General features: G+C 39.1%; 2 protein-coding genes, 1 long non-coding RNA gene and 1 pseudogene across 3 annotated transcripts; 2 read left to right on the forward strand and 2 right to left on the reverse strand.

Annotated features, from left to right (window-relative positions):
• Window positions 1-65,927: 65,927 nt before the first annotated feature.
• Window positions 65,928-67,064, reverse strand: LOC109080449. The gene is made up of 3 exons (XR_006153540.1): window positions 66,926-67,064; window positions 66,670-66,799; window positions 65,928-66,316 (listed from the first exon to the last, which is right to left on the reverse strand). It is a non-coding gene; the product is annotated as an uncharacterized LOC109080449 (long non-coding RNA).
• Window positions 67,065-69,622: 2,558 nt separating this feature from the next.
• LOC122135496 (histone H2B-like) lies at window positions 69,623-70,248 on the forward strand. Its single transcript, XM_042714941.1, has one exon. It carries the CDS (start codon window positions 69,844-69,846, stop codon window positions 70,231-70,233), a length of 390 nt encoding a protein of 129 aa, XP_042570875.1. The 5' UTR covers window positions 69,623-69,843; the 3' UTR covers window positions 70,234-70,248.
• A 2,330-nt stretch (window positions 70,249-72,578) lies between these two features.
• LOC122135449 lies at window positions 72,579-114,551 on the forward strand. Its single transcript, XM_042714891.1, has 8 exons — window positions 72,579-72,947; window positions 73,089-74,902; window positions 75,274-75,370; window positions 76,170-76,411; window positions 76,548-76,672; window positions 76,758-77,167; window positions 77,449-77,542; window positions 114,548-114,551. Exons 2-8 carry the CDS (start codon window positions 73,775-73,777, stop codon window positions 114,549-114,551), a joined length of 2,100 nt encoding a protein of 699 aa, XP_042570825.1. The 5' UTR covers window positions 72,579-72,947; window positions 73,089-73,774.
• A 412-nt stretch (window positions 114,552-114,963) lies between these two features.
• On the reverse strand, window positions 114,964-121,392 carry LOC122135450 (annotated as a pseudogene).
• Between the last annotated feature and the right edge of the window lie 504 nt (window positions 121,393-121,896).

The raw sequence follows: 121,896 nt of genomic DNA on the forward strand, positions 1-121,896 counted from the left end.
CTCCTACACACAGCACAACCATTCTATTATCTTCAGCTGAACACTGTATTAAAAACAGAAAAACTGAAGATAGAGTAGAATATAATGAAATACTCACAGAGCATGAGAGGCAGTGCACTGGACCCCATACTGACACATTAACAGACTGTTTTAACAGTGATGCGTCGCTAAATCAGACACTTCCTGCATTTCACAGCTCAAGAAGAGATGAGGGAGGAGACACAACTCTACACAAAATAGGAAGAAAAAGACATCCATTCTAAGATATTTATTCTTTTAGAGCACGCAAGATGTTAAAGTTGTTTTTTGTACTTGAAAAGACTGTTTCAAAGAAAATGTCTTCAGTAATTGTTCTCACACTGCATTGTTTTGTTTGTTCACTGCCAAAGCCTCACAGATTATGTGACCAGATCAGAGAATACCAAGTAAAATCATGAGCTGACTTCTAATGTAGGCCTGTTCATGTAAGGCCTGCTCTTATCTGAGTTATTCTCTCATCAACAATTACAACCAGCGGCGGACCTAATGATTTGGGGGCCCTAAGCAAGTTTCAGGTATGGGGCCCCACTATGTGCTCTTTTAAGTCTAACCCTTATTTTGCTTGCTCTCTCTCTCTCATAGTTTATAGTTTATTTAACCCTTCAAAACTTATGGAAATAATTAGTAAACCTGATGCTGTTCTAAAGCCATATTAAGCTACTTTTTTTTTTCTCTCCGGATCACAAAATAAGACATTATTATATAAAATTGCTTGCACTTGTCCATTTAATGAATTGCAACCTTCTTCAATCTTTTTACAAAAATAATTTAATTCTTATTAAATTATCCCATACAACTCATTCCATATTCCAAATGTTCTTAAGGCATATGGTAGGGTTTGCAGAAAAACAAAATGAAAATGTAATTTTTTTAATAAAGGGATAGTTCACTCCAAAAGCAAAAACTCCAGTCACCTCATTTGTATGAGAGTTTGTATGAGAGTGCAGCAGTTTGCGCCGGTGCGCACAGGAAAAGCACACAAAACACAATACTTTCTTCTCTGAGGTTAATATATCCGTTCTGAGACAGTCGGGATTATACAGCCTAGAAAATGTGCAAATAGTACTCCCTCTATAATTACTAAAAGCTGTCATTCACTTCAGTTAATCGTGATCTCAAGACGTCTTGCTAATCAATGAAGCTGTCTGCACTGCACAGTCAACTTCTTATTTACATCGTATCTGCACGTTGTTATAATGAGAGGATTCGTGAGCTGGTAGAACAAAACCTCTGTGTTTTGAGTGGTGACTGAACATTTGACACTCTCCAGAACACAAATACACAGTGTAGCATTTGCCAGATATGTTTCGCCAATATCAGATGGGGCCCCTGAGAAAACAGAGACTCTTAAATCTGATATTAGACAGGGTTTCTAAGAAGGGGAAGTAAATGAAAATGACATGCACATGTTGCTGGGCATCTTTTGTTCTTGTGGTAGTATTTTGAGGTTTATGAAACTAAAGATGCAGAATAAGAATAACTATCTCCCCACCCTGGTTAAAAATATAGACCACAAATAGAGCAAGCAACAAACCACATTCATCAGCTCAACCTTTATTAGGCCTCTTAACACTTCTGTCATTTTCTCCACACACGCAGCTTCTAAAGTTAGCAATGCACAAATAACAATGTGTCATCAGTGATGAGCTGAAAGAAGCCGGTGCAACACATGAAAATGTGAAGCATAGTGCCATAACTGAGAATTTTTCATTTTTTACTACATATGGCCTCAGAACAATGAGGCCCACGATAGACAAAACAACTAAATGCTGTGACTTCCACTACAAGGTACCTCAGCTACCAAACACAACACTGAGAGAAGCGTCTGCAGAACTCACTGAACATTGATGCTACGATTATGTTAGAGATGTTACCATTTTTATGGTTATCAAATCTCTGCAAACAAACTAATTATAATAATTGAGACACATAATGGATTGCATATTTATAAATATGCACTTAAACACTTCAAGCATGATTCTGTAGCCCAGGGGTCTCCAACCTTATTCCACTCGGGAGCTACTTTTTAAAAATGAAAGCGGCTGAGAGCTACCAATGTTATACAGTACTTAAATCTCTTAAATAATGTTTCAATCCAAGCTGTTATACACGGCGTTGTTCAAATATGCTGGAAATATATAAAAAAGTACTGATACACACACTGAAATAATTTTATGACAAAAACCAACAAATAAAATTAGCAGCACTTTTTATTTGCCTAAACAGTGAAATAAAACATAAAAAAATCATGGTCAGATTTTAAACTAACAAAAAATATTCATAACTATTCATAACCTATTCATAATATTCATAACATGTTATCTACTGACATGTACTAACGTTACATGTTCAAATAAAGTTTTGACCATTTAAAAAAATAAAGTATATATATATATATATATATATATATATATATATATATATATATATATATATATATACCAATTTTTTTTTTTTCATTAAATTTTATCTGCTCCATAAACAGTTCTACATGAGCTAATGTGCATTCTAAAAATCTCAACTCCTCTGATAACAAGGTAAAATTAATTTGTAAATCCACAGTCTGACAGCAGAGGGCGCTTATGAACTGCAGAACAGAGCTGTTTCCATGGTAACCTCTGTAAACAAAGCTGCTGAGGGAAGAAGGAAAGCAAATGCAATCGAAACTTTTCTGAAGACATTTGGTTTCCTATTATGCATTCATGCAAATAATGAAAGCATATATTCTTTAATATCATTTCCCTTTAGCAGTATTTCTTTTGTCATTTTTTCATTTGGTCGTTTTTTAATACTAATGTTGCTTCTGCATGAGACTCATAGGGTGCTTTCACACTTGGTTCACTTGCCTGGTCTGAACCCGAGTTCGATTGCTCCCCCTGCATGAGACTCATTGGACTGTGTTCATATTATAATATTTGAGTCCGAACCGCAGTTCGCTTGCGTCATCAAGCCAGCAGCTGTTTACCCCATTGCTTAGTAACGACGGCGCAGGAGAAGGCGGCAAATGCATAACATTACTCTCTGCATGTTTAAGTATTTACGTTTTTGAACCGTTCGTTTTTGTTTACAAAGCTTCGGTACATAACGGCACTTGCGTCTGTCTTACGAATGTACTGCAAATGCTCTAAAGAATGCTGAAGGCGAACAGAAATTAGATATACAGCTCTCTGTTTGTAGCGTGTCAGTCATGTTTGTCAGGAAAGTGAGTGAAACACACGCACAGACACACATTTTTATCAAATAATACGTCATTAATAGCGGTTCACTTCTGCGATTTGGTACGATTGCGTTCACATCAGCAGCGAACCGTACCAGAGTTCACATGAACCGTACCCCAGACCACCCTTTTTAAGCGGACTCAGGTACGGTTCGCGGGTGCGCACCCGAGTTCGGAAGACAGCGTTCACATCATCCAAACGAGCCGAACTCTGACGTCAATTGAACCCGGGTGCACACCAAAAGTGCTAGTGTGAAAGCACCCTGAATAACTTTGATTAAAGCTGAACTGTATTTACTGAGAGTTTTTCAAATCGTGATAATCAAATACAGCTTTAATGATAATTAAAATAAATAACGGGATCATTAAAATAACCTCAAGGCCTATATGTCAATATGTCTCAGCAGGGGCGATTCTAGGATTTTTCATTTTAGGGGGGCTCAGCCCCCAACGAGGGTATAAAATATATAGAGAGCTAAATTTACATACTAAAAAGATCAGTATTCCACTGTATTGCATAGATAGGTATAGCATATAACTGATTAAGCCACATACAAGTCTTCATGATCACACACACACACGTATACACCTGTTTACTGTACACACACAAAACTTTACTGTTTGCATTTCTTGTAGAAACCTCTTTCCTTCACTCAAGAATGCAAACCTCTGTGCCACATGCACTACAGCTACACTACTACAGTTTGACACGTGCTGGAGGAAGGGGGTTGGGTTTGACGTTTGGAGGGAAGTTCACTGATTGGCTTGGAACATATTCAGACTCCAGCCAATAGGAGACTAGCACGGTTTCTTTTAAAAGTAACGTCGCAGCTTTCTGAATTATTGTTCATTCTTTGAACTGTGTTGTAACAATTGTTATTATATATTATAATGAGTGGAAGAGGTAAGACCGGTGGAAAGGCCCGAGCCAAGACCAAGACTCGCTCCTCCAGAGCTGGACTGCAGTTCCCCGTCGGTCGTGTTCACAGGCTTCCCCGCAAAGGTAACTTTGCCGAGCACGTTGGTGCTCCGGTTTATCTGGCCGCTGTGCTCGAGTATCTCACCGCTGAGATCCTTGGAGTTGGCTGGAAACACCGCTCGGGACAACAAGAAGACCCCTATCATCCCCCGTCACCTGCAGCTTAGTGATGGGAAGTTCGGTTCTTTTCCGCGAACCGGTTCTTTTAGACGGTTCGATTCAATAAACTGGTTGAAAAAACCGGTTCACCGGTTCTTTTACGCTCGACGTAATGATGTCATTGGCGATGACGTAATGGCGTCAAGTCTATCAAACATTTAAATATATAAAGTCAGTAATCATAACTTTAGTCAGTTAAAAACCTCATAATCATGAAATGTTTACAATTAAGTTTTGCAATAACACACCCAAATACGGTAACAGCAATAATGTGCACACGAGGATTTAAGTCTTGAAGATATAAAGTAGGTGTCATCAGCGCAGAAACCATGATCCACTTACTATACATAATCCATTGCGACGTCACTTACTGTTTGTTGCTGTCGTATGCCTCTAGTTTGAGCTCCGTCACGTTATTTCTCTATCGTCTATTTTTTATTGTTGAAATCTATTTTATACACCATCATTTTGGTTTCGTTTATATGTGATTTTATCATATATCGTATTCTACAACAAAAACAAACAGAGTGCCTTGTTATCAATAGTTTTATTTTGATTTCCCGAGTCCGCTAGTAGCTTATAGCCCATTAGCATCACCAGCGTGGTTGTCGCTAAACCCGCGTGCATCGCTAATACTCTATTCACACAGATTACAATTGCTTTACTTACTGTTACCTGCTTTAATGGCGGATGTTTTGTCTACCTTTGAGTGCAGGTGACGACACGTTTTCGAGCTGCATTCGGTGCAGCTCGAGCTGGAGGCCGTGTAGAAGCAGATTCGGGTCCTGGAGCAGAGGCAGGCCCAGCTGAGAGAGCGGAGAGCCGCACTGGAAACCTCCCGGGCTGACGCTCACAAGTCCAGGGCATGTATGCAGTGTGCTACTAACAGTCCCACCACCTCCACCCCGTGTGTTTCTCTGCACAGGCCCGGTGCACCCTGGCCGCGATCTGCCCAGATGTCCTTCACTCCGGTGCTAGGAGACCACGGACCCTGGTGCATTGTGTTTGTATGACGCGAGCCAGGCCCTGGGCGATGACTTCTCCCCCTCCGGTCTTCGAGATCTCCACACGGAACCGCTGCTCTCCCCTCTGCGAGACGGAAAGCGACGCTGTGATCGTCGGAGACATCTGTGCTACGTTAGCCGAAGGTAAAGTGCACGCTCACTGTTTCCCTGGTGCTCGTGTTCTCAATGTTTCTGCGCAGATACCCGCGATCCTGAAGGCCGACGAGAGCCCGAGAGCGGTCGTGCTTCACGCCGGGGTTAACGACACCAAGCAGCGGCAGACGGAGACACTGAAGAGGGACTTCAGGAGCCTGATCGAGATGGTTCGCAGCACGATGCCCGCGGTGACGATCATCGTGTCAGGACCACTGCCCACGTATCGACGAGGACACGAAAGGTTCAGTAGACTTTTTGCTCTAAATGAATGGTTATTGTCATGGTGTAAAGAACAGAAGCTGCTCTTTGTTAATAATTGGAATCTTTTCTGGGAGCGTCCTAGGCTTTTTCACGCATGCACCCCAGCAGAGTCAGAGCAGAACTCCTGTCGGACAACATCTTCAGGACGCTGTGCTCCATATGACTAGTAAGCCAATTCTCAAATAACTGCTATGATGGCTTTTGTTCTACCCGCTTAAATGTTAGAAGTACTTGCGCTGTCCAATCTATTAAGACTGTGTCTGTCCCCCGAATAATGAGGTCAAAATACAAATTTCATGTAGAATCTAGAAAAAATCTTATCGTGATTAAACCAGAAAAACGTAAAATAAATGAACAAAAACAATTTTTAAAGTTTGGGCTCATAAACATTAGATCACTCACACCCCAAAGCAGTTATTGTAAATGAAATGATCACAGATAATAGTTTTGATGTACTCTGCTTGACTGAAACCTGGCTAAAACCAAATGATTATACTGGTCTAAATGAGTCTACTCCACCAAACTACTGTTATAAACATGAGCCCCGTCAGACTGGTCGTGGGGGAGGTGTTGCAACAATATATAGTGATATTCTCAATGTTACCCAGAAAACAGGATACAGGTTTAAATCATTTGAAATACTTATGCTTAATGTTACACTGTCAGATATGCAAAAGAAATTTATTGTATCTCTTTCTCTGGCTTCTGTGTATAGACCACCAGGGCCGTATACAGAATTCCTAAAAAGAATTTGGAGATTTCCTCTCAGACCTCTTGGTTACCGCTGATAAAGCGCTAATTTTCGGAGATTGTAACATTCATGTTGATAATACAAATTATGGATTAGGACTTGCGTTTACTAACTTATTAAACTGTTTAGGAGTAAAGCAAAATGTCACCGGGCCCACTCATCGTTTTAATCATACGCTAGATTGAATTATTTCTCATGGAATCGATCTTACTGACATACAGTAGATATCGTACCTCAAAGTGATGATGTTACTGACCATTTCCTTGTATCGTGCATTTTGCGTATTGAGGATAATAACTATATAGCTTCGAGTTATCATCCGGGCAGAAGTATTGTTCCAGCCACCAAAAGACAGATTCACAAATAACCTGCCTGATTTATCTCAACTGCTCTGTGTACCCCATAAATACACATGAACTAGACAAAATGACTGGCAACATGGGCACTATCTTCTCTAATACATTAGAAGCTGTTGCCCCCATCAAATTGAAAAAGGTTAGAGAAAAAGTACTGTGCCATGGTACAACAATAATACCCACTCTCTCAAGAAAGAAACTCATAGTCTTGAGCGCAAATGGAGAAAAACTAACTTGGAAGTGTTTATAATTGCGTGGAAAAAACAGTATGTCCAGCTATAGACAGGCTCTAAAAACTGCCAGGGCCGAGCATATCCACAAACTCATAGAAAACAACCAAAACAATCCAAGGTTTTTATTTAGCACAAATAACCAGACGCCACCCGATCTAAATATTCCCTCACAGTTAAATAGTAATGACTTTATGAATTTCTTCACTGATAAAATAGATAACATCAGAAATACAATAACAAATGTAGATTCTACAGCGTCTAATACTTTAGTTTTATCCATCGCACCCAAAGATAAACTGCAGTGCTTTACAACTATAGGACAGGAAGAGCTAAATAAACTAAATAAACCAACAACATGTTTATTAGATCCTGTACCCACTAAATTACTGAAAGAGTTGTTACCTGTATCAGAAGAACCGCTTTTCAATATTATTAACTCGTCGTTATCTTTAGGTCACGTCCCAAAACCATTCAAGCTGGCAGTTATTAAGCCTCTTATTAATAAACCACAACTAGATCCTTGTGAACTGGCAAATTACAGACCCATTTCAAATCTTCCATTTATGTCTAAAATTTTAGAAAAATTTGTGTCTGCTCAATTGTGCTCCTTCCTGCAAAAAAATGATCTCTATGAAGAATTTTAGTGGGGTTTCAGGCCCCATCATAGCACAGAAGCTGCACTTGTTAAAATTACAAATGACTTGCTTCTTGCATCAGACCAAAGCTGCATCTCATTGCTAGTTTTACTTGATCTTAGTGCTGCGTTCGACACCATAGATCACGACATACTCATAGATAGATTACAAAACTATACAGCTGTATACAGCTATATACCTGTTCCTGATGCAGAAAAGCTAGTTCATGCATTCATGACCTCTAGACTGGACTATTGTAATGCACTTGTCACGGCGTGACTTTGTAAGGGCGGAACTAAAAAATGACGGAGATTGGTTCCGCCCGGCCCGTAATTTTCAAACACCGGGAACTCCGGGAAGGGAAATCAGGGTTTTATTGATCGCAGGTGGATAGATGAACGGGGCGATCGTGGATTGGGCAGTATGAAGAGAGGGAGGAGTATAAAGAGGGCCTCAGAAACTGCAGAGGAGGAGGAGGGGAGTTCTTTGTTTTATGTGAGCCGATACGGCGAACCCGGACCCTGCGTGAGTTGGAGGGTTCGGGGGAGTACAGTGGAAAGAAGGCAGAGGATATGGTTGGCTGGGCAAAGACGGAGACAAGGGTTTGGCAGAAACAGAAACCGGGCTGAGTATATTGGGATGTCTACTTAACTGTGAAATGCTCCATGGATATGTGTAACAAATTCGGAGTGGTTGAAAACAGGAAGACTGGAAGTATCTGGAAGTATCGCCGAAGGAGGCCTTTTCGACAGGGCACGTGGCAGCAGGAGAAGTATCCAGGAGCTGGAAAGAAGAGGGAAAAGAGACCTCGTGTTAGTAACGGTGTGAGTACCCTAAACCATCGTACAGCAGTATAAATCATCTAGAGTGAACCATCTGTGAGCGTTTTGTGAGTTGTGGCATAGTATGTGAGCGGCCCCACTGGGGAGGAGGATTGTGGGTGAGCCGGACCAGTGAGCGAGAGAGGATGTTGGGTTGTTGTGGCGGCAACGTTTAAATCTGAATATTCGTGGCATCAGTGTCTTCACGACTTCCAGGACGAGTCTTTGGTCAGACGGGGTTTTGACCCTAAATTCACCAAGAGTGTGTGGAGTGCAGTGGGTGAGTCTTTGTCCTTTGCTGTGAGTGTATACACTTGGAAATTGCAGTGGTGTGCTGTGTTGTGTCGTCAACAACCACCTTTCAGGCCCGACGAAATCCTGTGAAGGAAGCGAGTACCGAGGCGGGCGAAGAAAACATCTCCAATTATATGCCGTCAAATGACATCCTGACCCTTCTTCCCCACGTGACGGTGGTGGGAAACCATTTCAAGTAAGAACAGTGTGGATCTATTGGGAAGTATAAATGGTGAGGAGTTGGCTGCTGTAGGAGGAAATCAGCTGTGCGTGTATTACCTGTCTGCCCATGGTGAGGTCCCAGTTATATTGGATGTACTTACCTTATGCCCAAAGCTAAAGCCAGCATATTGTGTTGTACACTCGCCTGTCTGCCCAGAGTGAAGTCCCAGTTGTATTGGATGTACTTACCTTATGCCCAAAGCTAAAGCCAGCATATTGTGTTGTACACTCACCTGTCTGCCCAGAGTGAAGTCCCAGTTGTATTGGATGTACTTACCTTATGCCCAAAGCTAAGGCCAACATATTGTGTTGTACACTCGCCTGTATGCTCAAGTGAAACCCCCAGTTGTCTTTCCTACGGACTTACTTGTGCCCCCGAGTGAAGAGCCAGAGCGGGCCCCTCTGTCCACTATCCGTGTCCAGTCCTGTTACACTTACCTTTATCCTCTTGTGCAGATCTAGCGGGTCCCTTTGAAGCGTCTACCTGCATGTCGACTCGTCACTCAGGATACAGAGACCGTGGAAACCCCCTCCCGTACACTTACTAGTACGGTTTTAGTTGGATCCCGGCAGCCCTTGGGCAGTTCCCCCAGCATCTGGACGACCGGGAGTATAATCCGCTGGGTCGCCTCGGAGTTTCGTCAAAAGTAGCAGCAGGTATCCATTGTGCATCCAAAACTCTCAATACTTACCACTTGTATCTGTTACGTCCAGGAAAAGAGAGGGCCCTGGACAGTCGTCCTGCAAGCCAGAACAAAGGGGCACTTGTGAATAAGCTGATTGTCGTCACATAGCCAGAAGGAAAGAGGAGTGAAGGACTCACCTGAGATCTCCCGTGACGGAGTCTAAGAGACTCGAGACTGTTACTCTCCAAAAGGAGGGTTGGATTTTAGCCTCCCTTCCCCATACCCTTTTTTTAGTAATTTAATAAAGTCTGTTTTAATATTTATTTACCGGCTCTCGTGTGTCTGGTCATTGGGGTGTTCTTGGGACCTCCTCGAGGTGGAAATTAGGAAGGGGCGTGACTCACAACATCGGTGGTCCGCTCCGACCTGTGACACACTGCTAGGTGGTTGTCCTGCATCATCAATAAACAAGCTACAGGTAGTCCAAAATGCAGCGGCTAGAGTCCTTACCAGGTTAAGAAAATATGATCGTATTACCCCAATTTTACAGTCTCTGCACTGGCTACCTATTAAGTTCCGTATCAGTTACAAAATATTATTACTTACTTATAAGGCCGTAAATAGCTTAGCTCCTGCGTACCTAACTAGTCTTCTACCACGCTACAACCCATCACGCTCCCTAAGGTCACAAAACGCTGGACTTTTGATAGTACCTAGGATAGCAAAGTCCACTAAAGGAGGTAGAGCTTTTTCGCATTTGGCTCCCAAACTCTGGAATAGCCCTTCCTGATAATGTTCGGGGTTCAAACACACTTCCTCTGTTTAAATCTTGATTAAAAACACACCTCTTTGTCCAAGCATTCAAATAATGCATCTCATAATTTTGGACTGCAGTTATATCTGATCAAATGCGCATTATTATTCTTTAGCTTGGGTTAAACTAATTAATTTTACTTGGCTGGAACAGCAGCTACGCTAATTATGTCTCTATTTGTTTCTCTGTTTTGCCCCGTGGTAACTAGGATTTACACAAACTCCAGTCTGGATCCAGAACACCTGAGAAGAGATGATGCCAACCCCTCAGAGGACCTCAGATGATGCTAACCCAGAGACAAACATACAGAACTACCATATTTTGATATAAGTTTGATTGCTTAATTGCTGTTAATAGTGTTAATCATCTGTTTGTTTACGTCTTTTATTGATTTTTCTGAACATTTCTGCCATATGCACATGAACTGACAGTCACCACTGATAAGCTACTACTAAATATTGTAGAAACTTAATTTTCTGTAAAGTTGCTTTGCAATGATTTGTATCGTAAAAAGCGCTATACAAATAAACTTGAATTGAATCGAATTGAATTGAATTGAATTTATTTGTTATTAAATAAACTTACGTTTCGCCAGATTGCCCTTCATTCAAGCCTTCGGTTTACCCGCGCTCATAACATTAGCACAGAATCAGTTCAGAGTCAATCACCAAAAGAACCAGTTCGGTTCTATGGAAGCAGATTAGTCTCAAATATAATTCACGCAAAAAAACACGATTCACACATGCGTAGACAATTTCACATGCATGAAACCTAATTCACGTACATACACACAAAAAAAATTCACGTGCGTGAAAAAAAATATATATTCACAAAAAGCAATTCACATGCGCAAAATAAAATTATATATTCATAAATACATTTCACAAATGCAAAACACAATTCGTAGATATACAACTGTGCACAAAAACCTTTGAATGTTTAAAATGTACGAGTGTCTGAATGTACAAATCGTCATTTTCTACGAATCCACTCGGATTTGTGTGTGTGTGTTTTTGAGACTTTCCTGGCAGAGCTCTCTTCCCACGTGGGTCTGTCGTACTCTTTAGCCAATCAGATGCGAGCTTACCATTCAACCAATCATATCATAAGCCACTGAGAGTGCATTCAGAAGCTCGCAGGCAATCGGGTAGACGTCAAGAGAGATGCCCTTAGAAGCCCTGGCGTTACATTTTAAAATACTATACAAAATAATTAATCAGAATACTTACTCCTGCTCACTCATGCCAAAGAACTCCCCGCTCAAGGTCGCCGTCTCTGCAAAATTAACGATGGCAGTTTGCACGCACAGCTACTAGAAGATTTACATCTGTCAGACAGGTTGCTGACGTCATCAAGCTTAGTTTGGGTCTGCGCGTCAGAAACGGAAGTGCTAAAAATCGCTAAAAATGGGCTTCACTTGTCTCAATTGAGTTCCAATTGGGTCGCTGTGTCCATTTCTTTTACTGTCTATGGCATTACTGATGTAAAGGCTTAATTTCCGTTCTAATTAATCCATATTGCGCAAAAGGTGCGCAGAATCGTGCTCTTTGAATGCACTCTCAGTGGCTTATGATATGATTGGTTGAATGGTAAGCTCGCATCTGATTGGCTAAAGAGTACGACAGACCCACGTGGGAAGAGAGCTCTGCCAGGAAAGTCTCAAAAAACACACACACAAATCCGAGTGGATTTCGTAGTAAATGACGATTTGTACATTCAGACACTCGTACATTGTAAACATTCAAAGGTTTTTGTGCACAGTTGTATATCTACGAATTGTGTTTTGCATTTGTGAAATGTATTTTTATGAATATATAATTTTATTTTGCGCATGTGAATTGCTTTTTGTGAATATATATTTTTTTTTCACGCACGTGAATTTTTTTTGTGTGTACGTGAATTAGGTTTCATGCCTGTGAAATTGTCTACGCATGTGTGAATCGTGTTTTTTGTTTGAATTATATTTGAGACTAATCTGCTTCCATACGGTTCAGACGCGCTGTGTGTCAGTCTGCTTCACGCTGAATCACGCATGCGCAGTATCATCAGCTCCTCGGTTCTCAAATCTGACACGTCCGACAGAAACGGTTCTCGGTTCAGTGTACTGCTGATCCGAAAACCGATGCAACCGGTTCTTGACTTGAGAACGAGAACCGCTCCAGCAGTGGGAGTGTACGTTCGTCATCTGGCTCTGCTCGGTGTTCATCTTCAGTTCTCTCTTCACAGCAGTTCAGTCAGTGTACTGTTTGAGTAAATGAATTACTCCGGGATATTGGTTTATTCTGACTCAGAGGGAGTGTCAGCCACGTTAAAAAAGTTAACAGTTTAAGTCATTTGTGGATTAATGCTTATAAGAGACGCGAACCGTTTCAAACGATTCAGTTCGTTTTGTTGAACTGGTTCAACCGGTTCACTGAGAAGAACCGGTTAAATCGAACGATTCGTTCGCGAATCGGACATCACTACTGCAGCTGGCGGTGCGCAACGAGAGGAGCTGAGCAAGCTTCTGGGCGGCGTGACCATCGCTCAGGGCGCGTGCTGCCCAAGAAGACCGAGAAACCCGCCAAGACCAAGTAAACAAGTGAAGTTTCTCTTCAAACCAAAGACTCTTTTAAAGCTCCAGTATGTGACTTTTGTAATTGACCACAAGAGGGCGCATTTCCAACAATAACAAAGGCGAAGCTTGATGACGCTATGAAGCAGGTGATGATGGGAGATGTCGTTTTTAATGGGTTTTCACCATAGCAATGTATCTAAATTGGATAAACGAATCATGATCACGGATGAGGTAATTTATTCGTTTTTGTATTACCTGTATATATGATTTGCCACGTTATGTTATTTTCTCACAGGTAACGTTATTGATAAAAAAATGCTAGTGACAGAATGTACAGGCATGTGGTGTAATTCATATCTATTAAAATAATCTTTACTGTAACTATTACGTTACTTGTACAATAACAAAATAAATAATTGATTTGCTTACCTGTCTATCAATACACTCGCGAGAGCAGAGTCTCTGTCAAGTCCAAGATTTTCGCGCAGCTCCCTCCATCTCGTAAACGCCTGGCCGATATTTATCCTGGTTTTATTCCTCCGTTTGTCACACAGTCTGCGTGTATCCGAATATGGACGCTTACGTTTTTACTGGCACTTCAATACTCGCCAAAGAGTTATCGTGATCCATAACAACGGCAACCAAACCATACGCGCGGCTATAACATAACCACCACTTCCGCATTTGACCATATGATATTCCGGTGTGGTGGAACATCACATGGGCTGCATCCGAAAACTTAGGCAGGTGACTTGCTGCCTCGCTGCCGTTTTAGGCAATGACTTTGCAGGCAGCGTTTTTGCACGAAGGCATCTCACGAAACTGATTTTGGACAGGCTTCTGAGGCAGTGTAACGGTTAAATGATCTACAGCTAAATAAAGAGAGCTTTGGTGATAACTAAGTGGATATTTCATTACTGCAATATCAGTTCCTCGCTAGAAATTACATCAAAAGTGGAAAACTTTGATCAAAAACAAACATTTACACACAAACTGACCACCGACCGAAAATTTAAGACAACTTTCAGTCTTTATTTTTTTTCTTAAATGTAAAGGTTTGGGACGCACAGGATTGTGGGATATCAAAGGCAGCGAAGGATACATCTATGCTGCCTTCAAAATATAGGCCCGATGAAGGCATCTCAGGAGACAGGAACTGAAGCTAACATTGAATTCGGACGTGCCTTGATGCCTTCCTACCTTGGAATGCATCCTCTGAAGGCAGCATTTTTCAGTTTTCGGATGCAGCCATGGTCTACACCGGAAAAAAAGTATAGATCGGACATTGCGTCACTGAGAGGCGACATATTTTTTCCGGGACGGCCAGTTATTTAAAATCGGAATTTCTCTGAAATAAAAAATCTTTGGAGACTTTTGAGATATTGTAAGTACACAACTGGAGGAAATATATCACACTGTGCAAGTTATTTTCGGAAATTTTATTACAAAATTCCTACATATTGGAGCTTTAAGAGCCACCTATTTTCTCTGTGAGAGAGCGATTTCCTTCATCTGATCACAAAATTGATATGAAAATCTGAATAATTATATATAGTAAATATAATAGCAAATAACAGTATAAATTAATGATAAATACATGTGGAGAGTGTTTTTTAGTCTTTATTAATCTTGAAATAATGTTAATTAAAATAAAAAATTAAAATAAAAAAGTGCAGTCCCAGCACACAAATATATTTTTTCCACTTTTGTATTTGCTTTATAGTGCTAAAACAATTTTGATGAAAATAACATGCTGTTATGTATTTGTCTAGTAGTGCACTTTTATTTAGGTTATAATTAATAACTTTGGTCACAATGTATTAAAAAGATACTCGGCTTCATTGTTAAAAAGATGGACAATTAAATAATGCATACAACATGTTTAACAAAATCTATATATATATATTTTTTTTTTTAGTTCCATACGTCCAACTCTTCTCATTCTGTAGGAATTACAGGAACACTTATGGGTTTTTGTGCATAAAATTTATGAATCTTAGGCCTGTTTTTTTGTCGTTACTTGTAACAAAGAGAAACAAAGGACATTTGTGCGGGAACCACAAACAGTCGCCACTTGATTGAAAACGAGACGCACAGGCATTGGCCAGTTGTCATTTTGAAACGCCAGACGATAACCAATCAAATTCCTTGAAGCTGTCCAATCAGCGTATGGCAGCCCCGCTCTTAAGACCCCGTTTACACTAGTGTGTTTTCATTTTAAAACGCACAACTATTGCTATGGTTACGCATATTGTTTACACTACTACAGCGTTTTCGTGAAGTGTAAACGTATAAGATTATGCTATGCTAGATTATATTACTTTATAAACGTGTTAACTTGTTATCTGCGTTCACTAGCTGGTATTTTATTTTATTATACAAGTATTTGAAATATTAACTTTATTCTGTAATAAAAATTCTGTATATAAATGTAATACTTTGTACCTTGATACTTGCGTTCACGCCAATTACTTAAAAAAAATATGAAATATAAACGGTATTTTTTTGCTTGCGAATATATTCACAAGCAGAATCTTATATGCATAATCTTATACGTTTACACTTCATTCAAATCAAGTCACGTTTCCAAAGTAATGCTACGAGAAAATAAAGGCAATGTGGAAACAATGTTAAGTTACATTCATGTAATGAGACATCAGCAGTCTCTAAAGAAAATGTACCGTGTTTTTACTATGGTAAATATAAGTTAACGGTAGCGTTTATAATTAAACCACAGTAGTCACAAATTTACAGTTGTCTGAGACGTCATGAAATGTTCTTTAACATCATAAACCATAAATTGTAGTCAGCATTCTACTATGGTTTATTTCATAATAGGTAAACACAGGTCACAAGTTAAGACGGTCACAATTCCTTGATTCAGCAGCTGCACAATGTGACGCAGAGAGTCCTGTGTTCAATCCAGAGATCTGTAGCTGAATCAGTGTAGATTGGTAGCTCCGTGGTGCATTAATTGGGTGAGTCTTGTCATTAACACCCACAAATGGGAATCATGAAAAATAAAGCCCCAAAACCGAGTCTCGGGGCCGGCAGGAATTGTGGGTGGGTGGAGTGCATGTACAGTTCTCTCTCCACCTTCAATACCATGACTTAGGTGCCCTTGAGCAAGGCATCGGACCCCCAACTGCTCCCCGGGCGCCGCAGCATAAAAAATGGCTGCCCACTGCTCCGGGTGTGTGTTCACAGTGTGTGTGTGTGTTCACTGCTCTGTGTGTGTGCACTTCGGATGGGTTAAATGCAGAGCACGAATTCTGAGTATGGGTCACCATACTTGGCTGAATGTCACGTCACTTATTACTGTCGTCTCGCGGTGCGCCGTCTTTTAGCGCGTATTCGAAACTTGAATATTGTTAATTGCCACCTGCGTACTGCTCAGAATTGCCAAAATGGCGCTACGCTGATGTGGAGAGACACAGAGGAGAGGAATTGTTGAATAAAGTTGTTATTTTTGTTTTCTTCGTATACAAAAAGTATTCTCATTGCTTCATAACGTTACGGTTGAACCACTGATGGCAGATGGACTATTCTGATGATGCTTTTCATACTTTTCTGGGCCTTGACACTGTTATTTATTTGGCAGTCTATGGGACAGTCTCAAGCCTCCCTGTTTTAATCCAAAATATCTTAAATTGTGTTCCGAAGATGAACGAAGCTTTTACGGGTTTGGAACGACATGAGGGTAAGTGATTACCCAGACAGCAAGCAGTTTCGGCCCAGATCCAGCCCACATCTGGGCCGAAACTGCTTGCTGTCTGGGTAATGACAACATTTTCATTTTGCGGTGGAGTAACCCTTTAAAGTTGTGCAGAATTGGAGGAAGAAACCTCAAAGACGCTACCAGACGGATGCTGGACAGGTGGTGTCATTACTCAATAAGTTACAACGCTAATCAGAAATTTTAAAAATAATTCCTTCACTGTGCGTTTTGAAATGTCAAACATTTTCCGCAATTGTTAATCACCTCAATCTGTATTATATTTTAGGGTTTAAAAATATCCCTCATGTCCAGATTCAACATGAAGAAAGAGGCATTTGAAAAGACTGCACTGTTCTCGGTCATTAGAGGTGTGTGTATAAAACACATTTACCAGAGAGCTTCTCTCTTTTTTAACACACTGAATGGTGATACACTATATATATATATATATATATATATATATCATTCTTGTTCTTAGTAGTCATCCAAGCAAAACAGAATGACTCCCTGTCACAGTTAGTTTAAGTAATGTAATGTATATATGTACAGGTCCTTCTCAAAAAATTAGCATATTGTGATAAAAGTTCATTATTTTCCATAATGTAATGATAAAAATTAAACTTTCATATATTTTAGATTCATTGCACACCAACTGAAATATTTCAGGTTTTTTATGGTTTTAATACTGATGATTTTGGCATACAGCTCATGAAAACCCAAAATTCCTATCTCAAAAAATTAGCATATCATGAAAAGGTTCTCAAAACGAGCTATTAACCTAATCATCTGAATCAACTAATTAACTCTTAACACCTGCAAAAGATTCCTGACGCTTTTAAAAACTCCCAGCCTGGTTTATTACTCAAAACCGCAATCATGGGTAAGACTGCCGACCTGACTGCTGTCCAGAAGGCCATCATTGACACCCTCAAGCGAGAGGGTAAGACACAGAAAGAAATTTCTGAACGAATAGGCCGTTCCCAGAGTGCTGTATCAGGCACCTCAGTGGGAAGTCTGTGGGAAGGAAAAAGTGTGGCAAAAAAACGCTGCACAACGAGAAGAGGTGACCGGACCCTGAGGAAGATTGTGGAGAAGGACCGATTCCAGACCTTTGGGGACCTGCGGAAGCAGTGGACTGAGTCTGGAGTATAAACATCCAGAGCCACCGTGCACAGGCGTGTGCTTTTGAACCAGAAATAGCGCCAGAAGCGCCTGACCTGGGGCTACAGAGAAGCAGCACTGGACTGTCGCTCAGTGGTCCGAAAGTACTTTTTTTCGGATGAAAGCAAATTTTGCATGTCATTCGGAAATCAAGGTGGCAGAGTCTGTAGGAAGACTGGGGAGAAGGAAATGCCAAAATGCCTGAAGTCCAGTGTCAAGTACCCACAGTCAGTGATGGTCTGGGGGTGCCATGTCAGCTGCTGGTGTTGGTCCACTGTGTTTTATCAAGGGCAGGGTCAATGCAGCTAGCTATCAGGAGATTTTGGAGCACTTCATGCTTCCATCTGCTGAAAAGCTTTATGGAGATGAAGATTTCGTTTTTCAGCACGACCTGGCACCTGCTCACAGTGCCAAAACCACTGGTAAATGGTTTACTGACCATGGTATTTACTGTGCTCAATTGGGCCTGCCAACTCTCCTGACCTGAACCCCATAGAGAATCTGTGGGATATTGTGAAGAGAAAGTTGAGAGACGCAAGACCCAACACTCTGGATGAGCTTAAGGCCGCTATCGAAGCATCCTGGGCCTCCATAACACCTCAGCAGTGCAACAGGCTGACTGCCTCCATGCCACGCTGCACTGAAGCAGTCATTTCTGCAAAAGGATTCCCGACCAAGTATTGAGTGCATAACTGAACATAATTATTTGAAGGTTGACTTTTTTTGTATTAAAAACACTTTTCTTTTATTGGTCGGAGCATGAAATATGCTAATTTTTTGAGATAGGAATTTTGGGTTTTCATGAGCAGTATGCCAAAATCATCAGTATTAAAACAATAAAAGACCTGAAATATTTCAGTTGGTGTGCAATGAATCTAAAATATATGAAAGTTTAATTTTTATCATTACATTATGGAAAATAATGAACTTTTATCACAATATGCTAATTTTTTGAGAAGGACCTGTATGTTCAAAAGCTTTTTTTGTTTTTTCTCTTATTTGGCAGATGCTGTGATGACCAGCTTCCTTGGACTTGATTGAGGAATGCAATTGGGAAGCAGTTTTATTTGCTAAAATAAGTAAACCAACAAAAGGACCATTAGCGTATACATGTAGTTTATTATTTAAAATTAACTTAAGTGTCTTAAAATAATAAAATTTAATTTAAATGTATTTTCAAAGCATGCTAAGTTAAAGTATAAGAAATAAAAGCTTTAAAGTTCTTTCAAATGTTTAAAGTAATTTTGAAAAGTAAGATACACAAGATTTGCTTTACAAAGTAAATATTGCTTATAAATATGAGTAACGGTTCTTTTAGCAATATATATTATAACTTGTGTGTTATTGTAAAACTTGTATGTTTTTAAATATTTCATAAAATATTAAGCAACGTTTAAACCCCTTTTATTTCCTCAATCGAGCATTGGCTGACAAACTTGATGTAAGAGGTGATGTAGTAGAACCGCAAATGATCGTGGTTTCACACAGTATGGCAAGCCGTTTTAGCATTTAAAACTAGGTTTTGACTATCCATAAATATAATTTCGGATAGTCACAGTTGTAAGTCCAGATATCTATATTGCAGTTATGACTCGTCGTAATTGGAACTAAGATATCTACAATGTGATTATGACTAGTCATAATATGCATTGAAGATATCTACAATTTAGTTTTGACTAGTCATAATACACATTCCAGATATCTACAATGCTATTACGACTAGACATAATCTTCCATTGACTTCCATTGAAAAATATTTTCGGATATCTTCAATTGAGTTTTGACTAGTCGTAATCCCAATTCAAGATATCTTTAAATATGATTTGACTAGTCAAAATACAATTTAAGATATTTTTATTTCAAATTTTTTAAAGATATCCTAAATAACATTTGTAGATATCTGCAATTCATTTATGACTAGTCAAATTACAGTTGTAGATATCTTGAATTGGAATTTTGACCTGGCAAATCATATTTAAGGATATCTTGAATTGGAATTATGACTATTCAAAACCCATTTAAAGATATCTGCAATTTAATTATGGATATCCCAATCAGATTTTTGACTAGGAAGAACTATATTTAGAGATATCTGCATTTAGCCTTGTGACTAGGCGTAATTGCAATGCAGATATCTGGAATTAACAATTTGACTAGTCAAAATATGTTCATAGATATCTACAATGTGCATGCAAATACACCTTTGTTGAGCCCCACCTTAAACATTTTATTTAACCAATCCTAGCTTGGAAACTGTTGGTCCTGTGTCTTTGGGTGATTTTAAACTGTTTTATACAAAAGTAATTCAAAAGTTTGGAAATAAAAAATGTAGCTGGAGCATGCGTAAAAGTGGTAGGCTATACAGAGAGGACTTAAATAGGCTTTTGAACCTGTTTTATATCGTAATGTTGAGACGTGTGTGCTGTGGATTAAATTTTGTTAGCCTTTATTTACAAACGAACACATGCATAAGCCTCATGTCAGCAGTTGCAACATTTGATATAATGTTAAAAGTATCAGTGTCTATTTACACTAAGTGCAAGCCTGCCTTGTTGTCAGAGACTATCGCCACCAACATGTGATTGCGATAGTTAACAGTGATAAACGACACTAAACTAGCACCAGTTGTACTGGATTAGTGGTTAAAGTGTGTGCTTTTTGATGCAATCGACCCGAGTTCGCGTCCGCCTTTTGCCAAACATTTTTTCTCCTTTTTCAAATCTCATATCGTATCGGAAAGGCATTTATTTTCAATAAAAATTAAGGAAAGAATTAAAAAGTTGAAAATAAACATTGGGTAGGGTTAGGGTAGGTGCAGGGAGGGCTTTATTGTCCCAGTAAGGTGGCATCCATTTAAAAATTTGATTAAAATGATAATTTACACTCACTACGTTATTATTGTGTACTGTTTTGTAATGTACTACAATACAGAGGTGCAGATAATTGCCGCTATTTGAAATAAGTAGTATAAATAGCAGAAAATCTTGCTATTTTATCATAGTGTAAATATAATCTATAGCTATTTGCACTTAGTGTAAATGGCACATCATTAAAAAAATACTGCTATTTTCACTTAGTGTAAAGAGAATCCATTGCTTTTTGCACTTAGTGTAAAAAGCATCTATCGCTAAGAAAATATGCTATTTACACCTAGTGCAAATATCTGCTGCCTAAAAGAACACATTGGCGTTCATCACTGAACACAGCAGAATATCATCATCATGGATCTCTTGCTATAATACAATACAATACTCCCACCTCGTGGGCTATTTATGGAAGCTCGTTTCCGCCACTAAATAAAGAAAGAAATTAATTAATAAAGAAATTAATAAAGAAATAGCAACTTTTTAACTCACAGTTATAAAATTTATATCTCGCATTGTCTATATATCGGAATTCTGAGAAAAAAAGTCAGAATAACTGGTAAGATAAAAGCTGCAAATTACACTACCTTTCTTTAATAAATAAATAAACATTGTTTTTCATTGTCTAAATATATAATAAATAAATTCAGATGAGCAGTTTGTGATTTTCTGCCTTTATTGAACATTACGCTGCATTTGGTCCAGTTTGCAACATGATTCAGTTAAAACACAGCACTATACACACATGCATGCTGGAGAACTTTTACCACACAAGGCTGCATCCAGATTTATTTAATAATCCATGAAGCACTTCATCCGGTATCACTGTATTTCAGAAGGAAACCGACTGTATTTAGAAAATGTTCGATTTCATTTTCATTTCATTTTGCATGTAATCCTTGATAAGGCAGCGTTTGTGAGCTCAGCGCTGCTCTGCAGCCATCACCGGAGAATCCTGTAAGGCTGTGGGAAACACTGCAACCCGTCAAAATAAAAGTTCATTTTTACACAAAGGCATTGTGCTGGAAATATTATTATTATTTAGTAGAATGTATGTGATACTGCTACTACTGTTGAAAAAATAATATAAATTTATTTTTTAAAGAAATAAATCACACAATATTTCTTCCATGTTTTAATTTTAATAGCAAATCCCCTTTATTTAACAAAAAAAAAGTGTTTAAATTTCATTAATTAATTTTTTTTTTAATTTGGGTGAAACTTGTTTACTGTTTTTAATAATTATATTACTTGTAGAAAAACTTTAAACACAATTGTAAGTATAAAGAATGGCATTGGTTTTATTTTTAATGATATAAAGTGTTTTTTTTTTATTAGCATATTTTTGTGTTTTGCTTTGGTACCGAAATTGGTACAGAGAACCGTGGATTTTCACTGGTATCGGTACCGAATACTGAAATTTTGATACCGTGACAACACTACTAATTACATTTGTGAATGTATGATGCGATTATTGAAGATATCTATAAAGTAATTACAGATATCTTAAATGGAGTTTTGACTAGTCATAAAGGATTTAGAGATATCTCTAATCCGATTTCTTACTAGTGCAATTATTATTGCAGATATCTCTAACTGTCATTGTGACTAGTCAAATTATAATTATGACTAACCGATTTACAATTGTGACTATCCGAAATTATATTTATGCATAGTCAAACCAAAGTTTTAAATGCTAAAACGGCTTGCGATTATTTTTTACTGTTTTATATTTTTGTGAGACGTGTGTGCTGTGGATTAAATTTTGATAGCCTTTATTTACAAATGAACACATGTATAAGCCTCATGTCAGCGTTGCAACATTTTACAACAGTAGCCAGGTGGTGAAGACAAGAAAAAAGAAACTAAATTACAATGTCACTTGCAATCGCCACTTGCACTCTGCGCTACCTGTGACGTCACTTGCAATCAACACAAATAGTGGATGTTTCCAGTGGAGACAAAGACGCTGTGGTGGTGTGGATTAAAATGATTAAAACTAAATTAGTAGGGCTATTACTATAACGTACAGGGTCCTGCAAGAAAAAGACAAGACCGGCAAATCCCGTGGCCACAGAACAGCAGAATATGAAACGCAACGCAATGCACAAAACACTTAACATGGCTTAATGTATTAAGATACATTAAGTTCAATTAAAAGACCAAATTCGATATATAGTTATTATTAAATGTACTACAAGGCAAGCAGATGGCTATGAACACAATGCGCAAACTGTGTCCTCCCATTCAGCAAAACGCTTAATGTGGCCTAATAACAGACTAAGATGATAAAGACAATTCAGTAGGCCTAGCCTATATGTCTTGTTGTTGACTCAAAGTATATACAGACCAGCAAAATATGAACGTGGCATTATGAAATGCATTAAGTGATTTTTAAAAGGATCAACTCCGTACAGGCAAGCAGACGAGGGTAGTAAAGAACGCAGTGCGTTAAATTGTACATTAAACGTTTTCCTCCTATAGAAAATCATTATAAATAAAACACATAATGTAGCTTAATGGACAAAGACAATGATATAAACGACTTGTAGACAGTTTATTCTATATGGAAAAATGCTTAACGCGAAACTTTGCGTGTTGCGTTTATTCTGTGCTCACCTGCTTGCCTGTACATATTAGTTATGTAGAGAAGCATACTGAGTTTGGCCTTTATCATCTTAGTCCATTATGCCACATTTTGCGGTATGCGAGAAACATACTATATACATATTCATTATATTAATGAACTGTATATTTAATTTGATATTTTAATAGCATCTTAATACATTAAGCCATGTTAAGTGTTTATGTTTTTCTACCGGAGGAAAACGCTTAGCGAGAGACTTTGCGCAAACGTTCATATTCTGGTGTTCTGGCCACGTATTTGCCGGTCTTGTCTTTTCTTGCAGGCAGCCAGACCCTCTTGACAGACGCCTCAGATTACGGCCTTGGTGCTGTTCTGACACAGCTACATCCTGATGGTGTCGAACATGTGGTAACTTTTGCATCCAGGACGCTATCAACGTCTGAGAGGAAATATTCTACTGTGGAGAAGGAGGAACTTGTGTGTGTTTGAGCAGTAGAAAAGTGGAGACTATTTGTGTGGGGACATCGTTTCACTCTAAGAACTGATCATCAAGCCCTGACTGCTCTTCTCTCCTCGTCTCCACTTTTCTACTGCTCAAACACACACAAGTTCCTCCTTCTCCACAGTAGAATATTTCCTCTCAGACGTTGATAGCGTCCTGGATGCAAAAGTTACCACATGTTCGACACCATCAGGATGTAGCTGTGTCACCCTTAAGCACCCTGTTGAACTGTTCGATGGCCCCATTAGTCTGAGGGTGATAAACACTGGTCTTTATGTGCTTTATTCCCTGTGTTTTCACAAAATCAGCAAATTTAGACAAAATGAACTGCAGCCCATTGTCTGTCGTGATGGTGCAGGGGTTTCCTTCTCGAGCAAAGATAGTGGTCAGAAATTTCAGAACAGTCTCTGTTGTTACTGATGAAGCAAAACCAACTTCTGGCCATTTGCTGAAATAGTCAATCAGTGTTATTGAAAACTTACAATCAGTAGCTCCCTTTTCGAAAGGTCCTACTATATCAATAGCAACATGTTGAAATGGGCCTTTTGGGAACTCCACTGGAAATCTGATCAATTTGCTCAGGTTAGAGCTCGTGTGACACAAAGACAGAACAAAAGTAAACAATACACCGATCGTAAAAGAGGATCTAAAATTTCTTAATATTGTGGTTGGAGATATGGTGAGAGTGAGAAAGCCTTTTCATGTGAAAAAAGGAGAAGCCCAGTTTATTGATCCGTTGTCAATACAACAACAAACAGGTCCGAGTTTTTTCATCTTAAGTGATGGGAAAAGATGGAATTCAGCACGTCTTTCACTATGTCCAGAAGGAGAGGAAAACTCTGGCACAAGATGAAATACTTGAAAGAGGCTGTACAATGGAGAACACTCCTTTGAGTTCGGATAGGGGCTTGAGACAGAGACGCCCACCTTTGTGGACTCAAGACTATGTGTTGGAGTAATGTGTCTGAAGATAAAGAAATAAGTCAGACCAAGAAGATATGTAAAGGGTGTAGGCGGATCGCTGCCCTATTAAAAAAAAAAAAAGTGAATATACACTTAATCACGAAATGTTTGATGAACTTTATTCTTTGTTATGTTAAAAGGAAAAAGTGTGCTAGAATCTTTCATTATGCTCCATTAAAATGCCTATTTGAAATAGACTGTTGCTTGAATGCATAAGAGGTCATTTGAATATGCTTATTTGAGATAAGTTGTCGTTTGAGTAAAGACTTGAATAAGGTAACTATCTTAAAAGAGTAGTAATTCTTTTTGAGTAACGGTGGGTATGTTTTTTTGAGGAGTATTAATTATTTGATGTTCAATTCATATTAATTGCTAAGTATATGTCACGGTTGAGGAATTCATTGACGATCCCTTGCACTGTGTGTGTGTATTTTATGATGAATGTGTGTGTGGGTGTGTGTGTGTGGGCGTGGTCGCTGATGATCCTCCGGGAAATCAGCGACAGGTGTTGTGCATTACCACTGTCTATTTATACTCACCTCATGCGTCTTGTGTTTGTCAGATCGTTGTTTTATGGATGTAACCTGTTGTGTCTCTTCGGCTCCTCGTGTCTCCTGGTTTGTCTCTGGCTGGAAGTTCGCCGTTGCAGTGTATGTCTTCACTATTCACCAACACTGGATTCACCACTTTCACGTCTGACCATCGGATCGAGTTGTCCATGCAAGCCTGCGCTGCCTAGTCATCATCATCGGAGATACCATCACATTCAGAAGGACCTGTGTACTGCATTAGCATCTTCCAGCATTTCTGAGAACTGTGTCTGCTTCCCCATTTTTCACTCTGAGACTGGTGCTATTCATCCTAATAAAAGGATCTGTTTGACTTGCTATTGTCTCCTCTATCCTTACGTTACAGAATGATCTGACCCATGCTGGGGGCAGCACTGAATGATGTCACTGAATACTTCGCACACAACACAGCCCGTATGGAGCGGCAGGAGGAGAATCTCGCCGCAACTGGAAGAGCGGTGCAGGGATTGGTAGCGCAGGTGTCCGTGCTCACCCAGCAGGTCCAACAACTGACACAGCCCCTTGCGCCCAACCCATCGCCAATTTCCCCCGCATCCGTCTGTCAATATGAGCCGCGTCTGCCCACGCCGGAGAGTTATTCTGGTGAGCCAAGTTATTGTAGAGCTTTTTTGACCAAGTGCTCAATGTTTTTTTGCTCTCCAACCCCAGACATTTTGCACTGAAGATTCGAAGGTGGCCTTCGTGCTTACACTGCTGTCCGGACGGGTGGCGCTATGGGGGACGGTGGTGTGGGAAAACCATCGACCCTGTTGTGACTCGTTCGCGGCACTCTCGGAGGAGATGAGAAGGGTGTTTGACCGGGCAGTCGTAGGCAGAGAGGCGGCTCGCCAGCTCGCAGACATCCACCAGGGAGAAAGATCCGTCGCCGACTATTCCATCGAGTTTCGCAACCTCTCTGCAGAATGCCGCTGGAACGAGGCGGCGCAATGGGACATCTTCCTGCATGGGCTGGCTGACCGCATCCAACACGAGATTTATACCCTGGACCTGCCAGAGAAACTCGACGATCTGATCGAACTGGCCTTAAGAGTGGACGCGCACGCCTGCATCGGTTGGAACAACACACTCGTACGACACTTACACAGAGGAGCTTTGGGATCTCCCCACTCAACGCTTGTGATGCGGTCATCCCCGTCGACGATCACGAGTCCATGCAGGAGGGTCGAGCCCGGCTCTCCCGGGAGGAGAGAGAGAGAGAAGGAGATCCCGAGGATTGTGCCTCTACTGTGGCGGATCTGGACATTTTCTCAATAATTGTCCAGTAAAAGAGCGGGCCCGGCAGTGAAGAAGAGGATCCTGTCGGGCGGGGTCTCCATCCAGAAAACCTCTTCCACCCTCCTCCCGGTGAGATTGCAGTGGACAACTCGGTCACATCACGGTCAAGCTCTTCTCGATTCCAGGGCAGAAGGTAACTTTATGGACTGGTCATTTGCACAACAACTTCAGATAGCCACCATACCTCTTCACTAACAAGATCTCAGTCAACGCACTCAATGGTCAACAGTTACCCACAGTATCTCACACTACCAGTCAGATAACACTCATCACATCCGGCAATCATTCTGAAGAACTGTCATTTCTTCCTCATGGGACTCCCCTCAGGTTCCCATTGTCCTCGGCCACCCCTGGTTGGTGCTGCATAATCCCAGGGTGGACTGGGGACATAACTCTGTTTCTGCCTGGAGCACTGAGTGTTATGCGTCTTGTTTAGTGTCCTGCTGGTTCGTCTCTGTCTTGTTCTGTCTTGCAGGAAGAGCCGGTGAATTTGTCAAACGTGCCCGCCGAGTACCTCGACCTGAAGGAAGTGTTCAGTAAGTCCAGAGCTGCTTCTCTTCCTCCGCATCGTCCCTATGACTGTGCTATAGATCTACTGCCAGGTATGTCTCCGCGTAAGGGCAAGTTATACTCTCTGTCTGTTCCCGAGAGGGAGGCCATGGAGAAATATATTTCTGATTCTCTGGCATCCAGATTCATCCGACCTTCCTCTTCTCCAGCGGGGGCGGGGTTCTTTTTTGTGGGGAGAAAAAGGACGGTTCCCTCCGACCTTGCATTGATTACCGAGGGTTGAATAACATCACGGTAAAGAATACTTATCCTTTGCCGTTGATGTCTTTAGCCTTCGAGAGGTTGCAGGGAGCGTCGGTCTTCACAAAACTGGACTTACGTAATGCTTATCATTTGGTCCGCATCAGGAAGGGGGATGAATGGAAGACCGCGTTTAACACCCCTAGGGGGCACTTTGAATACTTTGTTATGCCTTTCGGGCTCTCCAATAGCCCAGCGGTCTCCCAGGCACTCGTCAATGATGTGCTGAGAGACATGGTCGATCAGTTCATTTATGTCTACCTGGATGACATATTGATTTTTTTTTCTTCGTCTCTGCAGGAACACGTTCAGCATGTCAGACGAGTGCTTCAGAGGTTGCTAGAGAATGGGCTTTTTGTCAAGGCGGAGAAATGCGCTTTTCATGCACAGTCTGTCCCTTTCCTAGGTGACGTCATTTCGTCTGAGGGAGTGCGTATGGATCCTGACAAAGTTAAGGCTGTGGTGGATTGGCCAAGTCCAGATTCCCGTAAGGCCCTACAGAGGTTTCTGGGGTTCGCCAATTTTTACCGATGTTTTATTCGTAATTACAGCCAACTAGCCGCGCCTCTGACTGCCTTGACCTCCCCCAGAACGACGTTCAGGTGGTCCGAAACAGCCGAAGCTGTATTCACCAACCTGAAGAGTCGCTTCGTTTCGGCTCCCATTCTTACGACCCCTGATCGGTCACGTCAGTTCGTGGTGGAGGTCGATGCGTCAGAGGTGGGGGTAGGGTGCAGTGCTTTCTCAACGCTCTTCTTCAGACGACAAGATGCATCCTTGCGCGGTTCTTTTCTCATCGTTTGTCGCCTACCGAACGTAACTATGACATTGGTAACAGGGAGTTGTTGGCAGTCAAGTTAGCATTGGAAGAATGGCGACATTGGTTAAAGGGGTCGGGGGTACCTTTTATCGTCTGGACTGATCACAAGAACTTAGAATACATTCAATCTGCCAAAAGACTAAACTCCAGGCAGGCTCGGTGGGCTCTTTTTTTCGGTCGTTTTGATTTTACTCTTTCGTACCGTCCGGGTTCTAAAAACATCAAACCCGATTCGCTATCTCGTATTTTTTGATCCATCCGAACGCCCGGCTACTCCCGAGTGCATTTTACCGGAGACTCTATTCATCTCCATACTCCGATGGGAGGTCGAATCGAAGGTCAAGACGGCCTTAGAAGGGGTAATGCCTCCATCCCGGTGCCCACCGAACCGATTGTTTGTGCCGGAGGAATTACGGTCTGACGTTATTCAGTGGGGTCATTGTTCCAATGTAGCCTGTCATCCAGGAGTAAATCGTACTAGATTTTTAGTTAAGCAACGATTCTGGTGGCCATCTATGGCTTGCGACATTTGAGATTTTGTTTTGGCCTGCTCGATCTGTGCGAAGGGTAAGACTTCCAATCGACCCCCAGATGGGCTTCTTCAACCGCTGTCTGTCCCTTCGAGACCCTGGTCCCACATAGCGCTAGATTTTTGTTACCGCCCTCTCTCGCCATCGCCAATCCCAATACGGTTGTTTTAACCATAGTGGACCGGTTCTCGAAGGCAACTCATTTTATTCCCTTGCCCAAATTGCCTTCAGCCAAGGAAACAGCGGTGACTGTCATCGATCATGTCTTTCGGTTACATGGCCTCCCGACGGACGTGGGTCTCTGACAGGGGATCCCAATTTTGTCTCCAAATTTTGGCAAGAATTTTGTAAATTACTGGGGGCCACTGTCAGTCTATCTTCGGGTTACCACCCCCAGAGCAACGGGCAGACCGAGAGAGCCAACCAAGATTTGGAGAGAATGTTGCGATGTATTGCCGCCAAGAATCCTTCCTCTTGGTGTCAACAACTCTCAATGGTGGAGTACGCCCACAACTCGCTACCTGTGTCATCCACGGGCCTATCTCCGTTTGACGGTAGCTTAGGGTACCAGCCACCTATTTTTCCTAGTCTGGAATCCGAAGTCGCGGTCCCCTCCGCTCCACGCTTTTTGTCCAGAGGTGTCACCGTACATGGACCAGAGCCCGTGAGACTCTGCTCCAAGTAAAGGGCGCGCACCAAGGTTAAGGCCGATCGCCAACCCGGTCAAGACCTCCCGTGTATGTCGTCGGTTCCAAAGTGTGGCTTTCTACTTAGAACATTCCACTCCGTTCTGTTTCTAATAAGCTAGCTCCCAAATTCATTGGCCCATTTCCTGTCACCAAAATCATTAGTCCGGTGACAGTTCGCCTTAAACTCCATCCTGCGTACAGAAGAATTCATCCCGTGTTCCATGTTTCCAAATTGGTGGACTGGGAGGGTTACGGTCCGGAGGAGAGAAGTTGGGTTCCTGTTAGGGACATTCTGGATCAGTCCCTTATTGATGATTACTATCAACAGGTAGGTTCCTCTGGGAGCTCCAGGAGGCACTCCTAGAGGGAGGGGTACTGTCACGGTTGAGGAATTCATTGACGATCCCTTGCACTGTGTGTATTTTATGATGAATGTGTGTGTGTGTGGGCGTGGTCGCTGATGATCCTCCGGGAAATCAGCGACAGGTGTTGTGCATTACCACTGTCTATTTATACTCACCTCATGCATCTTGTGTTTGTCAGATCGTTGTTTTATGGATGTAACCTGTTGTGTTCCTGTCTCTTCGGCTCCTCGTGTCTCCTGGTTTGTCTCCGGTTGGAAGTTCGCCGTTGCAGTGTATGTCTTCACTATTCACCAACACTGGATTCACCACTTCACGTCTGACCATCGGATCGAGTTGTCCATGCAAGCCTGCACTGCCTAGTCGTCATCATCATCGGAGATACCATCACATTCAGAAGGATCTGTGTACTGCATTAGCATCTTCCAGCATTTCTGAGAACTGTGTCTGCTTCCCCATTTTTCACTCTGAGACTGGTGCTATTCATCCTAATAAAAGGATCTGTTTGACTTGCTATTGTCTCCTCTATCCTTACGTTACAGTATAACACTAATGTGGAACTGCACCACTAGGGGCTCTAGTGAAGAATTGTGTTTAGTAATGTGATGAAGAAGAATAAAGTTGAGGATGTGAGTTGTACACCATGTGGAGTGTGTTCTGTTAAAGTGTAAAAACACCACAAATGTGTCTTAATTTTTTATTTTATTTTTTACTACCTATGGCCTCAGAAAAATGAGGCCCACTATATAGAAACAACCAACAAAATGCTGTGACTTCAATTACAAGGTACATCTACAAACCACACCACTGACAGAAACATCTGCAGAACTCACTTTGACTGAACATTCATATTTGTCCCTTCTCCCCCACAACTGTACTTAGACTGTACTTAGCTCTGTGTGTTTGACTCTGTCCATCATAATGTACTTCTAGAGAGACTGGGAAAGGGTTTCTGGGATGGTCCTCAAATGGTTCAAGTCAGAAGGGAGAGGTTATTATGTGACTATATGAGAGCATAAGTCTAAGCATCAATGCATTGATGAAATTAACAGTTAGATATGCCAGTTAGTGAAACCAAGAGAAACCTGAAGTCATTGCATTTGGAAACAAAGATGAAGTTCTCAAGGTGAATGCATATCTTAACTCAAGGAACCAAACAACAAGAAATCAATGAAGAATCTTGATGTGATTCTGGAGTCAGATCTTAGTTTCAGTCGTCATGTCAAAGAAACAAGTAAACCAGCATACTATCATCTCAAAAACATTGCGATAAATGTTTTGTTTCTAGTCAAGACTTAGAGAAACTCGTTCATGATTTATCAGCAGCAGGGTGGACTATTGTAATTAACTCCTTACCGGCCCTCCCAAGAAGACCATTAGACAGCTGCAGCTCATCCAGATTATGACTTGAACCAGAAAATCTGACACCAGTCCTCTGATCTTTATGCTTCCAGTGACATTTAAGATTGATTTTAAAGTATTATTACTCATTTATAAATCACTCCGATGACCTCAATACATTGCAGATATGCTCAATGAATATAAGCCTAACTGACCTCAGATCATCAGGATCAAGTCAATAGAAATAGCAAGGGTTCACTCCAAACAAGGGGCGTCTGCTTTTATGCTGCACGCAGCTGGAACAAGCTTCCAGAAGAGATCAGATGAGCTAAAACAGTAACCACATTTACATCCAGACTGAAAACACATCTGTCCAGCTGTTAATTTACTGAATGAGCTCTGTGCTGCATTCCAATGATTGCATTTTATTATATATGTATCCTCGTTTTTTTTTTTATTATTATTCTTAACTGTTTTAATTCATTTTAAAATGAATATTCTTTGCTTTTATTGTAGTGATTATTTTCAATGATCATTAAATTTTAATTATTATTTTATGTAAAGCACTTCTTTGTGTAGGCTACGAAATATACTATATAAATAAACTCACCTTGATCAAGGGCAGTTCAGCCATGGGTATTGAGGGTGGAAGAGAGCACTGTTCATTCACTCCCCCTCACCTACAACTCCTGCCAGCACCGAGACTCAAACCGGCGACCTTCGGGTAACTAGTCCAACTCCCTAACCATTAGGCCACAGCTGCCCCCCACAGCTGACATGTTTTTATATATATAAAAACATGTCAGTCTGTTCTTGTCTCAGTTGTGTTTTGCTTTCTTCCCTGTGACCTAGTTTGTGTCAGTGTTCTGATTAGTTCATTCATCCCTCCTGTTATTTTTCAATGAAATAATTTGTCTTTCAATTCAGATAAATAGTTTCAATTTACCATTGTTTGTATTATTTTTCAATGAATATTTTTTTTTCGTTCAAAACATTGATAAATATAAATATTTTTCATTAAGAGCTAAACTAAGACATATTTGTTTTGACGAATGTAAAATATCTAGGTTAAGTTAAATAAACTCATATTATTAAGTTTATCTCCTGAACACGCCCCCACACTGCTGCTGCGAGTCCGTTAACGTCACCGTGATTGTGTGTGAATTCAAGGAGCTGTGGATGAGAAGGTGGAAACTTTGTTTTAGATAAGTTAGTTCTATATGAGCGCTCTTTTCCGTTATTTACCTTTTGTCGCTCTTTCTTTTTGCTCGAGAGACTGTTTGTGATCTGCGGAAACTGTTGTTTGTCTAAACAATGGGACATTTCTCATGCATTAGCTAACTTAGCTAGTTTTCTCACGCGCCTGCAGAAGACAAACCTAGCTCGAACCCCAGGCCAGTGAGCTCTACTGACAATTTATTCACCTCTTCCTATTTCTTTTTCACTCTATGTTGTTTGTGAAGAGTGAAGTTAGTTTTACTCATACAGCAGCCGTGATTCCAGCAGAGGAGAGACGATGGTGGCGCTACTATGATGAGTGCAATAATTCAATGACCACGATTAATAGACATGGCTGTTGTTTGAAAGAGTAGGTTTAAATTAATTAAAGGGATAGTTTACCCAAAAATTTAAATTTGACGTTTATCTGCTTACCCCCAAGGCATCCAAGATGTAAGTGACTTTGTTTCTTCAGTAGAACACAAACAAAGATTTTTAACTCAAAGCGTTGCAGTCTGTCAGTCTTATAATGGAAGTAGATGGGAATCACGGCTTTGAGAGTCACAAAAAACATACACCAACAATCCATATTAAACGCTGCGGCTCGTGATGATACATTGATGTGTAAAGACATGAAACGATCGTTCTGTGCAAGAAACTGAACAGTATTAATATAGTTTTTTACCACAATGTCCGAACTGTCGAAGACTTATAAGTGCATTACCGCCACCTATCTCTCAAATGGACCATTGACACTCTATCTACAATCTCAATTAGGAGTGTCAATGGTCAACTTGAGAGATAGGTGGCAGGAATGCACTTATAAGTCTGCGATCTGCCATAAAGCAAGAAGAAGAAGAAGAAGACGCATCAGCGCCACCTGTTGAGAATGTGCTCAGGACAGTTCAAATACAAAAAACAGATGAATATACTTCTGTTCTATCTAGGTTCAGAGTCCTCTTAACGACTGTCTTGTTTAGGAAGTAAGAAGAAATGGAAGAGATGCTTTGTAAGTGTAAGTATGGCCCTCATAACTGTGAATAGAGAGCACAGCTATATAAACATTATCCCCCTGTTTCACAGACAAGGCTTAAGGCTAGTCCCAGACTAAAATTCATGTTCAAGCTGTCTTAGCTGAAAATATCTTGTACTGAAACATCTTAAAATATGTCAGTGCCATTGTCTTGTCTCAAGATGCACACCAGTAAAGTTCTTAAGGCATTTTTATAAAAGTTATTTAAGTATCCTGATTTAACTAAGGCATAGTCCTGGCTTAAGCTAAGCCCTGTCTGTGAAACCCTGTTTCTTTGTTCAAACATTGAAGTTATACAAGTACGGAACAATTTTATTGTTCACATCAGGCATGTACATACATTTAAATCACTTTATGCACTAAAAACATAAACTTATGCCACCTTCACTACAAAACTCCAGATCAGCTGTATGTCATGTGGGTTAACTGAGACCTGTTCTGAGGAGCATCACTTTATTGACTGGCACACTGCACAATTAAATATAAACCCTTAGTCAGATGCCCTTATGAAGACTTTAACTTTAATGTTTGCTCTTTACAGAAAAGTTGTCAATGACAAGCCTGATATCACCCAGATGGTATTTCAAAGATCAGCTCTTTTTACAGTAAACCAGGTTCGTATAAGTGCATTCATCCCATGTTGTAATTGCCATAATTACAATATTCCAACCTGGAAGAAGAATTCATGAATTTTTTTGCTGAGAATGTGAGAACTGACTTCACACATCTGCTAAAAATGACACCGAGACAAACTGGTTAAAGATAACTGAAAAAACAGAAGTTAAATCTTTTTCCCCCCTTCTTCTTCTTCTTCTTCTTCTTTTTTTTAAGTGTGATTTTTGGACTACTATATGGATAATTCATTTTCAATAAGAGTGGCAGAAAGAATGAAAAGTGATCGAGAAACTTGTGTGTTTCACCGCTCTTCTCAAACTCTCTGAATCTCTAACGGAGAAACTATTTAAAGATACAATACCATACAACACCAAACTCATATTAACACAAATACATCTGATTGAACTGAACTGCTGAAAATAAGAAGAAAGAGTATCACAATCATAACAGCAAAAGCACATGTCCACAGAGCCTCCATCTTTCACAAGCAGCACAGATAAATGCATGTTCTCTGAAACTCTTTATCTGATCCACACGTAACATATCATCACATTAATCTGAACAATAAAGAATACGATAAACAGCAAGATTCATAGAGAATCCTACACACAATCATTAATTTATCTTCAGCTGAATACTGTTAATAACAGAAAAACTGAAGATAGAGTAGAATATAATGAATAGTGTCACAGAGCATGAGAGGCAGTGCACTGGACCCCATACTGACACATTAACAGACTGTTTTAACATTGATGCGTCTCTAAATCAGACACTTCCTGCGTTTCACAGCTCAAGAAGAGAGATGAGGGAGGAGACACAACTCTACACAGAAATACAAAACAGGAAGAAAAAAGAGATCCATTCTAAGATATTTAGCTGCTGCTTTTCAGTGCATGCATGCAAGTTGTTAAAGCTGTTTTTCTACTTGAAAAGACTGTTTCACAGAGAATGTCTTCAGTAATTGTTCTCACACTGCATTATTTTGTTGTTCACAGCCAGAGCAGCAATAATGTACAGTATGTGAAAAATAATGTGTTTTAACCTTAAAGCACATAAACACATTTCATTAAACCAAATATACAAAATAATGTTCTTTCTTTGGCAACATCACATGACCCCTTTAACACATGTTAGACTGCACCCCATAAACACAATCACGACTAGAAAAAAAAAAAAAAAACACCCCTTAAAGATATTTCACTTCTCTTTTGGTATGGTCACACTATCAGAGACAAAATATGAACATCAACACATGTATAAATGACTTAAAGTGAATATACTGTCACACACAAGTGACAGATCAAGCCTATAACATGATATTGATTCAGACTAGATGGAGTGACGAGCCGCCACAACAATATTCAAAATGTTTATTTCTTCTCTAAAAGGTGTTACAAGAGAGCAGTTATTTAGTCCAGGAGACTCTTGTGTATCTTCAGCAGGATTCTTTATTGAGAACAAGCTGTTTGTCGCTGCAGTCATTCAGTCTAAAGCAGTGAAACACTGGAGTTTAATATACATTTTAGAGAGCAGTTGTTACAGGTCAAGACACAAGCTTTTTTAACTTTAAAGCATGCAAAGCAGCAATGGGACGCTTGCCACATCTTAACAGACTGGAGCAGGACCACCAAAAGTCATCACAGACAAAAGGTGATCGTCTCAGGTTTGACTATCGATATGCAGAACAAGAACTGACAGAAGCCTCTCACTAGAAATGTTGCTTCAGCAGCTGCTATTACTGCTGCTTTACTGTCAAAAAAAATATAAAGAAAACAGAGTCTCTTAAATCTGATATTAGACAGGGTTTCTAAGAAGGGGAAGTAAATAAAATTGACATGCACATGTTGCTGGGCATCTTTAGCTCTTGTGGTAGTATTTTGAGGTTTATGACACTAAAGATGCAGAATAAGAATAACTATCTTCCCCGCTCTGGTTAAAACTATAGAGCAGAAATAGAGCAGACGTCAAACTACAATCACCAGCTCAACCTTTATTAGGCCTCTTAACACTTCTGTCATTTTCTCACTACAAGCAGCTTCTAAAGTTAGCAATGCACAAATAACAATGTGTCTTTAATTTATTTTATTTTTTACTACCTACGTACTCAGAAAAATGAGGCCCACTATATATATAAACAAGCAACAGAATGCTGTGACTTCCATTATAAGGTACATCTACAAACCACACCACTGACAGAAACATCTGCAGAACTCACTTTGACTTAACATTCTTCCTTCATATTTGTCCCTTCTCCCCCACAACTGTACTTAGACTGTAAAGACCAAAATATATAATAACAAAAAATAATATAATAAATAAACATTATAATAGTGGTCATGACCTCTGACTACAGATAATGTTGCTTTATTTTGCTCCAAATATGAGAGGAGAAAACAAAAGCACAAGCTGCTCGTGCAGGAGCACAGACGTCATCGAGCTCATCGTCAAGGCTGTGTCCGCATCTAAGGAGAGGAGTATGGCAAGCCAAAAGGGTCAGAATTACGCCTAGATTAAACGCGTTTACATACAAAACGCCGTTTTTTACGGTGTTTAAAACTGTATTAGCGCCGTCAAATACGCCGTCCTGATAGCAGACGCCGTAAAAAACGTGCGTAAACCGTAAAAAACGCCGTAAAAAACGGCGTTTTAGTGTTTGCGAAAAGCGCCGCTTTTAACGCCGTCTGGCTTGCCACAGGACGCGGTAAAAAACGCCATTCTGAATGCACAAAAGCGCGCGTTATTTACGGCGTTTTCCTTGTAGTATAATGAGCCATGCCTGCTGATTTCCACAGCCAGTAATATTAAACTGTTCTCACCCAATCAATGACGAACAGAACCAGACCAGACTAATTTACCACAGATCGTTTAAGCGGAAGCAGTGCCTGTGAACTGATAGTGGAAATATTAAGTAACTTTTTGTATATTTTCATCTCTACAAACATTGAACATAGGCCGATTCCACATCTTTATCCTACTTGAATGTAATTTTTAATTATTTAACAATTATAAACCCTAGTTTATATATCATTTACTACCCAAATACCTTTTATGTATATAAATTAGCTTTGAGTAATTTAATTTCCAATACAAGAAATCATACATGATAACGGAAGTCAGAGAGTGTGTAAAGCTGTGCAGCTACAGAAGTTGGAGGCAATGGGCCTTAGTCTTTTTGAACCCTATACACCGCTACAACCGCTGGTTCGAGCCCCGCTCCAAACTGATTCTGGTATACAGGGAGTTTATTTGCTGTTTAACAAACAAATATACGGTGAGGCATTGCTTCCACACATATTATTTTTTTTCCGCTCACATGAAAATAATGAGTTGTGTACTTAAAACGACATATTTTCTCGTAATAATGAGATGTTACGTCCTTAAAACGACATATTTCTTTCTCAACAACATGTCATAAAAACCAATATGATTTTCCTGTTATAGATTACATAATGTGAGCAAGCTAAGCGAGCTTGTCCGAGCTGCTGTCGCCGCGGTCCTGACATAAAAGAGCATCTGCACGCTGCTGAAATTATAAGAATACTTCAGCTTTCTCAAACAAAACGAAATAACAATAACAACAACAATAATAATAGGCTAATAATTATAAAATCAAACCGTTTGTCACTAAAATAAATAAAATATAAAAAAACTAATTTTTTTTTAACAACAGAGAGAAGTGCTTGTGGGAGACGTAATACAATTGCACGTGCATGTCAGTGCTGCTATATTGTTAGCTAAAACTTTTTAAAGGCTCAAATGAAATAAAATAACATTTTAACCTCTTAAGCACAAGGCTATTTTGGGGATTTCTGCCTGACATTTTTCCTACCCAAATTCAAAAGCTTCCCATACCCACATGCAGAGGGGTACATACAAAAGTTTGGTATCATTTTACAGGAAATCCTTTGAAATTACATAAAACACTGTTGAAATTGATAAAAATGATTTTATATGTTGTCTGTGTTATAATAAATGTAAAAAAAGGCGCTTTGAAAGTTTGAAATTGTATAGCTCAGGTTCTGAGAGGTTCAGCCTCCTGCAAACAATTGTATTTGTTTCCAGCACATGTCAGCTAATAGAGGAAAAAGGAAATTTGTTTCTATCATAATCTATGCAAAAGTTATTCTATTCCATCTAAAGGGAGGAATAATGCCCTTTTTGTATACATTTTTCCGCCTACCCACATTTGAAGTCTCCCCATACCCACATACAGTGAAATAAATGCAATATCTTTATATCCTTTTACAGAAAATCCTTTGAAGTTACATAAAAAGCTCCTGTTTGTGACAAATATTATTATTTGTGTTGTTTTTCACATGATGAACCACCTCAATACAAGGCACTTTTTTGTGTGTTCTAAACACTGTCTTTGAAAGTAGATAACTCAGGCCCTATGTGCTCTAGCAAACTTCATTACTTTATAAAATATATCTGGTCCATCACAATCTAAAATAGAATCCACATTCTCCAGCTTTATATCATTTCATTCATGTGCATTCTGTAGTGGTATACTGATTCAGAGCATCTGACCTCAGCATCCCTGTATCACTTCTGCATCTGCAGCATCCTCTCTGTCTGTTTGGTCGCGAGCTGCGTGCTATCCGCTAACCGGAGCTGCTATATGGCCTTCAGAGTGTCAAAGAAACAAATATATGTTCATCCACACAGCACTGTAATAATCCATGTGTATTTACTGTATATTTACTGAAATGCATCATGTACTGTACTTTTCTGTCAGTAAACAGTTTATCAGATTGTCAGCTGTGCTTTCACGTTTCAAAATAAAGATTCAAAGATAAAAAAAGTACCTAACACGCTTATAGCCTCACCAGACGCGCGTCCATTCCTCTCCACGGCGCCGGTGATCATCCATAACTTGTAATATGATTATTATAAATTGGTATTCTCCGAGACGCATATGTGAAAGCTTTTCCGTGTGCAAGCTTCGTATACAATAAGCCGAAAACTACATATCCCAGGGTCCACCGCAGTCATCCCCGGCGGACATGGAAGGGGTCACTCACTGCCCCCACCCTTCCCCGCTGATGACGCAGAGGTGTCAAATTCCACAGTTCTCTTACTGGCCCACTGCTCTGACCAATAGCGCTTCACAACCGAGCTCAGATTTATAGAACATAATTCTCCTCAACCCGAGAGCGCATTTGATATAGAAAGCGCGTCTTTTGAAGAAGGTGCGCCTTTTTTTCCCTGGTGCGCGTCTGGACAAAACGCTTTATATCTCACCGATGGAAGCACGCAGAAACGTAAAAATGGTCTTGTTTGAAAGAAGAGATTCTAATCTAAATATAGAGTATAAAGATATTTGTGGCTGTTTGCGGCTGACTGAAGCGGTGCTACCTCTTTGCTCTGAGGTGAGAAATTTCACATCGCGATTTTATTGAAGATCATTCGATCTGTGATTGTCACACAATAAAATGATCTACATCGTCGAATTTCTGAGAATGAGAGCTTTCATGTGATATATGACTTGACTGATTTGTGAAAAATATATAAAATACACATTCTTCGCAAAAAATTATTCGCTATTGTTAGGCGGAAATTTGTGTGTGGGACAAATATATTTCTAAGCTTAATTTCACTACTTTATGAATCATAAAACCCAAATTAATGGTATTCTTTGTAAAGAAGACACTCTAAGCTTTCAAATGAACCCATATATGGGCTGATACCATATAAGGAAGGCTTTGCAAATGAAACACAAACATTTTGTACGTAGTTTTTGAACCCGGTACCAGGTCCGCATAAAAATAAAAAAATTTATTAGATGAAAAACTTAAACTGAAAATAAAGATGCTGCATCGACAACAAAGTAAGTTAAATTACTTAACTAAATTAAATTAAGGTTCTAAACAACAAAAAAAAGAAAGAAATATTCTGTCAAATACAGAGTTTTAAACAGTATTTGCGCCGCAAAATACGTACGTCGTTGTGATAACAAACGCCGTAAAAAACGTGCGAAAATACGTCAATGACGCCGTATTTGACGGCGTTTGTAGTGTCGTCTGCCTCAGCTCCGAAGAATCACACTCAGTCTGGGGTTTTGCTTTCAGAAGAAAAGACTTTATTTCAAGGAGAATAAAGCCGAGAGTTCCTTGCAAGGAGATCTCCCGAATGTTATGTGGTATCTCCTTATATACCATATACAGGGCGTTCCCAATATTCCATAATTTTCCTTAAGCTTACAATTCAATGCCCAGAGAGAAGGGGCCCCCTATTTTGTCTGGTAAGGAGAAAGACCCTTTTCCCAGATGTTTCTCATCTGGGTCTGGACATTCTAGTCACGTAGGCATCTTTCTTCCTATACTACAACCATAGGATTATAATGGAATAATAACTATAGACATATGTGGCTAAATTCACCTTGATTATACTTGATTAATAGAAAATCTTATTAATAAAAATCTTCGACATTTTCCCCCCTTTGAGACTTAGTAAGTCTCATATTTGATTATTTTTATTCAGTGTGCTACTCCATAATCCAGTCTTATTAGTTAACACTACCTAGTGACTAAATAAGTCACACTGTATTATTACCAATGACTAGATTTATGTAATTTCACTCTGGGGAGCAACAGGACCAAACATCTCCTTCCTCAGTTGACTAGGAGGGAGTAAAAGATCCAGCCTCCCTAAACCCTTTCTTTAATAGAAAACAATGTTATAAGCGTGAGCGTGTAATTGGTTCAGCACTTGCCTGTGGTTGTCACAGTTGTGTATAAAGGACATAAAAATGCATACAAAACATAACCCATTGAATATCACAAGATTATAATAATTGATCTTCAGCCCAGATACTCTATGTATCGTAGAGGGCCACCCTGGGCAGAAGTTAGGCTAACACTTACACCCAGGGTATGGTTCATCTTTAGACCTCTTCATCGTCCTCGTTAGAGTCACTTGAACTATCATCAAAAGTTTGTTCATTTAAGTTCAGTTTGTTTAGCCATCCTTCATAATATTCCTTTAGGCTCCTCTCGGTGATAATTTGTTGATTATTTGGGACTTTTATCACTTCCATTTGCTTAGCCGTAGCGTTGACGATTAATGTTCTCAATATAGGTAATACACAACAAAATAACAATCCTCCTACTAGTATAGCAACTCCCAAAAAACATTCCCAGTTTAGCAAACCATGCTCCCCATGCTCCAAATTTCAAATCAATCCAATCCCAAATTTGTTTGTCTCTTCCGGCATTTGCTGTAACTTAAGCTCTTATTTTTTTAATTTTAGTCATAACTTCACTAAAAGCTCCCCCAGGGGCAGTATTATTTGGTATAAAAGTACAACATTGATCTCCAAACATAACACAGACTCCTCCCTTGTCTGCCAAGAGCCAATTAAGAGCCTGTCTGTTTTGCCATGTCATTCTACTTGTTGCGTGTACTTGGTCTCCTAACAAGGTTAACGCATCATCAGTATAATTAAATGAATCTTTGTTGATTATAATAAATGTAATTAATCCACTCTGCATTTTTGTTTGGTGTGATCCAAACAAATATTGACTCAAAACCTGTTTTTATTTCATCTCTTGCCTTGAATTCATTAGGAATTCCTCTCGGTTGCCCAATTGAGTCTAAATATACATTGGGGTCTGGCTCGTAACCTCTTTTAATTCTGTTGTCTTCCCTACTTGTGCTCGATTCTGTTCCCCATTGTGCCATGTTAACTTCTTGAAGTAATCGTACTCTTACACATATACCTTTCCATCCTACTGGTAAAGAAGGCAGTAATATCTCACCTCCACTGATCCAAAAGAAATCTGCTATTATTAATGATTGGTCTTCATAAATTTCTATTGAAGGTAATGCAATAGTTTGATTTTCACATTTTTTAGACGTTATTTTACTTCCGTTAGTTGTTCCAAGTGCTAACAGTTCTGGAGCTCTAGAAGGAATTCCTGATTTCCAAGAATTTTTCTTATCTATGTACCAAATAATAGCACATTTTCCTTTAAATTTGCCCACATCTTGTGTTCCTTTTGGTTTATGGAAACATTCATATTCCTGTTTATAATCTATGCTATACCATTTTGGAATCTCTACTTTCCGTTTTTCAATTTTTATATTTTGGCTAACAACTGAGTACTGACACCAAGATCCCCAGAGTGGTCTAAAAAAATAATCTGTTAATTTAGGATTTCCCAAAAATTCTAGACATTCAGCAAAACAATATGGTCTGGTAAAATCTGTTAAATGACAAAAGTTTCTCCCAAATTTGGCACATTCTTGGTAGTCATATGGATTTGGTATGGCTGTTACTTTGTTTAACGGAGATTTGGAGCACAGCAAGCAATTTTCTTTTCCTGTTTCTCTAGCAGTAAAGGCTGCCTATTTATACCATTCATTATTTTGGGCTGTATCCCATAATGCATCAATATGATTAATGTCTTTATCACCTTGAACATCATAATCAGTGTTTCTATGATTTTTGATTATCATTGGTTCTGTTGTGTTGATATGATGTTCAGGTAACATGTTCAAAGGTTGAAAAGTCAATTGAAGGGAAGTCAGGTTGCTTTCCATTGGTTGAGTTTAGGTTTGCATTATTAAATGCATTAGGCATAGGATGGTCTTCAGACATGTTGTCAGACTCATTCTCTGTCTTCTCCATTTCGTCTGACTGGATGAAAGGAGCTCCTTGTGGATCTTTCTTTGTGCTCTCGTCAGTTTGCACTTCATCATGTGTCTCTGATCTTTCCTCGTTACTTTCTCCTGCATCGTCTGGTTGTCTGTTTTCTTTTCTTTCTGCCTTTCCCGTGGGAACTCTAGTACAGTGGTTTAGATGATACCAGGTCGTGCTTCCCTCCACTTGGACTGCTGTTGGAGTAGCTCTCACCACCTTGTACGTACCTTCTCTCCTGGGCTGATTCCACTTTCTCCGGAATACCCTCAGATATACTTGGTCACCTGGAACAACTGGACAGGCAGTCTCCAATTCCTCTCTGGGCTCTTTCCTTTTCTCCTGTAAATAGATAGCTTTATGTATGGCAGTTAATTTCTTCATATAAGAGCGAAGTTCCATTTGTAATTGCTCTAGAGGTGGTCCTTTATAGGGACCTCTACAATATGGCACATGCATGGGTCGACCCGTAAGCATTTCATGCGGTGTTAAGTGCGTGTTCCTGTTAGTTTGCATGCGATAGCTCATTAGTGCAAGAGGTAATGCATCAATCCAATTAAGTTTAGTACTCTCACACTATTTTGTTTATTTTGGCCTTGATAACTCCATTAACTCTTTCACACACACCCTTGTGATTGAGGTCTGTAAATGCAACCTAGTCTCTGTTTTATTCTTAATTGTTGCAATACTTGTTTCACAGTTTTTTGTATAAATGCCGACCCATTATCTGAACTTATTTCTGATGGTATTCCAAATCTAGGAATTACCTCTCTTGTCAGAAATTTAATTACCGTTCCTGCTCCTAGATCTGCTGATGGTACTGCCTCCACCCACCTGCTAAATCGGTCTATGATAACAAGCATGTATCTTTTGCCTTGTACTTGCTTTATCATATCCACATAGTCTAGTTGTAAATGTTTGAAGGGCCCTTCAGGTATCGGAATATGGCCTATTGGTGTCGCTATACCTTTCCTCACATTGTATTTGGCACAAACTTCACATGTGGACAAAAATTCATCCACCATTGCATATAAATAAGGAGACCAATATCCTTGCTGTTTATTTTTTCTTACCACTTCCCCCCTTGTGCAATGGTCAAAACCATGCGCATCTGTGATAAGAATATTCAACAGTGAAGTAGGTGCAACAATGTGTCCTTCATGTGTACGCCAGATCTCCTGTGTGTCTTTTTTAGCTCCTCTTTGGAGCCACATTGATTGTTCATAGGGGCCTGCTTGTTGTTGAATTCGAATAATATCATCCAATTGAGGCTGAGGTTCGATGAGTACTACAGGTGCTAATACTGCTACCTGACACCCTGAAGCTTTTTTAGCTTCTGAGTCCGCTGCATTGTTTCCCTGAATGACATAATAATTTCCTTTCTTGTGTGCCTGACATTTGATTATTGCTAGTCTTTTTGGTAGCATCATAGCAGAAATCAATTGCCCTATTTGTTCACTATGTTGGATGGGAGTCCCATCACTTTTTTTTGAAACCTCGTTGTTTCCACACTGCTCCGAATAGATGACATACACCATGAGCGTAAGCTGAATCTGTGAAAATGTTAGCAGTTTGTCCTTTCGCTAACTGACATGCTGTTGTAAGAGCTTTTAATTCTGCTAATTGAGCAGAGCAAGGCTGTACACAATGTTGTGATATCACAGATTAAAATTCTGTTTTTTTTGTTTTTCTTCACTACTGAATATCCTGTATGATTTCCTTCATGGTCTCTCTAAAGCTAGAACCATCTACGAAGTAAGTGACTTCTGCTTCAGGGATAGGTGTTGACTCAAGATCTGGTCGCAATCTAGTAAATGCCAATGACTCATTCACACAATCATGTGGTTTTCCTTCAAAAGCCAAAGGAATTAATTCAGCTGGATTAACTGTATGGCATCGTTTAATGGTAACATATGGTTATGTGAGTAATGAGGAATAGGCTAGAATTCGAGCTTGTGTCAAGACAAATTTCCCTTGTTCTATTAATTCCACAATTTTGTGATGTGTATATATTGTTAATGGGTACCGCATAGTTATTGTGGATGCTTTTTTATAAGCATAATATACTGCTGCTAAACCTTGTTGGTAGCATGGTGGGTATCCCTGGGCTACATTGTCTAGCTTTGTGCTGTAATAGGCTATAGGCTGTTTTTTCCTCCCACTACAAGTCTCTTGCATCAGTACAGCCGATGCATACCCATCAGCTCTATTTGCCACATATAGATGAAACATTTTGTCATATCCTGCCGTTCCCAGGGCAGGGGCCTGTTGTAATTTTTTTTTTTTATTGTTTCAAATGCTAGTAATGCATCTGTGTTCCATTTTATGTATTGCTTAAATGTTGTAATCCTGCTTGTTTCATGATCTCTCTCAATGGCCCTGTCTTTATAGCATAGTCTTCTATCCAGTCGGCACTGAAGCCTGTCATTCCTAAAAAAGTCATCATTTGTCCTACTGTCTGAGGCAATGGTGTTTTACTTATGCCTTCTAATTGGGCTGGAGCTATAGCTCGCGTGCCAAATGCAATCAATCTTCCCAAGTATTCAACTTGAGGCTGGCAATACTGCAATTTGTTTTTGGACACCTTGTGTCCTCCTTGTGCTAATTTTGTCAATACCTTAATTGAATCTTTGTGACATTGTTCTAATGAAGTAGAACAGATAATTAAATCATCCATATATTGTAATAGTGTACCGTCTATTACAAGATCTTCTAAATCAGCCTTAAGAATTTTATTGAATAAATGTGGTGAATGTTTATATCCCTGAGGAATTCTGGTGTATGTATACTGTTTACCTGCATATGTAAAGGCAAACAGATACCTACTCTCTTCTGCAAGCGGTACACTGAAGTAAGCAGAGCAAAGATCAATTACGGTAAAGTATTTGGCGTCAGGAGGGACATTTGTCAGTAACGTGTGCGGGTTTGGTACCTCAGCTGGCATATCTTCTGTTATTTCATTTATTGTTTGTAAATCATGAACAAGTCGCCATCTGTTTTTGTCTGATTTAATTACAGGCATAATTGGAGTGTTACAGTAACTAGTAGTTTCTATTAATACTCCCGCCTTCACTCAACCTTCAATAGTGTTCTTTATTCCTGCTTCAGCATCTGAACGTAATGGATATTGTGCTTTTCTAGGCAGACGTGCATCTGGCTTAAGTTGAACTCTTATTGGATTTGCTGATTTTATTAATCCAATATCTGTGTCATGTCGAGACCATAGTTCAGTTGGTACCTGACTCTCCATTTCCTTAAATATTTCAGTCTCAGTTGTTTTTATTACTTCAGATGTTGTAGTCATCTGTGTCACTTTCTTTTGACCGATAACTACTTTCTGAGGAATTCCCAGCAAACTGGTTGCACACAAAATTTTGATGTAATTTTTGTCAGCTGAATGAAAAATTAATGGGTGCTCTGTTGGTTCCCATTTACTTTGTTCTGCCTTTTTCATCATTGGTCCTAAGTCTTTTGCTTCCCAATTTTTTCCTACATATACTGCAATATGAGGGACAGAATTATTTACATTGAACAATTTTTTAACAAATTCATCATCTGGTATATTTAAAGCTGCTCCCTCTTTACCTATTACGATGTACTGGGATACTATTTCAATCTGCTGTCCTTTTGTTTCTTTCTGCCATTTTTGTTCTAGTTTTTCATCCCTATCCTGATCATATATCATTGTGCAATGAAATTCAGATTTGGATAGCTGTGCTTCAGGAATTTGTGCTTCAATAAACTTTCCCCATTTATTTACTGTCTGTCTCACATCTTGTTCTATCTGTCCTATCCAATAGACATTTGCTTTTGGCTCTGCAACTACCATTTGTGTTTCTGTTCCTTTTGCATCAATATATATTCCTTCTGGAGAACACCAAATTTGTAGCCCTAATTTACACAATGCATCTCTTCTTAACAAATTGATAGGAGTCTGATTTGATACCAGAATTGGCATTGTTATGCTTTGATCTTTGGTTTGTAGACACACTGGAGCTGTTATTGGAATTAATTGCATTTTTTCCCGAGAATCCTATTGTCTTTGCAAATTTTCCAGACAAGGGGAGATGTGAGGCATATTTCAAATTTAAACAAGTATAAACCGCACCCGTGTCCAGGAGCATGGGTGTGGGTTTTCCTTCTATTTTAATCTGCATAATAGGCTCTTGATCAGCTTTAGTTGTTAAAATTGGAAGCTGACTCTCTTTTTTAGGATTCTCTGGGCACCCCTAATAGCCTGGATTGGGACCTCCCCAAGGGTTTACTGGGCCCTGTACTGGACCTCGGTAGGCTGTTGCCAGCTCACCTCCTTTGAGGGTGCTGTGCCATGGATAATTTGGACAGCAGCCCGGGCTGTCCGCAGCCCCAGCACACGCCTGGAGGACCAGTATAAGGCTTCCCTCTTCCTCTCTGGCCTCGCTGTATGGGTGCTTCCCTCTCCATCCCATGGGTCCTGGCTGTTGAGGATAAACATTAATTATGGGCACAGGGGTCGGGTGTGTGTTTGGAGTGACAGCTGTAAGCGGGCTAGACTGAAGAGTGGGTTGTGGAGCGATTATTGGAGACATCATGGTCATTTGTTCTGCTTCTGCATTCGTTACTGAAGCTTGAATCTTTTTCTTATTTTTCTTTGTCAGTTCTTCAAGCTGTAATTGAGTTAGTTTACGCTGTAACTCTTTCTCTTGGCTTTTGAGCTTTTGCTCATTTTTTCTGTATTGCTCCACTGCATGAGACACATTGTCACAAAACTCTGTGTGTTTTAGAATTTAAACCGACCACATCCTCCAGCCTGCTCTTTACAGCTGGCGGCATAGCATCAATCACAGCTTGTTTAAACAATGTTGCCATTAATGGGTCTCTTTCTGGATCCCCCTCAGTTTCTTGCTTCCACCTTTTCAGCTGTTTCTGAACATATGTGGTTGGATTTTCTGTGTCTCCCACCTCTTCTCCCTTTAATGATTTAGGATTCAGTCTGATCGGATACTCCGCACGCAGTGCCTGCCACACTGCTGGTCGGAATGCATCAAAAACAATCCCATCCATATTGTGAGAGTTCACTGCTCTGTTTAGAGTAGTAGTTTGAAGAATTTCATCCATCTTTGTCCCTCCTATAATTTTAGCCAGCAACGCTTTAATGTCTCCCACAGCTAAAAGTCTGCCCATAGTTTCTTCCTCAAACACCCTGATCCACTTTCCAGCCCCCTCATGAATATCTGGGAGGCGAGTGACCAACCCCTCAAGGTCCTGTGAAGCCCAGGGGACATACTGTCCCTGCTCACCCTTGATTAAAATTGGGAGTTGTGCAGCCAGTGGTCTTAGTGTCCCCTTTTCTCTGCCCTGTTCCCATTTTCCGTTATCAAATAACTCCTCTGCTTGATTCTCATCCTCACTACTATAGAACAACTTACTTTTTCCTCTCTCTGACCTATTTACCTCCTGTATCTTTTTTCCTGATTCTTTGATTTTCTCTTCCATTTCTTCTTCCATAGCTTGTACTTGTGCTTCAATTTCTCTATCTTTTCTCCTATTTTTTTCTAATCCTTCCTCAAACCTGGTCTTACCTTCCTGGTTTGTTTTCATTTTTTCTAACGCTGTACGCGCCTGGCTGTAACAATCCATATGTAAATAATCTTCACTTTTCTTTCTGTGTTGCCTCTGTGTTTTCACAGCTGGTTCCTCTCTACCATCCATCTCTATCTGCCCTTCCATCTCCAGTTCTCCTGTTACTTCCACTGTTCCCTTGAGGATTGGGAACTCTCCCTCTAATTGTAAATAGGGGGGAGGCTCAGAAAATAACTTTTCTTTCTTCTTGTTGTCTTTATCCGCTCCCTTCAGAATTTTCCTAGCCTGTTTTTGAGACTTTTCAACATATCCTCACCCTCTTTTTTTAAACATGGCTATTATTTATTTCTCTCTTTCCCTCTTTGCTTCTCTTTTTTCTCTTTTCCTACTGATGCTTTTAGTTTTATAGTTTTTTATCAGTTTCCATTTCCTCACACAATGCTACATCAAATGTCCATTCCTTTGGCCATTTTGTCATCATGTTTTTTGTTCTCTTCTGCCATTTGTTTGAGATCTTATTTATTAGCTCTTTACACAGTGGATATTTTAATCCTATTATTTCCACTGGTGTGGCTGCCATCTTTTTACCTATAATATTACCATCAAAAATCAAATGTGTATATCTATATTTTTATAGTAAATTAATTACTATTTTTTTCCTTTCCTTCTATTTTAACCAATTTCTTTTGTATGATTTGACAGTCTCAACTCTATTTTACGATCACTCTTTATATAACAATTTCTAATAATATTTCTTTATTTACCTATTATCTCTCTTTTTTATTCTGTCTAAACAATTATTTTTAATATACAAACTTAATGCCTTGCTCTCACTCCCATTGTACTGGTCTCAGAGAATTTTCTCTTTCTCACAGACATCCAACATGCAAAAACCTATTAAAGATCTTGATTCAAACTTTATTGATACTGTTTTCCTAAACTCAGTCACACTTTCTACACTCTTTATTCAGCCAGAGTGTTTATTCTTGCATTCTGTTTCCCTTTATTTAAGGGATAATCATTCATCAATTGTCCTTTTATTTTTCCAAGGCTCATCACACATTCATTCCTCTCAAGTGAAGTACCAGCTGTGTCGAACCTCCAAGGCCACACTTAAGTGACGGTCCAGGAAAGGTGCACAGCTTTTACCCACTCAATACGGAATTTATTTGTTCAAATATTCTCATCACTCACACAGACATTCGTCCGGACACAGTTTCACACACACAACAACACATAACACTCTTCCCTAGAGTGACCTGTCAGTTCTACTCGGTCTTTCACTGATGCACTTCCTCCATACAGTAAAAAAGCAGTACCCTAAAGGAATTTATGCCTTTCCATGCTGCCCTCTGTATCTCCCTAACAACCTCTACAGAGCGGTATCCAAAGGACTTTAACGCGCGATTCTACATCTGTTTCCCGTTTATTGCTGTCCTTCTTTAGACCAATCTTCAATAAACACAGACCCTTACATGCAATGCATTTCTGCCTACACCATTTAGTCTTAATTTAGGTCACCTATCAAGGCCTTTCTAACATTATATTAAATATGTGCATGCAATTTTTCTTCTGGAAACAAAAACCCCTTGTTTAATTTATATATCTCATTATTAGTTTTTTAAATTTGGAAGAGCAGATTTTAAGTGTCCTTACCCACTTAGAACTGACCTTAACCAACACAATCGAATTTTATAAGCAAAAATGCTTACCTTGTTTTATGGTGGCCACCCGGTTGTGTTGATCATCGGTCAGCTCAAAAGTAGATTTTAAGTGTCCTTACCCTTTTCCAGTCCTATCTGGGGTGCCAAATCTGTAGTGTCGTCTGCCTCAGCTCCGAAGAATCACACTCAGTCTGGGGTTTTGCTTTCAGAAGAAAAGACTTTATTTCAAGGAGAATAAAGCCAAGAGTTCCTTGCAAGGAGATCTCCCGAATGTTATGTGGTATCACCTTATATACCATATACAGGGCGTTCCCAATATTCCATAATTTTCCTTATGCTTACAATTCAATCCCCAGAGAGAAGGGGCCCCCTATTTTGTCTGGTAAGGAGAAAGACCCTTTTCCCAGATGTTTCTCATCCGGGTCTGGACATTCTAGTCACGTAGGCATCTTTCTTCCTATACTACAACCATAGGATTATAATGGAATAATAACTATAGACATATGTGGCTAAATTCACCTTGATTATACTTGATTAATAGAAAATCTTATTAATAAAAATCTTCTACAGGTTTTAGTGTGCATGAAAACAAAGTTTTTTACGCCGTTCATGTTGCCATATAACGGCGTAAAAAATGCCGTTTTGGTTGCACAGAGCGCGCGTCATTTACGGCGTTTTGCTAATAGTATAATGAGCCACGCCCACTGATTCCTACAGCCAGTACGTTTGAACGGTTTTCACCCAATCGGCCAATTGTAATGCTGCTCATTAAAACTGCTCTGTCGGTGCCGAATTATTTTATATTTGCCTGTTAAATTTTTATTTTGAGCAAATCTGAGTCGTGACATGTCAACGGACAACAAAAACTGGAATGTGAACACAGGGTCAGATGTGATCTTCGAGGTCCTGCCAACAAATGGGCAAAATCAGTTAAGATCTTTATTACCTTTCAAAAATAGTAAAGTATAACATTACCAGAGTTTATAAATGGGTAAAGGACATGTAACCTGCAGAAGATAAATGTGTCTGTGTGTGTTTTTGAATATTATTATTTGCATACTTTAGCATTTTCACAGATACTAAAGTTAGATGCTCATCTGATGAGCATTTTCTGGTGTGAATGCCATGCATTAGGTATGTTGTATTTTTAATCGTACAACAGTCTCAAAGATACTCTGTTCGTGTTTTCTGGATAACCGCAAATGTCAGTACAATTAAAAATGAATTAAAGATTGTTTAAAGCATTGGTTCTCAAAGTGTGGTATGAGTTGCACTAGTGGTACTCAGGCTCCCTCTAGTGGTACAAAGAGGAATCACTAAATTAAACATTAATGAACGTTAATAAATTTTAATTTGATCTTTATTTGATTAAAGTTGTTTTTTGGTGTGTTGTTGTTGTTGTTGTTTTACATTTAAGTACAGTACAGTTTTTATTTCACTTTTGGTACAGTGTTAATGTTCAAACTGTGTATTTACAATGTTGAAGTGGCTGACAACAATAAATATTCTTATTAGGAATAAAACTGCCTCGTGTAAAACTGTGCAGAGCTATAGCTGAATAGTTAGGCCTACTACGCTGCTGAAATGTAATGTTGGTCATTATGGTGCTGCTTGGAGAGACAAATATTTTCTGAAGTGGTTGGTATAAAAACTTTGAGAACCACTGGTTTAAAGAAATGGTATAAAATGAAACCCTGCTTTTTAAGAACTTTTAAGTAAACCATTTCTTCTTTCCCCTTGTAGAGTCATCAAGGATACGGCTTATTATTGGCACATTGCTAAGGAATTGTTCATCTGCTACACTACACTGTCACTTCTGTTAGAGATTCATTGACCTTTTGTGATGGGTTGTGATTTTACTTGGTTTAATAAAAATGTACTTGTCGGAAAGCCACTGCCACCAGAGATCGGATGAGCTGGTTGGCCTACAGCTAACCTGAGTTGTAACGTATTTTTGCCGTAGGGCCAGGGAATAGATTGAATAAGTGGTGTACAACGTAGGCAATCTGTAAAGTCCAAGTGATTTATTTACTGACAGTCCCACCACACGTGCTCTCACCAAAGTTCAAAATAAACAAAAATAGTCCAACAAAATACTCAAATGAACTTCACATAACATAGAAATAAAACATGCTGAGAGCAGCAAAACAAGGCTTCAGACCTGGCCACGACAATTAAGACTCACTTGAGACATACACATTCCCTGCATTGGGCTTCACATGCTACAGCCCTTGGCCATCCAAGGCCTCACCTCCCCTCAGTAAACCCAAAGCGATCACTTGTATGCGATCTTCCCGCCAAACACTAGCGGATCAGACCAACTGTAGGGGTAAATTAACACTCATTACAAAGAATACACATTAAGTTCTGCATCAGTGCCAATCAGATACACATTTAACACACAATCATAATCATGAATATCACCATTGATCAAATGCAAACAATACACCTTCCAAATAATACAATTACAATTTCCAAGCATACATATTCATCTCTGTCCCAGTAAATGGACTAACCACTAATTAACCTAGCAGATCTGGGGGGTATTCCAGAAAGCAGGTTATGTGACATACCCGGGTATGTTTAAGAGTAAGTGGATAACCTCAACTTTCGGTTCCAAAAACGGAGGTAACTTTCAGGGTATGTTAGTAGTCATAGCAACTCACTCTCTGAACTTAACCTGCTCCGGAGCAGGTTATGTTCCAGGGTTAGTTCACTTCAGCGAGCCTTCAGTGGCCGTGACAGATAGCACACAGCATTATATAATATTACAATATGTAATATAGCTTATTTATATATATATATATATATATATATATATATATATATATATATATATATATATATATATATATATATATATATATTTATATATATATATATTATTGAGACTATATATATTTTTTTTTTTTTTTGTTTTGATATGTTAATGAGGAAGCACTAATATAAGTAATAAATAAGGTAACATTATTCTAATATGATTATTTCTTTTATTGCCATATATAAGAGTTATCTGTATAAATTATAAAAACACTATGACAAGGTAATGTTTAACTTATAAATATTTATTTATTTTATTTATTACATGTTATATTATCTCACACATGGATTTTCTATAATGTCTAAATTCTAAATCAAAATACATATCTGATATGACTTAATATATAATTAGCATAAAACAAAAAATATAATTCACATTCTCAAGGATTAAAGATTACATGGAAAAAAAAATCACGGTCATCAATTAGGTGGCGATATGCACTGAGCATGTAAACAACTAATGAACAAAAGAAGAAGAAAGAAACAGCTTGGCGCGCGTTTTTTCTGAGCGTCCGTTTCCATAGTGACTCGTCGATTCGTCGCTCTGTTGAGAATGTCTTGAGTCTTAACCAGAAACATACTCTGAGTTGAATGAACTTACTCCCGGACGCATTTTTGGAACCACATACCTCGAGTAAGCAAGGTTTGAGGTTAATCAACCGAGAGTTCAGGGTTTAGTTCACGGTAAGTTAACCCTGCTTTCTGGAATACACCCCAGGATGTTTACGTCATCAAAACACTCCCCTCCCAAGCAAAGGACCAGACAGGTAAGTTATACTATGAAATGTATTAAACAATAAATATATGCACCATAAAATAAATATGACCACTTCAAAGCCTCTGTTCAATTCTTGTACTTGCCTACAAAATACAATTTGAACTTTAGACATGACATTGTCTCTATACACATCAAATCATAACATACCGAAAATCAATATACACAATAACACTGTGAACTGATGTTCAAGTGATGATAACCAACGTGTTCATCATCACAGTACTTATTATGATTTGACTTGTTTTACCAAATACACTGTACAGTCGTGGCCAAAAGTTTTGAGAATTACATAAATATTAGTTTTCAAAAAGTTTGCTGCTAAAACTGCTTTTAGATCTTTGTTTCCAGTTGTTTCTGTGATGTACTGAAATATAATTACAAGCACTTCATAAGTTTCAAAGGCTTTTATCGACAATTACATGACATTTATGCAAAGAGTCAGTATTTGCAGTGTTGGCCCTTCTTTTTCAGGACCTCTGCAATTCGACTGGGCATGCTCTCAATCAACTTCTGGGCCAAATCCTGACTGATAGCAACCCATTCTTTCATAACTTCTTGGAGTTTGTCAGAATTAGTGGGTTTTTGTTTGTCCACCCGCCTCTTGAGGATTGACCACAAGTTCTCAATGGGATTAAGATCTGGGGAGTTTCCAGGCCATGGACCCAAAATTTCAACATTCTGGTCCCCGAGCCACTTAGTTATCACTTTTTGCCTTATGGCACGTTGCTCCATCGTGCTGGAAAATGCATTGTTCTTCACCAAACTGTTGTTGGGTTGTTGGAAGAAGTTGCTTTTGGAGGGTGTTTTGGTACCATTCTTTATTCATGGCTGTGTTTTTGGGCTGAATTGTGAGTGAGCCCACTCCCTTGGATGAGAAGCAACCTCACACATGAATGGTGTCAGGATGCTTTACTGTTGGCATGACACAGGACTGATGGTAGCGCTCACCTTTTCTTCTCCGGACAAGCCCTTTTTCCAGATGCCCCAAACAATCGGAAATGGGCTTCATCGGAGAATATGACTTTGCCCCAGTCCTCAGCAGTCCATTCACTATACTTTCTGCAGAAGATCAATCTGTCCCTGATGTTTTTTTTGGATAGAAATGGCTTCTTTGCTGCCCTTCTTGACACCAGGCCATCTTATATAGTGTGGTTGTGCTTCGGGTGATCCTTGAAAGTGTCCCAGCTCTAGGTCCTTTCTGATGTCGTCCCCTCCTCTCTCTCCCACTGCGCTTTCTGTATGGTCCTGTACTAAATACTCATAAAATATCAACTTTGATATTTTTAACTGAAAACTGAATGCAAAACAAATCACATACAAAATTTTCGCTTTACAGTTCAATAACAGTGGGGTTGGAAACAAAGTGCACAACATTATTCATTAAACACTTATTTAATGTTTTCAGATATAAGTTTACAATATTATCAAATTATTCACAAGCAGAGTTTTCAGAGCCCCAGTTACACTGTTTTAATCAGAATCCTAACTATACAGTGTATTTGGTAAAACAAGTCAAATCAAATTAAGTACATTTTTATTAAACCAAGTAAAATCACAACCTATCACAAAAGGTCAATGAATCTCTAACAGAAGTGACAGTGTGGTGTAGCAGATGAACAATTCCTTAGCAATGTGCCAATAATAAGCTGGATCCTTGATGACTCTACAAGGGGAAAGAAGAAATGGTTTACTTAAAAGTTCTTAAAAAGCAGGGTTTCATTTTATACCATTTCTTTAAACCAGTGGTTCTCAAAGTTTTTATACCAACCACTTCAGAAAATATTTGGCTCTCCAAGCAGCACCATAATGACCAACATTACATTTCAGCAGCGTAGTAGGCCTAACTATTCAGCTACAGCTCTGCACAGTTTTACACGAGGCAGTTTTATTCCTAATAAGAATATTTATTGTTGTCAGCCACTTCAACATTGTAAATACACAGTTTGAACATTAACACTGTACCAAAAGTGAAATAAAAACTGTACTGTACTTAAATGTAAAACAACAACAGCAACAACACCAAAAAACAACTTTAATCAAATAAAGATCAAATTAAAATTTATTAACGTTCATTAATGTTTAATTTAGTGATTCCTCTTCGTACCATTAGAGGGAGCCTGAGTACCACTAGTGCAACTCATACCACACTTTGAGAACCAATGCTTTAAACAATCTTTAATTCATTTAAATTGTACTGACATTTGCGATTATTCAGAAAACACGAACAGAGTATCTTCGAGACTGTTGTACGATTAAAAATATAACACACCTAATGCATGGCATTCACACCAGAAAAATGTGAAAAATCTCTAAAAGACAGACATTAACAAATTACCAGCATCACACACCATCAGATGAGCATCTAACTTTAGTATCTGTGAAAATGCTAAAGTATGCAAATAATAATATGCAAAAACACACACAGACACATTTATCTTCTGCAGTTTACATGTCCTTTACCCATTTACAAACTCTGGTAACGTTATACTTTACTATTTTTGAAAGGTAATAAAGATCTTACCTGATTTTGCCCATTTGTTGGCAGGACCTCGAAGATCACATCTGACCCTGTGTTCACATTCCAGTTTTTGTTCTCCGTTGACATGTCACGACTCAGATTTGCTCAAAAAAAAAAAAAAAAATGTAACAGGCAAATATAAAATAATTCGGCACCTACCGAGCAGTTTTAATGAGCAGCATTACAATTGGCCGATTGGGTGAAAACCGTTCAAACGTACTGGCTGTAGGAATCAGTGGGCCTGGCTCATTATACTATTAGCAAAACGCCGTAAATGACGCGCGCTCTGTGCAACCAAAACGGCGTTTTTTACGCCGTCATATGGCAACATGGACGGCGTAAAAAACTGCGTTTTCATTCACACGTAAAACACATTGACGTATTTTCGCACGTTTTTTACGGCTTTTGTTATCACAACGACGTACGTATTTTGCGGCGCAAATACTGTTTAAAACTCTGTATTTGACAGAATATTTATTTCTTTTTTGTTGTTGTTTAGAACTTACTTAATTGAAGTAATTTAACTTATTTTGTTGTCGAGGCAGCATCTTTATTTTCAGTTTAAGTTTTTCATGTAATAGATTTGTTTTATTTTTATTTTAAATTCTATTTCATTTGAGCCTTTAAAAAGTTTTAGCTAACAATATAGCAGCACTGACATGCACGTGCAATTGTATTACGTCTCCCACATGCACTTCTCTATGCTGTTAAATTTATATATATATATATATATATATATATATATATATATATATATATATATATATATATATATATATTTATAGCTGTTAAATTTTTTTTTATTTGAGTGACAAACGGTTTGATTTTATAATTATTAGACTATTATTATTATTGTTGTTATTTCGTTTTGTTTTGAGAAACAGAAAAATGAAAGTAAGCTAGATGTTCTTTTTTTTCGTGGGTAAAAACAAATAAGCTTAGACTATTCTTTAATATTTCTTTCACATGCGTGGGCGGCATTAGGCCCATTTTTAGTCCGATTATTATATATTATTGACTATACATTGCTATCTTTACCTGAATCGAATCTTTGGGCCTGGGGTATATTCCACGCTTTGTAAGGAATAGGCTGCGCTGAGCGTGGGTGTGCGGCGAGGACAATGCAGATAAGAAGCTCAGACGCCGGGGTCCCGAGAAGTGCAGTGTTGCTCTTTATATGAGATTTATATTTGCAAGAAATATAGTCGCAACAGCCAAACAATATGAAGAAACGATATGACTAATTTGCAGAGCTGTACATCAGATGAACTCTTATTCTGCTTTAATGGGACAGACAGTAAAGACAGGCTGAGTTGAAAAGTGGCGTTTCAGGGCCGCTCACGCACAAATGCATAAGCTCATTTTTTATCCACAAACAAAAAATACGAAAAATATAGCTTAATTTTCGTTTTTCCATTTTTCAGACAGAACGAAATATTAATAATAGTGATGTAATAATAATAAAATCAAACTGTCATTTCTCTTTATTTCTTTTTGTTCGTATTTAGATTTGTCGTTAAATCAAACCTGAGTCACTCAAATAAAGAAATATTCCTAGCCCAGAGTCGGTATTGTTAAAAAAAAAAACTTGTTTGATTTGATCATCTCATATCCTTTTGGTCTGAATGCAGTTATTGGATAGAATATTGTAGTAAGATTGGAGATTAATCCTAATAAACATGACGTTACAGTAAAAATATTACAATACATTTAAAACAGTGTATTCTTATAATTTCAGTAGCGTGCAGATGCTCTTTTATGTCAGGACCGCGGCGACAGCAGCTCGGACAATCGCTTAGCTTGCTAACATTATGTAATCTATAACGGGAAAATCATGTTGTTTTTATGACATGTTATTGAGAAAGAAATATGTCGTTTTAAGGACGTAACATCTCGTTATTACGAGAAAATATGTCGTTTTAACTACACAACTCATTATTTTCACGTGAGCGGAAAAAAAATTATATGTGTGGACAGGGGCGTAGCACCAAATTTTGGGCCCTGGGTACAAACCATCTTGCTGGGCCCCCGTACCAAATACCATAGTGATACCAATGGGTGGGGTATTGCATTTTTATCATAAAAACACTTAAAATGTAAACAAAATAAGCCACACTCTGATTAATATATTTTTGTTTTCTTGTCAAAAGTACTACTACTTACTGAGATGACAAAAGGTCTAGCAGGTCCAAACCTGGACTAAATCAAATATACTGTAAAGCAGTTCTGAACAATGACCATACCAAATGAGAAAAAACTTTGGTCTGAACATTAATAAACACAAACTAAATAATGTCAGTTTTTACTAAATGCCCATTGACGGGTCTTTGCATGCGCAAATTTGCTGATCAGGTCTTTAAAGTCCAGTTTTTTGGCCAACTGACTTTCTACAGAGAGTATGGCAAGGCTGTGGGTTAGTCAATGGGGACCAGCAAATGTTTAATTACCAACCTTCTTTAAGATATCTTCTTTTGTGTTTAGCAGAAGAAAGGAAATCATACAGGTTTGGAACAACTTGAGGGAGAGTAAATGATAACAGAATATTAATTTTTGGGTGAACGATCCCTTTAAAGTTTAAATGTGTACAATAACAGTGTACACATTTTGCTTATTTCCTCTTAACACTTAATTACTAATTACTAAGTGTTAAAACAGGCAATTCCACTAAAAGCTCACCTTGTCTCACTGTCACATCCACCTCACTGTCACTGCTTTCACCTGGCCATGATGAGGGGCCTGCTGCTGCAGGGTCTGAAACTGAAATATATGGCTTCAAATGGTTGCTAAAATATCCTTTATTGTCACAATACCTGTTTTAAAGTGTAGGCTAAGTACAAGATAATTGCTGATTATTTGTCTGTTTAAAATAAATGCAGACTATAGAATCACAGGGTACACTAACCGCCAAACTAGACATTCAGTCTTTGAATTACGTTTTAAAATAAGTCATTTTCAATCATTAAGATGTGCATTAAACTGAGAACAATCCTGTACTTAATGTAAGAGCGTGCGCGAGCTAATTTGCATAACAATGCGGTAAAATAGGCGCTAACGATCTGTGTTTTCGCGGGTGTTACATTTGGACAATGGAGGGAAATATACAGTGTTTTCATGTAAACTTCTGACTCTGGGGAGAACTGCAGCAGAAGAGGAGATGCTGCGCAGCTGCCTGGAGTGGCAGTGTGTTGAGCTCCCAGCTCCGCCTCCGTCTGCTTCTCACTACCTGTTATTTACCCAGAAATATTGTTTGCTCGCTATGTAGGGTGTGATACTATAAAGTATTGGTATATTATTCAAATAGAGTACGAACATAAATGTATGCTATTCTGCCTGGAGTAGATATTTATATTAAAACAATGTCAATGCTCGATGATGCATTTGGAGCTCACCTTTCTTTTCAAAAAACTGATTGAGCAACTGCTTGCCCTCAATTGCCTTTCTCTCTTTAATTTTCTTTTCTTTTCGTTTTTGAGCCCCTGATTTTCCTCTCTTCCCCTGTCTTCCTAGTTCACGGCTAACTCCAGGTCCTGTCTCATTAACTGATTCAGCGCAGGTCCGCAGCAGAAGAACCTGGCCTGCGGGTCGTACCATTTACATTGATTCGAGAGGGGTGGTGGGGCCCTGCACAGCATGAAAATGACTTTTTTTTATATACCAAACCAGTGCCTAACTACAAGTTTAGTTTTGCACAGGAACTTTTTTATTTGTATATAAACGCTATACAAATGTTAGTGCATGTATATGTATGTATAGAAAACTGACTTCTAAGGGCCCCCCCTGCCTCGGGCCGTTTGGTACTCGGTACCCTTTACCCCCCCAGTCCGACGCCCCTGTGTGTGGAAGCAATGCCTCACCGTATATTTGTTTGTTAAACAGCAAATAAACTCCCTGTATACCAGAATCAGTTTGGAGCGGGGCTCGAACCAGCGGTTGTAGCAGTGTATAGAGGTCAAAAAGACTAAGGACCATTGCCTCCAACTTCTGTAGCTGCCCAGCTTTTACACACTCTCTGACTTCCGTTATCATGTATGATTTCTTGTATTGGAAATTAAATTACTCAAAGCTAATTGAATATTTTGAACCAGCACTTATGTATATACATAAAAAGGTATTTGGGTAGTAAATGATATATAAACTAGGGTTTATAATTGTTAAATAATTAACAATTACATTAAAGTAGGATAAAGATGTGGAATCGGCCTATGTTCAATGGTTGTAGAGATGAAAATATACAAAAAGTTACTTAATATTTCCTATCAGTTCACAGGTACTTCATCCGCTTAAACGATCTGTGGTAAATTCCCAGCTAACAAAAGTACGTAACTGTTACGTAACTGCAACGTAATCTGGTGACCAAAGTTTCGTCGTGGCGACGTAACTAGTTACGTCGTGGCAACCGGAAAAGTGAAAGGTGCGTATACGTCGCCACAACGTAACTTTGTGACGTTGCCAGTAAGTAACTGCGACGTCGTGGTAACGTCGCGAATCGGTAGTTGTGTGCTGGTAATCAGTTGGTAATTTTTGATAATAATTTATTTTTTATGGGCGGACATGCAGTAGTTTAATCTAATTTATGTCCTCATATGCCCAAACTAATTTAAAGGCTGTTTCAGCAGCTGTGAATGATGAATACAGACGAAATGAATTCAGTTCATTTATTAACAAACAAATATGACCAGTAATACACCCAAATTATTAATAAAAACATAGGATATACAGCAAAATATGAATGAAAGCATTCAGCCCATACAGAAGCACATAGATTAAAATATATTAAAAATAAATAAATGTCCATATATTTAAATATCTTTATCCTTCTGTAAGCATCCAGGATCAAAACATTATGCACAAAAATTCAAGTCTTAGTAGGCACTCAGCCCATTGCATTTAAATATTTAAGAGCCATCATTAACCATGCACACATCAACTAATCACATGCTCCCACAATAATACATCAGCTAATCACACCCTTAACCAAACCACTACAAACAATTAACTGAAAATCATATGCAATATCTTATGAACAGATGTATTATAGCAAATCAGGTTTAATGAATCTCACACCTAACATACAGCATTATGGCCAGTTCACACTGCCAAAAAAACTATTTAAAAAACATGCTTATTTTGTTTGAACTGCTGGAGTATGGCGGTGTGAATTGGCTTTTAGGTGCTTTGGACACCAAAAAAAAACTATTAATGTTAATTGCTAAAACAGTATATATAATGTTTAAGCAATTAACATTAAATTCTTAAATCTTCAGTAATTCTTACTTTCTCTATGCTTGCAATATTCAAGTGTTCATGTCCCTGAGTAATATCTGCATCCACCGAAGTACAGGTCCTTCTCAAAAAATTAGCATATTGTGAAAAAGTTCATTATTTTCCATAATGTAATGATAAAAATTAAACTTTCATATATTTTTAGATTCATTGCAAACCAACTGAAATATTTCAGGTCTTTTATTGTTTTAATACTGATGATTTTGGCATACAGCTCATGAAAACCCAAAATTCCTATCTCAAAAATTAGCATATTTCATCCGACCAATAAAAGAAAAGTGTTTTTTAATACAAAAAAAGTCAACCTTCAAATAATTATGTTCAGTTTATGCACTAAAATCTTGGTCGGGAATCCTTTTGCAGAAATGACTGCTTCAATGCGGCGTGGCATGGAGGCAATCAGCCTGTGGCACTGCTGAGGTGTTATGGAGGCCCAGGATGCTTCGATAGCGGCTTTAAGCTCATCCAGAGTGTTGGGTCTTGCGTCTCTCAACTTTCTCTTCACAATATCCCACAGATTTTTCTATGGGGTTCAGGTCAGGAGAGTTGGCAGGCCAATTGAGCACAGTAATACCATGGTCAGTAAACCATTTACCAGTGGTTTTGGCACTGTGAGCAGGTGCCAGGTCGTGCTGAAAAACGAAATCTTCATCTCCATAAAGCTTTTCAGCAGATGGAAGCATGAAGTGCTCCAAAATCTCCTGATAGCTAGCTGCATTGACCCTGCCCTTGATAAAACACAGTGGACCAACACCAGCAGCTGACATGGCACCCCAGACCATCACTGACTGTGGGTACTTGACACTGGACTTCAGGCATTTTTGGCATTTCCTTCTCCCCAGTCTTCCTCCAGACTCTGGCACCTTGATTTCCGAATGACATGCAAAATTTGCTTTCATCCGAAAAAAGTACTTTGGACCACTGAGCAACAGTCCAGTGCTGCTTCTCTGTAGCCCAGGTCAGGCGCTTCTGCCGCTGTTTCTGGTTCAAAAGCACACGCCTGTGCACGGTGGCTCTGGATGTTTCTACTCCAGACTCAGTCCACTGCTTCCGCAGGTCCCCCAAGGTCTGGAATCGGTCCTTCTCCACAATCTTCCTCAGGGTCCGGTCACCTCTTCTCGTTGTGCAGCGTTTTTTGTCACACTTTTTTCTTCCCACAGACTTCCCACTGAGGTGCCTTGATACAGCACTCTGGGAATAGCCTATTCGTTCAGAAATTTCTTTCTGTGTCTTACCCTCTCACTTGAGGGTGTCAATGATGGCCTTCTGGACAGCAGTCAGGTCGGCAGTCTTACCCATGATTGCGGGGTTTTGAGTAATGAACCAGGCTGGGAGTTTTTAAAAGCCTCAGGAATCTTTTGCAGGTGTTTAGAGTTAATTAGTTGATTCAGATGATTAGGTTAATAGCTCGTTTAGAGAACCTTTTCATGATATGCTAATTTTTTGAGATAGGAATTTTGAGTTTTCATGAGCTGTATGCCAAAAATCATCAGTATTTAAAAAACAATAAAAGACCTGAAATAGTTCAGTTGGTGTGCAATGAATCTAAAATATATGAAAGTTTAATTTTTATCATTACATTATGGAAAATAATGAACTTTTTCACAATATGCTAATTTTTTGAGAAGGACCTGTAGACAGCAGTCCATATGAGAGAGAGGTCTGGTGTGGAGGGTGGATCTGGAACTGAGTTCTGTACAGTTTGTCACATCTCTTGATTATCTGTCTTCACAAACTGCCCTGAAATACAATTCAAACATTAACAATGATTGTTATAAATGTAACGTAAGGCTCTTAGAATCATAATGCTCATTTTGGCCTCTACAAGCTCATTTTGGAAATATAGTTAATATCAGTAATATGCAGCATGCTCAATACAAGGAAGTGGTCAGTACCATCGTCACTTTGAGGTATGATATCAGTGATATATGATATATATATATATATATATATATATATATATATATATATATATGTATGATATATCAGTAAGGCTACTTTAAGAAAAAATTAAATGAATGAAATTAAGTTGTGTTATGCATTCATGAAATAGTTAAACATGCTAAAACAGAATTTTGGTAACAATAATAATAATAAAAAAAAAAATGGTGAAAAAAATAAAAACATTTCATAGGGCCCTAAACATGTATTTTTTTTTTTTTTTTTTTTTTAACTTTTAATAAATTAATGTGAAAATGTATATACTATTAAAAAGGAGTTTAGAAAAATTAAATGGGAAAAAAAAACTTTTTTTTATTAAAGTGGAAATCAGTTTACTAAATAAAAAATTTGACTGACTGCTACTTTAAAGGGATATTATTTGTGTTGTTTATTATTTATTTTTATGTATACTATATATTTTTTTGCAATTACTTGCCTGTCAGTTGAGTTTGTGGCAAAACCTTTTGCAGTGTTTACATGTTGTTTATACCTGCATAAAATGTATTAAAATAGAGGTTTAATTACATAAAGTACAATTTGATTTCAAAATGCTCCTTCATTTTTTTGCATTTTGTGTTTTTCAGTTGAATAAAGACACAATTTTCCCTTTATATTTCATCATTGAGGATTTTCTTTAAAAAAAGTTTAAAAAATCTCGTCTCCTCTCGTTCTCATGAACCCAGTCTCACGTCTCGTCTCCTGGGATAAGGGTCTCGTCACACCCCTAGTAGCCAGACCAAGAGATACAATAGATTTCTTTTGCATATCTGACAGTGTAACTTTAAGCAGAAGTATTTCGAATGATTTAAACCTGTATCCTGTTTTCTGGGTAACATTTAGAATATCACTATATATTGTTGCAACACCTCCCCCACGACCAGTCTGACGGTGGCTCATGTTTATAACAGTAGTTTGGTGGAGTTGACTCATTTAGACCAATATAATCATTTGGTTTTAGCCAGTTTTCAGTCAAGCAGAGTACATCAAAACTATTATCTGTGATCATTTCATTTACAATAACTGCTTTGGGTGTGAGTGATCTAATGATTACGAGCCCAAACTTATTATTATTATTTTTTGTTTGTTTATTAATTTAGCATTTTTCTGGTTTAATCACAATTAGATTTTTTTCTAGAACATGCATTAAATTTATATTTTGACCTCACTATTTGGGGAACAGACCAGTGTGATTTAAAAAAAAAACTGAAAATATTCATTACTGAACATTTTTTCTGTAACTAAGATGAGACGTTGACGAGCTAAAACTAATATCTCATGATAAAAACTATGACAAAATTTACGCTGCGTCTTCGTTAATAAGACGAGATGGGACTATAATGTTATTTGAGGTCTACCGGATATTCAAAATACAGTCGGACTCGTAACACAAAAAGGTTGCGGGTTGGAGTCTCATACCGGCAGGGATTGTAGGTGGGGGGAGTGAATGTACAGCGCTTTCTCCAAACTTCAATACCACGACTGAGGTTCTCTTGAGCAAGGCACCGAACCCCCAACTGCAAAAAATGGCTGCTCACTCCGGGTGTGTGTTCACGGTGTGTGTGCACTTTGGATGGGTTAAATGCAGAGCACGAATTCTGAGTATGGGTCACCATACTTTTTATCACTTTCCTACTAAAGTACCCATCCGAGTCATTAATGTTAACCAACAAAAGATGTTAAATAAATATGTAAAGTGAACCTACTGTATCTGAAAAATGAGTTTAATTTGTATTAGAGTTTAATATCTCTTTCGTATTTGTCTTATTGTCTTATTCTGCATCTTTCAATGATAAATGATAAATTATATATATTATATATGAACAACTATAATTTTTATAAGTTGCTCCCTTTTCACTACTGTTAAAGGTATAGTTCACCCAAAAATGTGATGAAATGTAATTTTTATTAGTTTATTCATTTTTTTTACTGTTAAAGGGATAGTTCACCCAAAATTTAAATTGAATTGATTAGGTCTAAAGAGAGAAGAATTAATTACTATTTTGTTTGAAGACTACATATAATGACTAAAAGTTGAAAAAGTTGAAATGCAATGACTTTTCATAGACTAAAACTATGAAAGACTCAAAAGACTAAAATGTGACTAAGACTATTAATCATTTTCGTCTCAAGATAAAGACTAATGCTAAATCAAAAATGCCTGTCAATATTAACACTGGAACAGACACAGTCTTAATAGATTGGACAGCGCAAGTACTTCTATTTAAGCGGGTAGAACAAAAGCCATCATAGCAGTTATTTGAGAATTGGCTTACTAGTCATATGGAGTGTAGAGTCCTGGAGATGTTGACCGACAGGAGCTCTGCTCCGACTCTGCTGGGGTGCAGGCCATCAGCACTAAAAAGCCTAGGACGCTCCCAGAAAAGATTCCAATTATTAACAAAGAGCAGTTTCTGTTCTTTACACCATGACAATAACCATTCATTTAGAGCAAAAAGTCTACTGAACCTTTCGTGTCCTCATCTATACATGAGAGGTGCTGAGATGATGATCATCGATCAGGCTCCTGAAGTCCCTCTTTAGTGTCAGCGTCTGCCGCAGCTTGGTGTTGTTAACCCCGGCGTGAAGCACGACCACTCCGATGCTCTCTTCACCCTTCAGGATCACGGGTATCTGCGCAGAAATATCAAGAACACGAGCACCAGGGAAACAGTGAGTGTGCACATTACCTTCAGCTAACATAGCACGAACGTGCCGGATGATGGAGTCTCTGATGAACACAGAGTCGTGTTCTGTCTCGTGAAGTGGAGCAAATCGGTTTCCAGTGGAGTTCCCGAAGACCGGAGGCGGCGGGGGGAGAGAGGTTGTCGCCAAGGTTCTGGCTCATGTCTTACACTGTGGCACGGGGTGAAGGACATCTGGGAAGATCACGTCCTGGGTACACCGGGCCTGTGCATTTTAGACTGCGTGCAAGTGACGTCACTGACAGACTCTACAGTGCAGACTTTCAGGTTAAATTAATTAGCTTACTTCCATTTATCTATTGATAAATTATCAGCAAAAACATTTACAAAGCTATCAAAACCGCCCCTTTACACATAAGATGTGATTAAAAGCCCAAACTTTCATTAATAAGAGCTCAAATCTAGTACGTTATGCTATAATTATGTTTCTACGCTAGCGTAATATTTGCTAGCAGACATTTCAGATAATTAAGGAAATATACCATAATCACAGAGGTATAAATATTAACAAAAGTACTTAGAGTCGACTGTGGATGATATTAACATATGTTACTTAACCAATCTGTCGCAGTTGTTGAACTTTTCTTTGGTATAACTGACGAGAAACAGAGAAGTGTCAGACGCGTCCTCTCCTCTCCAGCAGCTGATGTGTCCGCGGTTGCCATGGTAACTCTCAACGGCTAATAGGCTAATAAAAACAATATTATTAAAAAAAAAGGGGTTTTAGCGTCTTTACAGAGTTCAAGACGTTTGTTTTTACTTTGTTTTATACATTTTATCAACCTATTTATTTATTATAAATTGTAAGACTCACCTCAGAAAAGCTAATTCTCCTGTCAGACACAGTTGAAGTGAACAGTGCCTCAAACAAACGCGCTGTCCTCCTGATACAGTATCTGCGGCAGATGAGATCGTGTAGCCAGTCTGTGTCATTATTTCATGTTCATAACTCCTTACGAAATAGAAAGTTTCAGAACTCAGAAAAAATGTATTTCCTTTCTTGTCAATACTGTGCGCGCGGTGTGTCAGCTGTGGAAGCGCGCGCGCTGTGTCACTATATATTAAAAACATGTCCATATTCTGACTTGGTGAAAAGAAACACATTTTATCTTTAAGGAACGTTTAATCTTGTGTCTGAAGTTTAATTACACTTTTTAAATATCACTATACTCAGAAAGCATATAAAGAACGTACAAAAGTTATGGTAATGAAATTACGTGCATACGACGTCGTAGTTACGTTGCCAGTAAGTCATGAAGTGACCAATATATTACGAATAGAGAACCTATCTGGGACGTTCTTGGTTATCTGGTCACGTTGGCAGGACGTACTGACGACGTTGCGAGTTGGTAATGTGATGGTAATGAAATTACGTGCATACGACGTCGTAGTTACGTTGCCAGTAAGTCATGAAGTGACCAATATATTACGAATAGAGAACCTATCTGGGACGTTCTTGGTTATCTGGTCACGTTGGCAGGACGTACTGACGACGTTGCGAGTTGGTAATGTGATGGTAATAAAATTACGGGCATGCGACGTCGTAGTTACGTTGTCAATTGGTAAGTCACGGAATTACCAAAAATTACCAAGACGTTACGTAACTGTTACGTCGTGTGTTAGCAGGGTTAGTCTGGTTTGGTTCTGTTCGTCATTGATTGCGTGAGAACAGTTCAATATTACTGGCTGTGGAAATCAGCAGGCGTGGCTCATTATACTACAAGGAAAACGCTGTAAATAACGCGTGCTTTTGTGCATTCAGAATGGCGTTTTTTACAGCGTCCTGTGGCAAGCCAGACAGCGTTAAAAGCGGCGCTTTTTACAAACACTAAAACGCCGTTTTTTACGTCGTTTTTTACGGTTAACGTGCATTTTTTACGGCGTCTGCTATCAGGACGGCATATTTGACGGTGCTAATACCGTTTTAAACGCCGTAAAAAATGGCGTTTTGTATGTAAACGCGTTTAAGCTAGGCGTAATTCTGACCCTTTTGGCTTGCCATACGTCACCGCCATGATGTTGTGTCTGCTCTGAAACGACAGGGACACACTCTGTACGGATTCGGAGGTTAAGAGACTCCTGAACAAAACCAAACCCCAACGACTCTTTTAAGAGCCACACGATTTCACACAAACAACAAGTTTACCAATAATAATGTTATTTAATATAACGTTACATATATATAAAACACCTTTAGTGAGTGAGTGATGTATGTCACGTCACTTTCACTTTTTAGAGAGACAGGAGAAGGACTGGATGCTGTCATGTCAGTGTGTGTGTGTTGTACAGTGTTTTCTTCCGGCTGTGACTTGTGCTTCTGTTCTGCTGCTTGTTCTTTTACCATGGCAGGACTTGACGTACCTTGCAGCAGGTTAGAGCTTGTTGAGATTTCTCCAGAATGTACCGCAGTTTGTCCTTTTGTTGTGTCTGCTTGAAGTCTTTGTGCTGGTTTGTGGATTGGGGGAAGAATGTTTCCCTAATCTGTGTAGAATTAGGGCATGTTGTTAAAAAGTGCAGTTGTGTTTCCACTTCATGTTGTGGTCAGTGTGGACACAATCTGTCTTCTTCTGGCAGCAGGTCTGTCTGTGTCTGTCTGTCTCTATAGTGAGGTTATGGTCACTGAGTCTGGACATGGTCAGGACTTTTCTTAGTTTAGGGTCTGCCAATTTATATTCTCTGTTTAGAGACAGATAGCATTCTAAGTTACTTTGCTGAACTGTTGCTTCTGTCCAGTGTTTCAGATATTTCTCTTTCTGTGTTTTAATGATTTGATTTAGTCAGGCTGTGGTTTTGGATTGTAAAGTCAGTTCTGAGAGGAGCTGCTGAGGGGCTTTTCTCTGGGTTCAGTTCTTGGTAGTTTAAGGCTTTATGGTGGAGGGTCTCAGTATGACTGCTTTTTAGGTGTGCATGGAATTTAAAGGCTTTTTTTTTATTTATTTTAATTATTAGTGGGCACAGCCCTAATTCTGCTCTGCTCTGTGTGGAGTTTTTCGTTGTACATGGAGAATATTTTCTGCAGAGTCTCTATTGTGTGTTTGTCCCATTTGGTGAAGTCTTGGTTTGTGAGTGGACCCCAGACCTCACATCCACAGAGTGCGATTGGTTCTATGACTAATTGGATTATTTTTAACCAGATTCCAATTGGGATGTCAAGTTTAATATTTTTCTTGATTGCGTAAAAAGCTCTTTGTGTCTTGTCTCTCAGGTCGTTCACAGCCTTGTTAAAGTTTCCTGTGTTACTGATGTTTATTCCGAGGTATGTGTAATTTGTAGTGTGTTCTAAGGGCATGTTGTTTAATTTGAAACTTTGATGCTGGTTTTCGTGACTTGCCCTATTTTGGAATATGATATTTTTAGTCTTTCTAAGGTTAACTGACGAGGCCCATGTCTGACAGAAGGTGTGCAGGAGGTCCAGGTGATGCTGTAGACCCTCTTTTGGGGGTGACAGCAGCACTAGATCATCTGCAAACAGAAGACATTTAACTTCAGTGTCTAGTAGTGTAAGACTGGGATTCTGGGGACTGTTCTAGGGCTCTTGCTAGTTCATTGATGCAGATATTGAATAGTGTAGGGCTTAAGCTACAGCCCTGTCTCACGCCACGACTCTGGGGGAGGAAATCTGTGTGTCTGTTGCCAATTTTAACTGCAAATTTGTTATTAGTGTACATGGATTTGATGATAAAATAGTAAGATAAAATTAATCTTACTTCAAATAATTTTGAAGAGAGTGTCATGCCTGAACCAGCGAAGTCCACGCCCAAGACGGGCTCAAAGAAGGCCGTCACCAAGACCACCGGCAAAGGAGGGAAGAAGCGCAGGAGATCCAGGAAGGAGAGCTACGCTATCTACGTGTACAAAGTGCTGAAGCAGGTTCATCCTGACACCGGGATCTCCTCAAAGGCGATGGGCATCATGAACTCTTTCGTCAACGACATCTTCGAGCGCATCGCCGGTGAGTCCTCTCGTCTCGATCACTACAACAAGTGCTCCACCATCACATCGAGAGAGATCCAGACTGCCGTGCGTCTGCTGCTGCCCGGGGAACTGTCCAAACATGCCGTGTCTGAGGGAACAAAGGCCGTGACCAAATACACAGCTCAAAGTAAACCTCGTCTGATCTGATCAGAGAACACAAAGGCTCTTTTAAAGTTCCCCTGAAATGTCTTGAAACATGTAGCGTTATTCTATGTGTTGATGTCATTTGAACTGAAACAGGAAGACAGGGCGGGACATATCAAGCAGCCCTGCCCCTTTTTTTAAATAGCCAATAGCGTTCGTTTATACCACAACTTGGCCCGACCGTTCAGAGCCGTTGAGCTCCGTGAAGCCACATTTGACAGGGTGTGACAGCCACAATGACATCCGTACTGCTATAAAAGGTCCGATACGTTTTGTGGTATGCGCCGACTCGCGCATGAGATCCTCTCCGTGCTCTCATGTCTCTGGACCGGAGCAGAGTGTGTGCGGTGCGGTGGTTAGTGTGACACAGTGCAAAACCAGACTTCTTTTTCCTCAATGGAAAGCATATTTACACTGTCTGAATCGTTTCCTGTCCCCCATACAGGTGCTGGTCATATAATTAGAATATCATCAAAAAGTTGATTTATTTCACTAATTCCATTCAAAAAGTGAAACTTGTATATTATATTCATTCATTACACACACACTGATATATTTCAAATGTTTATTTCTTTTAATTTTGTTGATTATAATTGACAACTAAGGAAAATCCCAAATTCAGTATCTCAGAAAATTAGAATATTACTTAAGACCAATACAAAGAAAGGATTTTTAGAAATCTTGGCCAACTGAAAAGTATGAACATGAAAAGTATGAGCATGTACAGCACTCAATACTTAGTTGGGGCTCGATCAGTCTGTGGCACTGCTCAGGTGTTATGAGAGCCCAGGTTGCTCTGATAGTGGCCTTCAGTTCTTCTGCATTCTTGGACCTCAGAAAACACAGTGGACCAACACCAGCAGATGACATGGCACCCCAAACCATCACTGACTGTGGAAACTTTACACTGGACCTCAAGCAACGTGGATTGTGTGCCTCTTCTCTCTTCCTCCAGGCTCTTGGATCCTGATTTCCTAAGGAAATACAAAATTTACTTTCATCAGAGAACATAGCTTTGGACCACTCAGCAGCAGTCCAGTCCTTTTTGAAGCGAGATGCTTCTGACGCTGTCTGTTGTTCAAGAGTGGCTTGACACAAGGAATGCGACAGCTGAAAGCCATGTCTTGCATACGTCTGTGCGTAGTGGTTCTTGAAGCACTGAATCCAGCTGCAGTCCACTCTTTGTGAATCTCCCCCACATTTTTGAATGGGATTTGTTTCACAATCCTCTCCAGGGTGCGGTTATCCCTATTGCTTGTACACTTTTTTTCTATCATATCTTTTCCTTCCCTTCGCCTCTCTATTAATGTGCTTGGACACAGAGCTCTGTGAACAGCCAGCCTCTTTTGCAATGACCTTTTGTGTCTTGCCCTCCTTGTGCAAGGTGTCAATGGTCGTCTTTTGGACAACTGTCAAGTCAGCAGTCTTCCCCATGATTGTGTAGCCTACAAAACTTTGCAGGTGTTTTGAGTTAATAAGCTGATTAGAGTGTGGCACCAGGTGTCTTCAATATTGAACCTTTTCAAAATATTCTAATTTTCTGAGATACTGAATTTGGGATTTTCCTTAGTTGTCAGTTATAATTATCAAAATTAAAAGAAATAAACATTTGAAATATATCAGTCTCTGTGTAATGAATGAATATTATATATAAGTTTCACTTTTTGAATGGAATTAGTGAAATAAATCAACTTTTTGATGATATTCTAATTATATGACCAGCACCTGTATCATGCACTACGTGCCATTCACCGTACAGAAAATACTAATTCTGTAAACAAGTGACCGATTACAGCCGCGGCTTCAGCATCTATTTATAGTGTAAATTCTAGACAGCATTTGATTAGACAGAAGATTTGATGAGAAGATGAAGTGCAATGTGATGTCATGAAAATCCGTGATCCATTTTAGCGGAAGTGAGAGACTGTAAGTTTTGAATGCTTATATCTCCTAAATGTGAATTTTGTCATTGTTTTGGAACACACATCTTCTGCACAATCCAGCTGTGGAGTGACTCTCTCTCTCTGTTTTACTGCAGTAGAAACCCTCATGTGACTTTGAGACAAACATAATGTCAAGATGTTGATGTTATTGTTTCATACTGACACATATCACATTTCTATAACTGTTGATTCATAATATATATGTTCAGAATGTAATGTTTTCTATATATTTTTTTCCAGATCATGTACATTTGTGGTCATGACTGGTTAATTATTTATTATTATTATTATTATTATTATTATAATTATTATTATTATTTATTTGTAAAAGGCAGCACTTTTAACCGGGTTATGCCTAAAATTACAAGATTATGCTTTGAGATATATATATTAGGATATGTAAAGGACCACTTTAGAATTTTAAAGTTTTGGGTTATTGGTAAATATTTGTAAATGTTTGCAATTTATTTAAATAATTCTTATTTAAATAATGATATTTGTATGCGCTTCGATGTTATTTGTATGTGATTGACCGGAAATTCTGTGCACCTGTAATGTTGAAATTTGTCCCTTTGGTGGCACCGTAGTTTGCACAAGGGAAGATGAACCTTCAAGGTGGCTGTCGGGTGCGAATGATACGTAGCATTGTTTGAGCTTATATGGATTTTATCTGAGATTGTGTTTATACATGAATTTAAACAACTTGACGCCCGTTTTATGACGGAAGAAAGGATTATCCTATATTGTTTTGCATTCCTTGGTGAGCGCAGCGAGGTACGATATGTTCCATTCATAAATTGTTGCACATATGTATGCTTTATTTTGCTGTGTAATTAACGTTTGTGTACTTAATGACGTTTGTAACCGTGAGAACAAGTGTGTGAAATGATTGTTGTATGTATGTTTTCAATACAGTTTTCACGGTGCTAAGGTGATGATGAATTAAGGCTAAACGTCATGCCGGTTTGACGAACGAAATAAAGAACACCTTATGCATCAGTCGAGACTCTCTTCTTTGGATCCAAGGGCTGCTACAGTGAAAACTCGGCGCTATATCCATCTGCTATGCTGCACGACACGTCGTCATCGTTCCTGAGGTTGCCATTGTTTGTTCCACGCATCCAAGCAAGGTCGTAAGTCAGTAGCACATCTAACAGAGACTACAGATGCGGTGAGAGACTGGTTATCGAAGAAAAAAAAAAAAAAATACAATTGAGCTGTTTATATTTACTTGTTTATATCCTGATTGATTCAAGTCATAGGGCTAAATAATAGGCTTTCGTGTTTGTGAATGAATTGTGAAATATTTGAAGAGGCTACACATATGAAATGTTTAATGGCTTATTTTATTTTTAAATCTTAAAACTTGTGAAATGTGATGAAATCATATGGTATTGAGCTTTACATCTCGAAAATTAACTTTAGCCATTCTAATTCTTATTAAGCTGTTTATTTAAAGTGGTTTTTTGGGTATTTAATTTTCATTTTGGGTAGGCCTATCTTAATATTTGAAGTGAACAGCATTAGGTTATATCACCATCTTATAACCTCAGCTCCCTGAATCACTTTAATCTAGAAATAAATCAATTAGTGATACAAACATGTCAGAAGAGAATTCCAAATGCCCAGAAGAAACAGTCTCTCGTGAACGAAAACCTACAGAAAAGGGCAAACAAATGCGTGAAGAGGAAGCTAAAAGGCACCTAAAGGCATTTTTGAGAGCTTATGAATCTTGGAAGCAGATAGCACGAGAATCTAGATCCAGGCTTAAGAGATTCTGTTTGAAGGAGGATCTTGATAAAATAAACCAACATATTCAGAGTGGATACGACCGTGTAAATCAAAATTATGAGCCACTTCAACGCAATTCTCTTAGCACACCAGAGATTGTGCAGAAATTGGATGCTTGTAACACACTGACAACAGAAATATGTGACCTTGTGAGTAAACGGCTTGATGTAAGTCTAGTTCAAGAGACATTTAAAAAGGAAGCTGAAAAAGAAAGAGTGCGAATGATTTTAAGTCGTGAAGAATATGAATCTGTCTTTGGTGGGACAAGCACTGAAAGTGTTATTTCAGAAGAATCCATAAAATTAGATAACCTGTCAAGTACAAGCTCTAAAGCTTCCAGCAAGCGAGCAGATGCTGAAGCAGATCTTGCAGCCAAATTGGAACAGGCAAAGTCTATTAAAGAGATACAAGTTCAACAGGCCAAACTTATTAAGCTGGAAAGTGATTGGAAACTCCATGAGTCACAAATAAGAGTAGAAATGAAGCAGAAACAAGCAGAAGTGGAGTTGAAGTTAGAAGAAGAGAAAACAAAGCTAAAAATGTTGCAAGCAAGTGTGGATGTGAGAGTGGCTGCAGCCCGAGTTAGAACATACAATAAACTGGAAGGTGATGTGGAGAACATGGTGGGAGAACCTAATACAGCTTCTGTTGTCAGAACCACTCCTGCTATATATTCAAACAGACAACTAGATACTGGAGTCTCACTGTTCCAATCACAACCATCATCTCAGAGTGTAACAGCCAACCTAGCTGAAGCAATTGCAAGCTCATTAAGTCTAAATCGTCTGCCTGTTCCTGAACCAACCATGTTTACTGGCGATCCTTTGAAATTTGTTGACTTTCAGATGTCGTTCACAACTCTAATTGACAGGAAACCTATCTCTGCTAGTGAAAAAATGCTCTACCTGAAAAAGCTACCTCTCAGGAGAAGCACGGAAGTCTGTGGAAGGATTCTTTTACCGTAGCTCTGAGGATGCATATGAAGGTGCTTGGGCAGTTTTTAAAGGACAGGTACGGAAATCCATTCATTGTGCAGAAAGCGTTTCGAGATAAGCTGATGAAATGGCCTAAAATTAGTCCTAGTGATTCTCTGGCACTTAGAGACTTTGCAGACTTTTTAAAGAGCTGTGTAGAAGCTATGCCCCATGTCAAAGGATTGTCTATTTTAAATGATTGTGAAGAAAATCATAAGCTTTTGAAAAAATTACCAGACTGGATTGTTCGCAAATGGAGCCGAATTGTAGTGGAGCAGCTTGATGCATCTGGAGAATATCCAATTTTTGAACACTTTACTAAGTTTGTGCTAAAGGAAGCCCGTATAGCCTGTAATCCCATCACTTCTTCCTTCTTGAGCTCTGGCTCAGTAGATGAAAGGTTCCCCAAGAGGGCAAAGGCCCTCAGTACAAGTGCCCAAACAAGATATCATGCATTTTCAAGTCCCGAAAGTTTGTCTCCCTTCAAGCCAAAGCTGCCATGTCTTGTTTGTAACGATGAGCTGCACGGCATTGCTAAGTGCCCAGTTTTTGCTGCCAAGTCTATGGGAGATAAAAAGGTGTTCATACATCAAAATTATTTATGTTTTGGATGTCTGAATAAGGGACATATAACTAAAGATTGTAAAACGCGACATGTCTGTGGAGTGTGCAGCCGGCGCCATCCAACCTGTTTACATGAAGAGAGAGAGAAGAGATCCGGTGAAACAAAGAGAAGTTCCACTTCTGATTTCAGAGAAGGACAAGAAAATCAGCAAGTCCGCAAAGTTTTGTCCCATGTAGTAACTCAGAATACTTCTGCTACCAAGTATTGTTCCGGTTTTCTTGTCGTCTATGAAAGAACCTCAAAAGGAAATTCTTACCTATGCTCTTCTTGACACACAGAGTGATTCATCTTTTGTCTTGGAAGACCTTGTCAGAGAGCTGGATGTGGTTTCTCAACCATTACAGTTGAAGCTTAGTACAATGACTGCTGTAGATACTGTTATAGCCAGTCAAAGTGTGTGTGGTTTGCTAGTTCGAAGCTTTCATTCTGAAAATCACGTACAGTTACGGCAAGCATACACACGTGACTTTATTCCTGTCGATAAGTCTTGTATACCAACCAGAACCACGGCGTTGCAGTGGCCTCACCTCAAACATCTTGCAAATAACTTGCCATCTCTTCAAGACTGTGCAGTGGGACTGTTGATCGGCTATGATTGTCCTTCAGCTTTAGCCCCCCTTGAAGTCATCCTTGGTGGTGAGAATGAACCATTTGCACAGAAGACCGAGCTGGGATGGAGTATCATAGGATCAGCTAATCCCCACTTGGATAGGCAGGGATGTCAAAGATTCGTACATAGGGTTGCAGTGAGAGAGATTCCAGTTCCATCAGCAGCAGACATCTTGAAGGTTCTGGAGTCTGACTTCAACGAGAGGAATTCTGAGGGTAAATGTGTCTCTCAAGACGATGTGCGCTTTATACAAATACTTAGCGAAAACATTCAGCAGAAAGAGGACGGTCATTTGGAGATGCCTCTCCCGTTTAAAAGGCCAAAATCCCCCATCATTACCTAATAATAAGAAGCTGGCTATAATTCGCTTGCAGCACTTAAAGAAGAAGCTCAAAGCCAATCAACAGTTTTATGGTGATTACAAGGCATTCATGGAGGATGTGATCATCAAAGGTGACGCAGAGTTAGCCCCAGAGGCATCTGTCGGAGATGTTGTTTGGTACATACCCCACCACGGTGTGTACCACCCGAAAAAGCCTGGCAAATTGAGAGTTGTGTTTGATTTGTTCATCTAAATTTCGTAGCATCTCGTTGAACGATACTTTGCTGACAGGCCCCGATATGATTAATTCCTTGGTGGGAGTTCTCTGTCGTTTCAGAAAAGAGAAGGTGGCCATTATCTGCGATATTGAAAGGATGTTCCATCAGTTCTTTGTTTCACCTGACAATCGCAATTACCTGAGGTTTCTATGGTGGGAGCATGGAGACCTTGATCGTGAGCCTAAGGAATATCAGATGGCAGTCCATCTCTTCGGCGCTGCTTCCTCTCCAGGGTGCGCTAACTTTGGCCTGAAATATCTTGCACAGCAATACAAGGCACACTATCCCTCTGCAGCGGCATTTGTTGAAAATAGTTTCTACGTTGATGATGGGCTTGTGAGTGTTCCCACAGTTAAGGAGGCCTGTAAACTGATAGTTGAAGCACAAGTGTTGTGTAAAAGAGGAGGCCTACGACTCCATAAATTCAATTTGAATGAAAATGAGGCCCTTTATTGCGTTGAGTTATCCGAAAGAGCGTCAAGGGTCAATCGTTTTGACCTTAATCCTGATTCAGCCTCAATAGAATATGCATTGGGGATTCAGTGGTTAATTGAAAGTGACAGTTTCAGTTTTGACATAAATATGAAAGACAGGCAGAGACACACGCCGTGGCATTCTATCAGTCATTGCTTCCTTGTATGATCCTCTGGGCTTTGTGGCTCCATTTGTCCTAAGTGGAAAGTGCATTTTACAGGAACTATGTCGTCGGAGCATTGGATGGGATGATCTGCTTCCTGAGGATTTGCTCTTACGGTGGGATTAATGGAAGGTTGGTCTTCAAGGCCTTAAAGTAGTCTGGATCCCAAGTAGGGATCGACCGATATGCATTTTTCAGGGCCGATACCGATTATTACAGATCAAGGAGACCGATAACCGATATTTTGAACCGATATGTGTCTAGTGTAAAATGAAAATTAATGTCAAAATTAAGAACAAAAAAGGCCTCTGACAAAGACTCTCTTTAAATTATTTTTAACACATCTTTAATTCTGAGAACTGTTCATAATAACAGCATTAATATTAATAATAACAACAAACATAAAAAGTGCTGGGAGCATCCATCAGCAGCATTCTGTAAACTAAGTAAAACTTGCATCCATCAGCAGCATCCTATAAACAAAGTAAAACTTAAAGCAAATTTAAACAGCGACAAATTAACAAATAATGGAAAAAAATGTAATCTCTCTCTCTCTCTCTCTCTCTCTCTCTCTCTATATATATATATATATATATATATATATATATATATATATATATATATATATATATATATATATATATGTGTGTGTGTGTATATTTAGCATTTTATTTGCAACCCAGAATTGCATTAAAATCACACACAACCCATATTGTAATAGTGTTTTTTTTTATTTTTAGACTGTTTATCACGGCGATACAAACTAGGAAGTATACAGGACAGCGTCATCCAGAAACGTGCAATGTGAGATTATTGACAGTTTACGTTATTAGCATAAGGTTATTAGCAGGGTGCGAGTTGTGAAATAAACAGAGGGGGGGGATGCTTTTGAAAAATTTTTATGAAATGTTTTTAATACGACGGAAATTGTATTTAGTGTGATCTCAGTTTAATAAAAACATTGTAAGCCTACGTTAGGCCTATTAATTGTAATGATTTAATGTCCACGGTTTATTCAAACAACAAATTACATCACATTGAGAAAGCGAGCAAAGAACACAACGGAGCCTTTTGAAACTCCGAATCAGTTAAACCATTGCGTCGCAAAATGATTCACTGTTTCGATGCGCTTCAATCGGATCGCGTATCGCGAATCATTTGTTTCAGAACGTCAGAGCGGGTTTGCATGATGTTTTTATCCCCACCGGAGATAAAAGTTATTCAGCAGAGGCAGGGATGCATAGACCAGAAGGGGGGAAATCCCCCCCATCCCCCCCGGCAAATCGCATGCCCGGCTAATGGTTATTAGTCAAATGAGAGAGCGCGGCCGCGGAGATAACTAAATCAGGAATAGGGAGCTCGCGTCGCGTCAGGGCGTCAGAGCTCGCGCTTGATGCCCTTTCAGCTCTTCAAAATTGCATAATGGTAATTCTGAATCTGTATGATAAATTATTTTGCAATCATGTTAGAATAAAGCAATATTTCTCCAAATATGCGCAATTTTTTTGACTAAGAGCCCTAACGGAACGGACGCTGTTCAGTGAAGCTATGTGAACAACACACACAAAAAAAAAACCCGCAGCAGACGTGAGTGAATTCATTCGTGTTGATAATCTATTCACAATATAACGTTAAGTTGGCCGAATGGTGAGAGAAGTAGGTTTTAGTTTCGCTATCTCAGCACTGATGTGATGATCCGTTAAAGCATATCACTGCAATGACGGACATTGACCGGGAATTCACAGTATAATAACTGAACGGGGCTTGTCATCATAAATCGATTATATATAGGTGTTTTGCAACTTCAATGTAGTGATTTATTGCAACTTCAGGAACGTTTACTGCATTCTTACCTTCGAGAGATAACTTATTGATGTGTGATGATGATCACTGAAGCAGCTCCTGTGCTTTCGGTGTGAGAGCGGAACATTTTCCAGCCGCGCCAGCCGTATTGATTGGCCAGGCTCGTGACTCCCAACAAATCAGACGGACGATGGGCGGGGCTTAGTCTAGGCCACAGAGCGGTGCGCTCTGACTGAGGTGGCTGGAGCAGTGCCAGATTGCGCATTTCAAAATAAAATGGTTTTATCGGCAAATCGGTTTTGAAAATGGCCGATGCCGATAACAGTAAAAATGCTTAATATCGGCGCCGATAATCGGCCACGCCGATAATCGGTCGACCCCTAAACCCAAGATGTTATCACCCACAAGACTTCGGCAAGATTGTGAGTGTAGAATTGCACCACTTTGCAGATGCTAGCAGTATAGGCTATGGTGCATGTTCTTACCTTTGATATAAGGATGTCAGGAACAAAGTTCACTGCAGTTTCGTCATGGCGAAGGCTAGAGTTGCACCATCAAAGATCACAAGCATTCCCCGTTTAGAACTTTCAGCTGCTGTGGTTGCAGCCAGATTGAGCGTTTTGCTGAAATCTGAGCTAAATATGAAGATTGATGAGGAATTCTTCTGGACAGATTCTCAAGTCATTCTAGCATATATCAACAACGAAGCACGGAGATTTCATATCTTTGTGGCGAATCGTGTTCAGCTTATTCGAGAGTGCACCAATCCGAGCCAGTGGCATTATGTTGATACAACAGAAAACCCAGCGGATCATGCCTCTAGGGGGCTCTGTGCATCAGATATTTTATCAACAACCTGGCTATCGGGTCCTGAATTTTTGTGGAAGGAAGAGGTTCACCTGAAACCTACTTCGTCATCCGACTTGTTAGTTGGTGACCCAGAGGTTAAAATCATTCAGGCATTTGCAATAAGAGTGACCGATTGCCTGAATATGCTTGATCGCCTGTCTCGTTTTTCCTCTTGGACAACGCTCCTTAAGGTAGTGGCAAGAATTAAAAGACTAGTGCCTGGACGAAAGTGTCAAATCAATGTTGTGACTGTCAAAGAGCGTGAGAGTGCTGCCAAAGCAGTGATAAAACTTGTCCAACAGCAAGCATTTAGTCGAGAGATAAAGGCGCTTGGAACAGGGGAAAGTCTTCCATGTTCTAGTTCCCTTTTTAGTCTTGATCCCATTCTTAAGGAGGGCATACTTTGTGTTGGTGGAAGATTAAAACATTCATCGCTTAGTGAAGAATTCAGGCATCCGTGCATTCTACCTAAAGACAGTCATATCACACAGCTCGTATTGTCGCACTATCATTCACAAGTATGCCATCAAGGTCGAAGTCAAACTCAAATGGAGCTTAGAGCAAATGGATACTGGATCATCAGTGGCAGTAAGTTGGTTGCGAAATTGATTCACATGTGTGTTCAGTGCAGGAAGCTGAGGCGTCCGGTAGAAGAGCAGCGCATGGCTGAGCTTCCTAAAGAGCGGGTTGAAGCATCTGCCCCATTTACATACTGTGGAATGGACTGCTTTGGGCCATTTGTCATTAAAAGGTGTTGGAAGGAGTACAAAAGGTATGGCTTGATATTTACCTGTTTCTATTTCCGAGCTGTCCACATTGAAATGTTAGAAGATCTATCCACTGACTCCTTTATCAATGCTTTACGGTGTCTCATCAGCCTAAGAGGAGTAGTGCGCCAACTGTACAGTGACCAAGGCAGGAATTTCATAGGAGCTAGGAATGAATTGAAAGAGGCACTTAAACAGTGTGACAACCAGGCTTTGGAAATGTTTTTGGCTGAACAACAGTGTGAGTTTGTCTTCAATGCCCCGTCAGCAAGCCATGCTGGTGGAGTTTGGGAGCGCCAAATACGCACTGTTCGAAGTGTGTTGGATGCTACTTTGACCCAAAGTTTGGGTAGGCTTGATGATTCTTCCCTTAGGACACTCTTTTACGAGGCCATGGCCATTGTTAATAGCCGCCCACTGACAGTAGATGGAATAAATGATCCCAACTCTCTTGAACCGTTGACGCCTAATCATCTAATTCTAATGAAGTCAAAAATTGCTCTTCCCCCACCAGGGAAATTTATGAGAGAGGATGTATACTGTAAAAGGCGATGGCGCAGAGTTCAATATTTGATCGAGCAGTTCTGGAGTAGATGGGAAGAGAGAATACCTTCAGAACATTTTCCACACGACAGAAGTGGCATGTGGCCCGGCGCAATCTCAAAGTGAATGATGTGGTCATTGTAAAGGAAGACATCCTCTCAAGAAACCAGTGGCAGTTGGGGCGAGTAGTGGAAAACCTTCATGGATAGTGATGGCTTAGTGCGGAGAGTCAAAATACGAGTTGGAGAACAGAAATCAGAAAAGCATCAGTCTCCATCTAAACCTTCTGTTATAGAGAGGCCCATTCAAAAGTTGGTGTTGCTTCTTGAAAGTGAATAGTCATAAAGTTCTCACCTACATAATAATCCATCATATTGACATAACTATGCCTTTTGCGCAATTGTTCAACATTTGGGATAGTAAGTGGTCTATAAGATCTTAAGAATCATGTACGATTTATTTTGGCATTGCAAATTTACTACGACATGATTGGTGGGAGTGTAAAGGACCACTTTATAATTTTAAAGTTTTGGGTTATTGGTAAATATTTGTAAATGTTTGCAATTTATTTAAAAAATTCTTATTAAATAATGATATTTGTATGCGCTTCGATGTTATTTGTATGTGATTGACCGGAAATTCTGTGCACCTGTAATGTTGAAATTTTTTGTCCCTTTGGTGGCACCGTAGTTTTGCACAAGGGAAGATGAACCTTCAAGGTGGCTGTCGGGTGCGAATGATACGTAGCATTGTTGAGCTTATATGGATTTTATCTGAGATTGTGTTTATACATGAACTTAAAACAACTTGACGCCCGTTTTATGACGGGAAGAAAGGATTATCCTATATTGTTTTGCATTCCTTGGTGAGCGCAGCGAGGTCCATTGAAGCTGTTAAGATCTCTTTTGAAGCTTATGAATCTGAGTAGGAATGTAGTAGGTGTCTGGTGATGCTCATACAGGTACCTAAAGGTGGTCAATGGCACAGTGTCAGAGGTGGAAAGTAACGAATTACATTTACTCGACGGTTACTGTAAGTGTCGAGTAGCTTTTTTGTCTGTACTTCTACTTTTCAAGTAATTTTTTTAATCTGTAATTTTACTTTTACTTGAGTATATTTTGTTTTGAAGTATTGTATCTTCGCTACATTTTAAAACGCCGTCAGTACGGAGTTAAAAAAACAAATACCAAAATCGCTCCCTGGAAACTACTGCATTAATAATGCAGGAGAGCAACTGCGCTTAAAATCCACAATAAAGATGCCGACGTACAAGAGGCGTGTTATGGGTGCAGACCCGCTGAAAAACGAAATCCTGTAGTATTCTGTTGAAGTTGAACTCGAAGGAAATGAAAACTGAACCCCATGGATATTTTTAGTTCTATTCTGCAGTCCAGCCTAAGCTGTGTTTTGGCCCTAGGGAGCCCATAACTAGCAGCTTATAATTCCCGGACATCAAACCCTTCGCAAGGCATGTATGAGGTATGTTAATACTTGCATTGGTATTAAAATGAAGCTTTTTGACAGTTAATTACAAAGGTTTGCACCAAAGTAGCCAAAAAGACTGGTTCAGCGGTGTGCGATCTGCGAATAATAGCGGAATTGTTATTTTTAACGATGTGCGATTTGACATTTATATCATCAGTATTTGCCAAAAACCAACACAACACGAGAGTGGCCGTGCAGTCGCAGTATAATAGCCTAGGTGCGCGAGAGTGCGTTCTTTCACTTCCTGATTGAAGTCTGTTAAAAATGCATTTAAAAATGATCACAACATTGAAGATCATTGGAAAAAAAAAAATTTATAAATCTATATATATATATAGATATAGAATTTCCATATATTAAATCAGTATCACACGAAGGTGGGTTTTTTCCTCCCAAAAGTAGCATGATTACAAATTGTTTTTTTATTTTATTTTTTATTTTTTTTACAACAGTTCAATAAACAAGATGTTAATTAAGAGACTTGGCGGCTTAGAACACCATATTGCCTCGTTTTTTTGGACAACCAAATATAGTTCCTCCGCACATGCCACCATATCACAGTTTTGCCGTCTCTGAAGAGTGATAGTGTTTCGTTCCTGAATGACATCAACCGTTTTAAATGATTTTGTTTCAATCGCCCAATGACTCACTTATTTAACATTACGTCACTTGCTGACACCATCGCTGGCTCATTTAATTTTCACATTTAATGTTTTATTATTTTTTTATAATGTACAAATGAGCTTACTCAACATATTAGGTCTTGTATATCAAAACATTAGTTTTTGCAGGTGGTAAACTGCAGGTTTAAATTCATTCATGGTCCTGGTATTAAGCAGTGTGTGAATACATCTAACTGCCCACTTCAGATGCAACTTCTCTGTTATTGGACAAGATTAATTTTGTTGTACTGAGTTAACTTTGCCTGGTAACAGCCACAAATGTGCTTCAGTATTATCAACAACTGATTTCTTCAAGCCTGGTGTTGAGATTTAAAGGCCTATCCCCATTTTTGTGCCTCCCGGCCCACTGTTTTAAATGTAAACTAAGTATTCTTTACTTCTGAGTAACATTCTTAAATTAGCTGTACTTTTTACTTTTACTTGAGTAGATTTTTAGTCAACTAGCCACTTGTTTGATTGAGCAAAATACAAATATGTTGATTATAAGCATATTACACTTTACTTATGTTAAATATTAATTCTGTTATTTTGTAAACTAAGTTATTATTCGAAGCAGTGCAAGTTTACTTGATTTTGATTAGAATGCTTTAATGGGTTCTACGACTAAATCATGTGAATTCACAATTTTATTTTTTTTGAGTGTGGTACTTTTTACTTGTATTTTAGTAAAAATTTCATTAATGTACTGGTAACTTTGTACTTGAGTATAATACTTTTCGTACTCTTTCCACCTCTGCTGAGATGAAGATGTTTCACTCCTCATGTGCTGGTGGGTACTGAAAGAAGCACCAGGTTGTCAGCAGTCAGGATCTTTCGAATTGCGAAAGAATGTCCATCTGAGTCTATCCTTGTTTGACTTCTGTCTATCTTTAAAAATATGATTACTGTTCCTCTTTGGCCATATTAATTTTGCGTAGAAACTCTTAATTAGAAGGATGATCTGTGTGTGGAATCCCATAATGCACTAATATATGCCATAGACTGGATTATGTTGATGCTGTCCAGAGCCTTCTTCAAAGTCCCCAGTTGATGTTATTTCTGAAGTTAATTTCTGCCCACTCTTTTACACTGTTCAATAAGGTGTTGCGCAGGGGAAAATCTGCGTCAGCCACAATCCACTTTCCTTTCTTGATCCTACCTGATCTTTCCTACGTTGTTTTATCTACTGCATCTGAGATTCTGTGAATGATATTCTTCACAAGAATTTTGCTTGGAAATTGACATGAGGTGCTACCCCAAGCCACTTGTTATAATTACTTCGGTACTTTTTAGAAATCTTCACAATAATTTCCCTCTGTCCATTCGCCTGGTATATTCCCCTCACATATGTGATTAAAAAAATGGCTACAGCATTTTGAATGTAAGCTGCTGGGCTCCACTGGAAAAAACTGTGTTGAGGTTGTCATGCCCATGTGCTTTTTCCGGAGGGCCTCTAATGGCACTGAGATTGCTTTCCGCTTCCTTTCTCTGATGATACTATGTTGACCCATTTAGGTCAGTTCTGTAGGTGGTGGCCTAGAAACAATCAGTGCCCCCAAATGCTGGTTATTGAGTTATTGCTAAGGGTCATGGGGTAAGCGAGATGCCCTTGCACTGTTGTGAGTGATGAAATCAATTAGATCAAAGCTGTGAGGAGAAGATGGGTGAGCATCGGGGGAGGGTCTTGTGACATCTTGTCTGGGTGACCCCCCTAAAACTACGAATTTCGGTAGGTAAGTATTGTGGAGAAGGCACTGTCTGCTATAGATGGCAGTACAAGCACAGTACATGTCCATAGGGATAGCTGACCATGTCCCAAGCCATTTGAATATGAGTGGACATGTTAAGTGACAGGGAAATGATCGGTTATTAAGTCCAAAAGTATTGAACAGCACTATTTATAGTGGTGTACAGAATCAGGCTTTTATGGTGATGAGTGGGATGCATGAGTAGCGAATTCAATAGATGCAAATAAATAAATTCAATGGGCGCTGTAGAAGCAGCTCTAAATAAGAAATAGTGAAAGTCATGGGTTCCAATTGAAACAGTTCATGGAGAATGTTCTTTCTGGAGGGGGAATCATAAATCTAGGAGTGGCTGCTCTGGGCCCCGCAGGCTGAGAGCACACAGTGTATGGGTCCCGACCTTTAAAATTTGCCTTCTATTATGCAAGATCAGGAGGAAAAGAAGTCCGTTTGTGGCAGGATGGCCATATGGCAGCCCAGATTCTCGGACGCCTGCTAGAGATGTAGTGGGTGCCCCCTGTCCCATTCCCCCAAAGAGGGACCTCCTCTCACCGGCAAGGCGTCAAGTTGGCATCCCAAACAAGATACCGCAGAGAGCGATGGCTGTCATGGGGCTGTCAACTCAGCAGATGCCAACAGTGGCGGTTACGCGCCCACAAGTGTTCAATACAATTGCAAGAGTAAATGAAATATAAAAGACGGTCAATTAAACGGGACGGTTGTGGTAGAAAGATTTGTTTTTATTTTACGAGGCTTCAAAATGTATTTTTGTTTTAAGTGTATCATTGTAATGGAGTCTATACATTAAAGTGTATAGATATATATAGATAAATATATAATATACACCACACCACCACACACACACACACACACACACACACAATATATATATAGAATACAATGAAAGTTCAAAATACAGTAAGATTGTGTTTCTGATTAAATAAAGCAGTAATTGATGTCAAAATCGTAAGTATGGGTTGGATTTAAAGGTCAGAAGTTATAGCTTACATGAATAACAAATCACAAAACAAGAACTTTGTAATTAAATATTGTTTTATATACAGATTTATTTATGTGTAATTTGTTTTTCTTTTCAAACAGATTATGAAAACTTAAATACAAGGAGCTCTAAAAGATTTTCAGAATTTATACAACTATTTTGCTTTTAACAAATGTTAAGTATTCAAATAAAATGTTAAGGATTGCTTATAGTTGCTTTAATAGGTTATTTTCATAGCTTTCGATGTAACTCTCATTATAAAGAACTTCACTTTTTTATTTAATTCTCAAAGTAAGTTTTTTGGTTAAAAACTAACCAAAATGAAAAATGAAATTGTTTGATAATCTCTGTACAAAGGCGGACTCAATGTTGTTTTCAAACAAAGGAAATATATTGGTATAGGCATCGCTAGTGGCGAAAAAGATTTGAAAAATATCAGCCTATCGGATATCAGCAAAAATCCAATATCGTGCATCCCTACTTTCTGTCTTATGGCAGTTACGTTTCTTCTTTGGCACTGGAGATGGAAAAATATATTTTTTTGAGAGATTAAGCATAATGGTTCTCATTAAATTTGGATTTTTTGAATTTTATAGGTATAGAAATAGCATAAAGTAATTGCATTCCGTAGAATGACCCTTATCATATTGAAGGGCAGGTCGTCCCAGCCCTTGCAGAGTGGTGTATAGCCAAAGTCAGTCTAAATACTGCTGAAGATGATAAACGGTATGTAAACAATTACCCTCAGTTCCAAATGACTAACATAATCCCTAATCCCCACCAATGTTTTCAGATTCTGTGTGTTACCAATGGAACACTGATGCCCCATTCAAAAAATATCAGTATTTATCCCTGATGTCATCTACAGAAAATGTGCAGCATTTTAGCATAACAATTACAAAAAAAAAAAAAAAAAACACTGTAAACTACTACAGCATGGCTCAAAAGGTCCTGGGTTTTGAGTCATTCTGATCCAGAAACCATTTATGTGGGGGGGTTGGATGTTCTCCCAGTGTTAGTACTAATTTTTCTGATTTAGTGGCTCAAGTGGCTCAGAGTACATAAACCTATAGAATCTAAGAATAGAGTAATCTAATAAATAAAAAAGCTTTGAATGAGGACACGACGGAATGTCTTTCCATATCAAGCATCATGTACACAGGATCTGCTTCTATTTTACATTTGTGTAGCAAGAGCAATCATCAGATGGTATCACAAGTTTCAGTATGATCCAATAATTACTGTGGGAAGCGATGGCCATGAATCAGTAGCAGCAGTCACACACACTGAAGAGAATTTTTTATCCCACTCAGTCACACTGAAGTGACCTCATTTTGACACAGGTTTTGCAGCTAAAACTGTGTTTTACATCTTCTTGAAAAGTAAACTTGTTCAGCATCTACATAACTGGTTATCAGTGAAGCAGAAACACTTCCTCTGCTGACAATATCTGCTGTGGGGGGGGGGGGGGGGGGTCATGACGAGGTGTGTGTGATTGTTTTATTGGTGTATTGCTATATTGTTGCCTGTTTGTCAAGTGAGAAATTGAACTATGTTCTGGACAATAACACACCATCATGACAGAAAAGTCTCTTAAAAAACTGACACCACACATTATTTTTCCTCCTTCAAATGTTAGGTCTACTCAATATACGCCACCTGACAGCTTATAACACTAATAACTCTTACCCACAGAATACTGGCAAAATACTGGAATGAGTTCAGTCTATAGTGTTACTTCTGCCTAGATGCCCTGACCCAGGTCCAACTACTGTTTGAGTGCTTGTGGTAAAATTGTGCCCATTGATATGTCATACGAAGAGTTGGTACACAGTAGCAACAACTGTCATGTCAGGACAAGTGATCACCGTTGCATGGGTGGAGGGGAAGCTCAGACTTCCTAACAAGATGTGGTTTTTGGTGCTGTGGTAACAGAGTACAAGATATATCCGAAAATGTGCATATTCAAGCTGTTGGGTACAAAATAAAGAATTAGTTTTAGCATAATAAAATATTGAGCTTCAATGCATGACTTTAAATTTATAAAAATCATTTACTCAAAACAACTTAAATTCAACTGATGTTCTAAACACTGTGTGAACTGAATTTGTTGTTTTTTTTTTTTTTTCTTTTCTTTTCTACTGAACACAGAAGAAGACATTGGAAGAATGCAGTGTGACCGAAAAATGAAAGTAGCCTTGACTTTTCTATGTATTTTTTTCAATATTATGGTAGTATCGTGACTACTGTCAACTGTTTGGTTACCCTAATCCTTCAAAATATCATCTTCTGTGATTTTAGCTGAAGAAATAAATTTAGATCTTTGTTTGGAACAATTCAGTGGTTGAGTAAAAAACAGAATTTTCATTTATTGTGGTTGACTGTATAGATTATGTTTGCTTTTTACAAAGTACAAAAGGGCTATCTGCAGTGAATGAAAAATAATGGTAGTTGCTGGCTTTGATAAAAGTGTCGCTCATTCATTGAGATTTAATTTGACAATCAAAAATCATACCTTATATTGGACAACATACCCCATTATTCTTTATATTATAATTAATCTTACAATTTCATCATTAGACTGAGATGCACACCCTACAGAATTAAGCTAGAAGGTGTTTTCTGAAGTCCTGTGCAAACGTTTTCAGCACTGCAGCTCTCTCAGCGCATACGTCAGTGAATTACCTTGTACATGACCCCTGAGAGAACTGAACCTTACCCAGTCAGCACATTACCACCATTACTTTGGTAAAATGAGGAAGAGCCATGCAGGTTGTGTCTCAAACACTTCCCTTTACTCTAAAGTTTAGAGTGGTTGGTCTTTCCCTTTCCTTCTCATCGCTGTAATTGTTCTTTAAGCAGTATATATAGGTAGCTTCCTGGTTCATGGAGAAAAGTATAGTACATTAGCCTTGTTTTGTTCTAAGGACTTTTATTAAGTGATAAAACATTGTGCAAACAGATTTTTGCACAGCAAAATCATTGTAGTTTATTCACTTTTTGCTTGCTTGATCGTTGGATGCAGGAACCATGGTTGATGTGCAATGTTTCTTTTCTCATGTATTGTAGAGGTGATATTTACCACTGGTAAACACAGTTTGGGATAATTAAATGTTTTAATATTTAAATAAGTCTCCTGTGCTGGCCAAGTCCACATTTATTTGATCACTGAATATACAACAATCTATGATCTATTACTAATTTAATGTAAGTATTATCGATTTTAGTATATATTAAAATGGTAATTTACTCTTGTGACAGCAAAGCTGAATTTTCAGCAGCACTTTTTGCATTCTTCAGTGTCACTTGACCTTAAGAAATCAATCTAATATTCTGATATTCAGCTTTGCCATTACAGGAATAAATTACATTTTAAAATCTACCTCAATATGATAATAATAAATAATAATAATGAATAATAATAACCAGTAGAAACAAATACCATAAATAATATTTCACAATATTACTAGGTTTGTAGTTTATAATAATATAAATGCAGGTTGGGTGGGTCTTTGAAGATGCTTCTTTTAGGAATCTTTTATCTATTACAGATGCCACAACACATGTGGGAAACTTTTTTTACAATGGTAGTGCTATACAGTATCATTCTATTTGCCTTGTTAGAAAAAGAAAAATATGTAGTATCCTGTTCAAAGAATAAAATGTTGCATTTTTCTGACTGGGTGTTTCTAATATTATAACTTTATTGTCTATGCAGTAGTCTTGTTTATGTAGTGTCAGACAATCTAACAGAAGAGATAATGAGTACACTTTAGCATACTTTTTTTAAAGTGTACTTATTGTGCAAATAATATACATTAAATAATACACTAAAGTATTAACATAACTGTAATGTTTTTGAAAACCTAAATGTATATTATTTGGTAATTGATTTCAAAAGTATTATAGTTTAAATTCATATTAAGTGCAATTGCTTTTTTTTTTTTTGACCAACTTAATTGGGACTTTAATATTTTAGTAGTATACTTTAGTAGTCGATATAAATTAAATTTAACTAAATTTAAATTAAAGACATTTTGTTTTATAGGAATAATATGACGTTGCTAAAAAAGAAAATTATTTTGTGTATTTGGTGTAATGCGATGAGTTTTATTATGCAGTTAGCGTTCAAAAAACACATTATTTTCCATATACTGTACATTATTGTTTCTCCTTCCTGCCCCACCTTTCTGATACGTGTCGACAAACATTGGCAACAAATGATTCATGCTAGAAGGATACATCTGTGGCAAATTAAATTTGCTACCTATTAGATTGAGGTAAACGGCTACATTCCGATCAAGTTCTCAGTGCCTTTATACAGTAAGGTAAGACCTCTTTTGTAGTCAGTAACAGTATAAACACAGCAAACACTATTAGCGAATAGTGAACATAACAAACATACTCTTTTTTTTAACACATCACTTATTTAGACAAAAAGGCAAAAGGGAGCCTTTCTTTTTTATTGATAGCACTTTATTTTGAATATCCCATACAATGTGTTCTCTCCAGTTTTGAGCAAACACGGCTAACTTCCCTGGTGTGAAGCTGATTCCGTTTAAATTGCTCCCTGTCTGCAAAGTACAGCTCTGCGATTGGTGTGAGCTGGGCCACTGCTTCCAAATGTTTTGGTCATGGTTGCTCCATGTCTTGTCAGCTTCAAAAGCCTTTTATGGTTACATATGACATCACAAACATTGTTAGCTGAAACCATGTTAGCTGAACCCCACCCCAACCCAATTTTATTTAAAAAATATGGGGCCATTATGAACATTTAAACCTGCCTTTCAAATATAATTTTTTTCTTAAATTTGTGTGGGTTTATTTTCCTTGATTAGTAAAAGGTTAGTTTCACACAAAATGAAAATGAGCCCATGAATTACTCACAAGTCATCCTAGGTGTATATGACTTTCTTCTTTCAGACAAATCCAGTTTGAGTTATATAAAAAATTATCTTTGATCTTTCAAACTGTTTAATGCCCACTCAGTGGGTGTTGCAGTATTATCAGTCCAAAATAAGTTAAATAAAAAGTTGCCATCCTTAATAAAAAATTTCGCACACAGCTCTGGGGTTGAACAAAGTCCTAATCTGTAGCGAATCGATGCCATTTTTTTTAATAAGAAAAATAACCATATTTAAAACGTAATAATCACTTTAATCTAGCTTGCGCTCACTGTTGTACACGGAAGTAGTTTCGGGTGGATGACATATGATGTCAGCTTTGCGCATGCGCCGCTCAGAAGTGTCAAATGCAGAAGTGCAGAGGAGAGATCAAGACAAAACAATGGTCACGATTAGAAGTGCAAAACGAGGATTTGTAAAGAAGAATGTCGGAGGATTTCGATATAAGCCAGATGAGACTGGTTTTCCTTTGCTAATGTAAGGAAACTTTGCTTCCTTTGCTCATGTTAACAAACATTGGTTTTCATGAGGACACACCCGGTTTAGTTTCACCCAAAAATGAAAATTAGGCTGCGTTTTACTCACCCGGAGGCATCCTAGGTGTATATGACTTTCTTCTGTCAGGCAAATCCAAGTCGGAGTTATATAAAAAATTGTCTTTGATCTTTTCAAGCTGTTTCATGGCACTCAACGGGTGTTGCATTCCTTCAGTCCAAAAAGACGTGTGATATAAAAAATTACCCTTCCATAAAAAAAAGTGTCTCACACGACTGCGGGGGGTGAACAAATTGCCTCCTGTAGCGAATTGATGCATTTTTTGTAAGAAAAATATCCATATTCATAGCGTAATAATCACTTGAATATAGCTTGCGCTCACTGTTGTAAATTAAGCAGTTCCATGGGAATGACGTACGTATGAGGTCAGCTTTGCGCATGCACCTCTCAGAAGTGACTGCATGAGGAAACACAGCGGAGAGATCAAAACAAAACAATAGTCACTAATTAGAAGTACAAAATGAGGATTTTTCAGAGGATTTCGATATAAGCCAGAGGAGACTGATTTTCCTTTGCTTTAAGTAATGGAAACTTTTGCTTCCTTTTGATCCTGTAAACAAACGTTGACCTTATCAGCGCGCATGCGCAACGCTGACCCCATACGTCATGCTCTCCGGAAGTGCTTAATTTACAACAGTGAGCGCAAGCTAGATTAAAGTGATTATTAAGTTTTGAATATGGGTATTTTTCTTACAAAACGAGTTAATTTACGAGTAGCTTGCAGCTGGTTAAGCTACAGTTTCAGAGTAGCTTCCCCCCAACACTTTTATATGTCCTATCCTTATTACCATATCCTTAGTCTCAGCCTCAGATGTAATGCCCACGGACCTTCTAAACGTCTGATGCATATGGGACACAAAAGGGGAACACTTCAAGGAGTGTCGCAGTCGTCATCAGATTGAAAGGTTTTACAGGATTCCAGGAGACGTCTGTGTTGCATTCTTTAATGTTCCATCTGGAAACAAAGATGCCATGGCGCCAAACTGTGACGATGAGCACTTATTAGGGACAATTTAAACACTGGAGTTTGGAAAAGTATGTGAAATATTCAAAGTTCGTGGCCACAAGAGTCTTTGAAATGCGTCTGAGAGTTTTACCATACCGGTCTGTTATTGTGGCGACATTTCCACGCCCCCCACAACATGGCTGCTGAATGAAAGACAAACTGTGATTGGTTGTTTGGACATGTTGGTCAAACGGTCTTAAGGGCAGTCCCCCCCTTGGCCAATGAAAGCTTCCATGGATTCCAGACCTTCAGCCGTCAATCTGAATGTCTGGCTTCGCGAGACTACCAAATCCTCAGCTCTCATGTGTTTTGTGGCCATGTCCACCATTTTGTCTGCGTGTGATCGGCTGTGGTCACATCCATCCTTACAAAGCGGCTGTAAAAAACACCATACAAGTACAAAAAATGATTCCATAGAGAATACTTTGAAGCTGAACGTCACACAGCGTTGAGTTCTGGGAACTTCTTTGTTTTTCTGCCATGCTAGGATTGCGCTGCTTTTCCGCTGTTGAGTTTAGGGCAGTAGTGCTACGATAATGCTACAAAACTGTTACAAATTCCAGGAATTTGATTTTTGTTTGTCATTTGTTGACAAATATAAAATACAGTGTGTTTCGTGTCTGTCTGTTGAATGTGACCCACAATCTCTGATTCTCCTCCGTGGCCACGGAAAAAAATTATATTTACAATCACAACAATTTAAAGTCACTGAAACATTCTAACAAAGAAATGGATGATGGACTTCTGTCAGCTTGTTGAACACACATACATTTATTTGGATATTCTACCATATGATGGCTGAAGCAGCAGCGAGTGTCCACCGTCAATCAAATTAAACATTGTAAGCGAAAATTCTACAAAACATCTAATTATCATGGAAAGCGACAAAACTGCTTCTCTCCCTGCCAAAAGCATGTGAAAAATTACTGGAACTGGAATAAATTACTGGAACTACTGAGATCACAAAACCGGACATGATAAAATAAATGTTTTTTTTTTTTTTTTTTTTTTTTTTTCTCATTAAATAATTTCCCCTTTCTCACATAGAGCCCACAGACAGACAGAGACCCCTCCCACAATAGTTTTGATTGACAGTGGCATTTCTGGTGGCTTACGGTGACCTTGAAATAAGAGAGAAACAGACTAATATTAGCATAGATGCCATTCTTCTAACGATGTAGCAAGTACATCGGGTGTTATGGGAAGCTTGTTCCGAGTTCCAATTTACCTAATTAATACAGCTTAAAAATTGGACTTGGATATTAGAAGCGTATTACTTGTGTTATGTGTAATCCAGGTTAAAGATATGTGGTCTTTAATCTAGATTTAAACTGCAAGAGTTGTGTTGCGTCTGTTGTCTGTCACGGTTATTCCAGAGTTCCAAGAAGGAATATAATTGTGAGGATACTACCTTTTCTAGTTACTTGGACAGAAAAGGGAGAGTTCAAGATCGGTCTGTAATTGACTAGCTTTTTGGGGTCTAGTGTGTTGTTTTTTTGATGAAGATGCTTAATAACAGCCAAGTTGAAGGTTTTGGGGACATATACTAATGACAATGATGAATTAATAATAGTCAGAAGAGGATCTATGACTTCTGGAAGCACCTCTTTTAGGAGCTTAGATGGAATAGGGTCTAACATACATGTTGTTGGTTTAGATGATTTTAACAAGTTTATACAATTCTTCCTCTCCTATAGTAGAGAATGAGTGGAACTGTTGTCAGGGGATCTATAGTGCACTGTCTGATGCGATACTGTAGCTGACGGCTTGCATGGTAACAATTTATCCTCTAAAAGTATCTATCTTAGAAGTAAAGTAGTTCATTAAAGTCATTACTGCCTCTGCTGTTGGGAAATGTCAACACTTGGTTGATGCTTTTTTTTTTTCGTTAATTTAGCCCACTGTATTGAATAAATACATGGGGCTATGTTTGTTTTTCATCTAAAAGAGATGAAAAGTAATCAGATCTAGCATTTTTTAATGTTTTTCTGTAGGATAGATTACATTCCCCGCCAAGCAATACGAAATACCTGTAGTTTTTGTTTTCCTCCAGCTGAGCTCCATTTTCCGAGCTGCTCTCTTTAGGGTGCGAATGTGCTCGTTATACCACAATGTCAGTTTTCCTTAATATCTTCCTTAAGCGTAAAGGAGCACGTGGTTTAAAATGCTAGAAACGAGAGAGTCCATAGTTTCTGTTATATCATCAAGTTGTTTTTCTGAGGTTTTGGGATATGCTAAGGAATTGGGATACATCAGGAAGATTACTTACAAAAGCAGTCTTTTTGTGGTAGAAGTGATGGTTCTACTATACTTGTAACAAGAAGTAAATTTAACAGTTTTTTGCCACAAAACTAAATAATGATCTGAGATATCATCGCTTGGCTGCTTAGTTTCAACACCCATCACATTAACATTAATCCATGTGACAGGATTAAATCTAGAGGTATGGTTTCGACAATGAGTAGGTCCTGAGATCGTGTTGTCTAACACCCAATATAGTTCAGAATGTCTATAAAAACTGATCTCAATGCACCTTTTTCATTATCAACAGGGATATTAAAATCACCAACAATTAAAACTTTATCTGCAGCCATACAAACATCACAGGGGATTTATCATTAACACTCTGTTTCTTTCTCTGGACATGTTATATGAAGCACCATTACTGTCAAACGAGTTATACTTGAAGCGCCGCCCCTCTGAGAAATACTGAAACCATTGTTAGAAATTAAAGCAACACCTCCCCTTTAACCTTTTGAACATGGCACATGTTGTTATAACAGTAATCTTGGGGAGTAGACTAGATGTTAATCTGGAGGATAGCTATAAAATAATGTAATCATCAGGTTTTAGCCAGGTTTTCTGTCAAACAGAGCACATCTAGGTTATATCATCTACAAAAAGTGCTTTCGTAGAAAAGGGACCCCTGATATTCAAATAAACCAATCTTTATCATTTTGATTATCCGTATTGCGTCTGTTTTTTATTTGTTGAACCTCAATTCAAATTGTTACTCTTAATTGGTTTGGACATTTTTTTTTTATTTTTTTTTATTTTCTAGTTTGGGAAAAACAGGACACAGAATTTATAGTGTGATAATCTAGGTGCAAGAGTCTCTATGGTGCTGGAGAAATCACTCAACTTCTGTGACAGGAGGCGGCTAGCAGACGTCCCACCCCCCCCCCCCCCCCCCAATTAAGCCCCATTCCGTCTGCTTCCTGAAACTGTGCTCCAGTTTTAGTCAAGTACAACCTCTAAGACTATGGGGCATATTTCTAGATAGAAGAAGCGGTCACCTACCAGGCAGGGATGAAAGACCATCTCTTATCAACAGGTCAGTCCCTGCCCCAAAGGCTTGTCCCAGTTGTCCCTATGAAACCTATGTTATTCTGCGGGGCACCACTTAGACCGCCAGCCCGTGAGTGTGACTACCAGTCTGGCGTTTTGTACCTCATCACCACAGGTAAAATCAGGGATGGGAGACCAGAGCATATTACAAGTTGTCGCTTACCATCATGCTTGCAATTTCACACACCTCTTTTAAAGTTTAGTTTAGTGAATCTCCTGACATGGCGACAGTCCAAAACATCATTAGCCGCTGGAGTGAATAACAATCTTACTGTCAATTTCCATTTAAGCATTAGCCAGACTTTTAAATTTGCCAATGAGTGCCAGGCACTATGTGGGCTCCCGGTAAAAATTGGACTATGGTTGCTGGTGCCTTATAATGTCACAATAATTTTAAATTCACTATGAATCGCCCATCAACTAGAGCATTTTCATCAGGTTTTTGTTCTCAGTGGGTGCTTCAATTGAGTGGGGGAGAAACCTTTTTTCTAATTTTTTGATCAGAAAACAGAAGAATCTGTGTTTTTTGACCCCCCGTCTATTGCCTCCCTCAACAGTTTACCCATTTGCCCTGGCTCCAACATGCCCCTTGTTACCGTAAACTGTAACAACTGTACAGGACTTCCCTGAGCTAGTCCCGCATCCAAAGCTGTAATCTAGAGCCCTCACATTCTTATTGCCTCAAGTAAAGTTTGGATGCATGTCTCTAATTCCTAAAATCTTCTCTTCAGCCTAACCTAATTCCCCTGCATTTATCACATTATGAATCCCTTGTCGCCTAACAGAGAGAGATAAAATATCACATTTGGCAAGCGGTGGCAAATCAACAATCAGCAGGAGAAGCCATTATCCCCATCTGCGATTGATGAATGATTCTTACCAGAGTTCTTTGATGAACTGGTGAAAAAAAAATGTTGCAAGAGAGAAAAGAAAGGGAGCGAGAAGAGAGGAGAGTAGAAAAAAACCATCAATAAGGCCCCCCCCCAAAAGGCAATGGAAAAAAAATCCCACTAATGAAATGACAAAGCTACCCGATTCTACTGGCATTGCCAGGTGCTCTGGCACTCACGGATTTACGACAATACACGCAAACGATCACATTAATCAGATTAGATTGATAGATAATATCATAAAAATATGGTGGGAATTAAGTTTATATTTTGATCACTATTAAAACACGGGAGAGTGATAGTAAAGATAGAGATTCTACAGAAAAAACAACGCTACACTGAATCTACGATCACAATCCAGTCCGCACGGTAAACAGGAAGCAGGAATAACACTGTCCCACAGCGACACGTCTTATACAAACAAAAAACCAAACATACCAATATACTCTCGGCAGTACCATATACCATATACTTCACCAGTGTTGTGTATGTTTGATCGCGCTTATGCCTTTAAAATCGACACACATACTGCGCATGGTTCTACGTACCTAACACCGTACGACACACTGAGATATCACAGTTTTCAAAGTTACCCAGTATTGGGTGTTTACATGGAAATAATACGGCTGCGTGTTCATAACATTTTTTTTTTTTTTTTTCAACAATATATCCATTTGGAGTCCCCACAAACGACCAGGCAAAACGCATAAAACGTTTCCCACCTTTGTGGGCTGAAAATGTTGTGTACACGCCGCCTAAATTAGGAGTTTATTGAGCGGAAAAACTCTAAGTTAATAGGCAGGTGGGCCTATTCCACGGTTCCCTTTCAAGGGAACTTCGAACCTGCGTCCTCTATGGCGTCGCTATGGCGACCACCTCGTCGTGACCCGTGTTCTGACGCAGCCAACTGAAAAGAACACCAACAGTTGGCCGTCGACAGCCTCTGCCTTCACTCCCAGCTGCGACTATAAAACAGTGCATCGGGAAACAACACGTCGATCCTATTTCTTCGGGCTCACTGACTGTTTTGTTTTGAAGCGTGCATCTGAAAGAAACCGGTAAGAGCGATCTTTCTCTGTCTAGCATGGCGGACTACTATCAAGCGTTTTAGACAATGTTATGCATCGCCCCCCCATGTCGGCGTTATTTGACACCTCTGATGACACACCTACGGATCTTTACCTTATTTGTTTGGGGAAATTAGCAAGCACGCGTGGTCTGTGAGGAGGAAATCTGGGCGATGCATTTGCGAGCATTTTTTCAAGAAAGAAAGCTCCGCTCCCTCTCACCAATCGTTCGTCTCCTCTCTTTCCGAAGAGAGATCACGGAGGCACGGAGGAGAATGAGCTCGTGAGAATTTTCAGGTGGAATCTGTCTGAATGGTTTAAAGAGGGACTTTCCCTTTCCCGCTCTCAAATGGCGGCGGACGCGGAGAGAGCCGGTCGGGGAAGATGATGCTTTATCTTTAACACTTTTTCTGTACTGAGGTTAGTGCTCTGATGACGGTTTTATTTTAACCAGGGAAAAGCAGGGAGCTATTGGAGGAGGGTTGAGAAGCTTGAAAGGCTAAAAAGCCTTCTCAATTCTCCCTGCCCCTGCGTATGTAATGAGCTGGTGGAGAGTTTATGGATGGGCCCGGTCGATAAGGCGTTATTTTTACGACCATCATAAAAGGGAGCCCTCCAGCTCAGGTGAGCCTATCCATTTCTTCCTGATCTCCATACAGAGATCGAAAGGAAATGAAAAGAGGCCGTTTTCTCCTTCGAATCGATCGGTTTTTCAGCATAAGAGTTTTGCCCCGACATCGAGGCATGCGCGAAAAACGCGTCTATGAGAGGATGCCCCTGGGCAGAAAGAGCTTTCGATTCTGGCCGGGGGAGACATCCTATCTAAAAATCTCACTCCTTGCTATCTAAGCCCCTTCACAGCAATCTATCTCGCTTCAGTGGCACGGCATACGCTGTCAAGAGCAAGAGTTCAGGCTGTTGTCGTTAATATTACAAAAATATACTGCCTTCAAGCATATCAGGACTGATCTGCTGAGCGAACTGTGATAGAGGCGAAGGACTTTGGTCATGATCAGGTAGGCCGAGCGCGCCGCTCCACCACAGTCTCTCTCTCGTCTTATCCGGGCTACCAAGCAGGCCGCCTCTGCTCTGCTGCGCAGGACTAATATGGCGGCCTGTTTGTGGCGGAGGGACGATAGAGACCATCTGTGTGCCATGAACCCTGGAAGACAGGGCGTAATAAAGACAAGGCTTTCTTTCTTCTCGATGTCTCAGGTTTCGCATTCCTGAATTGTTCGTTATTTTCAGTTGATCTCCGGTGATCGAGAAGTCGGGAGCCGAATGCGCCACCCTGCTGCTTTTTCAGATCCTTCGTTCCACCGAGGTCCGGGTCTGAGCCCACGACCAACATAGGAGGTCCTGGCCATGTCTCGATCTGAGGGTCAAAAGACGGGCACAGGACGGCTAGTGTCGCGACTCGACGCTCCTCCCCCACCTGTGCGGCAGGCAGTGATAGAGAGAAACAGTTATTTTTTTTTGATGGGTCAATCCAAGGGAGGTCAACAGAATCGCCTAAGGGATGATCGATTCCAGACGTCGCACGCGTAGTTGCTCGTTCTGAGTTCCAGAGTTGCTGTGATCATACTGAGGGTATCTACTCTTGCGCATCTAGGGAATTTTACCTTATGATGTTTATACTCCCACGTCGATTAAGATTTTAACTGCTGCTTTAATCCCTTCCCCTTTCCGCTCTCTCAGCGTATCCGAGTTTAGGGTGGAAAAAACCTATAAACGATAACAGTCTCTCGGACTCCCTTGCGGCTCTAACTCCGGACCCCTATGGCTGGTTTTATGGACTCTGGCAAGGGCATTCCTCAGTCTTTGCAGTTAGATGTTCAAGCGCGCCCTTTGAGCGCGTGGCTCAACCAGCGCAGGGAAGGTGTGGTAGTCTAAAGAATAAACCTTATGGAACGTAGACTTATGTTAACACAGTGTTGGTGGTGGTATGTGTCTACTAATAAACCTCTGTGAGTTTCCTTTTGGCAGTGCTCAGTTAGTCCAGGGTTTACTTAAACACTCGTCAGCACCAGCCATCAGGCTTCAGGTTCAGGTTCTAGGGGCGGCTGAGATGGCACCCCCCCCAGCAGGTTTATGCTGGGGAGCCTCTCTGATCATCAGGCCTGGCCAGCACTGCAAGGGAATTTCATGTGATGTCCGGCCCGGTCACCCTGATGGGTCTAATGGCAGCGCATTCAGGTGCTGCGCATCAGCGGGGAAGTGAAGGTGGCGCAGGTTGACAGGACGTTCTTCCCCATTGTAGATGCTGCCTCAGGTATGGCGTCCCCCTCGCTTCGAGTTTATAAAATTCCCCGTGTTGCATTCAGTCAGTGGTTCAGCGCCTCTTGGGCTTTACGATGCGGACTGCTTATTGCCCATTTAGGGTATCACACGAGTATCCGCTTACGCCTCTCTAGCTCTGATGTACCTTTTGAAAGCAACATGGTGGTTCAGTGTGGGCACCGTGGAACACTTTGCGCAAACAAAACAATAAACACACATCACCCCCACCCCACCCCCTTCTAAAAATCCACGTATTGGTAAGTGTGCAAACTGCAGGACTCTGCGCACATTTCTGAATTCCTTTAGGGTAAGGGTTACGCCTCCGCCTACTGCCTCGTTCCCCTTTTCCTTGAGATGATTAGAACTTGGTTGTCCTTGCGGTCTACCATTCAGTCAAGGTGTTGTAATTTGTTTATTACACCTCAAGCAATCTGCCTGTCCTCAACATGAAAAGGGCTATCTATTTCGGGGATCCGGAGATCGGTTATTCGGGGGTTCGGGGTAGGATTCGGGGTTTGCGGGTGCGATTTCTCGTGGTTAGTTTAGGGCAGCGTGCCCCCTTTTTCCCAACGCAAGGGTCGCCTAGAGCATGCTTCTCTGTATTCAGGAGTTCTCCCTCTCATATGAGAATGAGTTCACTGTTTTTTGCCCGAGAGACGCGTCCGGCATTATTTTAGTCCACAGATCGAGTTCGATGACTCTCAACTATACTTTTTTGAGATGCACCATTAGATCATCCTATGAGCGGCTCTAGCAGAGTGCCAACGAGAAGCCTTCATTAGAACAGTATTTGGACATGCCCTGATATGGTTAAGTGTAGCACGTGAAGTATTGCACACTTTCTCGAAATCCACCCACTGTGGTAGTTTCGCCCGCTAGTACTGCTGCCTTCTTTATAGACTCGTATATGGTTAGGTCTTTCGCGTCTGTGATTGCTTCGTGACACTTGGTCTTGAGCTGGAAAAGCCCCGTTCAGTCCTATCTTGGGCTCCCACTCCCACCCATGTATCATTCCTCGGAATACCTATTCTAAACAGGGTGTTGCTACTGGAGATGTCTGTTGTGGCAGGCTCCTTCAGCATAGGTTTTGCTGGCGAAGCAAGCTGTAGCCCCCTGTGTGACATAGGTAGTCTAGACTAGTATTATAAAAATGCGTAGGTCCATAAGACGTATCCCTTTAGAACGGTTCTTTCCTTTCCGTCCCTGACTTCCGAGCCTTTTAGCTCTACCCCGGGACGAGGCCCTAACAAGTATTGCTGGGTATGTAGCTTAGGCCCATTTTGGGCCGTCAGGGGTGCAGTCCAGAAGACTCCTTCTAAAAGTCCCGGGGCAACCTCCCATGTTGTAATGGCTATTCAGGCTATTGGTACTTAGTGTTAGCCTGATTCTGGCCTGCACTTCCCCTCAGCATGGCCGGCGTGGGTATACTGTTCCCATAGCGAACCCTAGCGGAACGACAGTTCGAATTTCCCTTGAAAGGGAACGTCTCAGGTTGACTAATGTAACCCCCTGGTTCCCTGAGTAGGAGAACTGAGGAAACCTGCCGTCCTCTAGCTCCCTTGCCAGGCTGCTGCCGCCAGCTTCCAGACGAAGAAGAAGTTAATGAAGGTGTTTCCTTTCCCTCCCTCCTCCCTTTGTGTTTCCCGATAGCCGCTGTTTTTAGTCGCACGGTAGTGACCGTCAGGGCCTGTCGACCAGGCCAACTCGTTGGGTGTTTTTTTTTTTCTTTGTATGCTTCAGATCAATCAGGTGGTCACGGTCAACGAGCGAGGTGTTTTCCCCCTAGCGACCCGCACCTAAGATGAAGACCAGTGTTCCTCCGTTCCCTACTCCAGGGAACCATGGTTTCCATTCTGCCTACAACCCTGATACCGATGTTCTCTGTCTCTCACTAGGCTCTGAGGGTAAACCCTTTGCAGGTGTTGGCGGCATCAGGGGGATAATCCCTCGTTCCAAATGGAACGGGGGCTTTGCGAAAGTGAAAAGTCTATATAAAAGTGGACTAAATGGGCCTTTGATTGGGAGATAGCCTTTCATTTCGCTGCTGGGATGGCAGTCGTGGCTTCAAAATCGCCCTTTGGAGGATGGAGCTCACGAATTGGGGGGGACGTAGCTTATTATAATCGAACAATTATACCCATTGATCGTGGTCACGAAATGATTGACCATTAACAAATCTCCCATCAGTAAATCAGCGTCCCATGTCCGCTCTATGTCTGACAATAACAGCATTCTGAAGGAAAAATTTATTTGCGATAGAATGCAAACAGCGCATTGCTTCTCTATCTAGATTGGTTAAGTGTTGTAGTCAGAGCGCATCCTATACACAATGCTCACGCCATATGCTTACGTTTTATTTTTCCATGGACAGTGTTGCGTATTATGAAACGTCTAAGGTTCAATATTATGCGTTATACCCACATTGGTTTTGTTGCTTCAACAAAGTCCATGTCATGTAGCTTTCGCATTAATGATGTCCCATACAGTTTGTGTGAAACTCCGTGATGCTTTGTTTATAATTCAACTTTTTTCCCGCACAAATATCAACTGTGCTGTCTGCTGCTGCAATTGCAGAGAGACCACCGCTCAGTGCGGCTACGCGATCGTGGGAGTGATTTTGAATTGCACTGGGTGCAAGTTCTCATCGCTGCATCAGCATACACATGCCATGGAGAACAATATGGTAGTCAGTCATTGGAGACAGTTTCACGCTTTAATTCGTCAAAGTCAAGCCTAATGTTGTAGTTGTCGAAGAAAGCGGAGCGAAGAGAAGAGGAGAGGTAAATGTGAATTACTATTATTATGTTGTTATTATTATTATTAATTTTATTACTTGAATTACAAAGATTCAATGCTTTCATCCATAAGGCTTCCTCTTGCCATCACTAGCCAAGCATATGCTCCAACTATAATAACTTAAAAGCCCAGATTTAGGGAGGGTGATAGAGGACGCAAAAAGTAGCAATGACGGCTACCTATTTATTGCGTGTATTCGCCATGTATGAACTGATCAAGAGTTGCGGCAGTTATAGAACTTCAAAAAGAATGGCACGAGATAAGCATTTACGTTTAAATACTGTCTGAGCTTTCGTCGAGACTGGAACATATGATGCAACCGATTAACGGGGGTAGTAGTTTTGTAAATATATTGGTGACCTATCTTAGGAAGTTTGTTTTAATTATCTTCCTTCGCTTCTTCTCTGTTTTTAGTTTTTGTGGCCTGGGTTATTGCCTGACTGATCGTTTGCAGTGAACTGTCCCCAGTCGAACTAGTGGAGGTACGCAGGTTTGGGTGTTTATATAAAGTGAATTTTTTTATGTTTTTAAAAATTATGTGTAGTTATTTATAAGTGCGTGCATTTTATTTATTTAATTGATGTGTTTATATCATATATTCCACTGTTTGTTCATAGACAATGTTATTCACCTTTTAGATAGGGATGCACGGGTTTTTACCTTTTTACTTTAGATTTAATACATTTTGTAATCATTTTTTTTAGGGCTGCAACAATTAATAAAACTTAAATCAAAAAGCAATAAATCACGATTAGGAGGACAGCGGCGATGGTCATCCGTTTTCCGTGAGAAGCAAAGTTCTGTGCTCAGTAGTAACATCTCTAATGCCAAGGGCCAGGGGGTGCTCGTCCTCGCCTTAAAATCCAACTATGCCCATGCCCCTAAGAAGAATAGAATTTCTAAAATTAAATTAAGATTTGGAGAAAGGTTTGAGTTTCTTATTATTAAATTTTCATCAAAGTATCATCTATAAGTAAATGCTAATAATCATTCGGACATAGCCACCTATCACCTGGTATTAATAATACAATTAACTATTATGTGCCCTTTAATTAATTGTGTGCCTTTAATTCTGTGTTAAGAAGGAAGCCACAATCATCTCACCGGAAGGATTGATATTTCAACACATCTCGGCTGACTTTAGTGAAGTGATTGTTGATTTTAACCCATATTTAGTTTGATGTGCTATTTATTTTTCACCCTGCTCGTCAGATGGAGTAAGCCTTTGTTACTGCTGCGATGTAGTTCACTCAAGCTGTCATTATCATGAACGATTTAGTTAATTTTCATAATCCTAACGATTATGGTCGTCTGCGGCTATGAAAACATGATTTTGCATATCCTTGTGCAGGGAACAACGGTCTATGTGTAGTACATGATGCTCCACATGAAAGCAAGTTGATGGAGCATCATACAACTACAAGGTGCATCTCAAATGATTAGAATATCATGTGAAAGTTCTTATTTTTGTAATTTAATTAAAAAAAGCACAACTTTCTTATATTCTAGATTCATTGCATGCAAACTGAAATATTTCAAGAGTTTTTTGTTTTTAATTCTGATGGTTATGACCTTAATTCCAATGGAACTGTTACCACAGGATGTCCTCAAGGGTTAATGCTGTGTTTGCTGGGTTAAGCTTAGAAAAAATTCAGTATCTCAAAAAATTAGAATATTTTCTCAAAGATCAATCAAAAAAGATTTACAAAACAGAAATGTTCAAGATCTCCAAAGCTAGGTTTAATTATGCACTCAATACTTGGTTTGGGGCTCCTTTTTGCTATAAATTACTGCTTCAATGTGGCGTGGCATGAAGTAGTGATCAGCCTGTGGCTGTGAGGCGTTATTGAACCCAGTTGCTTTGATAGCGGCTCTTCAGATCTCCTCTGTATTGTTTGTCAGATGTGTTACTTATCTTCCTCTTGCACAATACCCACTATAGATTCTCTGTGAGGTTTAGGTCAGCAGTTGTGTTGGCTGGCCCAATCAAGCACATATGTATGGATCAGCAAACCACCTTGCGAAGTGTTTTTGGCATTGTGGCAGGGCCGACCCTAAAGTCCTTGCTGCATTAAATGAATCTATCAGCATCTCCATAAATGCTTGGGGTTGTCCCCCAGCAGATGGGAAGCAGAAATGTGCCTCCGAAAATCTCCTGGTAGATGGCTGCATTGGCACTTGATCTTTGGACTTGATAAAACACAATGAACCGACACCACTCTAGCAGCCCAGATCAAAATCATCACTGACTTAGAAACTTAAGACATAGACTTTGGATTATGCCGCCTCTCCCAGTCCTATTCCAGTGTGACAGACCTGATTTCCAAATGAAATGCTAAAATTTACTTTCATACTGAAAAGAGAGACTGTGGACCATTGAATCAACAGTCCAGTTCTTTTCTCCTTATCCTAGGTTAGATGCTTCTGATGTTTTTTTATGGTTCAGGAGTGGCTTAGGTTTCTAGGAATCTGTGACAGCTGTAGCCCTTTCTCTTGAAGACATCCGAGCCTTGCATGACTTTTGATGTGCCTGACTCTGGCTTTGAGTCCACTCCTTGTGTAAGTTCTGCCCAAGTTCTTGAATCAGTTTTTCCTGACAATCTTCCCAAGGCTGTGCATCCCCTCCATGTTGCTTGTGCACCTTTTCCTACCACACTTTTTCCTTCCAGATCAACTCTGAATCTCTCTATGAATATATTTTGATACAGCACTCTGTGAACAGCCAGCCCCTTTCAGCAAATGACCTTCTGTGGCTTACCCTCCTTGTTGAGCTCGGAGTGTCAATGATCGCATCTTAGTATCTTGCATCAAGTCAGTAGTCTTTGCCCTAATTGTGGTTATGATGTTCTAACTCTACCCTCCCCAGCAAAGGCTACCCAGTATTTATACTCAAAATTAATCAAACTAACCAAGCTCAAATGGAATATTCTATATATATAAATAAGCTTTTTGAATTAAATTACAAAAAATAAGGACCTTTTCTATGACATTACATTTTTTTGTGAACCCTGCACGCATAACACATATCATCTATGATTAGGCTGGTTGATTTTTTCTGGACTGAAAAAAATTCGACTGCATAGGATCAGCTTGCCCCCCCCCACCCCTATTACAAAAAATTACCAATCCTCTATCGTGTGCCCCTGATATGCAGACGCCGGAAATGTATTTAGGCTGACCTGAGACAGGTTTTTAGAGGACTAAGAACCGCATCCAAACTTTAATGGAGCGACAGTAAGAATGCTGAGGACGCCCTAGTAGCACATGGCTCACTGGATGCAAACCAGCTTCAGGGTAGTCTGATACGTTGTATCGGGTTTGGTTACAGAGAGCCTTAGAGATGAAGGCCGTGCACTTGGGCTGCACTGGGCTGAAGCTGGCACTGTAACGAAGGCTCAAAACAAGCCCTTTTTCATTCTCCCCGAACCAATAACATTAAACAGGCTTCCCGTTAAGATTATACTCCACTCAGTGAAGCACACCCATCCTGAGAAACCTGATCAACATGCCTGTAGTTCCCTCCTACTTCGGTGCCTGCAGACTACTTGTATGGAACGTGCAAATCGTGAAATACCAGCCACCATGAATCAATGTCTTCCTGTGGAAATTTAACTGTGCTGGCTAATGCTTAAACATAAATTCCCAAGTAAGATTGTTATTTCATGGCCGGCGCTAATGATGTTCGAATTCGTACCGATGGCCTTGTGTCACTATAAATCAATCAACATTAAGGGTTTGGGAACTGGCAATAATACGATGTCAGCAGACACTATAAGGTTGCTCATGGTACATCCCTAATGCCTTACCGTGCGACGATGAGATACATAGCAGACTACGTCGTCCAATGGACTAAGATGGCTAAGTGATGCCCACAGCACTTGCCCTGTCAGAATAACCGATGTCATGTCATAGACACAATTGCAATCAAGCCGATTTTGGGGCCAGACCTGACCTGTTTTCCAACAGAGATTGTCTTCTATCCCTCTGGATAGGTGGTGCCCACAGAATAATATAGCGTTTTATAGACAATTGATGAGTTTTAGGGGCAGACCTGACCTGTAATTAGAAACAGGTGTCCATGATGCAAATGACAGTAAGCATCCAGTCCTGCGGGTGGTGCTGCTCTTCTCTCTAGCTCAGGCACGTAGTAAATAGTACATGGCAAATCACTGGGGGCCATCAGGTCAGACAGCAGACATCGACTGGCTAATGCGGTTTACCCCAACTAAGCTAGCCACCTCATGCGACAGCAGGCAAGGATCAGTTAATTCTCCAGCACCCCCCCCCGGGACAGTATGGAGAAAAAAGTTCACCTAGGATATCACACCTAAGTTGAGAGGGGCGTGTCTATTCCTGAACTAGATGAATAACCAAAAGTTCAATCTAAGGCTGCAGCAAAGTAGATTGTGCAGAAGATTAATCTGTTCAAATGGTCTGGTTCCCAAAAAAAAAAAAGAAAGGTTTTAACAAATACAATACTGATAATCATCTAGTTGGTAAAACTCTCCACTTATTTCGGGGCTATAGAGGTCCTTTCTAGGTGCTTGATCCAAATCTGGGTGGATACAGTAATGAATCCGGGTGATCTGCAGTGCCATATGATCCGGATACGCACTGGATTGGGTGGCTTACGGTGACCTCGGAAAATAAGAGCTCTGTTTGACAGAAACCTCACTAAACCATGATGATTACATTATTTTTAATTAGTCTAACCCCCGAGATTACTTTTATAAACATGAGCCTCGTTCAAAAGTCAAGTCAAGTCATCTTTATTTATATATCTAAAGGTGCGTCAAAGCAACTGAACAACAATAGTGGAAGGCAATTAATAAATGCAAAGTGCAAAATGACAGTTAAAGGCAGTTCATCATTGAATTCCATTGATGTCATCATGCAGCTCAGTTCAGTTTGAAATAGTATCTGTGCAATAGTTTTGCAATCAAGTCAGCGATATACGTATTAAAGTGTCCACAACTAAGCAAGCCAGGAGGCGTGTGACAAGGAATTAAAGCTCCATCAGTGACGGAATGGAAAAAAACCTTAGGAGGGTTAATACTGAGGTCCTCGAGGGGTTGGCTATCTTTTTCCTCAGGTGTTCGGGATCCAGACGGGAGCTTGTGAAAACCCTATTCCCCAGGGGATGTAAATCCCTAAAAAAAGAAAAAAAAGAGACTAATTAGCGAGTGCTGTTCCCCAAGTAAAAAAATTTGAACCAAGCTAAAGAATAAAAAATGGGCATTTGATCAGATTAACTGCAGCCCAAAATTATAAGAGCTTTTATTTGAACCTTAAAAAAGGTTTTTTTTTAATCTATTTTTAAAAGGGGAAAGGGTGTCTGCCCCAACATTATCAGGAAGGCTATTCCAGAGTTTGGGAGCCAAATGTGAAAAAGCTCTACCTCCTTTAGTGGATTTTTACCCTGGGTACATAAAAAGTCCGGGTTTTGTGACCTTAGGGGCGGATGGAGGGGGGTTTAGAAGATATTTGGAAGCGGACTAACCCATTAAGGGCCTTATAAGTAAGAAAATTTTGAAACTGATAAGGGAAATTAAAGGTAGCCAGTGCAGAGCTGTAGTTTTGGGGAAATGATCTATTTTTCTTGCCCTGGTAAGGATTCCGCGCTTTTTGGACATCTGTAGCTTTTTTATTAAAGTGCAGGACAACCACCTAGAAGGCATTCAATGTCCCGTCTAGAGGGGAAGCAGAATAGCTTTTTTGCATCAGGAACAGGTAAAATGTTTTTTGGCAAGTTTAAGATGGAAGAAAGCTGTTTTTTTAAAGGGAAATAGATTTTTTAAAAGACAAATTACATCTAATATAAACCCAGATTTTTTACAGTAGAAGAAGTAACAAATCCGTCCAATTGCAAATTTTAAACCAATTCTGTGTAATGTTTTTTTGGGCCCAAAAAGTAAATTTTCTGTCTTATCTGAATTTAATGGAGAAAATTATTGGTCATCCAAAATTTTACATTTTTTAAAACCCCCTGTTAGCTTTGAATTTTGAAGTTTCACCTGGTCTTGTTGAAAATTTGTGAGTATCATCAGCATAACGTGGGGAAATAATCCCGTATTTTTTTAATGAAATTCCCAAAGGGGGAAAAGTATATTAAAATAAGAACTAGGACAGTCCGGGGACTCCATATTTTACTGGGATAAATGAGAATCCCCCCTTTAGATAAACAAAGTGGTGCGATGGGGAGGAGGATCTAAAAAATTTAAAACCTCCCTTGGATCCTGTATAGTTTTTGTAATCTATCTATGGGATGTTGGGTCTATGGGTCGAAGCGCCTAAAATAAGTAAACTAGAATGGGTGCAGCCTTGGTCGAGCAAAAAGAAGTCATTTGTAATTTTAACAAGTGCAGTTTCTGTGCTAGATGGGCCTGAAACCCATGAAATTTTCATAGGAAACTTTTTTTTTTTAGGTGGGGCAAATTGAGAGACACAACTTTTTTTAAAATTTTTGACATAAAGGGAAATTTGAAATGGGGATTTGCCGTTATAGGATCTAGTTGTGGGTTTTTTAATAAGAGGCAAAACCGCCCGCTTGAATGGTTTTGGGCGGACCAAAGATAAAGTTAATAATATTGGAGCGGTTTTTCTGTCAGGTAACAACTCTTTCGTAATTTAGGGGACAGGATCTAATAAAATGTTGTTTGGTTTTTGATGCAGTGATAAGTTTATTTTCCCTTTGTCCTATAGGAAAGCACAGCAGTTTATCTTTTGGGGGTGGATAAGACTGATTAGCGCTGTGAATCTACATTTGTTATTGTATTTCTGATGTTATCTATTTTTTCATGAAGAAATTCATAAAGTCTTACATTTTAAATGTGAGGGAATATTTAGATCGGGTGGGCCCGGGTTTTTGTTAATCTAGCCACTGTGTAAATAAAAACCCTTTGGGTTGTTTTTGGTTTTTTTCTTGGGGGTTTTTGGATATGTGGCCCTGGCAGTTTTTTGAGCCTGTCTATAGCTGAATACTGTTTTTTACGAATTCTAAAAAAATTCCAAGTTGTTTTTTCCCCTTTTTGCCAAACTCGGAGTTTCTTTTTGAGGGGGTTACTGTTTTACCATGGCACAGGTTTTTTCTAAACCTTTTTCAATTTTATGGGGGGGAAAGTCAATGTATTAGAAAATGGTGCCCCCGTTAAAAATTTTGTCAGTTTGGATTTTTGGGACCAGGCAGTTGGTAAACAGGGGGTTATTTGGAACTGCTTTGGGGGCTGGAACAATAGTTTGCCCCACGATAAGGCTATATAGTTATTTCATCAATAAAAATGCCCATACAAAGGGAAAAGGCAGTAACATATCACTTTGAGGGCGAATCTATGTCAGTAAGACGATTCCATGCGATAAATTAAATCTGCGTATGATTAAACGATGGGGTGGGCCCGGGGATTTTGCTTTCTCCAAAACAGTTTAATAAATTTGTAAACGCAAGTCCAAGTCATTTTTATTTCAATATGAAAGTTAAAAACTCCCAAAAAATTAGCACTTTTCAGCGAACCCAAAAGGTTGAGGGAAAACTCAAATTGAATAAATTCAATGAATTAATTCCCCAAACAACATGTTGAAATTATAATAAAGTTTTTAGGTGCACTGTTTAAATACACAAAAGAAAAAACCAAAAAAAAACAAAATTATATATTTTTTTTTTTTTTTTTTTTATTTATTTTTTGGGGGTGGGTTTGGGGGTGATGGTTAATAGTAAACTACTTTTTTCTTTAGGACTACACCACTGGTTAGTATCACAAGAAAGGCATTCAAGACTTTTTTCACAATTTACACTACACAGTGTCTTGTAATGTCATATGTATGGTTCTACTGCTGACTGAGTAATCCTGTGATCACATCTCTCTAGTATTTCCTCTTCTCCTACTACAATCGCCTATCAGGGGGCGGGCTAAAAAGGCAGTGATGTAGAAGCTGGCTGCTGGTCTTTTCCTGCAGAGGCAGTGCTTAGCCACACTATTACATCATAAAGTGGCACATTCCACAACTAGTCCTTTTCTGAGCATGGTTTGAAATAATTTTTTGTTTTTTAAAATTAACTAACAAGAGGGTTTTGAGTATTGAAACTTATGCTTTTATAGTACAGTGACCTGTTCTATGTCAAAAGATCAAGAGAAATTAGATTTCTCATTTCCTGACCCCTTTAAAAAAATATTTTTAAGGATCAATACATCATATACTTTTCTAATGCGCTCATAGTGTGCTAAGATGTGCAGAAAGTAAACCTGAGTGTACTATTGTGTTTGATAATTTAACTGTTCAGCTCTTGGAGTAAAAGTTTAAAGAATTTAGTGCCTTTGTAGAGACAGGGCCTCAATCATATGGAAATTGGCATTATTTGACCTTTGCCATGGTTACACTTGATTTATGTTAAGTTCCTCGTTTCCAATTGCACACATTCCAGCACCAATCAGTAGCCAATATCTTGTACTATGGAATAAAGACTAACCTGTTGTTATGCAGTCATTCATAGCAATCAAACAGTTTCTTTGGGCTGGCGTTCCATTTGCTAGCAAAACAAAACTGTCGGACAAAACAACCCGTATCCATCAGTGAGACAGTTTCCTCTGAAACCAGTGTGTCAGATCAGATGTACGGTATGAGAAATGTCACACATCCTGTTTGTCCTATTCATGCGATCCTCAAAATGATTAATTCAGCCATATTCACATAGCATCAAAAGTGTTTTCAAAGTTATGTGCATTTGACTATAGTTTTAAAGTTAAAACAATATTTGGTAATATGGAGGATGTTAAAAAAAAATCTAAACAAACTCTTCCATGTACATATTGAGTATTTGACAAATTGCTTTTAAATGCACTCATGTTGGAAACTTGTGAAAAGATTTTAAAACTCCTCACTTCACTGTGTCAAAGAGGCATGCATGTGATTTCAAAGGGCTTTACAGCACATAGTAGCACTCCAGACGCTGACCTGATTGAGATGAAGAGGTTGAGACACAAAGAACAAAAAGAGTTGATGCATGCTCTCATGTGTCCATGAGCACCAGACTGCAGGTGGAGAGTATGAGGAGCATGAGACCTAATGGCTGATATAAAGGAACAATAGAGACAGTAAGAGGTCATTACTCAGACTGTCATAGCACACACCACCTGCGCTCTCCTGTTAATGCTTTAGACAGACAGAGAGAGAGAGAGAGAGAGAGAGAGAGAGAGAGACTGTTGTGACTGTCAGACTTCATGGTAAATGAATGGAATATTGATCCAGCTGATGTGAAAGTAATATAAAATGTGTGTGTTTTTTATGTAATAAGGTCTAACTTTAAATGAAAAGCATGAGTATAAGTGGTATTATTACTTTAAAAAGTTATTACACTGAAGTGTTTTTCTTTCTTAAAGAAAAAATAATGATGATGATAAAAAGGTCAAATCTGACAATGAAATGGGAGTGGCATTTTCCTGTAATTAAAATTTTTTATTGCATTCAGAGAATATACATTTTTCTTTCTTTCTTTCTTTCTTTCTTTCTTTCTTTCTTTCTTTCTTTCTTTCTTTCTTTCGAAAGCAGTATTTAGCTAAATGTTTAATCAGTATGTGTGTTTCCTGAGAAACAAACCCATGCTTTCAACATTGCATGACGCTCTTGCAGTTGAGCGGCATATAAAACAACTTGGTGTGCAATATCTCTTTTAGAGTCAGTGCTCTAGAAGTCCAGCTCCAGTCTGATTTTGACTCTTAAGTTTTAAACATTTACTGAAAACTTGTATATCTCAATAGCACCAAAAATGATATGGGTCATGTACAGTGAAGTCCAAAGCTCAGTGTGAGTCTGATCACTCAGGGTTGTGGTGCCACTCGTGAATGTGTCTTTGAAGTGCTCTGTGGTTCAGAGATATCATGCAGCTGTCTTTGAGTCTGGCCTATCTCTCATTCACTGTTTGTAAACATCACTGTTTGAAGTTACACAGCATATCATGATGGCTACCAGCCTTCAGCAGAAATATAGGGTGACAGAGATATAGAGTAACATCATATTTTCATTGAAAAAATTATTTATTTTAGTTTAGTTTAGTTTTTATTGGCTTGCATTTGGCTTGCCTATTTGTGACAAACAGGGTAGATCATTTTGTTGTTTATGAGCCAATCTCTAGTGAAACTGATTGTTTTACAAAACACTCTCTTCGTTTAGCCTAATATGCAGAAATAGCTATATAAGTCATTAACAAGTTAATTCCTGTGGAACTGGAAACTGTTTAGGTAGAAACCTGTTTGAAAGCAGACATTTATGCAATTCCATTTGGTGGGGCTCTGGAGATGAAACACTTACGGTTTCCTAAACAGACTTCTGACATTTTTCTTCTGACAGTTTGCGACTGCGAGGACAATCAGCTATCCTTCCTGTCTCCTGTAGAACTGTCTTACACATATATGACAGACATGTTATATTACGGACATGTTATATTACGGACAATCTATTGCTCTAGCCACATCTGCAGTTCCTCATGTCACCCAATGGCATGTGAATAGGTCAGTAGGAACCCTGGGCATCTTTTTTTCTCTCTCTCTTTTTTTTGGAGTGTTTTCCAGAGTCAGAAAGATTCCTTTAATATTATTATTACCGTGGCCTTAATTGTCTAAGGACTATTCCACAGCTGCATGTGCAGTAACTGTGTGTGTGTGTGTGTGTGTGTGTGTGTGTGTGTGTGTGTGTGGTGTGTGTGAGTGGAGAGAGGAGGTGAGGAGAGTGAGAGGAGAGGAGAGAGAGAGTTTGTATTCATATTGTTGGTATTTTATGATCTTAATGAGTCATCATCCAGGAAGTGGATGATAAAACACAATGATACGATTTGTATATTACATAGAACATTGAAAATATGCTTAGTTTGTGTTAGTTCATTCCTGCATCTTGTCTGATACAAAGTGGCTGTGAGGAAATGCTGTCAGCAGGAGGTATTACAGCTCTCTGGCTGTTTATTAGCCCGTAAAAGTCCCTTGTCTTTAATTCTGTGTTTCTGTTGCTGGCACTGTCAGATATTTATCTGGCTGTTGAATTCTATCTCTTTCTCTGTCAGAGTGAGGGTTGGAGGTCTGTAGCCTGTCAGGGCACCTCTCATTCAAAGCAGCCGATTAATTTTGTGAGTATCCTTGATCCTTCTGGGCAGTGGAATATTTTCCTGTCAGATGGCTTTGAAGTTTCGCTTTCTCTCAGATGTCTTAACTTCTGTCACAGAGCCATGATTAAATGTTATTATGTCATGTTTAGACTTCCTATACAGACATGCTGGAACAAACACTGGTATTTTTGAGAAATTATCTGCAAGTCAAAGCTAAGAAGGTATTCGACTTCCTGTTTTACAATCCCAAAGTGATTACATATATTGATTTTTTTCCCAATTATTATTTAACTTTCTTTGTAACAAGATAAATTTGACTAACATAACTTGTGTCTTTTTTTCCTGTTATAGATGAAAATATGTTTGTTCTAGATTAAGTATCATGGCTGTGCATTCCCTCAGTTTTTGTTGTTAGAGAGACCATTTTTAAGAACATAAAAAAAAAAACTTTCTGCCCTAAATGCCTGCCTTCTTTTGACACATTTTATTTATTTCTAAAGACAATAAAGCTAATTAACAATCATGGTTTCTTCGGCTTTATTACTTGAATATATGGAAATATACTCATCACAGATATCAGTCTGTTTAATCATCATGAAATCAAAAGTTTACACAAGCTATCTACAATCACTTTAAAACTCCAAACATTAAAACAGCTCAAATACTGAATATAAATGGCACAATTTATATGTACTAACTCTGTTTTTTTATGTTTTTGTTATATATATATATATATACACACACTGTTTGATCTTTTCTGTAGTTCCTCAGTATTCCTCAGCTGTCATACCTAAAAAGGATGCGACATTAGAACCAGGGTAACTATTTGAGCTGTAACTGCTGTGCGATAGCCCCTCAAAGTTTTCAGACCTCTCGGATTTTAGCTTGAAGGGTGTCCTGGTATGATAGGGCAGATTTAATCACTCCTGAATCCTCTGGAATCTTCAGGTCCGAGTAGGAGTTGGAAGAGGCTTCTCTTCAAGATTGAGTTACAGTTAGACAGGCCTTTCACACTACACATAGAAGTTCTCTCCCATATTTGACAACAGATGGCTTTAAAGGCTGGCTGTACACACACTGTTTGGTGTTTTGGTTATTATAGTCTGCAATGCCGCAGGTGGCAGGGGCGTCCTGTTGACCTGGCTACGGTAGGAGTCCCTGTTATAGTAGTGGGGGCTGGCGTTGGCTGGCCAGTTGAGAGTAGTCTCCTCTCTCCCACCATAAGGCACCTTTACTAAGAATTTGCTTCCTAGCCAAGATGCTTTCCGCAGTACTGTCTGTGTAGCGCCGCTCAATGGCTGCCTAATGGACTTGTGCCATGAGGCATGGCACTCAAAACTGCTCTCCCCCACTTATTGGGTTCTGTCTCAGTTTGTGGGCTTGAAGGATCCTTATACAGTGCTGGCTTGGATTAAGGCCCTGAGCCGAAGGTATCCCTGTGGAACTGCACAGATCATACCCAACAAGGAGGCCAGGGTCATAATACAGACGGTGGTTGCAGGCTTCTGACATTTGAGCTCGAAGCATCCGCCATCGACCGCTGCTGTGTGTTTGTCACTAGGGGAACTTTGTAGGGTCTGTCGTTCGGAAAGAGGAGGATAGTGTTGGGTCTGTAATTGGAAGTTGGATTCTGCAACTGATTGCTGAGGCGCTCGGGGCCTCCCTGGTGACTGGTGGATCATTGGCGCGTCCTGTCGTGATCCACGGTCCAGGCTGGTGGAAAACAGACAAAAATCAAAGATATGTTTTCCTGCCAAATGACCAATTATAATAACGGACTGACAGAAATAGCGTTTATAACTTATCCACTCAGAAGAGCTTCATATCATAGTCGCCACACAAATTTTGAGCCTCTGTATACAAAAAAGGTCAAGGTTTTGATTCTATACTGTATGTGTGGTATATATATATGCTCACGGGCACCTTCCAGCAGCCCAAGACTCTCGAACCCACAACCTTAGGGTTAGGGAGTCAAACCCTCTAAACCATTCAGTAGCCATTAACGTCCCATACTCTTCATGTATTTTTTTATTTGGAATCTTATAGTAAAATAATAATATAGTTTTAAAAAAATAAGTTAATTCTTAGGACCAATCTTTACAACTGTACATAACAACACGATATATAACAATACTTATCTATTTCTGGCTACTGTATATCTTCTAAGAGTAAGGTGATTTATAACACACAAGGAACACCATGTTATAGCTTTTTAAATTATACCAGATTATAGTTTCCAAAAGTTATAATATAAAATAAGTCTCAAATATTGACATTATTTAAGACCCTGTACAGTCCTCTTGCTACCTTATGAGTTGTTAAAGAGACATTGTTCAAGCTGAGTGCTTCCTGTTGATTTCAGTGGTTATCTAATTTCAGAGATGTTACAGCTGGAACAATGCAATATGTTTTTTGCTCACAATACACAATATCACAATGTTAAAGAAAACTTGTGTTTCTTTTACCTGAAGGCAGACAAAGACCACTTTTATAAATATTATTGCAACACTATAATGCCTTTTGGATGTTTACAAGAATATCTTGTCATGTTACAGTAAAAAGCCACTCATAAGATAAAGATACTGTGCAGATACTGTGCAGATATTAAACAACATCAACATGAAAACATATAATGCATTATAGAAACTATAAATCATTGCAACTTAACAGGATACAATGTCATGTGTTATTTGTTTTGTGTTAGAAATCATACTCTTATTAAGACTTAAAGATGTTAACCAGATGGTGAGTAGGTTAATAGGTTATAATGCTGTAAGAATACCCTTCTAATGCATAATAAATTAAAGGTTATATAGAAGGTATAGTTGTGTGTCTCAAAAATGTTTTCTAAATGCTACATAATAATACTGTGTTGCTCTCTAAGTATATATATTTAACCTATACCTGGATTTTTGTGTATTTGGATTAACTTTAAGTGTCACAGTTTTTATGAATATGTGTGTGTTACCTCCGCTCCACCAGTCTTCTTTTCTGTGAAAAGTTAGGTGAAGACATCCTTCTCTTCACTGCACTCCTTCTTGCCTCTGTTTCAGACTTACTCTCTGGTCTGGGATGGTCATGTACTCCCTTTTAGCCTTAAAACAGAGCAAATTGGGAATAGGGAAATATCAGGTTTATATGCATAACTATTTAAATATTTAACTACATAATTATACAAGTTCTGTTGTACAGTGACATCAGTCTGTGCAATTAAAGCTGATGGTTTTCTAAAATATTTAATATTTAGTAAACTGTAAAAGGAATTGTTTACCTATGTCTAACTGATGTTTATTTCTACCTGCTCTAATTCCTCAAAAAAATTACTTGGTGTAGTCAAAGTATTCAAGTTTATTCAGTAATATTAAATTATATTTTTGACTTTAGGTGACAGCCCGCCATGACCCTGTAAAGGATAAAGCGCTGTGAAAAGTGGATGGATGAATGGATTTTTGAATAAGTTAAAAATAGATGCCATTCTTTGATTATTTGACCAAACATTTCTACAATGTCATTTGCAAATCAAATAATTATCAGTTAAACTCACCTGGAAAAAAATTGCCTTCCCATCTACTCTCCAAAAATTGGTTACTGGATAGCCACTGTGACCTCGGCATGGAATCAACTCAAGAGCTGAGTTACAGTTTGGACAAAGCTTTTCTGCAAAGGTATGAATAAACAATATTATTAAAAATATTTAGTATGAATAAATTGTTTTACTGAGCATTTTACAAATATGCCAACATTACATATTTTAATTAGATTTTTTAATGAAATTCTCATGTGTAAGTTCAAGTCATTTCAAAAAAAAAAAAAAAAAAGAGAGGTAAAGTGTTTTTGACTGAGCCAAACAGTCAAGGTCATGAGTGATAGGGTCAGCTCTAAACTGAGAGAAGAAGAGTCTGTCAGTCTATTGAACATTCTCACTGCAAAATCTAAGGCTGATTAACAGGAGTCACTGAGAAGACTACACTTTAGAAATAATTGTTCTATCTACTGGTTCTTTGAAGAAAACAATTGGGTCGTTCTAGGTATCGGATGACACCTAAAATGGACACGTTCTGATCTTAAAAATCTATAAACATCCTGAACTCCAAGTATCCAATGCGAAAACGACATACAGGAAATAAAATGATTCTTGATATGAATTATTGCTATTCGTATATTTCAAAGGTGATTCAAACTACGCGCTACAACAAGCCTGTAGTGTAAAAATATGTTTGTTCTTTCTTATCAGATTCGTTTCTATAGAAGTTATAACACGACTAACCTGTTTGGTAGATGCTGGTTGTTTGGAGAAAAAGTTTCTCAACATACTTTGCTGTTTCTGTCGTGCTTTGTCACAAATGGCCGGTCTCAGCTGAAGTTTGGACCCGTCTGGGAGAGAGCAGTTTCGTGAACACACCACCACACCAAGACATGACTTCTTCAGGATCTGACAGTTATGATTGTTAGTGTTCCTCATGGCCCATCCGCTCAGGTGTCTTTGTGCGTTTTGCGTTCTTGTCTTCACTGCTGTAAATATAACGTACATATCCATCTGTCCACTCCTGGAACGCATCACACTGCTTCGTGTCCTGGAAAAATAACAATTAAGATGTTTATTTTGCGAGATGACATCTAATGTCGTTAAAAAATTTGTACCGATATACAAAAACTCTAAAATGCCTTTTATGTAGCCTATAGGCTACTTTACTGTGTGCAAATTAAACACTGAAACAAGAATGAAAAGTAGGCTATTCTAAAATGAATGGAAATATTCTGTTCCGTTTTGCCTACAAATGCATAAAAATCATAAATCTTTACCTGTGGAAGCTTGGGGTCGTTTATATCCCAAGTCAGCTTCATGCCGAATGAACACACGCAATCTGAGCTGTCAAACTGATCTGAGGATTTGGACATGATGTGAGTCAACTCCGGATCATAGCAATCATAAGAATTAAAAATCTGCCTGAAGACAAATTTCTGTTTTGGAGTCTAGATCAGTTTACAAAATGGATCATACATCTCTAAGTCACGTCCTTTAGATCTTTACTTCCAGAAAGCGTCTTTATTTTCTTTTGTAAAATCCACGTTTGTGTGAGTCCGTCCAGTTGCGCTTCACACAGGTAATAGTCTCAGGTAAACGCTGTTGTGTCTATGTAAAGAAGGAGGTTGGGCTTTTTTTATAATTTTTTATATTACACACACACACACACACACACACTACCTCAAACACTGCGTTCTTTAACTTTAAATGATCCTTGTGTTTCACCTCCAACGGCGAGTCCTTTCGCAACAAAACCAACGAAAGTTCGATATTTGACTACAGGGTGGAAATGGCACAGTTTCTGTTAAATCAATTTTCCTTACACATTCCAGATTTTATCTTTGCGTTTATAGTTTTAAGGGGAAAATTACAGCCTCTTTTAAAAATGAACCCGACGGTGTGGTATTTCAAGAGTAGTCAGCGAAATTTATGCGAGCGACTTTCATTGGGACTGCGCCGAAGCTGATGGTCACAGAACAGGACTGGTCCAGTTGGTGAGGTAATGTGATCTACTGCAGGTCATTAGTTGTTGTGTGTAAACGAAAAGCCGCACTGCTGACACAACACGGACCGGTCGTTAACACAACAAACACAACGCAGCTTATAAAAACGCACCTTTTCTATGTATCTATTGGCGATCACTGATGTCATTGTTTGAAAATTACAGATATAAGTGATTTTCAGGTGATGCATCCACCCTGGACACTAACTTTAAACGAATGGCGTTGCTTTTACAGTTTGTAACATAAGGATTCTAATAATAATAATAATAATAATGATACTAAAGTACTAAATTGCAAGATTCTTGTAATTAGGTAACCTATTATCTATCAACTGGAGTCACTCCTCTTATAAGAACATCAATAAAATAACATCTTGAAAAGCAAGCGAGTCTTCTCCTAAAATACATACCTATAAATACATAAAGTCTGACGTCTGAAAAATGACATATACAAGATTACAAGATACACAAAATGATACGCATAATGTAAGCTGCATTAGTGTTTTATATATATATATATATATATATATATATATATATATATATATATATATATATATATATATATATATATGTGTATAACCGTGTTTTTAATTCATTGTTGTGATTGTTCATTAAAATATATTAATAATGCAAGTATAAATTCATAAATCATTTTTAGTTGGAATATGCATTTTGTAGACAATATCTTTAAACGAATGTTACATATTGTCCTAGTTCTTCACCAAAAATAATGTATTTTTCTTAAGACAATGATAGTAATTCAGTGTTAGTAATTCATTCCGTTACGCATTCGTGATTGCAAGGTTTTTATTATTATTATTATTATTATTATTATTATTATTATTATTTATTTATTTACATTTTATAAAACAATTGCATCCTATCATTTGTTCATTATTTTCTTTGTTTTATTGCCTTTTTCTTTGGATTTGCATTACTATTTTGTCATTCTAGGGAGAACAGAGCAACTTATCACATATCATTGCTGTTTTGTTCACTAAATTAATATTTTTGTCCCCACTGGCAGAATACATACATACAAATACATCAACACCAAGATGTATAAACACAGCAGACTTACCTTTATCCATCGACTGTTCATCAGCATTACTCCACCGCCCCATCTCCTCACTTCGAGGTCTAACTTCACTTATACAGGGGGAGTACTCTGGGTTCGGGCCATTCCCGAACTCGGAGCCCTTCCCCGGACAGCACCCCAAATACGCATAACTATACTTCAACTAATATATGTAGGCTAAGTGTGAACTCATGAAATGCAGAAAGAAGATTATTTTAGTCTCACTTTATTTTTATTTTATTTTTTTCACTTTACCACCATTAATTTCTGATGTTATGAAGGTGGTGTGCAATGTTCCTGTATTTTCAATAAACCCAACATAGAAATGTTTAGATATCTACCTAAAATGTACCTTTTTAGAATCGTCTGAAGCATTTCGGGAATAGACTGTAATTTGACAGCACATCATATTAGATAATATAGATACATTTATAGCCCGGGGGAAAAAAGCCAGTTTACAGTTAATTATTTTTGTAGACACATGTAACCATGAAAGCAAACGTTGCATGCATGAATTAATGGGTAAATCAATCAATCAATACATACATACATGCATACATACATTTATGTATTTTATATGTATTTTTATATTTAGAGAAATAGTACATAAAGCAAACGTTGCATGCATGAATTAATGGGTATTACATTTTAGTTAGGCCATCCCAAAAATGAGAAAATCTTAAATTTGATGTTTCCTGGTATTTGTAATCTCAATGCCGAGTGCTTTTTTTTAGGAAACATCCTAGAAAGTCCATACACAGCGGGCATATTTGGGAATGTCCCCCCCCTGTTTGGTGCAAGGGCTTTGTGAATTAATGAAATTATTAAAAATAATTTATGTAAACCCATAAACAGCTGGCCAATGATTTTTTGCCCCCTGAAAAGGGGTGTATTGCAAGCACAATTCCCACATGGTAAAATCCCCACGTTTACGACTCGTGAATAATAAAACCTCTAATTTTAAACCATTGTATCTGCTAATTAACTTAATTTTTCACAAAAAAATCATCATAAAACCTTATGTGTTGATCCTTATACATTCGAAAGCGTGTGCGAACGGGGTTCTTAGAAACCATCAACTTTAATGTGGA

The sequence above is a fragment of the Cyprinus carpio genome, chromosome A24, assembly GCF_018340385.1.
Source record: "Cyprinus carpio isolate SPL01 chromosome A24, ASM1834038v1, whole genome shotgun sequence".
In the NCBI taxonomy this organism is placed as follows: Eukaryota; Metazoa; Chordata; class Actinopteri; order Cypriniformes; family Cyprinidae; genus Cyprinus; species Cyprinus carpio.

Coding starts and splice junctions, on each gene's coding strand:
- LOC122135496 (XM_042714941.1), top strand. CDS start 69,844: ATGCCTGAACCAGCGAAGTCCACGCCCAAGACGGGCTCAAAGAAGGCC.
- LOC122135449 (XM_042714891.1), top strand. CDS start 73,775: ATGTCAGAAGAGAATTCCAAATGCCCAGAAGAAACAGTCTCTCGTGAA. Junction 76,412..76,547: donor AATGTGTCTCTCAAGACGAT/GTGCGCTTTATA, acceptor ATTCGCTTGCAG/CACTTAAAGAAGAAGCTCAA. Junction 76,673..76,757: donor TCTGTCGGAGATGTTGTTTG/GTACATACCCCA, acceptor TAAATTTCGTAG/CATCTCGTTGAACGATACTT.